The 144,179-nt window shown below is 44.8% G+C and overlaps 4 protein-coding genes across 5 annotated transcripts; 3 read left to right on the top strand and 1 right to left on the bottom strand.

Annotated features, from left to right (window-relative positions):
• Positions 1-9,698: 9,698 nt before the first annotated feature.
• On the top strand, positions 9,699-24,183 carry LOC146189546 (uncharacterized). The gene is made up of 7 exons (XM_084604323.1): positions 9,699-9,973; positions 11,982-14,954; positions 16,832-17,098; positions 18,184-18,293; positions 18,670-18,787; positions 20,726-20,911; positions 23,428-24,183. Exons 2-7 carry the CDS (start codon positions 12,009-12,011, stop codon positions 23,701-23,703), a joined length of 3,903 nt encoding a protein of 1,300 aa, XP_084460449.1. The 5' UTR covers positions 9,699-9,973; positions 11,982-12,008; the 3' UTR covers positions 23,704-24,183.
• Positions 24,184-24,613: 430 nt separating this feature from the next.
• Positions 24,614-76,866, bottom strand: LOC146189547 (multidrug resistance-associated protein 1-like). Its single transcript, XM_084605294.1, has 26 exons — positions 76,849-76,866; positions 74,911-75,051; positions 73,737-73,838; positions 69,666-69,806; positions 67,215-67,282; positions 64,461-64,577; positions 63,661-63,789; positions 57,785-57,947; positions 56,361-56,618; positions 54,692-54,895; positions 54,085-54,231; positions 52,892-52,985; positions 50,265-50,485; positions 49,258-49,434; positions 48,433-48,600; positions 46,509-46,693; positions 45,873-45,945; positions 45,112-45,319; positions 35,300-35,610; positions 32,023-32,349; positions 30,016-30,117; positions 28,970-29,164; positions 27,027-27,185; positions 26,326-26,492; positions 25,237-25,431; positions 24,614-24,779 (listed from the first exon to the last, which is right to left on the bottom strand). Exons 1-26 carry the CDS (start codon positions 76,864-76,866, stop codon positions 24,629-24,631), a joined length of 4,221 nt encoding a protein of 1,406 aa, XP_084461420.1. The 3' UTR covers positions 24,614-24,628.
• A 6,195-nt stretch (positions 76,867-83,061) lies between these two features.
• On the top strand, positions 83,062-90,551 carry LOC146189548 (uncharacterized). The gene is made up of 4 exons (XM_084603288.1): positions 83,062-83,195; positions 87,031-87,077; positions 87,961-88,333; positions 89,241-90,551. The coding sequence occupies exons 1-4, from the start codon at positions 83,098-83,100 to the stop codon at positions 89,455-89,457; spliced, it is 735 nt and encodes a 244-aa protein (XP_084459414.1). The 5' UTR covers positions 83,062-83,097; the 3' UTR covers positions 89,458-90,551.
• A 26,413-nt stretch (positions 90,552-116,964) lies between these two features.
• LOC146189549 (uncharacterized) lies at positions 116,965-137,570 on the top strand. 2 transcript variants are annotated; one of them, XM_084604325.1, is made up of 7 exons: positions 116,965-117,191; positions 127,779-127,922; positions 131,481-131,618; positions 133,220-133,506; positions 134,135-134,236; positions 134,847-134,943; positions 137,135-137,570. In XM_084604325.1, the coding sequence occupies exons 2-7, from the start codon at positions 127,781-127,783 to the stop codon at positions 137,185-137,187; spliced, it is 819 nt and encodes a 272-aa protein (XP_084460451.1). In that variant the 5' UTR covers positions 116,965-117,191; positions 127,779-127,780; the 3' UTR covers positions 137,188-137,570. The 2 variants fall into 2 exon arrangements, with proteins under 2 accessions (XP_084460451.1, XP_084460450.1); XM_084604324.1 differs by lacking the exon at positions 116,965-117,191 and adding an exon at positions 127,461-127,488.
• The last annotated feature ends 6,609 nt before the right edge of the window (positions 137,571-144,179 follow it).

The following is a 144,179-nucleotide window of genomic DNA, read 5'->3' on the forward strand; positions in this document are numbered from 1 at the left end:
TATCGGCGATAGCCGTTGACAGCGCCCGGCTGCGTATCTGTCCAGGACCAACGGGCACCTTTCCGGAGAAGCTGATGAAGAGGTCTTGCCAAGTCAGCGCAGTTTGGAATGAAGTGGCGGTAGAAACCCGCCATGCCCAAAAAACGCTGCATGCTCTTGACTATAGTGAACTAGAATTCTAGTTCACTGTATCTTGACGTTTGTTGGTGATGGCCGTTGCAATTTGGCCTGTAGTTTCTCCTCGTCAGGCCGGACTGTGCGCTGTTCATCAATGAATCCAAGCAGGTTGATTCTGCGTGAAACCAACTGCACTTTGCGGGGGTTAATGGTGATGTCTGAGTACTACATTCGTTGCAAAACGTGGTTAAATGGATCAGATGCTCATCTAGGCTTTCTGAAAACACCACGATATCGTCCATGCATGCCACTGCATAGTTGAATTTCGCATCTCCGAGCACTATATCCATTACGCGCTGAAAGGTGGCAGGTGAACTGCGTAAACTGAAAGGCAGTCGGACAAACTCGAATAATCCCCGATGGCAAGAAAAAGTATGAAAAGTTGGGTTGCGTCGTGAATTGGCCAGACATGAGAAAAGATGTCGTGACATACGTCCGTACTTGTTTTACATGCCAGACAGCGAAGCCAAAGGGAGGGAAACCACCGGGCTTCTTTCCGCCTGTGGAGAGCCGTTACCCATGGGAAATCGTTGTCTGTGATGTAATGGGCCCTCATACTAGATCAGCGAAAGAAAAGCGCTACTTGCTAGTTTCTCCAAATGGGTAGAGTTATACCCGCTGCTTAAACTGGACTCGAAGGTAATCTGGGATAAGCTCCTAGACGCATTCACCCGGTTTAGCTTCCCGGCGCAGCTAATCACTGACAATATGCGACGTATTTTACTGGCATGATATTTGCTGATACCTGCAAAGCTCTTGGCGTGCAGCACAAAAAGACTACGCCCTACCACCTTCAGGCTAACATCACAGAGCGGGTCAACAGAAACATGAAAAACATGTTCGTGGCTTCCACGGAGCGTCACAAAGACTGAGATTACTGTGTGCAGGAGATGGCCTTCGCCACAAGGACCACGATAAACCGATCAACGGGCTTTACGCCGGCGGCTGTTCTTCTCGGTTGCGAGCTAAGGTTTTCTATTGAGCATGCCTTTGCACATGCCTCTGAATTACAGGCTCCGAGTTATTCCAGGTTCACCCAGGATCTCTTCAGTCGCCTCGCTGGAACCCTAAAGGAGGCAAGCGACAGTTTGGACCTCGCCCGCCTGGAGCCTAGCGGCCAGTACAACAAGGGCAGGCGTCTTTTGCAATCTGAGGTTGGGGATAAAGCACTCCGGCGCTCGCACGCACTAAGTGATGTAGCAAAAGGATTCACCACCTCTCTCGCTCCTCGGTGGACTGGCCCTTTCGTGGTAATAAAGCGTCTATCTCAGCTCGTTTGCATGCTTCGCCATGTGCAGGGTGGTCGGGAGACCGGACCAGCCAACGTCGCCGACCTCAAAAAGTACTACTAGCGAGCAGAAAGTACGTAGAGGCACTCGGTCTACCAGATGTGAGCCACCTGGGCCATCATCTGATGAATGTCTCCAACGCAATGGATGCCTTCAAGCGGGCACCTCGTCAGCAGCAGAATTGTTTTTGTACTCCTCCCCGTCCCCCTCTTTCTTTCGTTGTTTGAGTGTCCTTGAGAGGGGGGGGGGGATGTGTGGGGCGTGAGTGAGTGAGTGAGAAGACTTTATTTACACCGACATGGACCCCGTGGCAGGGGCTCAGCAAGGGGCAGGGTCTCCTTGCCGGCTCTCCTGCGCCGTGGCCGCAGAGAAGGTCTTGGAGTAAGCCTTCTCCGCCAGGAGTAGGACGATTTTTTGTTCATCCGCATTTTGGCTGCGGATGTAGTACTCCCAGGTAATTTCATCAAGGGGGTCAGTTTCTTTAGCTCCCGGAGAATTGGGGCATTGCCAGATTAGATGACTTTGACTCAGAGGTACGTTGAAGAGATTGCAAGCCTCTGGGTCCCCTGTCAACTCATTATGCAGGCCAATCGTTTCTTTCCTCGTGTGTGCATGGGGCGTGAGTGAGTGAGTGAGAAGACTTCATTTACACCGACATGGACCTCGGGGCAGGGGGATCAGCCAGGGGGAGGGTCTTCTTGCCGGCTCTCCTGCGCCGTGGCCGCAGAGAAGGTCTTGGAGTAAGCCTCCTCCGCCAGGCGTAGGACGATCTTTTGTTCATCCGCATTTTGGCTGCGGATGTAGGACTCCCAGGTAATTTCATCAAGGGGGTCAGTTTCTTTAGCTCCCGGAGAATTGGGGCATTGCTAGATTAGATGACTTTGACTCAGAGGTACGTTGAAGAGATTGCAAGCCTCTGGGTCCCCTGTCAACTCATTATGAAGGCCAATCGTTTCTTTCCTCGTGTGTGCATGGGGCGTGAGTGAGTGAGTGAGAAGACTTCATTTACACCGACATGGACCTCGGGGCAGGGGGATCAGCCAGGGGGAGGGTCTTCTTGCCGGCTCTCCTGCGCCGTGGCCGCAGAGAAGGTCTTGGAGTAAGCCTCCTCCGCCAGGCGTAGGAAAATCTTTTGTTCATCCCCATTTGGGCTGCGGATGTAGGACTCCCAGGTAATTTGATCAAGGGGATCAGTTTCTTTAGCTCCCGGAGAATCGAGGCATTGCCAGATTAGGTGATTTTGATTCAGAGGTACGTTGCAGAGATTGCAAGCCTCTGGGTCCCCTGTCAACTCATTGTGCAGAGTAACATGAGGAAAGAAACGATTGGCCTGAAGTTTTCGCCAGGCCCTGCATTATGACGGTGTTAGGGACCTATCTGGCGGTGGATGGATCCTTCTGTTTAGTCTGGGGGTCTCAGAGAGCTCCTTGTAGGTGATGAGGGGGTCTTTGTCTCCGGGTAGCGGGGTCTCTATGGCCGCTCGGGTGTATACATCTCGAGCGAGGCGATGGGCAGCCTCACTGCCTGGTAAACCCTCGTGATCTGGAACCCAGGTGTCTGAAACCTCCCGGTTTAGCGGGTGCTTTCTCAGTAGACTAGCCGCCTGCTTGGAAATCAGGCTTTTGCCGAAGTTCCTAACAGCGGCCTTATTATCTGAAAGGATAGTTCTGGCTTTAGTGCCTGTACATGCTGGTGCTATCGCAGCCTCTTCAGCTATTAAAGCTTACCCGTATTAATAGATCCAATTACTTTCTGGGAGTGGTTCCCATCTACCACTGCTATGACCGCAGCCCCTTCTACCCGCAGGCAGCATCGCAATAGGCTGATTCCTCAGGAGGGTCGTTTATTAGTTTGCTTTGAATAAATTTTGCTCTATGCTGTCTTCGTTCCTTGTCATGAATCGAGTGCATATTCTTAGGGATCGGTGCAATTTTGAATAGTTTCCGCGTCTCAATCTCCAGGAGTTCAGCGACATAGGGTGGCTCACCTGACTGAAGATGTAGTTCTTGCAGTATTTTTCGGCCCACTACAGTGGAGTTGAGCCGCCAAACCTGGGCCTCCCTGACCGCTTTAGCAACCTTTATGGCTTCCCATAGCTAGAAGCTTCTTTGTCGACGAGTTGGGGGGGGGGGGGGGGGATGCCTGAAGCCCTTTTGAATGACATTCTGATCATTTTCTCTAACTTCTCTACTTCACCAGGATTGAGATTGAGAAAAGGGGTGGCATAAACTATTCTGCTGTTTACAAAGACACGAAGCAGTTTTATTAGGCAGTGTTCTCTGAGGCCTTTGTTCCTGAGAGAGATTCGCCTGAATATCCCCTTTACCTGGTCGACATATGTCTGCAGCTTATTCAGGATGGGGGTGTTTTTCCTATTGTGCTGTAGGAAAATCCCCAGGATCCTAATGGTGCTGACTCTCGGTACCTTGCTCCCTCCCACGTACACCTCCACTGGTTTATGTAGGTGCGGTAGGTGGGATTCTCTGGTTAGTTGGGATTTGCTGCACATTGAGAAAAGTTCAGATTTGTGAGTAGAGCTAGATAGTCCTCTATCTAGGGCGTAGTTGAGGGTCGCCGGTCTGGACGAGTCTTCAGATGGAGTGAAGATTGCTGGGAAATGTATCAACAACCTTAGATATGCGGATGATACCACTTTAATGGCAGAAAGTGAAGTGGAACTCAAGAGACTTCTGATGCGCGTACAAGAAGAGAGTGAGAAGTTTGGGCTTAAACTGAACATTAAAAAGACAAAGATCATGGCGCCTTGCCCTATCAGGTTCTGGAGCATCAAGGGACAAGAAGTGGAAGCTGTGACAGATTTTCTCTTCTTGGGCTCCAAGATTACCCCGGAAGGAGACTGCAGCCATGAAATTAGGAGACGCCTGCTTCTGGGAAGGAGAGCCATGACTAGCCTTGACCGCTTAAAGAGCAGAGACATCACACTGCCAACCAAGATCCGTATAACTCGTGCTATGGTCTTTCCAGTTGTGATGTACGGATGCGAGTTGGACTGTGAAGAAGGCTGACCGCCGAAGAATTGACGCGCTTGAATTGTGGTGCTGGCGGAGACTCTTGAGAGTTCCTTGGACTGCCAGAAGATCAAATCCGTCGATATTGTCGACCATAAACCCTGACTGCTCACTGGAGGGTCAAATTCTAAAGTTAAAGCTCAGCAACTTTGGTCATCTGATGAGAAGAGAGGAGTCGCTGGAGAAAGATTTGATGTTGGGAAAGGTTGAGGTTCACCGGAGAAGGGGTAGGCAGCGAACGCGATGGCTAGATGGCATCCTCGAGGCGCTGCAGATGAAGTTATGTGATGTTAGGAAGATAGTGAGAGACAGGAAAGTGTGGCGTGATATGGTCTATAGGGTCACGAAGAGTCGGACACGACTGAACGACTGAACTGAACTGAAGTGGAAATCAAGTAAAAGAAATGGGCGTCGGCAGGACATGTAGTGGGAGGGGAGGGTAACCGATAGTCGCTTAGTCGCTTAGGGTAACAAACTGGATTCCGAGGGAAGGAAAGCGTATCAAGGGGGCGGTAGAAAGTTAGGTGGGCGGATGAGTGGCGGATGAGTTAGGTGGGCGGTCACGTGGTGGCGCATGCCACAGATGCAAGCGTGGGGAGCGAACGCCGCGGTAATACATCGTGCTATCGAGGTTTCCCGTTCATATATTTAAGTGGTCCCAACTGTCTCTGCTGATCTTTTTTTGTTCTTAAAAATGGTGCAAACCAGGCATGATTACTTCTCTGACATGCATCAAGTCCTACTGAATTGGTCAGTTTAGCTATATTTTATGCTTGCATACAGAAACGATAAATAAGTTCACGACATTGCTCCAACCAAGTCTAAGATTTTGTCGAATCGTTTTTTTTTTTTTGTTTCGGTGGTTGCTAAATGAGACTATAATCATGCTTGCGCGGCGTTGCAACTGCTTAATGTGAAACTCATTTACTTTTGAACGAAATGCGTTCCTCGCATGCGTCACAGCTCTATTTTGTAATAGACCGCTTGTGGTCACACTTTTCAGGTCGGCTGGCCCAGACAGACGACGAAAATGCTGGCTAATATATTTATGTTTGTTTGCAGTTTCGGTCATATTCTTATGCAACGTGATATCATTACAGATCCCGTTTACGGAATTCTGGCGACTTCGGCGTTGTGACGAAAAATCACGAGCCATGGCCGAACACTAACTGGACGTAGGGTTGCCCGACATTAACTATGCAGAAGCTACCAATTCGGGCCTCTCCTTTCACATTGGAAATCCCTGCCAGAACCCTTGCATTCACGTTACCCCTAGGCCACACAAGCACGTTCATATGGCTCGGTTAAAGCGGGGCTTCATATGAGCGCTGATAACCTACACCATCGCGTCATACCGTTAACGGTGGAGCTTAAGTGTCCCCCATAATTTTGATTTCTCCCAGTCTCCATTTTTTTCCGTAGCCTTTTTCTTAGTGAAATGTTAATGCTTGCTGATTGCAGACGACGAGAGGAACTGCAAACATCAGTTGGGATTAAATTCGGCAGAGACAATGTCGTCTTATCTGGGCAGAATGTCACAAAAATAATATTATAAACGCCTGACCTACTTAAGGTGCCTTTCATCTCAGACAAATTTCATGGTAAAATTTTGGTAAAGAGCAGTCAGTCAATGACACATCTTCTTTAAAGAACGAGCTCCTCAAATATTTACTGTTTCCGGCTTTCAGATATTTCCTGACCAACGTTTTTTAAAATCAGAAATAAGGAATTAAGCCTTCACTTTCCCATAAATACTCCCCTGTATGCTCTTGAATGTGATTTGTTTTATGTTCAGATGAAGAAAATTAAACAGTTCTCTATCTATTGTAACCGGAGCTAGAGGTGGTGAAGCATGGCCTGGTGGTGCTGGGAACACCTATAAAAGGCTTAAACATGTCCACAAGCGTGAACTTATTTTGATGGACCGTTGCGCGAGCTCTAATGAAACAAGATATCTTGAGATATAGAGGCGAAGGCTGCAGGAAGTCGTACGTTTTTGACACCATAGGAAAAACCTTGTATACATAATGTCGGATAAGCTGACGTCTTCTCTGAGTTTCTATGACTGCATCCTTTCTCAGTGAGTGAGGGGGCAATAAAAAGCAAACAGTCTTCTCCAACTGTCACGATATACTGTACGTCACAGCAATAAGAGAGGCACGAAATAAGGCCCTTAAATGAGCAATTCGAAGTTTACGTCAAGAAGTCCATAAAGGGCTGACGATAACCTACTTCTGGAAACGGTGACCCTGTAGAGTCTCTTCATGGTCAGAGCTCTGTCGTGGCAGCGCGCAATCGCAGCATGCGTCCGTGAGCGGGTGGACAGACACCTGGGCGACCTTGCCATAGATAAGAGGCGTCAGGTCAGCGGCAAGTACATCCTAAGTCAAACATCATTTGCATCCACATCCGCCTCCATCTCACGAACATGAGCTCAGCCACTGAGCCCCATTTAGGCTTGCGGGAAGCCTTGAATAACGATTGGCTACACTTCTCCGGGCAGGTCAAGGATATATGTCGGAATTCTCATTATTCGTAAACGTAATGCAGCCCAATTGATTGCTTTCAGACGCAGTGTTAAGAGCGCGACTGAGCCTTTAAATTAGGCTGGAAGCGAGTGATGACCAGCTTTTACTGCCGTTTAATTAGTATAAATAATGCTCTGTAGCCCTTACGGAATTAATAAATGTTTTTATGTCTTAGCGTTACAAAGTGGGACTGGCAGTCCACAGAACCGCGGTATTACTTCGCTTATCAATAATGACAAGGCAGTAGTAAACACATCATTTTTTACGCGGATACAAAAACAATTCGAACGCCCTGCAAAATCCGAATTTATTATATTTCGCAAATAAGCTAGCCGCAGATATTTCATAAAGTCACTCATTCCTGCATATATTTCTGCCCGTTGACCTGACGGATCTCGTCTACATAGTGTTCGACAACATGAATTTAGTGTTACGGTTGGTCCTTTTAGAGCCTTGCGTTCTTATGCTCATTTTGGCAGCAATTGTTTTTAAAATATACACATGCATTTTACGAAGCAAGGATTTTCGCATGTAACATGTATTCAACTACTACGTTTTCAGCTTTCCTCGGTTCTTTCCGTTTTTTTTTTTTTTTTTTTTTTTTTTTGCCGCCTTGCGGCGACTCATTTGTTATAGCGCTTGACTACTAGCCTGAGTACGTGCGAACGATCCCACCCGCGGCTGCCGCGTTTCGATGGAGGCGGAACGCAAAGCGTCTGTGTATTGGGAGATGTCAGTGTACAGTACGGTCCACTATTAAAAGGAACGCGATCTCTTGATCGCGTGACCTAAACACTTTGCAAAGCGCTGCCGCCAACCACTGGCAAGAATTGAAGTAGTAGGCCTTGCTTACTGCTCATACACCGTGAGTGACCGTTTGTCGCTGGCTCTCTCTGGAGTGTTTTGTAAAAAGCGGAAGCAAAGCGGCCTCATGTTCCCTTTAACAGTGGACCGTGCTGTACCCTGAAGAATCCCAGGGTGCCGAAATTACCTGGAGACCTATACTATGACCTTACTGATATCACCAATAGCTTTGCGAAGATAAGGATCTCTCTATCAGTCATGGTATCTGAATTATAGGAGCGTTCGTTCGCTGGACTCAAGGCGGCGAGATTTGCCACCCGCATTCAGTTTCTGCAAGATGAGCTTCCGCTGTTTTTTAAGCGATAGCTTATAGAGCTCGTTCATTCGAAAAGCCGTTGGCTAGCAGCAGTAATAGTAGTCGGTAGTTTGTAATCGCGGTAGTTTGTAGTTCTAGTGATTGATGATTCATCGGTGTGTGATAGGCGATGACGAGTTAATGAAAACAATGTAGGTAATAGATGAATTTGAGGAATGAAAAAAAGCAAAAAATGAGAAAAGGGAGTTAAAAGGTGACAAAATGCTAAGAATGAGAAGCCAGTGTTTGATGATGCTAATTGAGAAAATTTAGAGTGTGTAATTGATCCCTTAATTCACCAAATATTTGGGAAAAATGAAAAATGCATTAAAAATGCTAACTATCGGTGTATAAAATAAATAATTAAAAATAATAAGGAAATAAATTGAAAAAGGAAATTAAAAATATAAAATGAAAAAAAAAATCTAGAAAAACAGTCCGTGTATGTGAAACGTACATGTGTGTAATGTTATGTCCCCGTAATTTTTGTCAGTGCGTGATGCAGAGCTGTCAACGGTCGCAATCAATCCTGTAGCTCTCCAGCGTGGCGTGCAAAACCGAACACAAACTGCATAAAGACGATCTAACTTTTGCATATCATACCAAGCCATAGCACGACTCTTTCATGCAATACCGCGACTGTATACCTTACCTTATCACACCATCATTGTACAAGAACAGTTTAAGGTAAGTGCGAAAATGAGATCTGCAGTAAGGACACATGTGGCGCCTGAATTAAAAGTCATTAATTTTCCTCATTTCAGTGCTAGAGTATGGAAAACTGTGCTCCACAGCCTACTAGCATGAAGCATTTAAAAGCACGAAGAAATGACTGCGCGACTGAGCGGTTGCCTTGTAATGGCGTAGGAACAGCTCCAAGGTGCAATCCGTCGCCTCGCTCTCATGGCTTACTCTGCTCCTCCAGTGCTTATATGCAAGCATTATTATACAAAGCACGGCCGTTCCACGCAAGCGCCATCTTCAAACGGGCGTTGCAAGCTCGGAATCGCGGTGACATTTAACTCCGCATTGGATGAAACGCCCTCTCTCTCCATTAACAGTACACTGGTTACACGTTTAAAATACACCTTGATGCTTGCATTGGCTAGAAGGGAGTGATTACTCCCGGCGCGAGTGATTAGGCGGACCACTTGTTTGTGACTCCGTGTCAATGACACTATCATCCGTCAACAAGGCCTTCATTCAAACCCTGTCAGCGCTTACTTGTTTGCGCTCCCTTTCCTTCTCCTCCTGTTTATCGAACCAAACAAAAAGACAGGTAGTGATGCAGGCGTCCGCACGGGTGCTCCCACCACGAGTGAAATCGTCGCGCCACGCCTGTTGTCGCCGCTAACAACGTCGTAAAGATAATCGTCCATCCTGAGGCAGAGGCTATGCGCGGGGATTACCTGCTTCCAGAATCACTGTGCAAGCAGACGCTCATGCATTTTTTGTTGCCCGCTGAAACGTAAGCTTGAGTTTTATGCGTGATTGTCGTCACGTCCTGTTGCAACTGGATTCCGCATGTGGTGACGTCTCGTTAAAGTACTCGAGCGGATCGCTCTAGGCGCAAGCTTAAAATGTTCGCCGGCTCTTCGACAGGCTCCGCTGGCTTCCGCTGATTACCGGAGTTTTCCTACCTCTCTCATCCCAGGCTGTGAGCGGACATTGAGGGAGATAAGGTTACGAGCGAGGATTAGCCGTGGAAAAACAAAAGCTTTTCAATGAAAGTTTCTGCACGAAAGCACCTCTGCACTTGTTCGCAAAAGAAGGGCGCGGTCAGCAGCTGAGGTAAGTGTTGTCGTCAGTCTAGCGGTACGTTTCCAAGTTTCCATAACTGATACCTTTGCTAACAGTTGGTGGCTGCCAATATCTACTCAACGGCTTCGGCCGAGAAGATATCACTTTTGCGCGTAAATATGCATGACCAAACTAATCGTCCCTATTTAGTTATGTACACATATCTTTAAAGTCGTTATGCGTTAATGAGCACTGAGAAGCTCGTTAGCATGTAGCGGTGCTGTAACCGAGAGGTTCACAGTGCAGCTGGTCATATCCGGTGTCGTTTAGTGTCACCATGTCTCAAGCATAGACGTTTTCAATACCCTGACTTCTATCGCAGTCACGAATGCTTGTTCTACATATTCTGCGCTCGTGCGTGTACAATTGTCAGCATGGCTGTCTAGAGCGCACGAACACCAACCTGACGCAAAAAAAAAAATGAAATTTTAGAGCAGGGGATTGGTCCTGGGGGCAATGGTGACGCTAGAACGAAGGCACGTAGGCATACTATTTGCAATGATAACTTCACTCTGCCGCTTACAGAGCAGCCCAGCAAATATCTCACTTTGTTTGCTCTGCAGCACACCGCTTCAGGGCTCTCGACAGCCGTGCTGACGACTACACTCAAGTTCGGAGCAATATGCTATAGTACGACTCGGCGCCCTCGGTTTACATAAAAATTAGTTAAAAATCAAGTTTAGCCGAACGAATTTCTAATATCCTCACTGCATAGTGAATTGCGGATATTTTAGTTATGACTGCACTGCTTTCTATAGGGAAATTCTAACATTTACGCTTTGAACTTGTACTTACGGTTTGAAGATGCAATAACAAATTTGAGTTGATACGTAAATACAGCTTAGTTGAGGAAGAGGGTATCTGCTGTCGAAGCGTCATCTCTGATAAAAGTTTTCCTTGTAGTGGCAATAATAAAATTGAAAACACATTATAAAAATAACTTCCCTGGAAATAAAACAGTACGAACAATAACTCTAGGATGCCTTCCTATCACAGAAACGAAGAGGTTTCCCTCACTGCTGGTATTTCCCGCAGCAACGTGCCTCAACATATCATAACCAGTAATTGTACAACTTTCGACAAAAAAGTGACTTTTATTCTTGCCAAAGACGTTTGTCTGCGGTAACTAGGAAGTGCAGTATTGGCGGAAATAGTGCCTGTAAAGCGTTATGTTTACTGGTTACAGGGAAATCTATCTTCTCCTACGATCAAATATTGCATCTCTTTATTGATGCATTCCTCTTATTAACACTGAACACAATTTCTGCCTTTTAATAGCTAAAGTTACCTTCTCTCTTTGTTACCCAATTGCATGCATGAAACTCTTATACATTCATGATATTTGATTTCTTTAGACGGGTGACGAGCAATACTGTTTGCGCGTTCTCTCATTTTACGTTCCAAAAGTGCGAAACGATTCTGATGCTTATCTCTCAAGTTTACTGTGGCGTTTAAGCAGCAGTCTATATCGATTGGATTACCATTCAAATATGTTACCGATCATTTCGCTGGTTTATTCTAGTATCTGATTACTGAAGCTTGTGACAAAGCAGAACCCACAAAACTCTAGTCGAGTTTCTTTGTGCTTTTGTTGTTTGCCAGAAACGTTTATTTAATGTTTATGAACGTTGGGGCTAGTAAGTAGAAGCAAAATGCAATGTTAAGCAGGAGTGCCCACCAACAAATTTACTGATTATTGTATCTCCATATGCTAAAGGCACTTCAGGAAAATGTTTTCGGGACTAGTTGTGCATGTCAGCAGTCAAAGAAAGCGCAATATTCAGTAGCGTCATAAAGGTAATCGAGCTGAGCTAGAATGTTAATTGTAGAATTGACTGCTCCGCAAAAAATAAAATAAAAAAAGACAGAGTGAATTCAGCAGAGTAATAAATAGCTGCTTAATGTTTTGATAATCTCGTTGCACATCGTGAAAAATATTTTGAACACATTCTTCTAACACTTTTTTTTTCTGCAAACTTCTCTTTTTAAAAATTTTCAGTACAAAGCAGAAGTTGTTCAATACTGGATGGCCAAGCTATGCATCGCGTTGGGACTGTGCGCCGCAGCGGCGTTTTTCTCCTTGTCCCAGTTTGCCTCTCGGCGAGGCAGAGGCGATGACGTGAAAGCCTTGTGCTCTTGGCTAACGCGCGCTGGTGTGCCCGACAGAGTGAGGCATTGGGCTCTGACCTCACCGCTCCTACACTGTGTAGAAAATCTAAAGGAGCAACAAGAAAAGGAAGTCGCGGAATCGGCCTCTTCGTTTATCCAGGAAGATAAAGACCTGTACACCACAGCTGCCTCGTCATCAACCCAAAATCCCCATGATTCGTCATATGAAGAGTATGATGACACAGCTTCCACGTATGGCACGCGAGCTCCAGAGCACTTGCAAGAGTATCAGACTGGGTGGGAACAGAAAATTGCGTCTCCTAAAACTCGCACCACTGCTCAGCTCGAAGACAGCACCATAGGATCATCGTGGTCACATAGTTCAGCTTCAAACCAGGAACCAGAAAAGGCTACGTACAGTCCGCGTTTAAGCAAAACCACACATGACCGAGAAGTGGTAACCACGAATGAACCATTGTTCACATTGAACCAGCATGGCGACATGCGACTCGTACAGACCACAGAAACAGTGACTCTGTCTTCAAACGATCAGTTAGAAGAGGCGACAATTCCATTTTATGATACAGGCTCGGAAGACGAAGATAAAAGGTCGGCGACCACATCTAATACAGTACCGGAGCTAACACGAGAGTATCAAGTCACCAGCCCGTCCTCTTCACTTCCCAGAACACCTGATGTCGAAACACGGCACACTACGAACCCTGCGCTCACAACGACAAGCGTGGAACCTTATGATCTAGATAAGGAAACAGCGGCGACCACGGAAGTTCTCGGCACCCGGAAGGGCGATACTAATGAAAATCCTGAGACAACAACTCTTGAATCTACAACGCAAATGCGTGAAATGCAAGGACTTTCTGACTCATCACCGGCTCCGCCGCCAACTATTATTTATAAGCACGCCACCGAAACTATTTATTTCCCCACCCCATACGCGCCTAATTCACAGAACAAATTAGCTCTTATATCTGAAGCAGGGAACCTTCACCTCGACGACCCCAGAAGCGAGCCGACCGCAGTTAGGCCGCTATCATCTTCACCCTCCGTAACCACTAAACATGACGACGAAACGACCACAATAAATTTTTCGAACGCGAATTCTGCGTTAGAGCAACAAGAATACGTATCCTCCACGTCTAGCGCCCCTTTTCTTCTAGACAGAGACACATATGAAGTCACGTCCACGACTCCTTCAGTTTATTCAGCCACTCAAGAGACAAAACAAACCACTACTATGAGTTCCTTTACAGAATTAGATCTCCCTTCTTCTAATAAAGCAAAGTCTACCGCTGGCTCTCACTCCATCCCTTACACGGCTGACAATGAGAATAATATTGGGACCTCGACAACACTTGCGAAACCTGGTGCTGAAAATCGTGATGAGACCACAAAGAATATGGATTCAGAGCGCCTGCAAAAAGAAAGAGCCGAAAAGACGTTGAATTTTATATCATGGCCTGATTCTTTCCCAACGTGGCATGATAAAGGCATCACACCTACGACAATAGCCAGACAGTCTACTTTAGAAGACAGTGCTGAGGCAACAGTGAGCACTAAATTGAATCTCCCGCCGAAAAAGCCCGACGAGCAGACATTGAATTCGGCACCCTTGTCAGAGTATTCCATGTCATGGCAAAGTCAAGACCCCACACTAACGACGACGGAGGCGCAGTCGACCGCAGAAGCGCGCGTTGGTACAACCTCAAGTACTAGCTCTGACCTGTCCCAACATCCCGAAGAGCAGATATCTATTTCTATTCAAAAAGCGCAGCCTTCTGCTTCTTGGGAGGATTTGGGCACCACATATAGAGCAGATGCCACTCCGGTCGCTGTACAAGATGACGTTGAAGCGGCTGTAACTACTAATTTACCTGTACAGTCAGAACAGCAAGAAGAGAATAAATGGCCTTTTGCAGCAGGTCCCGAGTCTTCCACTTCATGGCAAGATCTAAACACTACGCCTAAGTCAACAGCGCCGGATTCTGTACTCGAAGGTGACGTAGAGGCAGCCACGAATGCTAAATTAGCAGTAGGGTCCCAACACCCAACAGAGAAAACATTTACTCCTGCATCATTGTATGAACCTTCCACCTCGTGGAAAGATCAAGACACCTCCACTAGGTCAACTGAGACACAAACCACTGCTCATGAGGACGTTGAAGCTACTATAACCACTGAAATGGATTTCGAATCAAAACAGCAAGAGCAAGACGAGTCATCATCTGGACCAGTCGTCGAGTCTTCCACTTCAATGCAATATCAAAACATCCCACTTAGCACAGTAGCCACGCAGTCCAGTCTCGAAGATCGTCCCGAGACATCTACGGATACTAAATTAGAGCTCAAGTCAGAAGAGCGAGCAGAACATTCTGCATCCTTGTTCGAACTCTCTACATCGCTACAAGATGACACTGAATCTGAGACAGCCACAGCACAATACACTGCCGAAAATCGCGTGGAGACAATAACGAGTGCTCAGCCTATCTTTCTGACAGAAGAGCGATCAAAGGAGTCAGTGACTTCTGCACAACTGTCTGACTTTTCCACACCAAATCAAGATCAAGGCATCACGCCTACAACAGTGACACTGTCCAGTGTTAAAGACATTATTGAGATGACCACGACGAATGAACCCATTGTCGAGGAACCTGAAGGACCTAAAATTGTATGCTATTTTACCAGCTGGTCGATGTACCGTGACGACCGCGGCCGCTTCACACCGGAGGACATCGACCCTAAGCTGTGTACACACATCATGTACGCCTTCGCAACTCTAGACGCAACTACGCTGAAGATAAGCATGGCTGACCGCTGGGCAGATGAGGACTTCGAGCTGTATAAGGTTGGTGGTGTGTTTTTCATCGTTTTGGGAAAATTATGATGTCTTATTGGCATCATAAATTGCTCCTTACTATATTTAAAGAAGCCATGTGAGTGTCGTCCGACTATAACATGCATCTTCGCGTTTTTTTTTCTATGTTGCGCGAATTTGCACACAAGATCGTTAAAGTGTTTGCTATCTTTCTTGTGACACTTGCATTGCCTTGCCGAAAATTGTCGGTGAGGGGAGCTTTGTCAAGCCGCGTAATGCGGCTTTTTACTGTTATTTGTTTCCTTGAGCGTGTGGTGTTGGCATGGAAAAATAAATAAAAAAGAAAAATAACCCGAGGTAATAACATTTAACTGAGCTAATTAGATCCTGCTTAAAAAAAACGCGGTGTAAAATCAACTGGAGGAAAAAATAACAGGGGTGCACTTAAGTCTTCTTACGTGCGGGAATGCGGAAGCACTTCGAGTTTTGTCACACCACCTTGTGGATTCGCCCGACGCTACGCTCGCGGACCTCGCCCGCACTCGCCCAGTTGGCGTATTTACATAGGTTAAGTGAAGGAGCGACGCAGATGAAACTTCATGAAGACGACGATGCTTACTGCTCAGCGCAAGGGTGTGTTGCAGTTTTAAACGAGGCGTGATTGGCTGCAGTGATAGTATAGTGCTTGCGTGCGTGGGTCAGACAATCTGAACTGTTCGTTTTGGAAGGGGTTCAAAACCCAGTCACTACAGGGTTTCCTTTCTTAAGTGTCACTTCTTGCGTATACGCTCTGCCGACACACTGTGTCCACAATTCCTGCATGCGCCACTCACGTGAAAAGAAATTTTGTTCGAGTTAACGAACACATTTAGGCTGAGTGTTGCAGTAACTGTTTACCCCTTCTGTCCAGATGTGTTTGCGCAACTTTTTTGAAATAGTTAGCAGGTCACGTTTGCGAAAACAGTACCTGAAACTCCTCACACTGGCAAATCGAACAACGCTTTCGATACGCCGCCTTCCGCTCCCCGAGTTTCTTCCCGCTGGCCGGCTAGTTTGCCTTTCCGCAGAACGATGGTGCAAGCGGTGTTCTTGTCAACCAGCTCAAATATAGCTTTTGAGAGACGACAACGATAGCTTCGCGCGGACGCCTACTTTGCAGTCTCGCTTTAGCTTAGGTCTCCTCGCGCTGGCGGACAGCGTTGAAGCATGACGTCGCCTGTTGTTCCGAGGAAAACGGAGCAGGGAAATGTAGGGAGCTTCGACAGCGCTCTGCAGAGCTACTGGGGTACGTCAACGTAGCGCGGTATCGAGGCACGCTAAGAGCTACGGGACGACGGCGCTGTTCACATAGCGGCGCTCTCAAAATTTCCTTCTAGTGTCAACGAGGGCATGTGCCGATTTCATTCTTGCATAAACACTGCCGCAACTGTACTTATGATCTACAGGACCTCAGAAATGTTGGCCACTAAGATATGGTGTTGGCAGACCAGTTCACCGCTAACGGCCCACGATTGTATGTCTTTGTCATGGCACTCAAGTTTGCCATGTCCATATTTGCCTTCATGTCGGTTTTCTCTTGCCTGGTGCAGAGAAGCGGGATACACTTACAGCAGCCGCCAGTATACCTCTACAGTGCGGTGTAAAAGAGTCAAGAACCTTTTCTTTTCACATATCCCATTAGTGAATTGTTAATTTCCAGATGACATTTACGATGAATTTATCGCTTTTACAACAAACACTGCATGACTAACTGGATAACTAGTTGGCTTTAACTACAAGTGCACCAGAGGTCACCTGCCGCTTTGTGTTAAAGTGCTCTATGCCTCCTAATTTGCTTTAAACAACTAGTCTTCATACTGAACTTCTGTCAGAAGGACAAGGCGAATAACCGTCTTTTACTATCGCAGCGAGTGACGGCCTTGAAGGCAGCGAATCGGCGGCTGAAGGTTCTGCTGTCTCTGGGCGGAAGTGTAGACAGCGACGGCCTGGACCAGAAGTACTCGAGGCTGGCAGCGAACGCCACTGCTAGGCACAACTTTGCCCGTCACGCTGCCTCGTTTCTCGTCAAGCACCGCTTCGACGGGCTGGATGTCGACTGGGAATTTCCGAACTGCAAGTTCGGGGTCTGTCCATCCAACCCACCGGACAAGGAGAACTTTGTACTACTACTGCAGGTGAGGAAAGGGTGTCGTAGCGTATTCAACGCCAAAATTATAGCATTGAGAATGGTAATAACCTTCAAAATAGCCTTCCCTTTATTGTTAAGCATTACGCTTTGACTCCGCTGAAGGCAACGGGAAATTCAGGCACAACACTATGTGAATACACTCGCTCACGATTTCTTCGAAGTTTCTAAAGACCTTCCGCTGAGTGCCGACCAAATCTGCAATACAGGTGTATGAACTTCGAGCCTCGCATGTAGAAAGGCGATACATATAAACTAAATGGTTTAATTAATACAAGTTTAGGTAAATGTAATCCTATATTGAAGCGAATTTCATTTTCAATACTAGCTGGATGTGAAAAAGGTTCGTTGAGGAGAGCGTTTCTTCTACTCTTTCGCTAAACACTTGTAGCCAAAGAAGATGTGTAACTCATAAACCTGGGGCCAACAACAATCGAGGAATGCGAAGGACCAATGCAAAGTTTTCTCCCATGATAACGTGTGACTCGCGATTTTTCGGCTGTAGTAAGAAATACGATTCGACTGAGATTTTCAGCATGTACCACGGTTCTGAAGTCACTTGAAGTTTGCACTATGCCTTCCTTGAAGGGCCCGTGAAAAGCCAAGTAGAAAATGTGTCTCCGCAACGGAAAAAAAAAAAAAAATAAGCTACCTCCATTAGCAGCGAACATGTGGGCGATCGAAAATGATGCTGCTGGCGCGAAAAAAAAAATAAGAAAGAAAGAAAACGAAGAGAGTGTCCAATGAGCCCAGCAAGCCCCAGTGACGTCATCGGGGAGGTTTGCGCGCGGCGCGCGGGGGATTTGTCGCCCAAATCGGTTGCAAGCGGCTGTTAGGAGCACTGTATATAAATTATTTGTGTACTAAGAGCTGCACGCAAGCTTTCAAATTTGATACGAATACTCACAAACACCACCGCTATAGATTTATTGCTTTAGAATATTACCGCAAATAGCCCTTCATGGGCTCTTTAAAGGCAAGAGAGTGCTTTGTTTGCGCCCAACCTCCACTAACCACATTTCAATTTTTTTTGTTAACATTTCATTGACGATTGTATTGTTGTGTTTTTCAAAGGACCTGCGAGAGGCGTTTGCAGAGTACAGTCCACCTCTGTTGCTCACGGCTGCCCTTTCGGGGGACATCGAGGTCATCGAGGAAGCTTACCTTGTGCCAGATATATTTAAGTAAGTGAATTCTTTGTGTTTCTCTGAGTGACAGCTTGAATAAAGGAATGAAAGAGGGATAATCTGTTCGCTTAAAAACGGGTTGTGACCGGGTTGATGAAATGACCTTCTTTTTATGCATTTTACAGCAATTACCCTTTTTAACCTAAGAGTCTTGCTCTATGACGATAGTAAAGAGTCATGCTGCATAAATTATTTGGAAAAGCTGACACTACCCAGTGTGACCACGGGGAGAAAATAAAACCTATTTGACTTAAGTCCGGGGAATAAATATTTAGATAAATCTTCAGTTTTAGTTTTTATCTCACCGAAAACATTCCATGCACAGAATCTAAGCGAAAGTGGGGCATTCGCGCCTTTTCTTTCCATCCTGCAGACAGCTCGACTTCGCAAGCATCATGGCGTATGACTACTACGGGGCCTGGAGTACCATCGTTGGCCACTACGCGCCTCTACAATCGGCCATGGACGAAACTAATCCCGAGATAAGCATTGTAAGCAATCAAGTATATATTTTTTGACGATAGGTCGCTTTTGTCTTTGTGTTCGCATTTCACGTATCCTTTGCACACGGCACGGGCCTTGCGAAAAAACAGAAAACAGCCTTTTACTACACGTCTGAGGCACTGGAAGAGCAGTTGGAGGTGGTTTGAGCTAACGACGCCTAGGCAGCTCTTTTGCATTGCTCTTCTGCAATAAAAAGACAAGGCGATAGTCAGCAGTCCTGCTTGTTGTGCCCTTGTCTTTTGTTCCCACAGTTAACCTCTTTCGATAAAGAAGCTGGCGAAAGTGTTCTCCGAGCACTTTCTTTAGCGCTAGGAAGAAAGCGCAGAAACAGGACAACAATTACGTCAGCTTTTTTGCTTTATTTTTGGAGCTTCATTAATGCAAAGCCTGGGAAGCACGAGCTTAATGCGTTTATTGCAGCATTTTTAAAGGTCAGTGACCTGAAACTTTATTAAATATAAGGAATATTCTAGCGCATACTCTAGTTTCGTTCAAGGTGGCTTCTTTGAAATTTCAATCAATCAATCAATCAATCAATCAATCAATCAATCAATCAATCAATCAATCAATCAATCAATCAAAGTGATCTTTATTTGTATGAAACGAAATACATAAAGAATATTTGGACCGATAGCCGCGTGGCTAGTAGAAGGTCCAGTACAGAATAAACTTGATCAGGCAGCCGTAATGAGCACATACAAACACACACACAAAAAAGACTAAAACAGACAAACAAAAAGAATCAAGACGCACGGAGGAAAATACATTTCAGCAAACAATTCATAGGCAAATAATACAAAACGCAAGCGCAAACAAAAAAATGAGGGGGGGGGGGGGGAGGGCGGGAGGGGATCATATCGTAATCGGTCGGGCAAGGCATCTTCCTACCTCTGTCTTCTGAAAAGCTTAGCAAGGACCTCGGATCCGACAGCTTTGAAGTCTTAGCTAGCATTAGAGGGTTCTCGCTGGGCTGCTTCCCTCACCGTTTGATTACGTTCTATTTTGTACGTGCGGTATGACAGGATGTTCTCCCTCCTCTGCCATGGACGAGAGTGGCGCTGATCAACATTCTGAAGGTTACGTTACTAGGGGCATTAATAGATTGGAAAGGACGCCTGGAAAATAATTTATTCGATAGTTAGTCGCTACACGATACGAGATCTACAGCCGACAAATAGAAGTCGACCATCAAGGAATACACAGCCCCAATACACAAACTACTGTATGTGCAGTCTTGCTGTGTGGCACGCATCTGCTGGCTGCTGTTCTCTCCTAAAAAACTAGGCAGCGACTCATTGCTAAAAGACATAAACGTCATATGGACGGCGTGGGTTCGGATCCCTCTGGCAGAGGGCGGTTTATAATAAATTACCTTATAGGTGAAATATTGCACTACTAATTTTCATTGATCAACACTACAAGTAAAGAAACCTTCCTATACTCATACCTTGCTTTTGTTGACTGTCGGCTAATATGTATATCATAAAGAGACCCTGGTTTTCTTACCTTCGCCTATCTAACTTCCTAGTCAGGTGAATCAGGTTTTAGCAGCTTTCATATACCTGGTCGGAAAGGTTAGCAAGCAGATATCTAAAGCCCAGGCGACGACACCATCTCAGTCATTGACTACCTGTTATTGACTGCGTTTTTAATAGGTATAATTTGTTTTTCTGAGAGTAACAAAGTTTATGAAGGATTATGCAGGTGATCTTGGAACTAGGAGCTTAAGAAAGAGCAAATAGTGTGCAAACAACATAGCCACCATAAAATGTTTGGTGTTCTAAGAACGATTAGGAGGAATTCATCACTGTCGCCGTTGCATTTATAGTTTGGGGCATGTATTTGCAAATTTTTTACAATTTTCTGCGCGCGATTCCCCCTTCACTTCGCACGTAACCTAGACAAATTACCACATTTCGTCGCAGGAGTATGTGGTGAACACTCTTCTAGCAATGGGGGCACCAGCTTCGCAGCTTGTTCTGGGCGTACCCTTCTACGCCAGTTCATTCACGCTTGCCAACCCCCGTCTCAACGACATTGGATCTCCTTCGAAAGGAGCCGGCAAGCCTGGACCGGTCACAGATTCTCCCGGCGTGCTGTCATATTACGAGGTAGGTCGAACTGCGTGAAGGATTCGCCAAGATATTCAAGCATCGTCCAAGTCACGATATTCAGGGGCATGCTTGGCGCAGTGTTTACAACGGGTGTCAGCTCAGTCCGATGCCTTTTGGTTGCCGCGCTTGCTTCATCTAGCCAAAACACTGCTGCGATCAAGAACTGCTTTTAACGCGTAGATACTCGGCAAATGTTCCTGAATTGCGCGTCGGCGGCGGCACAGGCCCACCTTTCCGACATGCATGATCAGTATTAGCACAGCCAGACGCCACCTATCACGGCTTGCAGGTTGTATTGTAGAGCGTTGGAAATCCTCCACCTGCATTAGGGGAGGTGTAAGAGGGGCGAAAGGGTGAGAGGAAATGGGAAACGTGGCTTGGGCTGTGCAGTGAGATCAAAGCATTGCGCTAACGGTACGGAGCTACAAGGGGTGGAACCTGGAGGGTGGCCAGAGTGGAAGAACAAGGTTATGACGAAAGATGAAGAATGAGAAACCAGAGGGTGGAACTAGAAGTAGCTGAAGACGCTAGAAGAAGATCATGAAGACAGAAGGTTATGGTGAGAGCACATTAATACATCCCACACAAGGCTGATAGAATAAAATGTGCAGGAGGCAGGATGCCCATATTGAGCCAGGCGGGTAGTAGCGGAAAAAGGAAAGATGGGGGGCTTCATGTTGAAGGTGGAGGAGGAGTGTATGAGCTAAAAATCACCGATATGCCGCTGGCATGTGGGAGTTGGCAGGTCACATGGACTGCAGGTGGCATATCTGCTACTGGAGTTGGCAGCTGCCGATTCGGCAACTGTCAAATGTAAATATTAGATGAAAATTGAGTTAGGAACCTTTGGGTCCTGAGTGAGACACAGAACTAGGCCTATAGGCCACGTAGGGACGTTTGGACAGTGGGGTTTTACGTCTCGTTTCGCATAAAGCGGCAACTTACAAGTGTAAGCTGTGTACACGTTGGTCCACTCTTAGTTTCAACAACGCCGTTGTCTTCAAAGTGGTATTCAGTTCAACCCAGTCATGCGTCGAAGCTAAGTTGTACGCGATGCGCAACAATGCCTTCACGTCCCCACTGCACTTTGGTCACTTTGCTTCGATGCGTGTGCGCGTCTTGCTTTATGGCGGCCTGAAGGCAGCGACCATGTTCGAACTAAAAGTGGGCGACCGTGTACGTTTAAGATTATGCATGAGGTGTGCATCGGGAATATAATACAGCCAGAACTAACAGAATGACAATTCGCATGAAAAAGGGCGTAAGTGTTTAAGAAAAGCCGCTGCTTAGAAAAATGAAGGGCCACATAAGCTCCGCCTTTAGGAGATGACGCGACAACGTTAATGGCTCCCGTTCTTCCGGCTGTTCTGCGAACCCTAGTTTGTGCACATGCACTTTGATGATACAAGAAACAGACTGGCAAAGTCAAACCGTGAACTCACTTCCGTTTATTATATAACCCTTGCTTACTATATATTTTATAGCTTAGGCTGTGTGTAGTTTCTGGCCCTGATAATGCACGTGTGGCTATATCTATATCCCTTTGTTTTTTACGAAGCCTATTTCACTTTCTGCCAATGCAATGGAAAGCTCGTTAAAGCCATATTTAGGACCGTATTCGACAGCTGCATATACCTTTGCAATATTTTATTTCTTCCCTGGAAATTAGGCTCACATGTGCAATTCTTGGAGTTTAGCCTTAAAGCCGAGTTAGTTAGCTTTCTGTTGTACTAACAAAAAGGGAAATAGACAGAATATAAAATGAAATAAAGTTAAAGATTAACGGTGACACGTGCGTCATCAGGATTAAAAACAAGTCCCAGCATGAGATAAAGTATGTATAATAAGCGACAATTTCATGTGTGATGAAAAAAAAAAATTGAGTTCGTGCTTCTTCGGTACATGTCTGCTTCTTCTATCGGCAGTTTATTGTGCAGTAGCGCTCAGGAAAGAATGAAAGGTGCGCATTTTTAAGGCGAAAGCCTTTAATGGCTCATGCTGTCGTGGGCAAAATGTGTCCCACTTTTGCGGCGTTCTGGTTGGCCGAGACGGGATGACGTCATAGAGGTGTCGACCAATCACAGTGCACCACCACAGTACGCGCGAATGCGTGCCTTGTATGGCCATATGACAATCAATGAGCAATGACTAATAATGAATTAATTAAGTACCAATTGATTACTAATTACGTAATTCAATAATTAATAGAAATAAATGCTTAAGTAATTATTTAATAACCTGCCTAATTACTATTTAATTACTAATTAGTGCCAGTTGCCTAGCAGAATTCGGCACTGAGGCTTTCGCCTTTCATTACTTTAGTTGTTAAAGTCCCTCCTAATTTTTTTTCTCGCCGAAAGTGCTCACTCATGACGTACACACCATTTTGAAAAACGCAGGTCAAATATGAATCTCATTGGCTTTTAAATTGCAGTGAAACTTCACCGTTTTTTAAAGTCAAATATTTTGGTGGGATTTGGTGTGGGATCTTTATTATTTATTTCCCCTTGCAGATTTGCAGTGCCATCAAGGCTGGCGGCTGGTCCACCATGATGGATCCCAGGGCGGGAGTGTACGCCTTCTCTGGTGACCAGTGGGTCTGCTTCGATGGGCCCCGTTCGGTGACGCGAAAAGCTCGCTTCGCCCAGAAAATGAATCTCGCCGGCCTCATGGTTTGGGATCTAAGCATGGATGACTTTCGGGGCGAATGCGGCCGTATTCACCCTCTCCTCAGCGCCGCCCACAGGGCCCTCTATCCGCCGCCAGCCACACCAGCAGACAGGGGTTGAATAGGGAGACTCGTCACGGTACATGGACATTTTTATTATTGCTCCGCGCAGTCATGGCGCCTCGGAGACGAGAGGCTAGGTCACAAGGAGCGAAGTTTTCGTGCTTTCAACATCAGCCACGGAAAATGAACTTTCTGGCAAGCTGCGTCCCCAAGTGTGCACGTTAACGATCAAAAGTTTGGAGCGCTTATTGCTAATCATAATCGATCGCGTCAAATCGCACGGCGGGGACACGTACAAGTGGCTTGGAGCCAAAAACAACTTTCAGAGATTTCTTTGCACAGTGCGTGGTCATCGAGGCAAGGTCACTCTGTGGGCATGTTCAGCCAAAGTCTCTTGCCAATAAATAAAGACCAGCGTCACAAAAAGGCAGACTGGCAATGAAAATAGCCCGGAGTGTACTCTTCAGAGCAACGCTGTTGCATTTGGAACAGAATAAAACTGTCCTTAAGAAACAAACATCAATGTCCGAGATGAGCACAGGACTGTGTTCTTGTAAGTACTTGCGCCTTTGCCCTGGGTGCATGTTTCTTCTTTTTTTGTAACGCAAAACTTCTTGTACGTTTATTTTAGGCTGATTTATTGCAGAGCTGTCGTTTGGTTAAAATGAACAGGAAGACCTCGCATTTTTATGCTGTTTCATGGGTATCCAGCTGAATCGAAATTATAACGGATTGGATTTTATAATAAACAAAGCAGGTTCATCATTCTTTCTAGTTTTGATAGGCCTTGTGTAGCACAATATCCCAATAGAATGTGAGAGCACTATATCGAGGATTCAACTGCGTCACGCAGTCTGCTAATTCGATAGTTGTTTCACTCGTTCCCAAAGAGGCGGCTGTCTGACACCGCTACCCTTAGGGAAATAGAAATAGGGGTCACGTCCCCAGATTTCCAAATTATTCCTCAGTAAAGCCTCGTGTGATCATAGACGCGCAGAACACCTGTCAGTTTGCAATCCAACCAAATCAATGCCGGCTGTCCGTGCCATTGCATTGAAAAGGGAGTAAGGATTTGACGCTAGTTCGGAGATGATGCCAAATTCAGCGACACTGCCGTCACTCATCACAAGGATCCTGCAAAGATGAATATATCATCATGAGCATCATCAGTCAGACGGAAACATACGCAATGTCGAAAATTTGGTACCGCTCTTAAGCATTTATCTCACATTCGTTATCATCACAATCTAGGCCCAATCACGTGCAGTGTTTTGAAAAGGCCTAAGCGCAACGCGTACACTATACTTCGTCTCACACGCTATTTCTGCGAAAGGCAGGGGCGACCTGGTCCACTCAGGATCACGCGCACTACAATAGGGAATTGTGCTCCTACGCGCCTCTCGGCCCCCAAATTGGGGAGGGGAGGGCGACAGTAGGAGTACAATTATCTATTGTAGTGCGCAGGGACGAGATGCACTTAAAAGCACCATTACTTATTATAGTGCGCGTGATCCTGAATGGGTCAAGACTCCTTTGCCTGTAGCTGTGCTGCAAATATCTTGTAAGACAAGGTATAATGATTCGAACATACCTGTCGCAGTGAAGCACTGTATGAAGCCTGTGCGCGATTGTGAGCACAGTGCAAGAGGAGAAGCCCTCGTGTAGGGTCCGCTGCACCAGTCGGTCCGTGTCGCCGTCCATACGCGACGTGGCTTCATCCAGCAGAAGCACCCGTGGCCGCCGCAGGAGAGCCCGGGCCAGGCATACCAGTTGTCGCTGGCCGGCGCTGCATTGAACATGAAACATAGTATGGCATAGTACGACATGGTCATCGTCATAACCAGCTAAACTACGACCATTGCAGGTAGTCCTTTCAATTTATCGCGACCCAGTGCAAGCTTCATCCGCGTAGTTCCTCAAAATTCCTAATCCCCATCCGTTCTCCTAACTTTCTAACACCCCTGCTACGTTTGCCTTCACTTGGAATCCAGTTAGATACCCTTATCGACCATATGTTATCTTGCATTCGTATCATATTCCCGGCCCAACTGCCCATCAATTGATTTCAGGCACATCATTATACGTTCGTTCCCAGACCCATTCTGTTCTCTTTCTGTCTGTTGACGTATCATTGTTTTGCTTTCCATAGATCGCTCCATTGCTTTCAATTAAAATCGAAAACTTTTTGTTAGCCCAACTTTCCTGTCCCATAGTTGAGTGTCAGTGAAATATAGTTGGTAAACATTTCTTCTCAGGGATGCCGGTAAACTTCCATCCAAGATCTGAGAGTTACTGCCACTTTCACTCTACTGAATTCTTATTTTTCTATAGTTATTTCACTCTTGTGTTCTGAATCTGCGGTCACCACCAGCACAATGTAGACCTATATTTCCTTTCTACTCTCAATGTATCGCTACATATCGTGAGCTGCTGTTCCCTCTCAGCGCTGGTTTCTAGATATAAACTTTAGAGACGCTTATGCAACGCCTAACAATCGACGTAACAGCCTGAGTCATCTACTCCTAGCGCGTTTGGGCGCGTTAGACGACTGCTGGCGCGATGCCAGGTCACCGAAATGGCGCCCATAGGCTTTAGGCTTACGGCAAAGGGCGTGCTTAACATAAGCACACCAGGCCTTGCATGCACCCCCAAGTTTTCTACTTGCGTAGAGCCTTCGTACCTGAGGTTCTCAGCGCCATCTCCGATTTCAAGCATGAGCCTTTTTGGGTGCCTCGACACGAAGTCGGCCAAGTGTGCCTTCCTGAGCGCCTCCCACACCTCTTCGTCCGAATGGCTCTGTGTGGCATCCAGGTTGTCCCTTAGGCTGCCTTTCATCAGGTACGGTTCCTAGGAGGTAGCACTCAAGAGTTTTAATGCAATACATTGTTCTAGAAACGTTCAAGTAGACCTGACATTTGCTGATAATGCCCGGTCTTGAATTTCTGGATCTGCTAGTGACTGCTAGCTCTAGGCAAAATAACCAATAAATAATATGGTTTATTTGTCCATTGTTTGGTATGGGTTGGCCCTACTGAAAAAATTTATTTAAGGCAATAACCTCACATTTTCTCACACAATCTCACTCAATTCACGTAAGGAATCAAATCCAGGTCGCATATAATTGCATAAGGTCTCATAGCTTCTTGTACAATATCATAAATTATGTGCAATATTTTATGATAATCATGTGAACCGTATGAGAGTCTATGCGATTTGATGAGATTTTATGAGGTTATTGCCACGTAGAACTTCTGGTTTTTCAGTAGGGGGGTCTGGAACAAGGGGCACATACAAGCAGCGGTTAAAAGAGGGGATATGAAAATGTATCGAGTGCTGCAGAACATAGTTCGGAAACTGGTACGAGGTGCTGCGGAGACCCACCTGTGGGATGACAGTGATGACTGAACGCAAGTGGCGCAGAGGAATCGAGGCGATGTCAGTGTTATCTATTACGATGCGTCCTGCAGAAGGCTTCAACACTCGTAGCAGCGCCAGAATCAGCGATGACTTGCCGGCTCCTGTGCGACCCACGATGCCTACCTGCCATGCGAAACGATAACTTTAACGATAACGAAATGATAACGATAACTTTTTTGCCACCCCATTTTATGTTATACCTAAGTTTTCGTTCATTCAGAGAATTTAAATTCAAATTCATATTTTTTATCATGAAGCGTCAGTTTGTTTGAAATTATGAGTATTAACACGATAACGCAAAAGTTGTCTCGCGAAAATAAAGCTTCTTCATGACTGCAAAATTATGATTCGTCGTGGTGGAGTGATGACGTCACTGCTAGTGACTCGTTCAAAAAATGGCAGGTCAAGTGGTGGCGTCCAACCTCTGCACTAACTTTGCGCCACAGAGGCATATTCTTACGGCTGGGTTAAAGAGCAGTATGGGATGGCGACAAGTGGGTCAATGTCAGGAAGAGGGTGCGCAGGAGACACTCCAAGCGACCGCAGCGACCATTTTAAAGCTCTCGTTTTTTACTGCTGGTGTAATTTCAGGTGTCACTCTAATTTTAAAAAAATGTAAGGCCCCCTTCAAAAAACTGCATAATTGGAAATGGAACACATGAATAAAAAAAGTAATTTCATGCAGGCATATATTTGTAAATATGGCATAGTTGTATTTAGCTATCTACGTTCGTTATTCTTCCTTGAAATATAGAATATTTCCCCACATCATAATGCCCTAAGCTATATTATACTCCCTTTTAAGTCCCCTGTAAGTGGTATTTTCAGTCATTACATTTCTTTTAGGCATCCGCCACGAGACAAGGTTAAAAACTAAAAGCATTCCTTATACAAGATTGGATATTAGCTATATTGTTTTTCCTATACATAGGTGAAAAATCTGGGTAACACTTGAGCTTCGCCTTCTTAGTTGCGTTATCAGTTCGGAGTTCCGTCATTAGAATCTTTGTTAGTTGCTGTTTCTATTGGATGTCAAATTTAGGCGTCCAGGGGGTGAACTTTAGGGAATAGCCCACCCAAATTTGCCTGTCCAATGAGTTAAGCTCAAATTTGTTTGACATCAATTTTGGTCAAATTCAGAAGAAGTCAAGTTTCGGGTGTCCAAGAAGGCCAAATTTTAGGGTTGGCCCACCTCAGCTTCGAGGTCAATTCGCCATACTTAAATAAAGTTTGACATGTATTTTGGTAAGATTCTGAGAAGTTCATCACTGAACCGGCCATACTGAAATGAGTTTAGAAACTAATCTTGGAGAAATTGTAACAAAGCAAATTTCGGGGTTCAAGGGACTAAATTTTAGAGTTGGCCCCTCTACATTTGCAAGCGGTCACTGTTGACCGAGCTCAAATTAGATTATACATAATGCTGGTCAAATTCTGACAAAGTCAAATTTTGGGGGGTACAGGGGACCAAATTTTGGAGGGGGCTATCCAAACTTGGAGGTCATTTTCGAGTTGACCGCACTATAATTAGATTGGATACCAAATTTGGTGCTATTGTATAATTTAACCATGCAATGGATTATTTACAGCTCCTGCGGACATGCTCTGATGACAGACTTTGTCCACATACTCTGCCGGTGCGCTCTAGCTGTCCCTGTGCTCTATCGAAGCCCTCTGGTGATGACCCTCATGCGACAAGAAATGCTTTCGCGTTAAAAGGCTTACAAAAAGAAATGACATAAGCCGAAATTCTGAACTGCAGTACATTAGATTTGGGAGTGAAAGCAAATGCTACTGTATTTCCTCCATAATCATGCACGCTTTTTACTACACCTAAGTTCCTTTCCTATTCAAATTTGGTTTTTAATGACCAACTTACTGCACCAGACACTGTTCAAAGGACTCACCTTTTCTCGGGGTTCGATTGTAAAGCTGACGTTCTTTAGGACGGGTGGCAAGATATCTGGCCTGTAGGAAGCCGTAAAATTCTCAATCGTAATTTTTCCATTGTCAGGCCACGAACTGTTGTATTCTGAAAACTGCCCGCTTGATATGGACAAAACTTGCTTTGAACTTTGACTTTCATCAACGTCGTATGCATCCTGAAGAAAAAAAAAGCACACAAAAATAAGCCTACTTCATGCATTTTTATGTTATCGTGTTAGCAGAACGGGAATTACGGTCATGCTTTGAAAACGAAGCAATGTCCGGTAGCGGAACATTCAGGAATATATCCAGCTGTTATTACAGCAGCTCGTCGAATCTTAAGCTTGGTGCCTTTTGAGACAGAGAAATACTCCTCACAGCCATGAGAAATGAATTTATTCAATATATGGTGAGTATAAAACACTCAGTATTATTTTCTCCGTCTGTGCTGTTCTGTTTGTGTTTTATATGGGCCGTTTTTAGATGGATCGTTACCAACTTGCCCAACTTTCTACCTTATTGAACTTCTTCACATCATGAAGAGGTTTTATGACGTGGGATGTCAGGCAAGATTTTACGGCCAAAGTTATGTCATTATAATGATCTTCCTTTGCGGACTGTCATATTTTGCTGCTACTTATATTTCACATTTCTACTATCTGCCCGTGTCCGCATTTACCTTAGTAGGCAAGTGCATTCGATGACTGTATATAGAAAGAAATATTAAGAAGCACCAACTGAACACCTAGTTTGAATTACCGTCTTTGTGTCTTCTGTTGTTCTTTCGACTGTTGTTTCGCTCGTGTGTTTGGTGACTCAAATGTGGGGGGGGGTTGTTAAATAGCCCTGCTTTGTCAGTTTGAATGTGCCGTACCGTAAAGCATTGCAATAAGGTGTGCACCCGAGGTACAGCTTTGCCAGGTAAAATATATCTATTCCCTCCAGGCCCTATATCAGTGGTGTCGCTCACATTCCACTAGACTGCATAGAATTCAAACAGCCACCTGATAATAGAACAATGGGTTACCTCGGGTAGGAGCCTAGTGTATTCTACGGTCCGTTCGAAGGCAATCGCCGCCAGGAAGAAAAAGAAGAAAGACGCGTTGATGGCCGACAGCAACATCGGTATCTGAAACACAGAACATAAATGAAGAGGCTGTTAGCGGTGCCTACCTTCAGGTCTTGATTTAGTAATGATGAGCATTATTATTTTATTTCTTGAGCGGTAGATTAGATATTGCAGATTTCTGGGCCTTTTATTTGTGAGCCTTCAATTACTTTACCGCAGCTACCTTCGGCTTCAAGGGTTGACAGGCCGCGTCTATTTCACAGGGGCTGCCTTTCTTGTGCGATGAATTCTGACTTTGCCATCTAAAGAAGTCTCTAATTCTCCTCGGTATCCAAGTGTCTTTTTTACTTTCTCTTATGCGTTTCTGATCCCACTTCTTTCCATTGAGCACGGTAAGAAAATGGTACTTTGCAGTGGGTAAGAATTACATGTCTTCTCATCATTGTATTTCATATCGCATCAAGGTGAAAGTCTTAAATGAGGTGCTGAACAGAATGTCAGACATAAATTCTGACCTAATTGGCATGCACCTTCCAGTTTAGTTATCTATATGACTTAGAAACGACGTATGCGTCTCCGCTGCCATGTGGTTCGCGAACAAGCTTTCGCCTTCATAGACGTACGTGGTCGCAAGTATCGCCAAGTTGTTTGAACCATGAAAGCGTAAAGATGCCACGCCCACTATTAATAAACTGCAAATGGGGGCCCATAACAATGCGTAATCATAATATTTAGCTTGACTGCACCCATCCCTGGAAATTAGTTGACTGTTTGACATTAATTACTTAAGTTTAAAATTTTGTGGATATTAATAATTACAGCTAAAGTTCATTTCTTTAGTCTATACTTCATTGATCCAGTTTAGGAGTGTGTCCCCTGAGTTATCTATGAAGGTAACTTTATCAGTGATTACTCATTATCAGCCCTGAGTTTTATCACGCTATAATTATCAGAATTATCATTTAATTTTATCACTGACTACTAAGGTGTTCTTCACTAAAGTCTCTAAATACTTTTTGTGAGCAAGTTGTGGAAAGAACTGGGGAGGTTGTCACTTTTTTCCTTAATACCCTTCCTTTTTAGGATACTATTCGTTTCTTAAGGAAGGAGCATTGTTACTTTACTGATGCTCCCAAATATAACTCTTCTACACTCTGGTCCCTCGCCATCAGCGATGTTTACGTGTGTACTGAAGTTTCGACTAAGTAAAATGATTTTCGCCGTTTATTAAATCTTTAGAATTGACTACGCGGGAAAGTGAGTTTTCAGATGGAGTTGAGATACACAAAAATTTTGTCACGTCATGTCTAAATCAGGAGGGATCTACGAGGAAACGATTTTCTAGGCGTGAATTCCGGTTATGAAGATTGCGTTGGTATATCGTCAGCTGCACAATGTATTCGCTGGGACAAAGACTGGCGAGGCAGGTTGGGATTGAGGAACATTTCTTGCTGCAAGACGAATGCGGGGAGCCGTAGACAAGGTTGGCAGGTGTACAATAAACATTCCGCTCGAAGGTCTATAGCCTTAAGGTTAAGCAAGGCAAGTATTTGAAGCTGTCCAGGTGAAGGTGTTGTTATTTCTGTAAGTATACTTTATCAGTGCAATAGAAGCATCTTATCATGCCATTTGGAATATGATGACAATAATCTAGGCATAACCGCCATCCCTAGATGCGGCTTAAACACTGCATACAGGCTAAATATATAATCGCAGGAAATAGCTCAGAAAATTAAGAAAACCGCCAGGACATGTCTCCAGATGATTGTGACTGGAAATCTACGAGGGAAATGAAGTAAATGCTAAATAAACTGAGTCAAAAGAGCGGAAGAGCAAAATAAAGCTGCAGCAGTGCTGCCACAGATGACGCTATAAAGAAAAACAAGGAAGCTACGAGAAAAGTTTATGTTCCCCAATTGCCTCGAATTGTCTGTGACGATGACGATAAAGAGTCTGTTTACCCACCGACATCGCAGAAGTCAGCGCCAAGCCCACTCCACTCGGCGAAGGAGGTGCGGTGGAGAGGGACATGATCAACACCAGGGTGACCACGGCGCAGAATCCCGCGATTCCCCCGGAGACTCTGGTGAAACGGACCGATACAGCTAGAGCCCAGAAGTACCTGACGACGCCGTCCAGGAGCCTGTAGAAGCGGCGGCAGACCAGCTCCACTGCATCGTAGCACCGAACGCTGCTCATTGAGTCCCGAGTCTCCGCCAGGTGTTGCAACAGACGAGATATGCACGCAGTCTCCGCAGACCTGAGCACGTTGGTCGCTCGCACCGTAACTGCCTGCGTAGTCGCCAAAGTAGCTATCAGTGGATGTATAGTTGATTGCTCAAAGACTACCCAGACTTCCAGCTACCTTAGATAGATAGATAGATAGATAGATAGATAGATAGATAGATAGATAGATAGATAGATAGATAGATAGATAGATAGATAGATAGATAGATAGATAGATAGATAGATAGATAGATAGATAGATAGATAGATAGATAGATAGATAGATAGATAGATAGATAGATAGATAGATAGATAGATAGATAGATAGATAGATAGATAGATAGATAGATAGATAGATAGATAGATAGATAGATAGATAGATAGATAGATAGATAGATAGATACAGACAGACAGACAGACAGACAGACAGACAGACAGACAGACAGACAGACAGACAGACAGACAGACAGACAGACAGACAGACAGACAGACAGACAGACAGACAGACAGACAGACAGATAGACAGATAGACAGATAGATAGATAGATAGATAGATAGATAGATAGATAGATAGATAGATAGATAGATAGATAGATAGATAGATAGATAGATAGATAGATAGATAGATAGATAGATAGATAGATAGATAGATAGATAGATAGATAGATAGATAGATAGATAGATAGATAGATAGATAGATAGATAGATAGATAGATAGATAGATAGATAGATAGATAGATAGATAGATAGATAGATAGATAGATAGAATTATTGAAAGGAAAGGGCAGAGAGGTTGGCCGGAATAATTCAAATATGGCCTGCTACTCTGCACTGGGGAAGGGTAAGGAGATAAGAAAGAAGACCATGATGGGTGATGATGTGGGAGATGGCATATGGAATACATTTACAGGCACAGTAGCCTGCTTGGACAATAATAGGGTTCTATGGCATCTTAATCGCGCCTGACTTTAGGTGGTTTCGGTTAAGGAAACCTAATAGGGCCACGTTCGCAACAATTCCAAAGAAATGAATTCCAGTAATATGCGTTGCGGGGCCAGTTGGTTCATGTTCGTAGTTATCTACGTGCGAAAAGACGACTCAACAAACAAGAAGGACAGCACAAGTACGTAATGTCTTTCTTGTCTGCTGTGTCGTCTTTTTCGCGTTTAAATTCCAAAGAAAGCTGTTTATGGGGCGACGGTAGGTGCTTGAGAGGGAAGTGTTAACGAAAAAAAAAAAATCCTGACCCCGCAGATGACATTTGGTGTTTCTTTGTGCAAGATAGAGAAGCTCCGTAAGGAATAATAAAGAAATGTCAAATAATAGAAAAAGAAAAGAAAAGGAGTGATCGAAGGCGATAGGGTACAACCGTCAGTGGACGGGGTCTTTACAGAGATGCGAGATGGACCAGAGCTTAAAAAAGAGCCATGGCACATTAAACTTTCGAAATATAGGCGTCAGTAGGAGGCATCTAGTGGATTAATAGAGACGGTGGATTGCGGAAAGAAAATGAAATCGGCAGTTAATCCAAATAAATTAGGGATGTTAGAAATTATAGGATTTGCGACAATTATCACCACACTTACACACACTGGATATTTTTAATTACTTGACATCTTTGTTATGAAGGTGCTCTGGCATCGTTCTGTGCTAAATAGCTGTTTTCTAAAGACAGGACATAGGACATGTGTACATAGGGCATAACCTGAAGTTATGCCCTATGTACACAAAGTGTCACACAGTCTGAAGAAGGTAGCTAACAGACACAAGGTATCGTTGGCTTTTTCAGCCCCTAACAAGTTGAGTAAACTTGTACTTTGGATTTGGGGCGCTGAACGCCCAGGGCGCACAATAAAACATCAGCGCACTTTCATCTCCTGTGTGGAAGGAGTGGTATACGAGATACCCCTTACCTGTGGAATGTCCTATATAGGGCAGGTAGGCAGGTGCATTAACAAACGCCTTAGGTATTATGGCAAAAAGATAGCAATAAAGATAAATTTTCCAATTTGGTCAGACATGTCAACACGTGCAAGTGCGGGCCTCGACTAGAAGAGGCGAGGATTCTAAGCAGAAGCAAGAACAAAAAGGCCAGGCTATTAATAATTGGAAGCCTTTCATATATAGAAAAAGGCAGCCTTGTGCGTCAGTGATATTTCAGTGAATTTATATGCGGCTGAGTTTAATTTTCCTTCCAAAGGTAGTGCGCGGTGATAAGCCACGACTTTGATAATGCACTTCTTGTTAATCTTGGCGCAGCCTGACGGTATAAATACATGTGCATGTCTTCTGCAATAAACAGACGTTGGCCCCTGTCCATTGTTGCCTTCTCTCTCTCTTTTGTGTGTGTTAATTTTTTTTCACTAGTGTTTTTTCCCAATTTTTAAATGATGTTCAACTATCCCGGCAACATGCTTTATTGAGGAAACACTAATAGAAGCTAACCCAGGATTCCAGAGCTAAATAGAGTCCTGTTTGATTCTATCGCACCCATTTTAAAAATATGTAAGTTGAGTTGTTGGCCAGGAGGGATTTCTTGCAGTAGCAGTTGCTTTTAGCAGATGACATAAAGAGACGACCGGGTACAAATTTAAAATCGCTAGCGATAGCGGAGGGGAATCTGTATTCTGTGACAATTTAGTTCTTGTGGTTTATATTTATTTGCCCTCTTGCCTATGTTTTGCGCCATTTTCTACACCACAGATGCTAAATAAAGCTGTTTATTTAGCCACTAATGGTGACAACATTAATTTGTTTACTCAACACATCTATTGCCACTTGATGGGGTAATTTCAGCTGCTACGTCTTTGTATTATGCCATAAGTCACCACAAGCGATATTGCAAAAGAGCAAAATATTCGCTTGAAAAGGAGGTCTGTGTGTTTCTTAACGCTTGCAAGTAAGATGTCACAAATTACCCGATCGTCAAAGAAAGCATTCAGCTGGAGCTGCGTAATGAGTTCGCGGTACGAAAAGAAATTTAAAGGAATAGCGAGATGTGCTGCTGCTTACTTACTAATACTGCTATGTAGACGACGGCAACAAGGATTCCGAGGAAGCAGGCAAGAGGCGCCTGCGTTCCTACCACCGCAAGCCTGGCGAGCACCACCGTGATGGTCTGCATCACTTCTTTGGTCGTCATGTAGAGCTGGCAGTCGACCGTGTTCAGATCGGCTGAGAAGCGATTCAGCAGCCGGCCGCGAGGGGTCGCCTCGAAGAAGGACACTGCGCTGAGCAGCACACTTCGAAGCATGGTGCTGTGCAGCCGAGCCGAGAGGCGCCGACACGACGCCGCAAGCAAGAAACCGCCCAGTGAGCCCAAAAGTACTGCAAATGAAGCAGTCGGTTAAAAAAAATGGTGGAGGTCCTACCCTAGTTAAAATGAGTTATAGGGAGCGACAGTTGTTGTTATACTTAATTTTTAATGCGAAAGCCTTTAATGGCTCATCGTCGTCAGCAAAAGTGTCGCGCTTTTGCGGCACTCTGATTGGCTGAAGTGGGGATGACGTCATAGAGGTCTCGGCCAATCACAGGGCACTATCGTTTGGCAGGCGCTGCCAACTCGGGCCTCTCCTCTCACATGGGACGATGATATCAGAATCAGTCTGCCAAGACCCTTGCATTCACGTTGCCACGCAGACACACTCATTCGGCTTCGTTAAAACGGGGCTTTATATGTTGGCTGGTAGCTTACGCTATCTAGACATACCGATTCAGGCATCCATGTGGCGCCTTTTATTTGGTGCTTCCTCAAATGCCGCACCACACAGCCTATAGAAGCAGATGCAGTAAAACCAGGAATCGGTGAAGTTTCAAACAAAGGCCTTATCGCAGTTTAGTGGTCCGAAGTGACACACAAAGTTTTTTCAAAAACCGCTTCGACCTTGATGCGCTAAATGCAGGTGCAGATCTGACACGACCACGCCTGCCATTTGTGGCCATCGTTCAGTAATTTTTTTCCGTAGAAGTACGATTGTCAGGGTAAGCTGTCGCACATTAATGCGCACCGGATGTAACTTGACATTATCTGAGGAACAGTGCATAATGCGGCCGCCTAGTCAAATAAAACCATTCGCTAAGGCATTGGAGAGGTGATGCCACTTCCCCGAAGGGCTTGGGGCAGAATCAATGGGCCGCCGTGGAGCCATGCGTCGCACTCACTCAACTGCAACGAGGTTGTTGTTGTGGTTGTAGGAAGAAGGGCCGTCATTGCACCCGCCACCGCGTCGATGGTGGTGGACGACGGCTGTTGTTGCGGCGCACGTCTTTCCCTTCCTCTTCTTTTTTCTTTCTTGTCTATTTTCTCTTCTGTCCGCACGAGGCAGCGGAGGTGGCTCAGCCACAGAGCCAGTAACAGGCCAATGCATTTTCTTTTCTTTCTTGCTACAGCCACAACAACGACAAAAACAGGAAGAAGGAAAAGAAAACGCGCGGGCCTGCTACTGGCTCTGTAGCTGAGCCACCTCCACTGCCTCGTGCGGACAGAAGAGAGAAAGTAGAGAAGAAAAAGAAGAGGGAGAGAAAGACGCGCCCGCAACAGCCGTCGTCCATCACCTAGCCCCCGCCGCAAGCGGCCAGGAACAGCCATCCTGCACCACCTCATCCCCCCCCCCCCCCTGCAACGAGGGCGTAGAAGCGGTGGTGCAGCTGCTGCCGCCTACGTGCGCGCGCTCGTTCTACCGCTATTGTGTGACGTCATGGTTGCTATGCACAGCTGCATCCCCCATCTGCGCGCCGGTTGCTAAGGGGGGGAAGAGGCGCCGCTGCGCAGAGGAGACTAAAATCCCTTGATAATTTGAAAGTAGCGACACTCTCCTCCGCGCCGCGATTTCCTCCTCTATTCTCCTCGCGCGGCGGCGGCGAGCGCTCCTCACGACACGCTTTTTCTCCTTGGCGCCCGCCGGCCGGCCGCAGCACTGAGTGAAGCGCGAGCTTTTGGGCCAGGTCTGCGCTCCAGGAGTGCACAGAATTTTTGAAAAATTGCGAGAAAAGCATTGAGAAAGCCGAAAGTAACGTTCATGACATGATGGGTTTCTCTTTAGAACTGTTTGAATGGGGAATACTGATAAACAAAGCTTTCAGGCGAGTTCTGTGCTGCAGGTACTTTTTAAGTCACATGATAAGGTGTTTTACTTTGTGCACCTAATCTACGGCCTCTGCCTTTGTGTTTGCTGTTTTAGAGCGTGAAATCTGTCACCGCGGTAAAACTTCGGAAAATGATCCAGGTTGGTGCTTTGAACTTCGAGATCAGAGAGGGTCAAAGCAGGACTTAGTCTCGCTACTGTCAAGCTATCTGTCTAAGCATAGCATATGTCACGTGATCAACAATGAGACTTTATTATTGGTTATTGTATATGTATTTTGATCAATTGCTGTGCCAAATCATTTGATATTTAGTAGATTTCAATTAAAATCTAAAATTTTAGCTGCAACATAGAACCGTATACCGTTGGAAAGCTTAGGCCAAGTGTAATGGCACTGTGCTAGTTAGCGATCCGCAATAATCTGCGTTAATGTTGTATAAAACCAAACTTTGAGCTGTTCCTTGCCGCTTCGAGGCAAGGAACAGGTTTGCCACATCAGTCTTGATATGATGCTGATGGAGGAATTAAATAATTTTATGAGTACGCGGCCACTCACTGACTTCGCGTGTGGTTAAGACAGCAGGGTACACTGGGAGAAATGGTGGGCCCTATTGCAGACACACTGAAGTTCTAGGACAAGTATGCTGTGGCCTCATGCGCTATGTAAAAGAGCGTAATTTCATTGAACGCAACAATCAAATAAAAAAAATTATAGGGTGCACATAAATCTTCAACGTGCGGAAATGAGAAAGCATATAACTGCCAATTCATTAACTATCGCTATCCTATCTATCACTGCATCTACTAATGCCGTCAAGCGACCTATAATAACTGTCACTATCCGCACCGAACACTATCACCTCACTATCCGGGCCTATTACTATCATTTACTATTAATATCCGTAACAGTCACCATCATTTGCTATCACTATTCATAACCATCACTATTTAATCTGATGCCGTCCCATTACCCATTGATATACTTCAATTTTCATTGACTTACGTTGTCAGTCATATCTCTATTATCTCATAATATCTGACGAGACAACTATACATTGACTTTTTTAATTCTTATACTTTCTTACTTTCTCATAAATGGAGGTGGGAAAAGAGCAAGCCATAGAAATAACTGACTACTATCAGCGCGAGGTTCATTTCTCTGTCGAGGAGGCTTCCTTTTCTACAGGACAGGTCGTTGAGAGAAAATTGATGGAACTGCGTTGGGCCTCAGTTTTTTTTTCGAGTTCGTGTAATATTGGCGGCTCAAACAGGTCTTCAGTGAAATGTGTCTAGGACATGGAGCAATGAGTTAATCACTCAGGCTAGGTGAAAAAAAATCTTGCATACAATTGAAATGAGTAATATGTTACAGTGCTAAGAATTGTTGCTCGCAAAATGTTCCCCTATTTTTACATCATAACTATAATCATTATTAATTGTTTAAGTTTCGTAAATACAGAAAATTGATGCAATGATTCCGGCTGATTTGACATCGATGGGAAAACTTTTCTCGCAGTAAATGAATACGCAGAATCGCGGTTTTAGAGCTCCAGCTTTCAAAGCGAAGGTAACCTGCCAACGCCTAGTAGTCATGGTCAAAGTGAAGCGTGTGTGATCATGTGAACACCCCCTGTACATTGGCCGTATCCCTGATAAAACAAACGCATACTTTTTAACCCACGCGTGCTTCGAAGCATGGCAAGACATATTCAAGAATTAAAAAATAATGCCGTAAGACCTAACTAGTGCAGATTACCCGCAATACCACGGGTTTATTTGCCAAAGAGTTTTCAGGGCCAGCATTCATTGCTCCTGAGTAACCGACGCACACTACAAGTACAAGCTGGCAAGACTAGCTCCTCTACAAGCCCCAATTTTGATTTTTTAGTGAAGGAGGCCAAGGATCCTAGCATAATCGCGACAAATGCAATCGAGAGACTGTACTTTTCCATTTATCACTGACAGCAAAAAGCAGATTATAGTGCCGTATTTCTGAATGTACAGAAGTCGACAGCGTGTGAAATGATGGAGCCTTGGAGCCTCGCAGAATATTCAGCATACTTCAGAGGACAACCTTATTTTTATACAATGAACATGTTGCCGCCGCAAAAATATTGAGGAGCAAGCAGGAATAGAAAATGCAGCGTCAGGTGACGCGTTATTACGGGGAGTGAGAAAGGCGCCTTATGTCGCAAACAACTTTGTTCTTTCTAGGAGAAAACTTTCGACTAATCTTGTGAATCCATTGACTCTTCCGCAAGCCGTCACGCTTGCCTTGAGGTATCATGAATACCGCATAACCATCTTCAGGCCTCTTGCTGCAGTTGTACGCGCAACAGCACGGCATAGAGCTTGCACGCTGCAATAAAAGCACAGCGCGCAATATTCGCTCGCCGAGCCTAGGAGAAAAATGGCGCGATGGAAATAGAAAACACAAGGAAAACGCCGGACGCACGTTGGTTTTTAAGGGTAACATCAGGGAGACCAATCGTCGCTCAGGAAATCGGGCGGAGAGCCGGCCTTCAGCGAAGGGGCGCGAAAGGGCGAGGAGGAGGCGAGGAGATTGCACGGCGGCGGCAAAGTTCAATCGTTGGCTTTCAAAGTATCAAGGGGTTTTAGAGGAGACACGACCCCAAGCATGGGCCATTAAAGGCTTTCGCGTTAAAATGAGGTCGACCGCCGTAGGCGTACGATAAGATCATTAGCTCGACTGAGGTGCGTTTGGGCGAGTCTGATCTGATGAATTTCTCGATGGTGACCTTCGTCCCTAGTTGGTGGAAGAGATTGAGCAGCAGCTCTATGTTTCCGAGATTCCCGTTTAAACGCACGTCCTTTCACGAGTCGGGTGGCACGCTGCTGTTTTGTTTGAGCTTCTCGGTGGGCACTATGTTTCCTCATGCGGTCTCTTTCGAGGCGAGCAGCCACACGCTGCTCCTCTGTTTCGGCTTCTCGGCGGGCACGTTTGACTTCTCGATCCACTAGCAAAGTGTTCTCTTGAAGCATCCGTTACCGAGGATCGCCAGACGCTGATAACATCGACGGACTTGGATCCGAAGGTCCAGTCTCCGCGTCCATCACGCACCGTTTCTGAGTGAGCTGCCCGGGAAGGAGGCGTTTATAAACCTCGGGCTAACTCTTATAGTTCATATCCGCTTCGTTATAACAGAGGCTTCAGAGGTCGCTCCTCATTCAAAAGTTTGAGAAACATTTATCAACAACCAAATTATTTATTAGGACCCGACGTTTCGAGACCAACTCGGTCCCTTTCTGAGGGGCGACTAAAGTTCGAGGCCACCTCGCCGGTGTTGCGCAGTGGCGCTCGACTACTGTTCCCAAGGATGCGGGATCGAATCCCGGCCTCGGCAGCCGCTTTTCGATGGAGGCGAAGAGCAAGACGCCCGTGTGCTGTGCGATGTCAGTGCACGTTAAAGAACCTCAGGTGGTCGAATTTTCCCGAGTCCTCCATTATGGCGTCTCTCATAGCCTGAGTCGCTTTGGGACATTAAACCTCACAAACCACAAAGTTCGAGGCTCGCAGTAGCAGGCAGTGGCCTACGCTTCCCCTTTCTCAACACGTGGCGGAGTCCAATTGTGTAAGCGGAGGGTAGTGTCCCGGGTTTCCTGTTCACTGCTGCAGCTGTGAGCCGGATGAACCCCGACTCGATGTGAGGTCTTTTGAAAGGGTTGGTCTCCACATCAAGTACGGTCACCTCCTCAAAGGCGATTATGTGGTCGGCGCGTTCGCAGTGCTCGGCGAGGGAGTTGATTTCCAAGTTCAATTCCCGGACGTCATTTTTGTGCTGTAAAATCCGCCGACGGAGATTTTTCGCTTCGTCGATATACGAGGCCGGGCACTCGGAGCACGGCATTTTATAAATAACGCCTGGTTGTTTTTCTCTGGGGTTACGGTCTTTTGGTAGCGGTAGAAAACGGCCGACTGTTGAGGGAGGTTTGTGCGACACACAGATGTGTTTGCGCAGGATGCGTGCAAGTGCCTCACTGGGGCCCGCCCTGTATGGGAGCACAGTGCGAGGGCGCTTCGTCGTTTCCGTGCTGACAGACCCTCTTGTCCTGCTAGCTCGACGACGAGAAGCACGTTGAATAAAGGCGCGTGTGTAGCCATTCTTCTTCAGATCGGCGAAAACGGTGGCCTCTTCCACTTTTCTTTCCGCCTCGGAGGAGCAAATGTACTCAGCTCTCCTCAGAAGCGAGGAGACGACGGAGGCGTTGTGCGCAGCGAGGTGGTTTGAATTGAAATTTAAGTAGCGGCCGGCATGAGTGGGCTTCCTGTATACACTGAAGTTAGGGTCTCCCCTTATCTTGAAATTAGAACGTAAAGGAATTGTAACCGATTGTCCTTTTCCGTGGAGGCTAACCAAGAGAGTTCTACTTAAGTTGAGGACAACCCAGAGGGCTATGGAACGAAAAATGGTTGGGGTAACATTAAGAAATAGGAAGCATGCAGAGTGGGTCAGAGAAATAACTCAAGTTACCGACATTCTAGTGAAAATTAAGAAGAAGAAATGGACATGGGCAGGACATGTAGTACGAAGAGAGGATAACCGATGGTCGCTTAGGGTAACAAACTGGATTCCAAGGGAAGGAAAGCGTAGCAGGGGCGGCAGAATGTTAGGTGGGCGGATGAGATTAAGAAGTTCGCAGGGGTCAAGTGGATGCAGCTAGCACAGAACCGGGTTAAGTGGAGAAATATGGGAGAGGCCTTCGCCCTGCAGTGGGTATAGTCAGGCTGATGATGATGATGTCCTTTTTCCCGTACCAAAGTGAAAAACAACCAGACGTTATTTATAAAATCCTTTGAAACACGGTGGTGGCAGTTGCTTTCATGTTCGTCCCCCCCCCCTCCCCCCTCCCCTATATCTTAATTATTGGTTTAGGTCGGTTAACTATACCATCATTCCATTTATTGAATTTTTGTTTCTACATTACTAATATTATGTCACTTTTCTGCTTTTAAGCCACCAATCTTCGAATCGTTTTTTGCTAGCTTCCACAGCAGGTTCATTCACCCGACCACTGGTATCTCTAAACCCTAGGGCCTCAGGAACAGTGACTGCGCCTGCATCGACTTCCGGATGGATACCATTACATTCGAGTATAAGATGTTTAATTGTTTTTATCGATTTACCACATATACTGCACATGCTTCATCTTGGTTAAATTTCTTTTTGTAGCAGCGTGTTCTAAGGAACCCTAATCTAGCTTCAAAAACTAGGGCACTGCCTCTTCAGTTATCAAAGAAAGCTTCCTTCCTAATCTGCCTTTTCCATTTTCGGTATAGTTCTACACTCTGTTTCTTTTCGATAGAATATATCCAATTTTTACCATCTGTGTTTCTCACCTGTAGCTTAACGCTCTTTATTTCTTCGTCCTTGTGACCAGCATATTTACTGATTAGTTTCCTACTTCGTCTCCTCTATTGTGACTCAACGCTTTATAGGTATAGGTGTTTAAATACTTTAGCTGCCCACTAGTTACTGTCCAATTTCCTCAGGCGTTCCTCATATAATATTTTACTCTGAGCTTCCCGTACTTCGAAAGATGGCCAGCTCATATCTTCCTGTACCGCCTCATTTGCGGTTTTGCCGTGGGCACCCAGTGCCAATCGTCCGACGGCTCTCTGATTTATTTGTAATGACGACTGTACATCTTCTTTTAGGCACAAAACAGGATTTTCGAAAGTAAGCCTGGGCACCAAAATTTCTTTCTAAATACCCCTCAGCACCTGATACCTGTTGTATCCCCACAGTGCACTATGCTTAATTATCCCGGCATTTCTTTGCCCTTTTGCCCTAAGTGACTGCTCATGCTTTTCAATGTATACCAGTCCTTCGTTTATCCATACCCCTATATAATTATATTCTGCTACTCTGGGTATTTCATGGCCTTGTAAGTTAAGACCCTGATCAGTTGAGCCGTTGAAAATTATCACACCCGAGTTAACTGCGCTAAAACTGAAGCCTAGAGCGTCCCCTTCGCCTCCGCAATACTTAGAGTTTGCAAGTTTTCCTGGCTATCTGCTAACAGCACAATATCGTTTTTATACATTAAACCGGGGAGGCGCTGCTCTAAGACCTTTCCGCCTAATCTATATGACCTTAATAAACATGATGGCGCGCCATCTGGTGGTTTTGCTTGGCATTCACGGGACGCAGTTAGTCAAGTGGGCTGCACCCTGCCGGGGTGGCGCAGTGGTTACGGCGCTCGACTACTGTTCCCAAGGACGCGGGATCGAATCCCGGCCTCGGCGGCCGCTTTTCGATGGAGACGAAAAGCAAGGTGCCCGTGTGCTGTGCGATGTCAGTGCACGTTAAAGAACCCCAGGTGGTCGAAATTTCCGGAGTCCACTACGGCGTCTCTCATAGCCTGAGTCGCTTTGGGACGTTAAGCCCCACAAACCAAACCAATCAAGTAGGCTGCCGCCATCTTGAACCCTTCGGATAGACAGACAAGAATTATAGAAACGTGAGTAGTACAAGCTAAGGCTCTTCAAATTGTAGAGGTTCAGATAGTTTTGAGCCAAGTTTCACGAGCGTCACCATCGGCCGCCGCCGCAATCGCTGCTGTCACTTCGATGTTGGCTTGCTTCCGCACTTGGTACGTTTTTCGGCAACGGGCTGGTCTGCTTTGTCTTTGTTTGATGGTCTCGGCAGCCTGTCTGTCACGGCTGCAGACACTGTCCTCAACGAGGTGGCGCATGTGTGTGCCGTGGTTACTTAGGTTAAATGAAGGAGCGGCGCAGATGGAACATCATGAAGAAAATAAGACTCACTGCACAGGACGAAAGTGTTTTGCAGTTGGAACCTAATGAAGACGATGACGTTTACTGCACAGCGCAAGAGTGTATCAGTTTTGCATGAGGCGCTCAGCAATGTGCCATCAATTTAGGAGAACAACAACAACAACCAGAGCACGAGGCGCGATCGGCGGCGGCAATATCGTAGCGAATTTAAAAGGCAGAAGATGGAGCGTAGCACGCGTGCTCACAAACTCGCAGTCTACTTCTAGTCAGTGTTGCCAAATGTCGGTGAGCAAAAGTAACTAGATGGCAGCGTGAAAGTCGCTAAAAGTAGCTGCGTTTCGATGGAGGCGAAACGAAAAGGCGTCCGTGTGCTATGCGTTGTCAGCGCACGTTAAAGATCTCCAGGTGGTCGAAATTACTCCGTAGCCCTCCACTACGCCTCCTCTTTCTCTCTATCCACTTTCACTCCCACCTTCCTTCCTTCCCGTACGGCGCGGTTCAGGTGTCCACAGAAACAAGTGGGACAGTACTGAGCCTTTCCCTTCCTGTGAACCAATAAAAAAAAAATGCCTGGGCACGGCGATGCAGACGACGATGTTTGCTGCACATCGCGAGAGTTCAAGGCCCCAACAAAAAAATTTACCTAACGCTTTAAAAGAGCACATTTATCTCAACAAGAAAAACGGACGTGTCAGTTCTCGCAAAGTCGTGCCCGCCGGTTTAGAGTTCTGTCGACAGGCCAGAATGGCCTTAATTAAGCTTGATGACGACAACAGGCTTAAGAAAGTCTAAAATGAAACCTCAGCACTTTTGCAACGGCATATGCACTAGGGACTCCTGAGTAAAGGCTACCGAGTTCATTGAAATACCTGCTAATATTACTACTTGCGTATTTAGCTGCTGCGCCCTGACTGGGTTAATGGAGCGATGACTTCAAGTGCCGTCACGACACTAACGACGGAACTGAAGTCGCACACTGCTTACAGTCACAGAGGCAGAGTATGGCGAGCACAGTGACCCAGGTGGTGTCAGAGTGGCCTCCATTGTCAGCCGTCCCGCCTGCGTCGGTCCACATCTTGATCCAGCAGAGGAACAGCGCCACAGCCACGGCACGAGCCGTGATGCTGAGCAGGGCCAAAGGAAGGAAGGCTCCCGACATCTTGAACACGTTGCGTAGGAGCTCCATTGTTCCCTGGAAAAGTCGAGCCGTTAGACGCATGCCAATATGAATGAGTTAACTTAAATAATGAAGAAATACGCACTTTTTCTTTTCCTATAGCATCGAGGTTTCCATGAACACCAACTGGATGAGTAATGCTTATTTCTTCGCGACTTACATTCGGTAACACAACATCGATTACCCTGACACTATGCAAACGCGAAATATCTTGGTACGCCATTACTGCGACAACTGCTTGTCACTGCCATTGCAGAACAAGAGGAAACAGTTAATTCGTAATTTCTTTGCCAATGCTGTGGTGCGCTAGGATGTTGTAACATTATTAGCGCAGGATATAACATTCAACTTGTGTGATTTTGCACTTTTTCGCTCTGAAAATACTTAACGGAATACGTAGACGTTACAAAGCTTGTGAATAGCGATATCTTGCAGAAAGCAGAAATTTCATTTTATTTTCTCTTAGGAAAAACGCCAGGCAATAAACTTCATAAATGACTTGTACTCGACGTGATATGTCCCGCTTTCTAAGCAACTTGCGAGGTATGCAAGGCCAGGTTATACCTACTAAATCTTTGTCTCGAGCTTCGTCACTTGTCAGCCTTGCAAAAGCGTCATTCTCCTCGGTAGGCTCATGAAATCTGGAAGTGAAAAAAAAAAGTTAATTAAAGTACTACCTAAAGCAAGTGCCAGGTAATAAAGTCTGCATGCAGTTCATCAAAAATCTCATGAACGAACACCCATTTATCTGTGATAATTACCACGTATAGCAACGGCGGGCAACGTTGGAGACCAGGGGATCGCCAACCATCCCGTTCATGGCTGACATTTACGCACTTGACTTAGCTCATTTTTTTTCTCCGAACTTACGCGGCACTAAATAATCAATTGCGACAAACTTCCAAAAAGCCGCTCCTTTCTCCCAGGAACAGCGGTCGTCCGCCAATCGGTCTCATTCTTGACCGCGGAAGGAAAACTTATAGTAGATCTGAGGCCCCGAGGGGCACAATTTTCATAGCACCGCTTTGCAGTGTAGTGTGTAACGTGGTAACGCTTAAGGCTACTGGTATTCGCAAAATTTGCCTTCGGAAGATCTCATTTCTCAGGAAGTAAATATTGCCCCCCCCCCTCCCCTTCCCCCATGGGTTCCTCACTTAAGGAAAGAGCTATCAGGAACGTTCTAATGCATGAGAGATCCTCTCACCCGCTGTCACGTCGCTCTACCTCCGGTGGGTCCGGCCTTCTCCCAAAGAGCAGTGTCTTTGGGGCCCTGGGATCCGCGATCAGCTCGGGTAGACTCTTGAAGGGAATCACTTGCTTTTCCCACACAAGGAGCAGTTTGTCTACGTGCCTCAGGAACACGCCTTGGTTGCAAACCATAATCCTAGTCTGAGAAGCAAAGAGATTCAAAGACTTGGTTGTCAGCTCATACCTACCGAAACAAAAATGTGGCAGGAGAGGGAAGGGTGGGGGTGACAGCTATTTCACGCATGTATTCTATAACTGCTTGATTGGTGTCGTTAGTTAGTGCCATGCGTGGTGTGTTCCTCCTTTTTTTCTTTTTTTTTTTGGAACGTGTGCAGTGTTATTCAGAGTGCCACAGTTGTGCCCTGTGCTGTAAACAAGGCATTATCTCATCCCAGCCGGGGCATTTCAGAAACTGCCCTAGAGTATTAAGAGACTGTGTGCATGGCTAAATTATTGACGCTGCTAGTGTTAAGTCAAACAGGAGAAAACGTGCCGGTACTTGGCACGTAGATGTAGTGCTATGGTGGGCGATATCATCCTCTCATCCTCAGATAATTCAGAAAACCCACATACTGCCCGTCTAGTTCCTTCTTCTAAATCGGTCTTGGCAGGCAGTAAAGCAGTAAGTGCGTAAAGCTTGCTTGAAGCTTTCTGGAGAGGTCTATGCGAGATAGTGCGGTAGCACCCCCTCAAAAAAAAAAAAATGCAGCGTCTGACATTTTTTTTTTCTTCCATACAAAGTCAGACCCATGTTCGCTGCTTAGACGGGATGAGAAGAAATGAAGTAAGCTAACAGTTGTCAGTAGCATTGAAGACAAGAGGTAAGCGCAGTATTACAGTTGGGTGTAAATGTTTGACACGTGTGGGCAGTTAGAAGTCTTTTAGTACCTTCTCCTTTAGGTATATGCGGTGTATGTATATTTAGTGTGGTTTTACCTTTTTCATATTGAAACACGAAAGTCGGAAAATGAACCCCTACTAGTAACTTTCAATATATAGTCTTATTCTAGAAAGTTTTGATCGTATACAAAAGCAGTACCGATTTGGAAGGGTACAAAAGCTCCTCCAGGATATACAGCTTGCTTACATTCACTCGTGCTTCGTGTAAAATAAAATATTTTGAGGTGTGTGTCTTTGATATTACTTTTGACTGTGGCAGCTGTCGGTTTTCTATTCCGAAAATGGAACTACGATGCTGTCTGCGATTTTCTCTACAACGATGACCTACCTAAACGTTATGTACTTTTAGCCAAAGATATAGCTGCACTAGGAGTTGCAGAGATACCATAATAGCGCCTAAAATATTTCCGCGGTTTGCTAGCCGGCACTGGACATTGTGCCGTTGATTCAGACGTGCAAGTTTGCTTCTCGGGTTTGCCAGGCTGTAGAAGAAGCTGTAATAAAAACCTATAAGAAATTCAGGTGCTCCTACCTTAGTGACCTAACACCATCTCCAAAGGCCACATATCTCGAAATCTGAACATGGGCAGGCGATGGTTTTAGAATTGGGTACTTATAAAATTTGCTTCCCCGGGGTACGGAATAACTTTACGAACATAGCGAGGGCTGCCTATTTAGCAGCCTCTTCGTGGTGTTAGGGGCCTGTGTGCACCCAAAACATCCGTAAAGGTGAAGACTGAAATCTTTTATTGATTTATTTTTGCAACATGAATACCAGCACGTCTGGCAAGGGTTGCAGTTTTTCGTGCCACTAAGACCGCATTATTTACTTCCGTAATCTTTCTGAGCGGTAATAGTAGCAGCTTCATTCAATTCTTAGTTCCTCATTTGACCACATCACTGATAATGGAAATAACCGATGCGCCCTCTCGCACCCGTCCACCACCAGTCAGCAACCATGGTTACCGCAAGTGTCGTACCTTGTGGTTAAGCATTCCTTCCCTTCCGATCACCCGTGCGAACACCTTCGACGCTACGTGCACGTCCAAAGCACTTAGGGTGTCGTCCATGAGGTACACGTCACTGTAGCTGTACACGGCTCTCGCCAGTGCCACCCGCTGCTTCTGGCCTCCACTCAGAGTTTCGCCCTGAAAATCCGAAATAAAAAAAGGAGCAGAACGATTACTGAGCGTTGCATACAGGAGATCAGTTTTTCGAAATGACGCATCGAGAAATGCCAAGAAGCCACGAAATTTTCGGAATACTAGCCCATGTTCAAGGCTGCAATAAATGGTTATAGATAAGGCAAATAACAGTGAAGGAAGAACTTAACGATCGAAATTTGTAAGTCAAATATAAAGAGCCTGAGAAATGAGAATTGAGGACCGTTTGCTTGAAATTAAAAACATTATGTGGATGTAGGCAGTGTACTAAAATTGTAGCAGTAGTGGAACGTTAGTGAGTCAGTGTTGGAGGCCGAGATAGAATGAAAACTTTATCGAGGGTGTCCTAGTGTAATGTGTAGTGATCAGATTTTCACGTTAGCTAAAATATTCTGGTCTTTACACCGACCACGGCTCTTGAAGCACAGAAACTACAGTACGTAGTTGAAAAAGGCCTTTATCCCAAAATTTCACCTAAATTTAATGGCCATGGGGCTGACAGCGATGACGATAATCCTGATCAAGAGATAAATACTTTTCTCGTTTTGCGTCACAGAGAGGGTGATAAACTTGCCTTCTGGCAGCTTTTCGCAAGTACAAACAAGCACTACAAGCCTTCGCAGTAGTATCGGACGAACGTACCTTCTCACCCACTTCCGTGAGGTCCCCAGCGGAGAACATTTCAAGGTCTCTGGAAAGGTCGCAGGCTTCTAGGACTTTGCTGTAGCGGATGTAATCCATGCTCTTCCCGAAGAGTATGTTGTCCCGGATGGACATGTTAAAGATGCTTGCTGTTTGTGGCAGGTATGCTACTTTCCCCTGCGCACAAGAGGATCATACTTATCACTACTAATGACCCGATCGAACTATAAAGGAACGAAAGAAAATATCCCGACGTGTGACACAAGAAAAAAGCTGACCAAGAACTATACACAAGATTATCACACAGTGGCCGTTCTCTTAATTCTTTGCGCATGTCCCACTCCAATCACCATTCCTTGCGTTTTTTCTCAGACTACGAACCTACGAGACCAACTTAACTCTCTATTAATTAAAATGTCAAAATAAAGGTTAAACGTTTCGACAAACGCATTGGCAAAGACGGGAGCTTAAAACCCTTTGAGGGTTTCTGCCGTAAATATACGGCGGCGGTTTTCCGTCCCGCAAGGTCTTTGCCGTACGGGAACGGTTTCAACCCTCGGTTTGACATTTCGCCCCCTAATGACGATACATGCTCACTGGGAGGTGCTGCCGCCTCCCAGGACTTACATGAAGTGCTAGAAATTTATTGTGCTACCTTCTAGCTGCAACGTGTCGCCCGGACTGCAGTGAAACAATTGACCATATTATACTCGAATGTAATGGTATCCATTCGGAACTCGATGCAGGCACAGTCACTCTTCCTGAAGGTCTGGGGTTAGAGATACCAGTGGCCGGGTGAATAAACCGGCGGTGGAAGCTAGTAAAAAACGAATGGAAGATTGGTGGTTTGAAAAAAGGAAAGTGTCATAATGTTAGTAATGTAGAAACAAAAATTCAGTATATAGAATGATGGTATAGTTACCCATCTAAAACAATAACTAAGATATGGGGATATGGGGGGGGGGGAGGGTCCGTAAAAAAATTGGGCGACTTCCCCGTTTGCTTACGCCAACGTGTGCAGTTCCGCTAACGCGTCGCAACTCGCCGAGAATTGCCGACAGCAGTGCTGACTTGCCGCTTCCAACGAGCCCCACGACGCCCACAAGGGAACCAGGTCTGACGTCAAAAGTGAGGGCGGTGAGTGCTGGTTGCTGCCTTTGCGGAGCTTGCAGGTTCCCGTTTTCTTCACTTGTCCACACATAGGAACTGTTCTTCATTACCAGCTCGCCTGCAGTAAGCCAGAAAAACTAGGCAGTAAATTAATTTATCAAAAAATTCCGGAAAGCAGCATTCACTACTTTTAAACTTTGACTCACTGCCACTAAATGCAAGCTATGCCTAAATGTTACGCAATATTTACCTTTCTATGGCAAAATTGTAGTTTGAAGCTGTGTTGCACATTTAGACAAACACACACACAAAAAGAAGTAACGCACAGGACACCTACCATGTTGCAAGGCAAGACTCTGTTACATCGATGGACGCACTTCAATTCTGAATAAAAATGACAGTGAATAATTTCATAGCAGTATGCATATAGATCACTAGAGCTACATACACCACACTTCGTGTTTTTAATAATTTTATACGGCTTCTGTTTTAAAGAGCGCCTCTCTCCTAGTAATTTATAGTCATGAAGGAAGGCTCCTGCTCCGAGAAGTAGCTGATGTGTTAAAAAGCTAAACTTCGCCGGCTAACGCCCCTTTGCAAGCCCCGGTGCTGGGCCGCAAGGTAGCCACGTACTGCAAGAAAGCATCGGCGACCTTCATATTGTGACATGCCAGCGAATTCCCAGATTGCCTGGCGCTGGTCCTCTGGCGGCGAACTAGCTCCTCGCGCCGTGGCAGATAGGAAGCGGGCGATCAGCGCGCTCGCTTATTGGACCTCCCGGACCACCGTATGTCCTGTCTCCGGATTGAAAATTTGAGTGGCAACTACGGTTTCCCGGGTTATAATAAGCGGGAGCGCTGCCTCTCGGAGACCGAGGCCGTCACGAGCGTTCGTCGAGTGCAGTGCCGCTCCACAAGGAGGGGACGCGATGTAATATCTTCGGCCGTGCTGTGAAAGAATTGTCGAGTATGCATTGCTAGCCGCTTTCGGCTCCTTTGCCGATCTTATGTAAATATGGTGTGGAAATAGTGTAAAAGACGCCTTTTGTCGATCCCTTCGACGCTAATTCGGATTCATCGCTATACCACCAAGGAAGCAGGTATCTCTCGATCCCGAAACGGGAGACGAGAGCTACGAGCCCAACCCCTTGGCACAACAGCCATTACGGGCAAGACGCGATAGCGCGTCACCCACCCAGACAATGCTTTTCATTTTTCAAATTTTTGTTTCTCTTATTTTTGCTTTTTTTTTTACATTTCATACATCGACATTTAGCATCAGCAAACAATAGCTTTTCATTCTGAGCAGTTTTATGCCTTTGAATGCATTTTACTTTTTTCAGTTATTTTGGCTAATTAACTGATCAATTGCGACTCTCATTTTTCTTAATTATTACAACCAAGCATTGGCTTTTCATTATGTGCATTTGGACTCCTTTTCACGCCCTTTTTCAATTTTTTCATTTTTTTCCGTTGCAATGATTTCGTTAACTGGTCCTCGCCTATCGCACACCAATCGATCATTCATCACAAGAACTGCAAATTGCCGTAGTACGAGGTTTTTTACGCAGTCTCCGATTATTTCGTACACGCTATGCGGACTAATACGCCGGTGGCTTTTCGACCAAACGAGCGGTATAAGCTGTCACCTGTACAGAAGGCTCCTGGCTACAGCGGCGATTGTTGTGCATGCCGTCGTTCCACTCGCCATTTCGGTGGCTAGACAACGGCTGTTGCAAGGCTAATTTTATGGGTGCCATTGAGTGTTGCTAACGCCGGCAAAAAGATTTTCGCGTAATAGAGCTATAAACCTTTCGCCTTACAAATATTGCTTAGTGAAAGAAAGTGGTACTTAGCGCAACTTTTCAGTATTTTACAGGCAGAGAAACAGGTGAGTTGAGGGAAGCAGGAAACCAGAAGCATACATCATAGACATTGTTAGCAGCAAAGAGATAAACTCGTGAACTGACAGGAAAGTAAAAACAAAAACAGCATGACAGATAATTCCTCAGAAATTTTTTGTGTAGTTGTAATAGTTGTAAATAGAAAAAAAAATGCCTCAGAAATCATAGAAGAATTAAAAGCTGGAAACATGAACAGATAATGTTTTACAGGACTGCTGCCAGTAAATTTTTGAACAAGAACAAAACATTTTTAGACTGTACGCTGTCACACAGGTTTGTACCACAAAGCGTGGTGTATTGCCATGGCACGTACCCGTCATATTTTTAATGGCGACACTGCAAATCTCCTCAATCTTGCGCAGTACCTGCCTGTTGTGTAGTTATACTGGCTACCACAACCCGGTTAAGAGCAAACTACTGCCACAACGCCTATGCTCAACCAAGATGACAGGTTTTCGAGATCTGCTAGTACTTCTGTACGGCACTGCACGTGATTTTGTTTCCTGGAACTTCCCAAGAGTTATGAGAAACGCAGAAGAAAAATATTGTTTTATGACCTCGACCAAACACAAGGATAACTATTGTTGTACTTAAAGCAAAAAGGGGAAGACCCGCACTGACCTTTCTGCACCGTGTTCTTTTCATTTCCAGGCTTGTCCGAAGTATCTTCCTCAGCGGTAAGAGTGCGTGCCATTCTTCGCAAACCTTGTGATACCTGATAGCCAGCAGTTAGTGCAGACTCAATAAGTACTTTTCAAATTCTAATTTTTTTCTTTATATTATTCCGCCAGGAAAATATTTTTTCTAATCAACAGTAATGTGTTTTTCGCGCTGAACAAAATACTTGTAATTATTGCTTATAATTAGCGACTGGTGCCACTACTGAGTAGCCTATCCACAGGGGACAACAGTAGTTTTCTTGAAAAGCGATATTTGTTTTACCATCGATACAGCGAAAATTCCTTTTAGACCAGCGTACAAATGGCTAGAGGACAAAATAAACAAAATAAACACAGAGACACAGTGAGAGATGTGATGCGATATAATGCATAAGCACAATACATAGGAATGTTCCAAAGTTCACGCATCTCTGTTTAACGCTTTTCCTTTCTTCAATTCACATTGCCTGGTATAGTCGCGCCAATTATTTCACTTGCCCTGGGCCACATTTATGACTCGAATATGACTCTATGCTTTACATTTGTTGTAATTCACTTCGCTTTACTTTGGAGGTCTTGACAGCTCCTTAACAATTGTTCGTGCTTTTACATTGGTTGCATGGTGGATATTTCAACCGAATTAGTGCGACTTGTTGATCAGCACCTTTCGCATGCTCGCCATCTGCGCTGCTTTATCTGTGTCCGGCCTCGCCACCTGCCTGGAGGCATCGCTGCGCCCTCTTTTATGCCTCCATCAAAATGCATTTTTTCTTTTTCGCCTCTCCTCGGGAAGCAGTTCTCGCGCCTGCACTCAGCTGGCTGCAAAAACCTGGCGCCCCTGTTGGCGGCGACACAGAGACACAGCCGGGAATTTCGACTAACACATTTTCGCCGAAGGTGGGGCGCTTCAAAGCCAACGGCTTGACCGAAGTAGTAGAGCTTTATTGCCCTTTCTTGGTTCCAGACACAATCGTAAGACGCCATGTTTCCGTCACTGCTGCGTTTATTTTTTATTGGGTGCGGGGGGTCACGCACAATTCCAATCATTTCTTGCCACTTTACTCAATGAGCTCCGTCCGTTTGGTTTTAGCAATATCAGTGTCGTGCACAAGAGCATTCTAGCGTGTTAGAGCATACACGTATGCGTATACTTACTATGCTTCTGTACCGAATTACGGTTGCCATGTTCACAACGACGATGTCCATGATTGAAATCATGTAAAGCGCTGAAAATGACAACGCTGCAGTGAGTTTCGCCGGCTCATTAAATGCGGCAAATGTTCCCAAGAGAATTATAGTCATCTGGAAAGAAAAGAAGAAAGAAAAGGCTTATTGCCTGCGCTGTGCACCGCTCAGCCTGCTGCTCTACATCTAGCCTACGAGGCAGTGTTCCTGGCTTAGATTAAGCGCGTCCCTTCTTCCACATCTTATAATTTCATGTAATTTTTCTTTCACAGGGTATCAATATATAAAGCGAAACTATATTTGAAATCTGCGTAGCGTCAGTATCCTCAGCAGTAAAGCTGGTGCTCTTGCTGGGAATTGTTTTTATTTGACCTACTGTTAACTTCCGGTAAAATCTTAAAGCTGAAGCGAAATATACTGAACGAATATAAACATCTCGTGTCGCTTTGGACCCCCTTCCCTTCTTTTGTTAAGTAATTAAACCGAAATAATTGATTGTTGTAAACATCAATATTCCTTGCAGTACAAGACAACTGGGACTACCCAACAGTATCAAAGTATTACATTGCTGTCTTACAATGGAACTGGATGAATTCTGCACTGAGTCGATGAAGCCGTCGAACAGGTTGGCGAGGAAGATGAAAAATCCCTCCTTGTTGCGAGATCGGCTCACTTCTCTGAACACAGCTCCTTCCCAGGCGTAAAACTTGACGAGCCGTATGCAAGACAGCGTGTCGGCCATTTTCTTTAGCCGCTCGTCTCGATAGTGATTTACACGTTTCTGTAGGAGGTTTATAAATCACAATTGTAGCACCGCAACAGGAATTTCGCTGTACATGAGCATGCGAAAAACTTTGTCACTTTGAAGACAAATCTCAGTCAGGTATGTCATTAATTTTGCAAGATGGCGCAGTCGTCACAACACCGATTATAGCCGGCTAACCAGGAAACAATGCATAAGCTTTTTTTTTTTACGAACTAATTGCATGGCACAATCGAGTTCCCATTATTGGTTGCTACGATGAAATATCACTGCATTTCATTCAAGAAAGAAAAACTGAAGCAAGAAAACAAGCTTACACGCTGCTTCGCCATAGAAAAACATACTCACACCAGTATGTTTCTCTATGGCGGTAAATGTATGTTAATTTGCCTTTAGTTTTGTCCTCTTCATGATGAAAAAGGACTAATAAAGGGCTACACGGAGAAACAAGAGAGAAGAGGAAGGAGAAAAAAAAACGTCAATGCCATCTGCCTAATGATGAGAGCAGTAGGTAGTTATATTGCGATTAACATAAAACAGAGAAAACATCTGAACAAAAGCAGCTTACATATATGAAATATATCGATAATAATGCAAATTTATGCCTGATGGTACGAGCACAACGTTGCAAGGGCATCTAATCAATTATTAAATATGTCAGAACAGGAATAAAATATGCCGAGTTCAACTGGACGTTGATAATTTTATGAGATTTGCTCTAACGTGACCTTTAAGAGCGGCAGAGGCGTGAAAGTAGGAGAGCTTTTCGACAGCGAAATGCGCCTTCCCCTCACTTAGCCCGGTGAAGTAAAGTGCTGTCGCTTGCCGAAACTTTTATTGTTTGATTCGACCTCTTCACTTTTCCGCGGCGCATGGCAGCAAACCGAAACAGACCTTGCTCTCGCAATGCCAAAGATGACAGCGTCGGATTCTCTAGACATAGTTTACCGCTCACTGTCTCCGTTAACACGGTCACGACTAGAGCTCGTCCAGAATAATAGAAGACTGTTAGGAGGAACTTTCAACTTGCTGTGACCCGACTGGGCTCGGTCTTTAGCAGCTGCTCAGAGCCTCGGTGTTTAGGGCCTCGATCACTAAGGTGAAGTCGAGTTCAATGCTGGACGCAGCGACCATGTTTCAATGAAGGCAAAACGCAAGGACCACGCAATATCAATGCACGTTAAAGACCCCAAAGGAGTAGAAACCATTCGGAGCCCTCAATTAGTTCGTCCTTCATGACCTTAGTCCAGTATTGATGTGAACTCCGTTAACGAAATCTCAACTAAAGCTACTAGGCCGGGGGATGATGATATTGACGCGTAGTTGTAGTAGTGTAACGAAGACGATGATGTTGACGACTGTGGTCATAACTTCAATCATGACTTCATTGTGGTAGTTTGCAAAGTTGGGATAGTGCTAGCGTCTATGAGAACGAACTGATCTGCTCAAGCCGCGAAACTATGACAAAGAGGCAATCACTCGCCCAGAGGCTTGTCTGCAGCTTCGAGGCTGGCACGAAGAGGGCGAAACAGGCGAGCTGCCAGGCGACGCATCCAGCAATCGGCAGGGCCCCCACTCGCCTCGCCAGCATCCACAGCACCACGGGAAAGCAGAGCATGCCGCTGAAAGCTTGTGTAAAAACGATGAACGCGATTTCTAGCTGCCCGCAGTCGACGCCGATCAAGGAGACCAGGAAACCAGCGGGGGCCTCGGACAGAGCTCTGGCGCTCATTCGCGTGGTCTGCGTGAATATGGTGCAAAATTGGTGTTTGAACACAACTTTAAATGTCCCATTCGGAAGGGAAATGTAGTGTCGGCGCCGTGTCGAAAAATTCCTGCTTGTCATCATAAATAAAAAGACCAGTGCAAATAACACGGACACAGACATAGAAGACAGGACAGACAGCCAGCTTTCTGCTTTGCCTGCTTGTCAGGGAAGCGCACGACGCCAGAGCCGAGCGATATCGCTGAGAAAATAAAATTGCTCAATTGCATGGAGTTGAACCTCGATTTCTTGGGTTGCTGGCTGGGCGGTTGCGGGCTGGGCACGTTACGTCCGTGTCACCAACCCTTAAACGTTGTCGCGTAAAGCTGTTGAGGTAAAGTGTCCCCTCAATGTTTACATTGGTAGCTTTATTTAGCACGTTTCAAGGTGCCCTGAGCGTCATCAATATTTTTTTTGCTTTTTATTCAGCACCTGTCTTGTGGCTGTCGGCTCTCTTCACAACTGACCACAAACAACAGCACTTCCTTGCCTCTACGCAGAAACCACCCGCTCAGGATGCCACCCGCTAAGACACGTTCGCATAAAATTGGCATATTCCTAAACAATGCCGAAAGTTGGGCGAGTTGGTGAATTTTCATGATGGAAAATAGCGCGAAAAGTACACGAAGGACGCCTACGAAAATAAGCCTACAATTTCCCAATCAAAATATTAATCTTTGAAGTAGCACTCGCGTACTCGGTAAAATGCCATTTGCAGGATCAGGAGGCTTAACAACAAACACAGGAGTACCCGTTTGCGAACTCATTAATAATGTGGCTGATTAAAGATGATTAGAAAATTAGCAGCATTAAGTCACGCAATCGAGAAGGCTTTCAATGCATGGATCAGGGTTTAGTTGCGGATATTTATGAAGACTGATAGCTTCTTTATTGCTAATCTTTGACTCAGAAGAAAGTATTGCAGTGTATGCAAGAAAACATTTCTGATCGAACGGAATTTTCAGAGCAGATGATGTATGCATCATTTTTATGTATATAAGGCAGTACCGAGTTGTAGAGGGGATAAGGAAAAAACAGAAAACAATCAGACGTGAGAAAAAAGCTACGTAGGTAAATATTTAAAAAAAATGAGAATAAATAAATTTTTCCCAAAGTGCGCGCATGCTGAATGGAAAGCTGACCTTTGTAAAGAGCGCCGCTTCCATCAATACCTTCAGCTGGGTGCTGAAGCGTAGTGATACGTACTCCAGGAATCCCGAGAAGCACACTTCGGCGACGCAGGTTGCCAAGAACAGCAATGTCACCGACCTCACTTCCTGGCCATTGAAGTTTTCAATCAGTGCCCTAGAATAACAAGGCCGTGCTCATGAGAAAAAAGCAAATAGCGGTGGCAAATATAGAAACTTTTGTCTGCTACCTGATACCTAGACCATTACCAACGCAAATACTTCACATGCGTTAAAGGTATGCGCAGAAATGCAACATTGAAGGGAGCAGTCACTCAAAGGCATCCATCTGAACGCCACCACATGGCTTGAGGGAGAACTACTGAGCATCTGCAGAAGTTCTACTTGGGACCAGGTCGACGTAAGAAAAGAAGCAGCATAGTTGGGCTCAGGGGTTATTCATTAAGTATTCTTCCGAGAATTGGAATGCATTCGTACTGAGGGAGCGCTCCTAAATTATCATCATCAGCAGCAGCCTCCCAAAACCCAATGCAGGGATAATGCCTCTGCCATACCCCCCCTCCCCCCTTGCTCCAATCCAGTCCCAGGACAGCTGAAACCGCATAAACGCCCCTAACATCCTAAGGCCATCTGTCCCCGTGCCTCTCTGACGTTCCCTGCTATGGGTGCCTTCTCCTGAATGGTACTGCGTTTCCCTAAAGGACGCTGTAGAAAGCCTAACTGTTCGCTCTCCTTTTGGAATTCTGGCCAGTTTGCGAACTGCCGCTTAAAATCCCTGAACCCTGACCTGAAGCTCCGCCTTCCACATGGCCTACCCCAACGCGAAGAAACTTTGCTGTGCCGCCTGTGTGTTGGTGTAGCATTCACAAACTCGTATTCTTTTATGATAGGCATGGCAAACAGCCATGCATGTACAAACTGTGGATGCGACGAGTCTATAGGCCACATTCTTTGTGAGTGCCCGATATACAGTGAGGAAAGACAGTGTCTGTGCTGTACGCTGGAGCATCTAGATGGACGCCCATTGACTGAAATTAAGATTTTAGGTTCCTGGCCACGGCGATCGTCTGCGGTGAAGGCCTCCCAGGCACTGCTCCGCTTTATGAGAAGCACAGGCCTAATCGAAAGACTATGAGTTTGCTATGATATGACTGTGACATGATGTGATGTGGCGTGTCTGTTATGTGACTGTACTAACTTCAACTATCCCGCTCTCACAACTTTTATATCCACTCATCCCCTTCCCCCAGTGCAAGGTAGCAAACCGGTTGCTTTTACTGGTTAACCTCTCTGCCTTTCCTCCTCATCTTCCTCCTCCTCCTCCTGACTGTTCGCAGTCATAACTGATTCTCGGGCTCTTATTTGCTGTGTGAGCGTCTCTACGGCAGCAAATACGCATTTATTGCGGAGAAAGGTGTAAATGCCTTTTAGCCAGTTGATTCCAATTCATGCTGCCCTCAATGAATAGTCCGGATTGCCCCTGTTTTGAGGCGTATGACAGTGTAACGTGGCCTCCGGAATGACAGAAAAACAATTTGCGTCAACCCATTCATCTTACGTTCGAAATCGGCTGTTAATGGCAAAATTTCTACTTTGGTGAGAATGGCCTCTGTGAGTTTTGGTGCAGGACGTGCTACGTCCACCCTATTAACGGAGGTGCCACTGGTGAAAACTCTCAAGGTTAGGTTACATACAGCATAAATGCCTAACAAAGTAGAACACTGATCATCCGTCGGTGCATCTCAGGTGGTAGAGCGCCGGGAGTGAAATTTGGAGGTTGTATGTTCGTATTCTTTTCCTCCACTTTTCTTCCGCTTTGTAACCAATTATCTCGATGATTGCATTATTATTTCGCATTAATTAGTACCGAAATGCCAACAAATCTTTTATGATTTACATGATGTCATGCGCTGTAGGCTCACTAACAAATGTGGCGACATGGAAAGGAATATGAACCTCCCGCAGACGTGGAATATCCTAAGACATTTAATAGACCCTGAAACGTCCAAAACACAAGCACGAGTCAAAATGGTTAAGGTTAGACACGCATGCGAAGAGCAGGACGATGACATATTCATGAAGAAACTCGTCGAGACATACATAGGGGACCCCGAAATTAGAGAGCTACCCGACTACCAGGGAATTCCAAATGAGAAGTTAGATGCGCCCATCACGAGAGCTGAAGTAAGGGCGGAGATAGCGAAACTCAAAACCAAGTCAGCTCCAGGGCCAGATGGAGTCACGAATAAAATGCTCAGGAATTTAGATGACAACTCGATAGAGGCCCTTACCAGCTACATGCAGAAATGCTGGGAAAAAGGGGAGATCCCACCGCTGTGGAAAGAGGCTACCGTGATCCTGATCCCAAAACCCGGGAAGCAACCGAAACTGGAAAATCTCCGGCCTATATCGCTCACGTCATGTGTAGGAAAGTTAATGGAACACATAATTCAGACCAGAATTTCAAATTATATGGAGGAAAAAGAGAAATGGCCAGACGAGATGTATGGCTTCAGGCCCCATCTGAGCACACAGGACGTCATGCTGCGGCTGCAGCAAGGCATAATTAATTCCAGAACCAAAGATGCGAAAGTCATTATGGGACTGGACCTAAAAAGGGCCTTCGACAACGTCAAGCACGAAGCCATCTTGGAAGGGCTCCAGCAGGCAGGAATAGGGCTAAAAACTTATCGCTATGTCAGAAATTTCTTAACGGACCGCACGGCGGTTATAACTTTCCAGGAAATACAATCTGGGGTGATCAGGCTAGATAACAGGGGGACACCTCAGGGATCGGTACTGTCACCCACCCTTTTCAACATGGCCATGAGAGGGCTCCCGAAGGAATTGCGGAAAATTGGGAATTACAACTTAAATTACAGCCTGTACGCGGACGACATCAATCTCTGGATCAACAGAGGGAGCGACGCAGAGATCAATGAAACGCTGCAGGCGGCAGCAGATGTCATCTCTAAGTACGCGGCGGACAGAGGACTTAAATGTTCGCCTGAAAAATCAGAAATCTTCGTGTATAATGACAAGGCACTCAGGAACAAACCTCCCTCTGACCCACAGGTGTACGTGGAAGGAAGGGAGATACCAAAAGTAGAGACAATACGAATATTGGGACTCCACTTACAAACACACGGAAGGAACACGATCACCATTAAAAAGTTAGAAAACCACGCGACCCAGACATTAAACCTCATCAGGAGGGTCTCACGTAACGGAGGCGGCCTCAAGGAAAAAAACCTCCTGAGATTGGTACAAGCCTTCATCATTAGCAGAGTGGGCTACGCCACGCCATATCTGAACCTAAAGGCAGATGAGAGGAGAAAGATAGGCGCGCTCATCAGAAAATGCGTTAAAAAGGCCCTAGGCCTCCCAACATGTACATCGACGGAGCAGCTACTGGCCCTAGGACTGCACAATACGATTTCAGAAATCACGGAAGCGGTTAAAACCTCGCAACTTGAAAGACTCAGCACGACGCGAGTGGGAAGAGCTACGCTAAGTAACCTTGGAATAGCCACAGACAGGGGGCAAAAGGAAAGGGTTGACATTGACAGGAAAATCAGGGCGCACCTAAGAATCCCTCCCCTACCCAAAAACATGCACCCTGAGTTTAATAGGGAAAGGCGACAGAAAAGGGCGGAAGCGATAGAAACAATATATCGGAGCAAACCCCCAAATGAAGTTGCCTACGTAGATGCGGCAGGAAACAGACACAGTCGATACATGACCATAGCGGCGGTAGATGGGGGAGGCACCCTCATCACGGTGGCTACCATACTAGGGAAAGAAACCGAGATAGCGGAGGAAGCTGCGATAGCGATCGCTTGCGTTGGCACCAAAGCTAGATATATTATTAGCGACAGTAAAACTGCAATCCAAAATTTCAGTAGAGGGAGGGTAAACCCCCTCACCACCAAAATTTTAACACAAGGAGTGATTGATAGGACGATCAACATCATCTGGACCCCGGCGCACGAATCTGTCAGCGGTAACGAGGCGGCCCACAGTGCAGCTCGAGATCTCTACCTCCGAGCTATACAGGATGGCTCGGCTCAGGTAGAACATAATAGAGAAGGGCGATTAATTTCGTATCAAGACATTACAGAACACTACAGGCAATGCCGGAGGCGTTTCCCCCCACCAAACACGGCGTTAAATAGAGGTCAGGCAATGGCGTGGAGACGCCTGCAGACTGGAGTATACCCAAACCCAGTACTAAATAAACATATCCGATCGGACTGCGAGGACGATAAATGTAAAAAGTGTGGGGCGAGAGGAACCCTCGACCATATAATTTGGGAGTGCGCTTACTCCCCAGGCAGGGCGCAAAACATTAGCAGTAGGGAAGCCTGGGAAACCTTATTGCGAAGCTCGGACCCTGAGCTCCAACTCACCGCCGTCCAACTGGCAGCAGAGGCCGCCGGCGAAACCAAACCGGCCAGCACCTAATGCGACCATCCCGTGCGGCTGGGCCGCTAAGTCCCCTCCCCCTTACAGGGGGGTGAGACAGAGCGGCCCAGGCGGTGTGGTCCTTCTCTGTTGGACAATAAAAGTTTTCAACAACAACAACAACAACCGTAATAGTATGTGGGTCAGCTTAGATCAAGGTACTTTATCTATGTGGGCCAGCTCAATATTTTCGTCAGCCTCCCTTTAAATCATGGCCGGACCTTGCCTTGGTTGTAAATGCCCTACTTAATCCCATTTATTCTTAGGCTAAGGTGCCATAAATGTTCCTTTAAGGCACCACCGTTATTCTTTCTCAGAATTACGTTCAACATCCATGTAGGCATCTTGTTTCAGTTAGGATGTCAGTAACCAGCGCTAGTTCCTTCCCCTTTTCTGGTCTCTCGCTGTTTATTAAAGTTATGCTCATCAATATCTTTAAATTGCTCACTGCTCATTTCTCTGTCCATGTCCAAATTTGAGCCCTTGATTACGTCCCACAAAAATTAACACATAAAACTTGAAACATAAAAAAAAACATATCACCTCTTTGCTACCTGTATGTGTGAGTTGTGTCTTGCTCGTCCGCTGCAATAGCTTGCTTTAGGACATGAACGCAGAAAAAAAAGAAACTTCTTTTAAATTATAATTTGACTGGAGGAAACGTTTGGATGAAAGCACATAGTATGCAGCTTATCTGTGCACTAACGTCTATAATGTGCAATTCATAGGAAGACAGAGCAAGCCTTCACACATACCGCGCGTATCGCCACGGCACTAAACTTGGGCGAACTGGGAGGAGGCTCTGCAGAGCCGTGAGAAGGACCTTGGTCTAAAGAGCTCGGGCAGCGGCTTCAGCCAACGAAGTCCTCGACTGAAGACCCGACCAACCCCGCCCCTAACTCCGAAGCTATAAGCATACGCCTGAAGGTTTTTGGATAAGTATATTTCACTTAATCGACAAATTTATCTTGCACGTAGTACTGGTGAGTACATGTATTCATGACCCCTCCTATTATTGTCCCTTTCATTCTGCCAATTTCAGAGAGCTGAACTTAAAAACAATGTAAGCCATTAAAAAAGGCGTTAAGCTAGCAATACGCACTTACTATTTTATTATGTTTTATTTTCGCATATCATTTGCTCTGAACCAGTGAAGGTTTATGTGGTCCAGACATTAACAAAAAAAAAAAAAAGAATTAAACGCGCCATTTTACATACAAAACGTCACACTGAGGAAATAATAAAGAAAGTTGCAGCTGGAGCAACACGATCATCCGTAAAATGACTAGAAAACAGACTGAGTTACGCACTCAGCGTAGTATAAAACTCCGTTATAGCTGTAAAAGTGCTGGCTTATACAGGCAAGGCTGATATATATATGACAGACAATGCGCTGATCCACTCACTCCAGCAGCGGCACCCGAACCATGTGGTTGGCGAAGTAAGCAAATCCAGCCATCACAACCCAGAATGCCTCGGGCCACAGCACGCGGGCGAAGCCAAAGACTATGCGGTTGATGGAGTGCTCCCCATACCTGGAAACAAACAACGCTCTGTAGTCCGGAAACCATGCTTAGATCTTGCTTTGGCGTCCGCGCCTTCACACATGTTTCCTTTCTTTTACAACCGTTTGCAAGGAGAGAGTAATTACTCTTTAAAGGTCACCAAAGCGGTAGCATATGGTAGCAACACTGTTTCCACATGGCTTCCACAGTTTTCTCATATCGACTACGAAGTTTCTGTAGATATTTAGGTTTAACCGTATTGCTGCGATTGAGTGGGTACTGTTCAGTAATTGCTGCTTTATCACAAACGCTACTTTGTCTTGGGCGATACCCCTAGACAATATACCATCAGAGTGATAAATTAACGCAGATAGGTAGCGGCGATGTGAGCAGTCGAGTAAAGGCGAAAAAACGCAGTTTTTTAAATAGCTTTTTTCTCGGCGAATACAACAAATTGGACGTTCTCCACTTTACTAATAAAATTAACACTCGACCGTGCATTTATTTACACCCAGGACTGCAGCGAGGTAAAACTAAAGTAATATTTTAACAGTTTGCTACAAGAATACACCCTTTACAAGAAGAAAAGATGTATGATATCGGGTCGGATGCAGGGAAATGTTTTATTGGCTGCGGTTGAATGCATACAGGCTTCTATTACCTCAATCATACAAAGCTAAAAATTATTGAAGAACACCTACCACTTGTAGGGAACAGAACTCAAGCAGCCGATAAGATGCTTGCTTTTCATCCGGGGCAGCTGGGGACGAATGTCAGTCTCCACCGTCTTGGACAGAATCCCAGCATTTATTATGTGCCTAGATAAAAGAAAGTACACAGAACTATGACACTGAAAAATTTAACAAAACAATCTTTGATCTGTTCGCATATGCATCATCGCTACATTCCGAAATTCTAATGAAGCGAACATCCGCTACATTTCCTTCATCCTTTAAGAATAGGTCTTGTTGACTCTGTTATGAGGAAACAAGAACGTACACACTTGCTGTCGCCATTCGAGCTCCCATCGATGCAACGTGGGCAGCATTTAACGCCGTTCATGGATAACGCTGACAGTGAAGCTCTACAATCATCTGCACAGCTAAACCACTGTGGCATTACGTTTTGCCTGGTTACGTTACCCTGGTATCAGTATAAACGGCTTCCAAACCCACTAATCAAGATACTTGTTTTTCGTCTCACGAACGTAGTGCCCATGACTGAAGAGCGAAGGCATAGTGTATGAAAACTTTCCCAAACCATTCCTTTCGGCCGTTATCGTGAATTATATGAATGTAAAAATCAGTACAAGAATCCGCGAACCATTTTCGGTTAGTAATAATATTGCGGAAACACAAAGATGACGGCCAGGACCAAGCGGAAACACGGCCCCAAAAGCAGAAAACAAAAGGAGAGGAAGATGTCAGTGTCGGTGCGGAAAGGCTTTCCTTATGGCCAACTTTCAGCCTTCAAGTGCTGAATGCCTGTACGATGACCAGAATCCTCGCGAGCATTAAATCCTCATCTTCGCTCTGGACCGAATACAGACAACAAACCATGAGATACTCGTTTTTCAGGGAGCTGCTCCGATTGTCATGCGAGATATGCTTTGCAGGCCAGCTCAGCAACGGCACAAAGCTTTCGCTGGACGGTGCAAACAAGCTCACACCTCACTATTATGTTTCTTCTTTTTCAGACCCTGAAATCAGGTTTATCTACCGGTTTGGCAAGTAGTAGGGCAGTAATGATGAGTTGACGCAAGCCTGAGTCGTGAAGGTTACACACAAGACATGAGTTCATGCCTGACGCTTGCTGTTCCTTTTTAGTTTTGATTTTATTAAGAAAAACTCTATTGGTTGCATAGGGATTGAAAATAGATTCTTAAAGATTTTCTTTTAACTCGTAGTCTCATGTGGTGAAAGTGGCCAACGCTTCGCACAGTTCTGTCCTGCTTCGGATACTTAGATGAGGACAGAAAGCTAGGCAAGGTGGTTGAGATGCATGGATGGTAGACCGAGATGAAACATATTTTTTTCTTGTCGTTTTCTATCTCTAGGCTGCGTTTCCTTTCCCGCTTTACCAGACATACTTAGATGAGACCGCAAAAGAAAGAGCGAATGTCAGCAAAATTCAAATTACAACATAACTGGTATTTTACTTGCATCAATCTGGCGAGATAGAAGAAATTATATAAAAATGCTATTAATTAATATAGGAAACCGATCAAGGCTAGTGCAAATTCTTTCAGGCAGAAACTATCAAAAAGAGATTTCGAGCACTAAGGAGGGTAGTTACCAGTTTCGACATGGGGCGTCTATGCTGACTGTTCGGTTGGCAATGATCAGTCATCGTCCCATTCTTTAACCATATCAACTATCATTTGTGTACTGCCGGATATTTACTTGTACTAACATTCTTTCTAATATCTTTCTTTACAATCACTTGGCAAGTGGTCCCCCATGAGGATGTTTATTGAAGTATAAGCACGCATGCTGCTAGCCACATGACATAACTGTTGTATCGTAGACAATAAACACTTCATCGTTGTCACAATAACGCCACCAATCTGATGCTGCGCGAGCTGTAAATGCACCGAAATCCTGAATGAGGTGCAATCAGTTGTTACTCTATGTTGTGTCACGTCATTTCGAGGCTTCAGCTGTTGTACGCACGACCGTTGGAGTCATCCTGGCCAGCTGCTGTTTACATTTGATCGCCGCCATGCAGTCCCACTCATATCCGGCACATGCTCAGAAAATGTGGAATTGCCATAACTTCTGGTATACAACTGCTGATTGTATACAGTTCACCGAATCAAATTTTGACTTAAAAACACTACTTTTGTGAATTAAATGCAGCCAATACATATAGTTCGTACTCGGTACGTTTCCAGTGCCGTGTAAATTGACATTTCAAGCTTTACAATATAGGCGATATTGAAAAGGAAAATGAAGTATAGACAGCGCCTATAGCTAAACCTAACATTGTACCCACTAAACAAGCAGGGTCCACGGGCTGTATGCCACAATTTACGACACTGTCAAGCTCTTGATTAAGGAAAAATAGAGAAAATGCTGGCATGAGGCTTGTGTGTGAACAAAAGCAATATTGCTCTTATATTTAGCAGCGAATAAGTCGAGCTTTCAATAACACCTGCTACGGTATGTAGATTTAACGGAATACAATCTAGAGCATTTCAACATCAGTAATGACTGTTGCGCTTTATTGGCGATTCCGTTCTCGGCAGTAGCGGCATAAATTTTGGCACCTACGTGGAACGTCCAAACCCGCACAGCAGAAATGATGCCGGCATTACCATTCATGGACAGCTTATGCGACGAGTTTATTATCGCAAATCCCTCCCAACGATTTAAATGTCCCACATAAATTTCGCGCTGTTTGTGACCCCTTTTGAGAGCTAATAAATAAAACGAGATTTGAGAAAGGTGACTTACCTATGCGCAGCTATTCCGAAAAGCTTACCGCAGGGAGAGAGTGTTTCCTCATTGGGAGCAGGGTGTGCCTGTGCAGGAACGAAGAGGGAATGTTATTCCAGAAGGGAGTTGAACGGGCTCCGTTGGCGCTAGGTCAAGACGAGTGGAAGCGGAGGTATAAAAGCTAGCCTCGTAAAAACCGGACAGACTGTGAAATCTCTCTCATAATTGCATTTTTCAAATTAGTTTTTCCATCTTTATGGCCAATTCAATCTTTTTCTATGTTATCATACCATGGTCAGCCTATATAATTACACTTCATACAAGCAAAATACCTCTTTTATATATCCGATTAAGCTTGTGTTGCGTCAGCTGTGACCGCGTTGTCACCGCAGACTACCTAAACTGATCTGCACGCTTAACTTTATTCCACCGCTTACAACGCTTGCCTTCTTTTGGTGTCCAGCCAGTTAAGCTTAATGATCACCGATTTTATTACCTTTTCCCCGTGCTCCTTGCTCATGCCTGCTCCTTGTTCCTACTTTCGAGCAGGTTGATCGAAGCGCCATTTTATAACTGCTCGTCGCACAAGACTAAAATGATGCATATACTTTGGAAGGTACAGTACATGCATTAAGCAGCTAGGGCCGCAGTGTACAGTCAAAAGAAAAGTACCATTAAGAACCGAAGCATTCAGTCGGTAGTGCGAAGGAGGAGCAATAGAAATAAAATGAAATTGCTCACTTCAGTGTGAGCGATTGTCGATTGGAAGTGCAGTTGCCAACGTTCGCGGTACTATATTTGTGGAGGAGCCCTACAAGAAAGGTTTCCTGTTAGACACCACTGTTCCGAAAAAAAAAAAAAAAAAACCAATGCTAATGAATACGAAATAGACGGTGATAAATACATAACTCAGTCTACAATCATTATAGGCAGCCGCGTTGTGTTGTTACATGATAATTCGTCTCGCAAAGTGGTTGGCAAAGAGGTGACATGAAATTGTGCAAGAATTTGGAAACAATGATTTATGTCTATTTCCTTCACCAAGATTTTACCGCCACAGCCTTCTATCAAAAATAATAATACTGGAAGGCGTCGCACCACCATAGAAAGTGAACATTTTCTGAAAATGAAATAAGTAGTGTTCAGACAGGGAAAAGAAAGAACAGACTCCGAGACTTGGGAGCACCGCCTGAGGCATATTGTCAAGCAAACCAGCAGCTTCGTAACGACATAGTTTTAAACAACCTCAGAATTAAATTAATTTTCCACATCGACCTCACTCTCTGCAGGTGCAGAGAAAATTCATTTTCTCACCTCTAAGGACTTCTTGCAGGTCACAGGAGTCCACCGCAAGCACGAAAAAATAAAGCTTCCTGAGGCGGCAAACGTTAGCAAAGCACTCAGTGCTGTTTGCTTCACCATGTTATTGTGATTCTGGAAGGCGAAACACTGAAACACAAAGCAGCGCTGTTCATTGCAGTTTGTTCCTTAGTAGAGCCTATTTAGAAACACTTTTATTCCATGACATTCATGAAGAAACCTAGCTGTTTCTTTCCTTGACCAAATTATGGCCAGGACACGGGATTAATTGTAAGGTATTGCGGTGACCCATTTCACCCTCCTTATTTTCAGTTCGTTTGTTCTCTGGCGATGGAATCAGTGTTCACTGATGGTAAGATGTAGTGAACCGCAGATCATTAATAATAATCAGATAAGTCACAGCAATACAACGCGCATATTACTATTTAGGGATGATAATGATATTGAGATGATGGATAAGACATGCATTAACTCAGAGAATTTCGGTCAAGATTAATTATATGACGTCATCAGAATAGATAGATGGGTAATAAATTCTTAATAATGATAGTAATAGTGATGACATCAACATCTAATCATGTGATACGAAGGTATCTAGACAAATTGTCAGAGAGTTGATGACGTCATAGCTACATGCGACAAACATGTCTACACAATAAGTGGATGTCAGAATAGCATTGGGCGTCGGAAAAAGCGGAACGAGGTCATAGTGGAACTAGGTATGGAGCTTGCAATAATTTCCATTTCCGCACGGAAGGAGGCTTAAGGGCACCGTTGTAATTTCTCCGTCCCGGTTTATCATGTGCTAAAGAGAGAGAGCCGCTCTCTTTCTCTGGGCTGCTACACGTGAGAGCAAACAGACGAGCTATATATAGTGCGCACACTGACATCCCTGTGACACTGTTCCGTGCTCCACTTTGCCTTATGCGTGTCAACTACGATTTCGTAAATGATGGCTGCAAGAAAAAAAAAGAAAAAAAATGGGGACCAGGTTACAGGGTGGCTTGATCATAACCAAAAACAAAAGCTTCTTTCCAGTCGAGAAAGGTTTCCGATTTTCCATCTCTATTCTTGCTCGAGTGGTTAGTGATCTCTCATGCGCATTCCAGAAGCAACATAGAAAACGTAAACAGTGATAAGCTGAGTTACCTGACCGCATAGGTGTTCCGTCCTAAACACCATTAGGTCATTCGCGGTGGCAACGAAGTACATGCCATGAAGCGCACACAGGAAGCTGGACGCGGACAGACCTTTCCAGCGCTGACAGACCGCGCTGCAGACGAGTAACACCTGTTAAAGAAATATGAAGTGAATAATTTCATGGCGATATTACAAGAAAAGTCCATTTTTCATATCATAAATTGTGAGGGAAATTGCATGAAAGAGATCAAAGCAAGTATAATTACAGCTACATATTATTTTCGGTTAAATTCATGTCCAAGCTTCTATTCCATAAGTGGCATCACATATTAGTGCATTATCGATAATCGGTTTTATGAGGCTTTTAACCGGCCGTAGTTTCTTTAGATTATTTAAAGCTGAATTGGCTATTTATTACTCCAGGTTAGTGAAATGGTGGGGGAAGAGAAATTGTTCGTTGAAATTTGCCTTCTTTTGATGCATGAATCCCAAGCTTCGAAAATCAGCACACGGTCATCAGCATCAATATTATTACATGAGTATAAAAGAGAGTCCTGTCAGTATGGCGTATCAAATGAAAGTCAGTTCAAGAGTGAAGGTGTCATAACAATATCAGCGAATTCTCGCCTTTAGTGATTGTTGTCATTACGTAGCTACAATGACAAGGTGACTAAAATATAACGACATCGCATTGCTTGAATCAAACCAATGAAATCTGGCAATCATGCACATTTGGGCACAGCCAAGGCGGTTCGCAGGGGCAAGAAAACGGGATGCATAGTTAACTTAAATCAATACTACCTTTTTGTTTCATTTTCATTTATAGACCCTAGCGTCATAACGACATTCAAATGGGTCGAAGGCTCACATTGCAATGAAGCAAAAATAGACCAGAAAACTAGACCAGAAAGTGAAGGAGACCATTTTCATAGGTCACAGCTGTACGGATGACCGCGCGGGTGCTAGAAAAACGGCGTTGGCATAGATTCCCTATGCGCTGCAAGTCAACTCCTGGCTATGTTGTGCAATTGACGTGATTGCTAACGTTGATAGCGTAGCAGGCACCATACACGTCAGCCTTCAAATTTCACATATAATGGCTCCCATAAAAGCAGCCACATGAAATTTGAAATGTTACATTTCAGCGCACAGCTTTGAGCAACGAATGTCTGGAATACGAAGCTTCAACATTCTTAGATGATCTTCATTAACACAAATAATTAAAAAAATTGTTCTAATTCACAACGTGATATTTTTTTTTTTTCGCAAAGAGTGACGATTATCGCTACGAAGTGTATAATGTTTTTTTTTTCTTTTTTTTTTCTCGTTGCTGTTTATCAGTCATATTATGCTATTTCAAGCAAGTAGAAAATCATGCAATCTTTAGTTTGACTCAGTTATATGATTAAGAGCTCTTAAGTTCGTGCCATACAAATGTAAATTTGTATGGCAGTATGCATACACTGCATACTGCCCCACTCCTGCCTAAAGCCTGACATTCAGGCTGGCAGTACGCAATAAATAAATAAAATAAATAAATAATTTTTTTTGTAGCGTACAAATGTTGTCCTAATTACGATACCATGTATGTTAACGTGTAAAAGCTGCATATCTTGCGAATGGGTAGGGGCTCGAACTTTGAAAAGTTCCTTTCGGCTTCGACGAAAATCTAGCCTTTGTGTAGATACTAATATGCCCACTTTAGTATCTTTCATGCAGCAAATGCAGTATCAGGAAGAAACGAATTATTGAGCAAATCCTTATAGTGTTATGAATAGACCTCGCACAGAATAGTGACGTAATGCTGTGGCGTCGCAAATATGAAGTTCTAGAGACAAGTCCGTTTTAGCGAATTCCTCCACTCGCTGGTTCGTCCTGTTAGGATGAATGTTACATATTTTAAGCCACTACAGTAAAAAACAAAATCGAGCCACTATTCAATAGGCCTTAAAATGTTGTTCCTTAGCTAACAGCGAAGTATCTTATCACGAAAGCAGTAGCAGCTTGCTATCTTCGCGTAAAAAGCTAGCTCTTATCAAATCGTGTGAAAAAATAGGAGCCATTCAAAAGGCCGGCATTAGTGTAGGGGTACTGTCTACGGACCGAATACCTGATTCAAATGACAAAAAGTTTCATATGAGGTATTTGACAAAAGCATCTGTTGGGCGAGTTGGTGTTTTTGACGATCCATAACTACAGCGCAAACGATAGGACAGAGATTTGTGGTGTCCCTCCTTCATGTCTGTCCTGTCGTTTGCGCTGTAGTTATGGATCATATGAGGTATGCCATTGCCAGGTACGCGGAGTTTATGTAGTGCCGCTCCCCAAAATAAGTTTATTTTTGTGAATTAATCAAACTATCCATGCCAAGTTTAGTGTGAATTGAATGCTAAATTAGTTCATACAATATTGTTCTTTTTGATCACACACCTGTGAAAGAACATTTATCGGTTTTATAGGCTTTGATATTTCAGTGATTACTAATCACTAATTAACATAACGCTGAAGGTCATCCGACTTCACTTCTAAACACGCTTGACCGAAAGCTCAAGAATCGACAGACGAAGAAGCAGGTACGAATGCAGTGAACACGCTAATAGCTATTGCAGTTATTGCTTCAATGAGCCTGCTCCCGCCTCACGGAATTATTCCATTTCAAACCGGTTGGCTCTTTTCTAGTGGGGCGAATTATCCATCATGTGAAATAAAGAAAGAATTCACGGAGAAAAAAGAAATTTTTTCTTCTGCAGTGCCTTAAACCACTAGCTACGATTGTTCAACTGGATGCTAGTGAGGAAATACCAGCAAGATGTGTTGCGAACAGAATAAATCTTTGAGCGTTTGAATCGAAATGTTTGCTTATGTTTCCAAGCCACAGCGTTATGTAAAAACAAACAGGGAACGGATAGCACGGAGTGCTGCGTGAGCACTGAGTGCGCTACGTATACACTTAGGTACCTACAGCTGTCGTTTTTTTTTCTACAATGAACTTCCTTCAGGTGGCCCGAATTCCTGCCTCGCAGGAAAATATTTACCAGAACGCTGTCGCATATGGTTCACGAAATCAGAAAAACTGTGCGTAGTTTCAACCCTTACTCAACTGATGCATAATTGTTTTCGAAATCTACATATCATAATTTAAAACTGGGTAAGTCTCCAAGCCAGATGTTTTTCCTACTGAACAAAAATGTTCTATACTACGTACTAATGCTAAATCAGCGCCACTACATGGCTCAGAAACAGGCCTCCTGAGATCTACACTTTTGACAAAGGCTGTACCTTTCCTTACTCGGTGCGTCTCTCATAGCCTGAGTCGCTTTGGGACGTTAAATCCCACAAACCAAACCTTTCTTAACTGAAAACTACAATAAATATATACGATTAGGCTCAATCATCAATGAAAATATATTTCACAACATAATAACATATATAGGTTTCAAAACAGTACTTTATTAACCTTAATTTTGCTGAGTATATTGTCAGATGCATGTTGATTGCCTTTTCGTTTTTAGAGTCTGATGTGCATTATTTTGACGTTTTTATATTTTTTTCTTCTTTTTTAACGCCTGTAACCGTTTTGTGCCTATTTTCGTTTTACCCTGCTGCTGTACACGCCCTCAGGGGGCCGAGGACTTCTCAAGCAGGAGACACGGCTTTTCCCTCAGCCTCCTTCCACTTTTTAGCGGTGACTAAAATATCCATGATATGACTGATTGAACGCAAGTAAATAAAGTGATAACGAAATGTCCAAAAACCGAATATTTAGTAATTCAAAGCACATTTGCAGTGATCTTGTCTTGACGAGTAGTAATATGCTGCAATCTGATTTCAAGGCGCACTTCTAATTGAGCACAAACTTGTTGGAAATGGTTATGTGTGTCTCCAAGGACATTTCTAGCTTCTGATGTGCAACATTCAATAGCGTATATGACGTAAAATGACACACAAAATATAGGAATTATAGAAACCGTGATCGCCTCAAGAGCGCTTATGCAGGTCTTTTACTAGAAGCTTTTAGATAAACAGCAGAGAGGCTGCAAAAAGGATTTAACTGTGATATAGCAGGAAATTACAACTTACGACTGCCACAGAGGCAGCAGCGTCCGATGCTGCTCTTATGACGTCATTTGTAGCGAAAATATTCAGAAAGACAAGGATGACGACTGTGGCTACATTGCTGAGCTGAAACAGAAAAAAAAAAGGGATGCAGCAGGTTATATGCTTTGACATGCAGCAGGAAATCAATCCTACATCTGTGTTGGGATCAGAATGTTCTTTTTTTATGTATTGCACGACCGCCTAATGTGCTCTATATTCACAACTCTAATATGGTGAACAACTGAGCTAGCTTTTTGTTTATTCCAGAATTCCCGATTTTTTCCTTTAGCGTAGTGAGAAAGGGAGAGGGATGGGTGATAAGTTAGAAAAATGAGTGTAGACGGTCTCGCTTAAGGATTCGCATCACTTCCCGAAAAAGCGAATATCCAGGGTCCACTTGCGACAGTCGCATTCAAGGTCCCATCGCAGACCTACTATCTTTTGGTATAGCGCTGTCTCGCAGAGGCCGTAAGTGGGGAAATCCATAACAGGTGTTTCATATCACAAAGTTCCGGGGAATTACCGCAAACAAGCTGATCTAGTTTGCAGTTTATGTTTTAGAGCAAGGCAGGAGATATGTACAGTCTTTGGCAAAATATTCAGCCCAAGGAGTTTGATTCTAAGCCCTGTATAGCGGTACTTCCAGAAGCCCGTCTATAATACTGAGCCTGAGAAGGGTGAGAACGAGATTTCTCGTTAACTGCGAGATTGCAAATATTGCAAATGAGACACAGATCTTGTTACAGAGCTCAGAAGTAATCCCCGTAAGCCTTATATTTTTGACAATTAGACTGTACAATCCCACAGAAGGTACAAAGATGATGATGCAGGGGCAACGCATATTTCGTTTGAAACTCCTACACATAGCCGAAATTCGATGAGCACCTTCATTTTCTCTAATTTTTCTTACAGCACCCGAAAAAAAATATCACCTTTTTCTTCATCACCGCGTTCGCGCCACAATAGTTAGTCTTGCTGTTTATTTACGTTTGGTGTGTGAGTGGCTTTAAACTGAAGGAATTGAAGGGTATAGGAGGGCTATGTAGCTTTATGTCTTGATTAAGGATGAGGGGTGGTTTTTAAAATGGGGCCCAGAAGTTATGACTGCAAAGGATAAGTGCTAAGCAGCGATGGTATTTAGTTATGCTGCACTTACCACGTAGGCGATGTCACAAAGTGTGAAGAACACGGTTGGTTGAAGGTTGGGCCTCTGTTTCAGTTCCACGGCGGACAGAAGAGAACATCCTAAAACGGCTCCCTTCAGCAGGACGGAAGCTTTGAAAACAAGGGCAGTGGTCTGCGCGCAGAGTGAAATCATGAAGTTGACGAATTTAGTAATTATCCTTTTACTAAGTACTTGGAAAAAGGGAAATTAAATTCAGAACGAATATAATTTTACGCCAACTCTCCTTTATCGATCTGCAAAGTCATGCGAGGGAAGTGCGACTATGCAATGTTAGAAAACCACGTGTATGGTAAGGAGTTTACATATATATTTCCGTGCCTGCCTTGAAAACCAGATTTTCAGAACGGGAATGCCTTCAGAAATGAACGCGGCCTGATCAGTGCTGAGAGGTTACTCTGGTGGGTGCGAAGTGACACGTCGCGAACAGCCAATGCGACAATTGTGAACACAGAAGCGGCCGATTACAGAAGATTACCGCCTGTGTGTGAAAACATTGGATTAGGCCTACATACTAGAAATAGCCATAGGGGGTAGATATGTAGTTCAAAGTAAAAAAATCCCATTTATATAAGTGAAGTCACAGCAAGTAGACAAACGAAAGATGCGAAATTACCGATTCCAAATAACCACGCATTAAGGTTAACAGATAGTGACAATATGGAACAGGTAACAAACAATTACCGTCTTTGATGGAAATCGGCATGTGAGACGGTTGTATGCCTGTTAGCTATAATCTCATGTAGACTGTGCCTTATGCTTCCTCAATATGCGCAGCTACGTACCGCACAAGTTTGACCCATCCATCACGATGCGTTTCATTGTAGCTAATGGTGACGGGACAATTCTTGAGTTTACTATCACCGTGAGCCTAGCTACACCTAATAAAGGACGAAGAACTCCTATTTAGTACTTGTCAAAACTCGATTTAGCGAAACCCGATTTAACAAAACTCCCGATGTAAAGAAGATATTCACATTCTTCTTCAGACGTCCTTAGGGTCCAATGCTTTGATTAACTCGAAATAACGAAGCCAACTTCATGATTTATCCCTATTTAATGAACCTTTTTCCAAAACTAAAAGTGAGAAAGTGCTAAAGTTTGATCTGGTAAGTAGAAAATGCGCCAACCATTATTTATTGCGAACCAACGGTAGCAACGCAGATCCCCTTCGTCCCGGTTTTACTAAACTGCGAAATGACACAACTTTGAATTGATTTCAACAGACGATCGCTGAAGTGGTGGATGCTCTTTATCTGCTGCAGCAGTTTGCTGGAACCCACAGAGAGACAAAAGACGTGCCGGATGCATTTCAACCTAAGAAGAATCCGTGTGCTCGTTGCTTGCAGCGCGCACGGAAAAAAGAATACCGATGTCTTTTTTGGGGATGTAAATTTGTACACCCTGGGACTGTTATTGTTGAGTTAACAACTTTTACTCTTTGTTTCCATAAGCGCTAGTATGCGCAACAGTAGACCAAGTTCATTTTCAGAGCAAATATACGCTTTGTAAAAATGGTGTAGCAGTAGTTTTATGGATGCCACTACACCATATAATTGAATTTATCGAATTAAGTGGCTGAGAAATGCTTCTCTCAATTTAACAAAGTTCCGGATTTAGCGAAAAAATTCGTAGCTCCGCTAAACTTCGTTAAGTCGAGTTTTAAGAGTTGTGCCACCGTCTAGCGGCGCCGGAACTTTCCCAATTCCACCCGCGTCCGAAAGCACGCATTAAAAGCACTGCTTTGAAATCAGCGATTTTATCCTTTTTTTTTCGGCACTACCTCAGCAAACAAAGCCACTTTAGGCTAACATTGCTGGCTCTCTGTGTTCAAAATGTTCCCCGCACCTTGTCCCGAAAGCTAACCTAACGCTGACAAACAGTATTTACTGACGGTACCCCTGTACTTACCTGAGGGTCGTCATCCATGGCGCACTCGTAGTGAAGTTTTCCCCAAGCGCGTTTCGTCACCCTGAGAGAAAGCGGCTATGACACTGACATCTGCGCCGTGTCCGCAGTCAAAGCCAAAACTGGGTGCGAACAGGATACGCCGATACTTTAACACTCACATCTGCTCACCTGTGCAGTGCTGCAACTCAACGCCGAACTTTGCCACAGCTTTGCGCAGCTATGCTCGAACGACAGCGCACCTGCCGAGCACATATAGCAGGACACGAACGCTCGGTACAGAAATAAAGTGGAAGCTGCCGGAAGATTGCTGCTCACCGCAGCAGTTGGAAATACGCGCAGCATACATTTACAGTTCTGCGTTTATTATTCGTCTTTATTTTTGCTGGCCGCATCTGGTGTTTCTTTTTTCATTGTCACCAACGGAACAACTAACCTAAGCTGAAGCACTCGTGCATCTCTTGTGGCGTTTGTACAAAAGTTCGCCGAACGCACCTCCACGAAAAAAAACAACAACTAAGCAATGCCTCCCGACATATAGTTGTTATGTGTAGTTGGCAGTTAGAGAAGCATCTATTGCATTCATACTTCGAACCATTGCCTGAGATTAGCGGTTGCTGCCCTGAAATTGTTCAAGATGGACCACGAGCATGCACCCAAAGACAGAGGTCTGGGGCGGTGTCTAGAAAAAGTGCATTTAATGCGTGCGCCTTAGCTACAAAATGGCGATCTTCCACGTCCTCGCCCACAGGCTCCCGCTTTCTTGCCGGTCGACGTCTTCCTCCTCGCTGGCGCGGTAAGAAGAGCGGTGCTAAAGGATTAATAGAAATAACCTATCTAAGATCTCACCTATGTCCCGTACAGCGATTGGGATACGTACGCCGTTGGTGACGTTGCCGGCTTAACGGAATGAAAAAGGGCCACGGGTATGTTACCAAGGGGAGAGCACTTAGTTGCGCTTAGAGAATTCATGTGTGTCTTACCCACACTTGTAGGAGTTGGCGGGGTTTTTTTTTTTTTTCTGCAATGTATTTTGATTGCTGTTAAATCCTGACAATAAATAATAAAAAAGAGAAAGAGGGTGACGAGCGCGAGAGATACACGAAGAGAAAAGCCGCGAGTCCTGCGTCACTCGCTAGCGGCTCTTCTCTATCTTTTGAGAAATTCTCTTCGGCTAGCGAGAAACATAAGGAGTGCTTTGTTACGGCGGGTGCATACATATAAGCATCTCTTGAAATATTTGCCTCAATATAATGCAAAAACGTTGAAATAGCTGCGCTCATTTTTCGCCTTATGGAGAATCGCAAACGTCCTTGGGAGTTTTGTTTAACTACATTTATTCTGAGTTGGCTACGGAGAATCAAAGGAGGCTTGAGAAAAGCCCTGACCGCTCAGCTCATTCCCGCGAGCATTTAAACGTTGCACAACGACTTCCCTGACATTTTGAAAAAAAGAAAGACAGCGGGATATATTAAAGAGGGCTAAGCACTGTCTTCGCAATGGATGCATAGGTGCTGTCTCAGAAGGGAGATGTTCTTCCTGTCTTTGAGGAAACTGTAATAGCACTGGCAAAGTTCGGTTTAATTTGGTTTGTGAGGTTTAACATCCTAAAACAACTCAGGCTTTGAGAGAGGCAGGGTAATAGTTTGGGGTGCTAGTGTGAACAAATGCCCTTTATTTGGCGAAGATATTCAATCGAGCCTATTACATATATAATAGTTCTAAGCATATGGTGTACTGTAAGCGCTGCCGAATGGTATAACAATTTTATATTCACTTCTTTAACCATCCTGTCGAGTCACTTACGAACTAGAATTCGGTTTCCAAAAGGACAGTACTTCCTGATCTAAGGCTCTTCAGGAAATGCATCAATGATTCGCACTTAATGTGTGCTCATGATATCAACTACATTGCAAAAAAAAAAATAGTAGCTTTGTATATTTCGAACGTTTTAACCGAAACAAAACTTCCGTGCTGCTAATAAATACTCATGTGGCATCACAGCGAGGTGTCATATGATGGCCCAGTGGTAAAATGAGGGTATGCTACCCTAATAACCCTCATATCGTACCATGACGCAATAAGGCACAGAGAGAGAAAGAGAGAGAGACTGAAACAGCGACAAAACCTGTGGTGCAGTATGAGTGTGATGGCTTGCGTGCTAAAGTTGTTACCTTTTGTTTCGTACGTCAGCGCCTGGAAACAGGCATGGACATGACAAACAGTACTGCTCCGTGCCGTCCGCGCAAAGACGATTTTCTTGGCTTTTTTATTTGTAGCTGCATGAAACAAAGGCACCGCGGGTCATCGTGAGTTGTGCTTTGCGCAATCCTGGGTGTTATTGTCGGCGGCAAACATCTGCACCCACAAGGCAGATGTGAGGAGACACGAGGAGTTTGTGCTGTAGAAGGAAAGAAACACAACGTTCTTCACCAAGAAAACCACAAGCAAGCGTCCTCGGGCTGTGCATTCGCGGACATTACGGTGGACTACCGAAAGCTGAGAAAAGGATGTGGCATACGATCGTCCGAAAGGGGTAATCGAACACCAAGATTCTCCGCATGCACGCCGCGGTGGTACGCTAGAATTACGCGCCAGAAGGGCCGCTCTTCGAAGTAAGCCGCGACAACAGCAAAAAGACTGGACCTCTCAATCTCGACACCAAGCAATGGTGACCTCACTCAACCTCAAACTCACGAGTGAGACTGAGGTCTAATTACTTGACCTCACTAAAAATTTTCGATCTGTCACCGGCCTCACCTCAACCTCACCTCACTCCGTGAGGTTGAGGTCGACTCATGAGGTCGAAGCCTGATGAGGTTGCCCACCTCTGCCCGCCACGCTTCCATTGTAGCTTCGTGCGTCAAAACTTGAGCTTGGGTTCCCTATACCGGGTTCCACACAGAATAAATCATCTCAAAATAAAACCAATTTGATGAAATATTGTTTCCAACGGTGCATATTTCTTCCTTGTTCAAGGGACGTTTAAGTGAAAAAAATTTAGATCTGATAAATTATGTTCACTGAGGGGCTGCTTTTAGTCATCAGGCGTGACATAAATCAAAGGAACAGTAAGGAATTAAACCAGAAACCCCAGACAACTAATTTATGGCTGCAGGAAGGGATTGTTGCCATTTTATCGTAGACCTGATATGAATGGCGGCGTGGGCCTCCTTTCCGCCTCGCATGATTCTTCCCACCGCTATGCCAAATATATACACCTCAATTTTAGTTTTATTTCTATAACATAACTTATCAACCGGAGTAGAGTAGCATTCTTTAACATGCTTTGGATGTTGCAAATAATTGCGCTAGAATGTCACTGTATTCTGGCTATCTACTGGTCTCACTCGCATGGAGTAAAGAAAAGTGCACGCTGCTTGTTTAGGGTTCGGTTAGAAAAAATTATATCTAAATGTGACGTAAGCTTGATGGATGACGTAATTAATGGCTCCAGAGTAATTAGCACTCACTCGCGTTCTTTAAAATGCACTGACATCGCGATTTATACACTGGCCTACGTCAAAACATGGCCGCCGCGACCAAGTTCACACCTTAACAACTGAGACACCACGACGGGCCTCTGTCACTTTGCAGTTGGCGACGTTCGGTTATTCTTTACCCTCGCGTGACGACGGTACGTTGCCGGAGAAATTCGCTCGTGCGACAGCCTTGCAATGTTTGCTACCTAAACACACATGAAATCATCGCTGAGAGACATTTCAAAGCTTTAATACTAATCAAAGACTCACGTATGCGTTTCGTTAATTAATGGTTTTTTTCTCTCTCTTCTTTATTTCTCCGTAGTTCAGAAAGGAACAAATGGAGAAACATTCCAGCGGGAACTTTAGTACCCTCACGGAACTTGGTTTTTATACCAGGCGTTTCTAAACAAGGTATAGCGGAAAGCTTGGGCAAATGATTCCTATGCTGAGGAATATTTTGCAGAACGTCTATATCTGTACATGTAAAGGTGATGTCACCGACGAGGAAGAAGCGATCACCGGCGTGGGCAGGCGCGCTCGTTCTAGGTCCACCAAATTCATTAAACGTCATCATCATCGCCCTCGGTCAAGTTCGGTTTCCTTTCTTCATCCGCTTTCCGCCTTGTAACATAGTTTGTGGAGCGTGCGGGGTTTCTTCATCTCACCTCATCCTGGACCGGAGCTTGGGCGCCCATTGCTTCCGTCATCGGCAACGGGTACCTGGTGCGCATCTGCTGGCTGTTCCCCAACCTACCAGACATGGCATAAACTCGCCGTTCTCCTCCGCACCCCCACCTAGTTCCCCGTCCTGACCACAAGACACAATTAACGACAAGTAGCCCGACGTGAAGACCCCACTGACCAGAGCCGCCATCAACACGTGGCAACACATGTCGAGACAAGCGAATGAAAAACCCTAAAAAAAGATTCGACCGACCTGAGACGCCGACCAGACGAACCAACCCACCCGAAAGAGCAACACACGGGATGACATCACCACTGCCCGAGCCGTTTGATGCGTGCCTGGGGCTCAGCCGTCCAATCCTGGCGACCTGTGTAGCGAAAGCTTCCTGGGCCAGGCTTCATCATTCATCATTGCGCCAAGCCGCTACCTTCCTTCTATTCTGCCTTCTGCAGTCACACACTATCATCGTTTTCTTCTTTATCTCCGACTTTGACGTCGCACATATGATAATTGCCATGCCATAAGTCTGATCAACTTCGACTTCATCCATTGATCTGACGATTGCTCGGTGACACCAGTGTTACGGACGAGGAAGAAGAAGCGGGCAGTGGTGTGGGCAGGCGTACGCTATAGGCCCGCCAACATTCATTAAACGCGTCCTCAGTCATTGCCATCGGTCATGTGCTGCTTTTATTGCGAAAGCAATAGTACACCAGGATTCGGTCCATCGCGTAACCCGTGAATGACCTTGAACAGCCGCGAAGAAGACGAAGAAGAGCGTTCCGTCACCTGCACCTAATGCTTTCGCTCCACATTCAGTTCAGCAGCGTTGAACCCTTCTCATTTTTTCTTTCATTGTCTTGCCGCATCGTAACAATATCATCACTCTTATAGCAGGCTCGAGCTCGTGAAATAAAACATGACCACACATAAGGAATACCACATAACCATGCACCAGTATTAGTTTTTTGTGAATTGTCTATGATTCCAGTGAACTCTCTATGGTGTGCACTCCATACCATTAACGCAGTGATAAGAAAGCAACTTGGAACTAATTTTTGGCTATCTCTGTAGCGGGTGTGTTTGGTTCGTCCAGAGCTTAGTGAATACGGACATTGCATTGGAAGATTATATAACCTCATCCACCAGCTAGATTTCTTGTCTTCTGCATAAAAGTTAACGGTAAAAGTGTTCATGTTGTAATCGATGCCACTGCATCTATTTCCTCATTTGCACGGTTTGGAACAAATTTGGCTGTCCTAAAGTCTCGCTTCAAACCTCCGAGTGAATATTGAGTTGTACACACGGCTTTCAGGTGTCCTTTAGTGAGAACACTGGTATTAGTTGAGAGAGACTGTAGCGATATCAGTAAGAAGACGGCCAGAACTCACTTCATGACCCATTTCTTGTATTTTTTCACCCAAGAACTTTTCATTAACTGCATTGTCATTGTCAACACTGCTATCGTCATAATCATCCCTATCGCTACTATCTTCCTTATCAACTAAAATGCGCGGTTATTGTCATGGCTACTGTTATCATGATCACTAACTGCACTGTCAATTTCATCGCTACTAATACCATTATCATTATCACTATTTTCATCGTCATTGTGATTGCTACTGTCATCCTTACGGTAAACAAGCATAATTACAATCTGTTTACTACGATCCCGCCGTCGAGTGGTTCGCGCTCGGCTGATGATCGCAGGGACAGTGGTTCGGTTCCCGTCGAAGACAGATTTTTTTACTTTAGGTGCCAGTGTAAAGGACGTTTTCTGGTCACACTTTCTCTGCACTCCTCCCATGAAACAAGAATAGCTTTCGTCTTAAAACGTGATTAGCAAATTTGTTAGAAACTTCAATGCGGTTGGCCAACTTGCCTTGCGGAAGGATGCCAAGGTGAGTCTTCGTCTTCTTTGTAAAACCGAAAGCGAAACTGTAGCTATGGGCTGCCAGTGATAATTCGCATGCTCGCCGCTTTGCGCATGGGGAAAAAAGCAGTGACGTCACGGGCCTGGCCCACCTATCTGCCGATAAGGGAGCAGTGTGCGAAGTACAATTTACCTAGCGGCTTGACTCAATGTCGAGTGCATTACCGGTGCGCGCTTTCCAACATCCATTCGCCCATCGCCTTCTCCGCGCTGCAACTGAATGTGTTTACCTTCAACAGGAAAATATGTGAGTAGTAGCTGTATAAAAGGCAGATGGGACCGAATATCCTCGCAGGCTGAGGATGTTCGCGTTTTCATTCCTCTTTATGTTGTGAATTCTTCCTTTTCAGTTCATGCGGCTTATGTCCGCATGTTGCGCGTGCTTGCAAACGGAAAGTAGTGTTTATCTAGAAAACGCATAAAAAAAAAAAGATGTTTATCGCTGCATTCAGCTTGCTATGTTTTTATGGCTATGCAAAGAAATATCAACTTGCAGTTGGGCCGGGGTTATCGTAGCACACTGGTTGAATGTCGTGATGTAAACAGATAGCATAAATTTGTGGCAGGAGCATGCGTTTCCTGCTTTTCCCTTAGCTCCAGAATCATATTTTGTCTAGATGCCGAGAAAATAGGTGAGGGCGGGGTGCGCTTGGACAACGTGCAGTACAGCCATCCTGCCGTTTTTGTCATAGGTATACACCTTGCGTCACTGCCACTAAATCTTCGATCACATGCTGAAATAGAACGGAAATAACAGGGGCTGAACCAGGCAGCTGCTCCGCTGCAAGTTGGGCACTCCACCGTGCAGGGGTAGGTCGCTTTGTTTCTCCTAACTATTTAAAAATCAGTAATGTATAAGTAAATAATACGCGAATGATTTTTAAATTTAGAGTATAGGGAGCAAACACCAAGTAGGAATGGCGACAAGTCTACATGTAAGTCATTTATGTGCAAATAAATAGGATACAGGTTCAGTGTATGTAAATGTGAATTATCCACGGGCCACCAGTAGAAATAGATGAGAGAAAATGTCCGGGAGGAAACCAGCGCTCTGGTTCTTTCTCCTTGCGATAAAGGCGCAGCTTTATTGTACTGCGTGATTGAAAGTTTAATGACACGAATATTGATGAATATAATTTCCGTCCACTCTTTCCGCACGAACAACGTCTCTGTGTACAAAATAATTGCACGAAGTTACAAAATAACCTCGAGGGCTTTGAAAACATGGGCAAAGAAGGTAACGTGATTATATACAGCGAATATGGGATCTTCAAGATGTACAGTCGTGAGCAAAAGTGGTATACAGCACTCAGCCGATGGCGGAGCTCGAGAAAACTGCATGCCAACTTCATCTAGCAACAGATATCTGTGACCGGAACAATAGTGGCACTGCTCCATTTTATCCACATGCATGTGTCACTGTCGCTGTTTCGTGCGCTGTCGCTAGGCGGCAATTTTATGCATTTTTCCAAAGCTCTGTCACTGGCTGAGTGTTGTATACCACTTTTGCTCACGACTGTACATATGTACTTGTAGCATACATTTCCCTGTTCAGTTTCGGTAATTATTATTTAATGAGGACGCATAGTTTGTTCGTAAAAATCAGAGTCCGCATTGATGAAAACTTGGCTTCGCTTAATGCACAGGATTGTGAAGGGACTGAGGAAACCAAGCATTCTAAGTACGGGGATTGGATATTGAGAGATATCATGGTACAACGAAACACAGACGCGACCATGAAGTCAAAACTATGTAATTAGTTTTCTTTACATACGCTTTATTCTTTCTGTCATTTAAGAGTAGCAAACATTACTTCAACATGATGCATCAACATTTGTTTACCTGTTGTTTGGCGAATGCAAGAGGAAGAGTCTCATGGAGATGAAGCTAACAATGTACAAAGAGGAAAGTTCTCATTCAACCAGTCATTCTGGTTGGCAGCACGATGTGAACAGCTGAATGATATGGAACCACATATCCAAATTCATAGTCGATAGGTAATTTCAGGTCGTGGCTGTTTGGGATCGTAAATAGCAAAATGCCCACTGGCTACTATATTTGACCAGAGCCCGCTTATGCTGTCCAGCAAAGAATGAGATCCTAACTTTCTTCGTGTTAAAACGACCCGGTGCGTGCTATAACCGGTGGCTTTTATGACCGATCTGTCCCAACACTTACGTACGTGTACTCTAACCATATCTACCTATCACATGCTGCCAGTTTTCGTTTACGCGGCAGCAAGCGAAATTCAGCCTGCTTATCAAAAAGCGTCACACTATCGGAAAACCCCGACCCGTTAACACAAGGCACGTGTAGACAGCTGATTTTATTTTGTGCGTCACTTTGCTCGTGGTGGATAAGAAAGGTAAAACGTGCTATCTGCAGCACCCCCCCCCCCTCATGTTTTCTTATCTGCTCTCACATTGTTATCGGACAAAGCGATGGTGGATGTTAGCTCTTTAAGGACTTGGTGTTCTCTTCACGGTTTTAGAAAACGAAAATAAGTAGAAATTATTTGCAATACGTGTAACCCCATTGTAAATGCCGTTCCTCCACAGGCTCGAAGTCTGTGAAACAAGGCGTACTCCACATATAAGGAAAAGGTGTAAAGTACACCGTGTATGTTTTCATGCTTATCTAGAGTGTTGATATGCTGAGGCATGGCCATTCTGGTTGAGCTTCATTCATCAATCCGGCTTGAATTGAGAAGCGGAAATACTATTTCTAGTATCAGTTTCATAAAGGACGGGTTCTTCCGGTCTGAGTTAAACCGGACATTATCTGTCCGGTATTTGAGCTCTTTGCCGAACCGTATTGCTGTTCCGGCTGGAGGTTGGTCTCTCCGGTATCAGCTTCATACCACGGTGGAAGAAAGAGAGGTGCTCCGAAGCCGCGACAGCGCTGCAGCGAAAGAGTGGCCGCTTAGTGTGACTGTAGGGCCGCCGCTAGGGGCAGCACATGTTCTGGGGTCCATCCTATCCGTCGAATTTGCTGGCATGGCGCAGCACACGCGTTGATAATTTTCGACTTCAATCAGCACTTAAAGATAATAATCGGGGTATTTCTGTTTTAGATATTTACACGTCAACCTCTGAGCAGGCGGCAGAGGCTTTCTTACCGCTTACTGAGAGCAGAAAGGCAGCTCGAATCAATTATGCTTGCACCGACGGCGCCTACTGAAATACATAACATAACTTAAAGTTTACCGTATCGTGACGCTTCTGGAGTAGATGGCATAAAAGTCCTGCCCATAAAATAAGCAGTAAAATACAGTATAAGATACATACACCTAGCTCTGTTTTGTGCCATATAATAAATAAGATGCTTCATCCTGGTGAATTCCCTGAAGATATAAAAATTGCCAAAAATTAATCCTGTGTATAAGGCAGGTTGAGAAACCGATATTAACAACAATAGGCCCTTTCGGTGTACCGGTGTGTACAAAAATATTTGAACTGCCATATATTATCAGGCTGTCAAGCTTCATTGATAAGCATAAAACAATTAGTAGCGCCCAGTATGGGTTTCAGAAGAATAAGCCAGCGGAAGAGGAACTCATCATAAAGACAAATTGATTGAAAATATCGAAAACAACCTCATCACACTTCGTCTGTTTCTAAATATTAGAAAAGCGTTTGACACTGTTCATGACGATCAAAAGTAGAGACATGTGGAATAAGAAGTATTTCACAGAGTTAATAGAAACATATCTCTTGAACCGCTGTCAATGCGTATGTGTTAACCGGATACCATCTCGCAGAATGAAAGGTCTGCACGGTGTTCCACAGGGATCCATCTTGAGGCCACTGTTGTTCCTAGTTTACATTAGTGATATCATTATGATACCCGACTATCCCGAATTGATAATGTATGCCGATGATACGAATATATTTTTTTTAAGACTCAGAAAAATGAATCCCGGGAAATAGCAGTTAAAGCCAACCTCTCGAACTCATCTGCCTGGTTGCGAATCAATGGCTTAGGACATTAACGCTTTGCGTTGCTGTATTAGTGACGTGCGTGAAAAAGCGGACGTTTAAAAAAGAAAGTGGGCTGATTATGCGTATCGCTTTATTTTATAGGCTCGTGAAGATGCTCCTTGCGGCGACCTCACTGATTATGCTGTTTCGTAAGTGGCGTACTCATTTTTGCAAGCATGAATACTTTTATTCATTAAGGTGACCGTTTTCGTGAAATGTAAAGTGGGCAGATAAGTGTCGTTTTGTCCAGTTCATCTTCTCTGTGCGAAATATTTCTCGTTATCGGCTTATACATGATGAAAAGGAAGAAGAAAAGGACACCCGGAAATCTCTTCTCAATGACGAGGTATTTCTTCCAGTGCTGTAAATCGTAGAGCTAATCAAAATATATTTTTAGAGATCTGAGTAGAATTAGGCATCTACGGACTTGTCACTTTCTAAGTATTAGACAATTAATATTACGATCCTGCACGTATATATTTCCGGAGTTTTGAAAATTTTGCATAAATTAATATTTATATGCAGTGTTTACAAAAACAAACGGTATGCGCTTTTGTGTGCATATATTGTCATTGTTTAGGCCAGTAAGGTTTTTCTCCTTCATTTTATCCAAGCAGGTTATTTAGAGAGGCTGACAATATTTCGAAATATTGTTTTGGTGAGCCAGTTGATGCGACCTTTTTCCGGCCTGCTTGTGCTGAGCAGGGATATTGAAACGCAAGAAGAATAGCAAGAAAATCTAGACATCAGACGAATGACTGTCATGGCCTCGTGTCTGTGCTTTTGCCTTCTCCTCGTTCAGTTTTAGCTTGCCTTCTCAGTGCAGTAATTCAAAAAATAAATAACACTAATCCCATCAAGATCGAAACAGATCAACACACGTTAATAGTCACGGCTAGTTGCGTTGAACATACCAGCGTCTCGCCTCTGACTATTGAGCGATGTCATGCATGCAAATCTGCCGTAGTTGAGTGTGACATTGTTTTGTTTCCGAGAAACAAAAAACGGCGTCGTATGTGACTTTTTGAACAGATGGCGGGGAAACTACAAATCCATCGCAAAACTTTTTCGCCGACAATCTGCTGGACTTTATTCCGCGAGACTCTTTCCCTCTGCAAGACGTGGGCTTTGAAGTGGACGTCCTGAACGACACGGTGCTGCACGTCTTCCCTTTTGAACTGGTCAACGGCACTGCGTGGCGGTTTCGTAGACGCGTGCAGCGAGAAGGTGACTGCCGCAAGACGTGGTCTGCCGGCACCGTCACCATCAGCTGCGACCTCTTATTCGCCGGTCTGATGGCGAAGTACGACCTTGAGCCAGTGGTGCCTGGTGGCGACAGCCGTTCCCTGCAGTTCTTTGTTCGAGAAGGTCACGGAGAGATGGAGATTGCTGCTACGCAAGGCAAGTCCAACTGCGCATGCATGCGTACACACATTCGTGCGCTGCAGTTCCCGAAAAGCCTATCGTCCTATGAAGCTTCCCTGCTGAAAAAAATATACATGGCAATAATCTCACATTTTCTCTCACAATCTCACTCAATTCACATAAGGCATTACATACAAGTCGCATATAATTGCATACGGTCTCATAGCTTCTTGTACATTATCATAAATTATGTGTGATATTTTATGATAATGATGTGAACCGTATGAGAGTCTATGCGATTAGATGATATTTTATGAGGTTATTGCCACGTAGAACGTTTGGTTTTTCGGTAGGGTTGTTTCAAGGGTTAGTGCGTAGCACCTTAACATTCTTTGCTGCCCAGCTGTATACGTATAGTGCGAATTAAAAACAGCTACAATGATATATTACATAGCCGAGGATACTAGACACAAGGAGGCCGAGTAAAATGATCTTATTGATGCGAAAGCATTAGTAGGTTATGTTGGCCATGAAAGTGTCCCCAAAATGTGTTCCAGAAAGTTGGTCCCCTTGTGACGTCATCAGTCAATTACTCGATGAGAGTTGTAAGCCAGCGTATAAAAGGTACTGTATCTTCAGCGAGTCATGAATTATTATTCATATGACATGAAAGTGTTGAGACATGTAATTCATGACTAATGTGATTCATGATTTGTGAGACAAAACGTGCAGAGTCATGTCATGTTGGTAAGTAGATGTAGAAAGGCGTTCACCAATGTCGAGCAGAACGCTAACGCTTTCACATTCTCCCAATGAAGTTTATGCAGAGATTTCTTAAGTTTTTCGCAGGAAGATCATAAGTGAACAAAAGTACATGAGATCCCATACGAGAATTAGAGATGCCAATACTGATGCTTCCTCACCATTTTGTTTTTTACAACAGGCAGGCCGACCCAACTGACGGCGTTTCGGCTGTACTCTCTCAAAATGGCGATGAAAGAAATGGACAGCATCCTGATCCATCCCGATGTGGACGTAATATTCGCGGCCAAGGCGACCGAGAATGCCGAGCGTACGCTGTGGGAAGCGCTTGTAATTTTGTACGCTGGAATGATACGCGAAATGCTCGCCAGTATAAGCCCAAGATCTGCCAGCATCGGGTAGCTTAGTGGTTACCGGTCAGGTTAAATTTTACGGGCCGCATTGCTCGTCATAAGTTTCTTGATGCATTCGTGCTGCATTTTTCCGAAAGCCTGTTTTGTAAGACCATCATGTAGAATGGGCACAATGACCCTATAGAAGAACATGCGGAGTTTTCGGCATTCTTCTGTAGGACATATGTTACCCCTGCTGGGTTGGTAGCTATCGTCCGCGTATAGGCTGTGCGGCACTCCTGGGATATCTACCAGTTTACCCGGGATTTTTATTGGAGCCAGAATAAAGAGGAACGGAGACAGGACAGCTCACTGAAGGTAGCCTTGTTTCTCAGCTTTATCGAGTCAAATTTCAGAGTGCCCACGTACAGTTCCACTGTACGCTCACTGAGAAAGGCCCTGATGCAGTTATAAGCATTTCTCTCAGGGTTAATTTTGTTTAGGTGTTCTAGTATAATATAATGGGAGACATTGCCAAATGCTTTCTTTAGGTCGATAGCCAGGATTGCCTGCGTATTTACCTTGTTAGATCTGTTAATAATGTCATGTGACAGTTGAAGCATAATATCCTGTGTAGAAAGTGCCCTTCTGAAGTCCACCATGGTGTGGGGTAGAAGCAAGTTATTCTTCGGCTTAATCTTGCAGTCTATTAAGCACAGCATGTTCCAGTAGCTTACCTGAGCAGGAGGTAAGCGTGTCGGTCTTAGGTTATTGGGATTAATCTTCGATGGAGCAGCAAAGCTGAAATTCTTTAACTTATATAAGGAAACAATTTATTGACTGTGGTTTACAGGCCACCGTCTGGCCATTTGGGCTCATTTCATAAAACCATCGAATCTTATTTAAGTCTTGTAACGAGGAATAAGTATGATATAATCATTGGTGTTGACTTCAATATAGATATGTTATGTGCAACTCCGAGCAGTGTAGATTTTTATGTTTTACTCACTTTGATGTTACAAATATAATTACCAATGCAACCCGTATAATCCCCAGCTCTCAGACATGCACTGATCTATTCCTAACTAACATTAACTCTTCACTCGTTCACTCAGGAGTCGCAGGTTGCGACATCAGTGGTCACATGGGTATTTATTTATTTATTTATTTATTTATTTATTTATTTATTTATTTATTTATTCATTTATTTATTTATTTTTGCAAGAAGGTGGTACTGAAGCAAGACCTTTGTGAGAAAGTTATATTGAATTGTGTAACAAAAAGTGTTTTTATTTATCAATACTGCGGCCTTAAATACAAGGCCATAGCAGATGGGTTCACGCATTTGCACAATAATAATGGACAAAAGACAAAAAGAAGAGGGATATAGCAGGCAAGAAATTACCAGCAACAAGATTCCAGCATCACACTACATCATTATTACATTAGAAAACCACACACGATCACGCACTACCTCATTATTACGCTAGAATACTAGATATGTTCATCGCACCCAAACGTATAAAGGATTTTATTGGAGCATGAAACCAGTTCAAATTCCTCAGTACGTCAGTACTCAGATGATCATCGATTATGTAAGCTATGCTTCAAATAGGGATAAGGAATTATAAGTAACTGCATGATCAAGAAGGGCATTTCATTCGGTGATAGTTCTAGGAAAATAGGAATATTTGCAGCAGTTTGTTCTCATTAGGAACGGTTTTATGGAAAGAGAGTGTCGGATGCGTGTGGCATAATCACTAAGAAAGTAATTCCTTGTCTCGTGTGAATATATTAACCTCTCTAGAAAGTTCTCTTGAAAGATTTAGTTCCAATGTTCTAAATGTTGACTGGTCAGAAATATACAAAGAAAGTTGCGCAGAGAGTGCTAACGATTTATTTCCCGCTAAGTTCATTCATATTTATAACATGAACTTTACTCCAAAGCTTAAGAGGTTATCTGATACTATAAGAAAGCCGTGAATATCGGGTGAATTGTACTCGCGTAATAAAGAAAAGCACACATTGTCTCAGCTGTTTATTGACACTAAAGATGTTCTTATTTTTCAGCGCTTTAAGAAGCATAGAAATAAACTGAATTCCGACATACGACAGGCGAAGGACAGATAGTATGACTCTTACTTTCAAACTGCATCGAATCGACCTGATCCGCATCGACAATTCCCCCCATCGCCTCTCCATGCAGCAGGCGCCTCTCCCCCCATCCACTACACTGCTGGTATCTTCACGGTGGCGGCGAGAAAACTCCGAAACTGCGATCTTAAGGCCTATATACTCGCATAACGAGTGACACACTACTAAGAAAACCGCAGGCGGGGGTCGCGCTTGTGTACCGCCTTTGTAATTATTAATTTCACCCGAACCTATACCCTGTACACTCTCTTTATCACCTCTCTCTTTTGTGCCCTCTTAGTGTCCACTGCTTCACTGTTTCTGCCAGCCGCAGATCTCGTGCTTTCAGGCCGCGGACCGCAAAACCTTTTAATTCCTCTTTGCATTACTTGTAATTATATAACCTCTTGCTGACACTACTTTCCAGCGAAAAACGCGTAGCTCAGCAACCTGCTTCTCCAAAGCCGATCCACACTCGCTTACTATGTGCGACCGTGTGCTGTCGCCTCTTGGTTCGGGACTCAATTTTTGCACGTCGGACGCAGATGATCACCTGACAACAATAGCTACGTAGAACCTACGTCACGGCTATATATATATATATATATATATATATATATATATATATATATATATATATATATATATATATATATATAGTAAATAGACGTATTTGGTCGCTAGAGGTTATACACAAGCAATTTTTCCCTTTTTCACTTGTTTATATATATATATATATATATATATATATATATATATATATATATATATATATATATATATATATATTGTAACAGTACGGAAGAAGATGAAGTTTAGAAGACAAGTGAAGGAAAAAGACGTTGAAAAAGGACTCTCGTGCCGGACGCGCTGCCGTTGACCAGCTGAGCTCCCTACCCTATCGTCTTGTAGTTCAGCGCTCCGACGTCTTACCCCCTTCGTAACAAATTGGTGGTCAGGTGCTGGGTACGACTACCCTCAAGACGCATCCTCAATCGCTGGAGCTTCGTCGGAGCCGTCGCCTCGCTGGTCTCCCACCCTTTTCAACAAGAATGCAGCAGACTACCGAGCAGCCCCGAACATCAACACGGGACCCTCTACCCTCGTCTCGCGATGCGCCGCCGACCACCACGAATGCGACGCTACCATTTCGCGAGCCTCGTTCCTTTGCCGGCCAAGCAGGGGAAGATGTTGATGACTGGCTCACTCATTATGAACGTGTGAGCCGCTATAACCGCTGGGATTCAGTGGCTAAACTAGCCAATGTAGTCTTTTTTTTTGACGCAAACCGCCTTGATGTGGTATGAGAACCACGAGGACTCCCTGACAACTTGGGAAAGCTTTGTCGAAGCCATCAAGGAATGTTTCGGTGACCTATCTGCAAAGAAGAAACAGGCAGAGCAGACACTTGCTCAGAGGGCCCAGGCAGCCGGAGAAACCTGCACCACCTATATAGAGGCCATACTCAAGTTGTGCAAGACCGTCGACAGCAGGATGACTGAAGATGATAAGGTAGGCCATCTGCTCAAGGGCATTGCGGAAGATGTCTACCACTTCCTAATTGCCAAGGAAAACTTGAGTTCGGTCTCTGACGTTATCCGGCACTGCCGAACATTCGAGGCCCTAAAGACTCGCCGCATTACACCGAAATTTGGACGGCTCGCAAATGTGACTACAGTGGCTAGCATTGAAGAGTCGCCATCTCAAAGCCTCCTGTGCGCCATCCGTGAAATTGTTCGAGATGAGATGTCACGACGTGAGCAGCTTGTCCGGCCCAATGGCTTCGGAGGGGACGTATATGCTCGTCCAACTTGTGGGGGTGCGTGCCCGCCGATGTCCGCGAATGTCACCGACTTTGTCTGCCGCGAAGACCTATACACTCCGCGACCAAGGCCTGAAGAGAATTTCCAACAATTCTCTTGCCATCAGCGTACAGATCCTCGCTCTTACTCCAGTCACACATCGCGCCGACCGCCGGACAACTACATCGTTCCGGAACCACCATCCGGATATTCGTCGCGGCCTACCATGCAGGAACCAGCTGACACGCCACTTTTTCAGCGACCTCTTCCGGTGTGCTACCGGTGTGGTGCCGCGGGTCACATTTCCCGCTACTGTAATCGGCGCACATCGTTTCGGAATCCCCCGACGGCACCGAATCGACGCATCGTCCAGCCCTACATCGACAACTATCGGCCAGAACATCCTTCCCGGAGGGGCCGTTTTCAAAACGAAGGGCACCGCAGCCATTCGCCAGCGTCTGACCGTAGTGTGACACCACCTCCGTCATTTCGTGTGCGCCGCTCCCTGTCTCCACGGCGCCGATCTCCACCACCAACGCAGGAAAACTAGCCAGCGCGGCCAATGGAGGTGAGGTCGCTGGACAATGTGCGCTGCTACCTATTATTCCTCCGTCTGTGTTCATGTTAAAGAACAAGGTCAATGTGATTGTTGATGGTTTGCCAACGATGGCGTTGGTAGACACTGGTGCTACAGTTTCAGTAATGAGTTTAAATTTTAAGAACCTTTTGAAAAACAAAGTTATGTTTGTTTGGGACAAAACTTCAAATTTTTATGGAGTAAGTGGAGAGTTATTGTATCCGGTTGGGGTATGCAGCGTTAAAGTTTCCTTGGGGGGCACAGTGTTTCCGGCGGAGTTTGCAGTACTGCCCCGATCTACACATGACGTAATCTTGGGAATTGACTTCCTGCGTATGTGCGGCGCTACAGTTGACTGTCGAACGGGAGAGCTAAGTGTTAGTGGTTCTCTTCCTCGTGAACTTTTGGAAGAGACATCAAATTATGAAGACGTTTTGTGTGTGTGTGATGAAGTCGTCATACCGCCACATTCAGCAGTGTGTGTCCAGGTGTCCTGCTCCCGTGCTATTAACGACTCTTTTGAGGCTACTGTGGCGCCTCTTAATTTACAGTGCGTAAAGAAAAATGCGTTAGTGCCGCATTGTTTGGTTCGCGTGAAAGAGGGCCGTGCCGGACTGTGGACTATAAATTGCTCATCGGAACCAGTTGTTTTTCCAGCGGGTTCCAAACTAGCTTCATGTAGCGCAACTCTCCCGAATTGTGTAGCTGTCGTTACTCCTTCCCTAGACAACCCCGCTACTAACTCACCTGCTGACGAAAAGCTTCTTCCGATGATCAGCGCATCGTTGAACACCTCACAACGACAGATATTGAAGAACCTCTTGTCCCAGCACCTATCCGTCTTTGATTTCACGCAGTCCAACGGCTCGCAACGTTTTCCGCTGTCGCGCGCACGCCACAGGATTGACACGGGATCTGCCCATCCGATCCGTCAAAAGCCGTACCGTGTGTCACCATCAGAGCGTAAGATCATCACCGAGCAAGTCCAAGACATGTTAAACAGGGGCGTAATACAGGAATCCTCCAGTCCTTGGGCTGCTCCCGTGATATTGGTGAAGAAAAAAGACGGAACATGGAGGTTCTGCATTGACTATCGTCGCCTCAACTCCATCACTAAAAAGGATGTGTATCCTCTACCACGCATCGACGATGCCATAGATTGCCTTTTTTCCGCGTCTTATTTCTCTTCAGTTGATTTGCGATCGGGTTATTGGCAGATTCTGATGGATCCTGCTGACAAGGAAAAAACTGCATTTGTTACCCCGGACGGCCTATTTGAATTTAACGTGATGCCCTTCGGCCTGTGTAATGCGCCGGCCACATTTGAAAGATTTATGGACACAATACTTCGTGGCCTCAAGTGGGAAATCTGCATGTGCTATTTAGACGATGTTGTTATTTTTGGCCGGACTTTTACTGAACATAACACGTGACTCGCTGTTGTGTTAGATTGCCTACAGAAGGCTGGCCTTGTCCTGAATTCTAAAAAGTGCCGTTTTGGTGAACGTCAAGCGCTGGTACTCGGGCATCTCGTCGACCGCGATGGAGTTCGGCCAGATCCACAGAAGACTGCAGCAGTTGCAGCATTCCAACGACCACAGACTCAAAAGGAGCTCCGCAGTTTTCTGGGCCTGTGTTCCTACTTTCGACGATTCATTCCAAGGTTTGCCGACGTCGCCTACCCTCTGACATCCCTTCTACAAAAGGACGTCCCTTTCGACTGGACCTCAGATTGCGACGCGTCTTTCCGCCAACTAAAGTTTCTGCTAACGTCACATCCCATACTACGGCACTTCAACCCCTCCGCTCCGACTGAAGTCCACACTGATGCAAGTGGGATTGGTGTTGGCGCTGTGCTTGTGCAACGTTCGACAACAGGCGAGCATGTAATTGCGTATGCAAGCCGTTCCCTCAGCAAACCTGAGCGTAACTACACTGTTACGGAGCAGGAGTGTCTCGCTGTAGTTTTCGCTGTTCAGCGGTTTCGGTGCTACCTATATGGACGCCATTTCACGGTTGTGACGGACCATCATGCCCTGTGTTGGCTTGTCAACCTTCGTGATCCATCTGGTCGTCTGGCACGCTGGGCCCTTCGTCTGCAAGAGTACGACTTCACTGTTTCGTACAAGAGTGGCCGCAAACACGCCGATGCAGACTGTCTTTCACGCCTTCCTCTTCCTACGACCGAATGTGACTCTGGTGATTTCGATCATTACATCGCCTCCGTCGTGCCCGAGTTTCCCGACGCCTCGGCTCTGCGGACTGCGCAAGAGACTGACATAAGCCTCGAGCCCCTCCTTGCGGAGGCGCGGGATTCCACTGCTTCCAGCCCATTTTGTCTCCGTGATGGCCTTTTGTACAAAAAGGCTTACTCAAGCACCGGTACGAATTTTCTGCTTGTGGTTCCCGAGAGCTACCGCTCGTGCATCTTACGCGCCATGCACGACGACCCCACTTCCGGTCACCTGGGCTCTGCAAGAACGCTCCATCGTGCCCGCGACCGGTTTTATTGGCCAAAGATGCGCCAGACAACTGAGCGATATGTGGCGAGCTGCACTGAGTGCCAACGGCACAAACGCCCTACGTCCACGCCACAGGGCCTGCTGCATCCTGTGACTCCACCACGTGGCGCGTTTGAGAAAATCGGAATCGACCTTATGGGTCCCTTCCCGAAGTCATCCGACGGAAATCGTTGGATCGTGGTTTGTGCCGACTACCTCACCCGCTACTGCGAAACGGTAGCTCTTCCTTCAGCCACCGCTCACCACGTGCCCCTGTTCTTGCTCCGTTCTGTGATCCTCCGCCATGGACCTCCGCGAGTGATCATAAGTGACCGAGGTCGCCAGTTTATGGCAGATGTTGTGGAAGAGCTTCTTCGTTTATGTGCGTCGCATTTTAGGCATTCCACACCATATCACCCTCAAACCAACGGCTTGACGGAGCGCACAAACCGCACACTCACAAACATGCTATCTATGTACATCGCATCTGACCACAAGAATTGGGATACTATACTGCCATTTATAACGTTTGCATTCAACACCGCAACCCATGAGACTACTGGCTACAGCCCGTTCTTCCTGCTATATGCCCGTCCTCCTCGGTATTGTCTAGATACCATTCTTCCTTACTCCGTCCATGATGAACCGTGCATTGCGGAAACTCTTTGTCGAGCCGAAGAAGCTCGCCGTCTCGCCCGTTTGCGAATTCTCGCTTCTCAAGAGCGTTCAAAAGCTCGGTACGACAGCCGGCATAACCATGTGTCTTACGCCCCTGGAGATTTAGTGTGGCTTTGGCGACCTCTCCGAAAGCGTGGTTTAGCGCAGAAAATGTTGGCGCATTACGCTGGCCCTTACGTTGTGCTTGAACGCGTCAGCGAAGTGAACTACCAAATAGCACGTATGACAGCAAGTGGTCGTCGTTCAGTCAGAACTGAAGTTGCCCATGTCGCCCGGTTGAAGCCGTGTCACTCTCGTGGAAACGAATAACTACCTTGCCCGGGGGGCTTCGTCTGCAAAGGGGGAAAATGTTACAGTACGGAAGAAGATGAAGTTTAGAAGACAAGTGAAGGAAAAAGACGTTGAAAAAGGACTCTCGTGCCGGACGCGCTGCCGTTGACCAGCTGAGCTCCCTACCCTATCGTCTTGTAGTTCAGCGCTCCGACGTCTTACCCCCTTCGTAACAATATATATATATATATGACTGCAGCTGTTGCACCTGACTCAAATGCTTCTTCGTAATAAATGAAGGCTTGATTATATTCCGAACTTTCTTCTATCACCTGGTTGATAGTATGGATATGGTCGATAGTTAAGTACCCTTTCCTAAAACCTGCTTGGTCCTTTGCTTGATTGACGTCTAAGGTTGTCCTAATTCTGTTAGCGATTACCTTAGTGAATACCTTGCAGGTAACGGATAGTAAGCTGATTAGTTTTTAAATTTTGCAGTCGTTAGCGTCCCCTTGCTTATGAATTAAGATAATGTTAGCGTTCTTCCATGCCTCCAGTTCCCTTGATGACCCCATGGCACAGCATATACAGGGTGGCCAGTTTTCCTAGCACGATATCGCCTTCGTCTTTCAGCAAATCTGCAGTTACTTGATTCTCTCCAGCTGCTTTCCCCCTTTCCATAGTTTCTAAAGCTTTCTTAATCTCGTTATTCGTCCCTGGCGGAACGTCTGACTGCTCTTCACGACTGCCAACCCCATTACTGTCCTACTTCGAATACTACATAGATCAGTATAAAACTCTTCGGCTATTTTGACTACGTTGTTTATATTCATGATGACATTGCCTGCCTTATCATTTAGCGCATGCATCTTTTTTTTCCTTTGCCTAATTTCCCCTTAACCTCTTTAAGGCTCCCGCCATTCTTTAGAGCATGTTCGATTATACTTCATTATGTCGGATACTTTGCACCTATTAATTAGCTTTGATAGCTCTGCCAGTTCTATCCTGTCTGCTGTGTTGGAGGCTTTCATGCTTTGGGGTTTCTCAACCAAATATTTCGTCTGCCTAGATAATTTGCCAGTATCCTCTCTAACTATCCTACTGCCTATTTCCACCGCGCGCACAGTAATAATATCTCTGAAGGTATCTTCATCGCTTCTACACTAAAGTCGTCATCCTCGGTTAAAACTGAATATATTTTCTGTAGCGAGATCTTCAATTCTACATTCCCCTTCACGCCTAATTAATTGATGAACTTTTTTATCACTGATTTGTTTCGTTCACTCTTCACATCCAGCCTAATTCGAGACCTTACCATCCTGTGGTCACTGCATCGCACCTTTCCGATTATCTCCACATCCTGCATATGGCAGGGCCAGAGCATGATATGAAGTCAACAGTCTCCCCGTTGTGGCTCTTCCATGACAATTTCCAGTTTTCCGTTTGCTAAAGAAGATATTCATAATTCTCAAGTTACTGAGCTCTGCAAACTCAACTAGTAACTCCCCACTGGTATTTTTAGAAGCAATCCAGTAGTTACCCACTGCCTATTGACCAGCCTGTTTTTCCCTACTTTGGTGTTGAAGTCGCCCATTAGTACAGCATATTTCGTATTTACCGTCTCCAATGCCATTTCAACATCTTCGGAGAAGCTCTGGTTATCTGACTACACGTAGGAGCGTAGGTCTGCACAATATTCAGTTTATACCGCTCATTAGGATTAATACGATGCCTGCAACCCTCTTAATAATGCTATAGAATTCATCTATATTACGAGCCATATCATTATTGACAAGGAACCCTAATCCTAGTTTTTGTCTTTGCGGGAAATCTCGATAACAGAATACATGCCCGCCCTTGAGTGCAGTATATGCCTCATTTGACCTTCTAGCTTCACTAAGCCCTATGATATCCCATTTCATGTCCGTTAGGTCCTCAAAGAGCACTGCTAAACTAACCTCGCTAGGGTTCTAGCCTCAAACGTTACCAGGGTCAGTTTCCAATGGCGGCCTGTCCGGAGCCGGATATTCTTAGCACCCTTTTCTTTGACCACCGACGTGGTCAGTTGCACCGCTGGGACTGGGGGGCCAAGGGTTTGCTGGAGTATTCATAGGAGGTAGCGGCCAATTACTACACCAGGCTGGCCAAATCCTGTTCTGGTGAGGGAGTGCGGTTGCGGAAGTTTTCACCGGCATCAGGTCTCACCCCAAACCTGTTTATGCAGTTCCATTGGCACGCGGACTTGCTTTTTCTTAAATCTGGTGGGTAATTGCGCGGCAACGGGATTCGAACCACGGTCCTCTTGCACGCGAGGCGGATGTTCTACCTCTACGCCACCGCTGCAGTTTCTAAAACAGCAAGTCCAATATTGGAAGGACGCGACAAGCTGGTCGAATGTTACCAGTGTTTAAAGAAGTTAGTCCAATATCCGAAGAAACAAAACAAACTGGTCCAATGTTGTCACTGTTTGAGAACTGTAGTACCGTCAGTGGAGCGACACGTGAAACGTGGTCCATCATTGAATGTATTGTGTACTGGCAAAACCTATGTTGAGAAATCGTCAGTAATGCTGGATCACTGTAGGCCCACCATTTTTCGAAACATTTCTAATATTCTACAATTGTCGTGTGCGGCCTGGGCTCTTTGTTAACAGCCGATAGCGTCGCGTTACGGAAGGGCTTTTGCCGTCTTTCAGCCCATCAGACCACCAAAGCGCTTTCAAAGGCAATAAAAAGCAGCATTAAACGACATCTTTATTATTTATTTTTGTGTGCTTGACTGTTTTTCTTTCTGTCAATAGTCCGCTCAACGCAAAAGTGCTAAATCCTTTCAAAAATATCTATATTTCACAAAAAGACACCGAATAACTAATAAAATCATGAACCCCTAGATCTGGGGATAAACCCCTAGGATTGATATCATTGGCAACGACCACGAAATAATCCGAATGAATAATAAACTCTTGCATTCACTTCCGAAATTGCTATTTTATTGGTTACAAACGTAAAGATATAACGAAGGGTAAATACTGGGACCGTAAAAAGCAATGCAATTTATGCCTTCGAAGTATTGATGCACATCAAAAATAATACTAGAATGCTACCATGATACTCATGTTCTGTTGGCCTTGTCAGATGTGAAGGGGACATGACCAAAAAGTTCTGCGCACCTGAGTCACACATAACTCATCGACCCATCATCCGTTCACCATCTCCGGCAATACCCCCCCCCCCCCCCCCCCCCCCCCCGGGCTAATGGGGAGCTTTTATGTTCGAGGTGAGGGCCCAGCCCGGACAATAGGGCCGCCACGCGTTGCCTCCACAAGACTGGGCTCGCATAGAACGCGAAGACAACCTGTGCGCAGTCAAGGCATTCAGTCAACGGAGTGCTGGACCTTCATGATCACACAACAGGCGTCACCAAGGTAGACCGTTCCCTTTGATGGTATTATATTGAGAAAGTGGTCCACCAGTAACTGAAAAAATGACAGGCGGCCACACCAAATCTCCGAGAACCTCCGCTTGCCTAAGATACGACATTCCCGTTGTAAGTGGAACCTGACCTTTTTCCTTATTTTTGCAGTTACTTCGTTTCCCGTTTGTAACCAGAGCAAACAGCGCAAAATTTATGAGTAGAGGGAAATTATTGTCTTCTACACACATAGGTACTTGTATATACACACACACGCACTGTAGTAAATACATGGGAGGACAACGAAAGGTGCGATACTAGCAACAATCACATATTAATAGTTATTCCGTGTTCATCAATACCTACAGAACACAAGCTCAAAATTGAAAATTGAAAAATTGAAAATTGAAAAAAAAATTGAAAAAAATTTATTTCCAGTAATATACAAGAAATGGGCCTCGGGCGAAAAGCTACAGCGATAGCTTGAGAGATGCCCGAGGCCCAGTAATGGCAGAGCAACAGGACGTGTGACGTTAAGGCGAAGATATACATATATAACATGAAAATTTCGAAGCACAGAAAGAGCACATATATACAAATGAAACAGCAAGTTAAAAAACAGCACAGTAAATTAACGATCCTCAATAGTGTAACAGTATGCACGAAATATGGCAGAACGTAATGAAAATGAAGTGACTATTCTTGTCATAATGTTTAAGGCAAGAAACGGAAAGTACAGAGAGACAGTGCGGAATTGATAAAATATAGCTTAAAGTCCTTAATTGACGCGGTAAAGATGTTTGGGTTGTGTATGCTATAATGATTTAATATGCATGGTAAAGTAAAACGAAGGCTCTGGTTACCGTATAACGTCCTCGTTCGAGGAACGTCCCATATTTGTTTACTTCTGGTGTGAAAGGGTTTCTCGTAAGGCTTAAGTCCAGATATATTCTTCAAGAAGTCAGTTAAGCATTGAGGTGACAATTTAAGGCAGTGAAGTAGACGATACTCAAACATGGCATGCACACGATGAATCCTATATTTCGGAAATAATGTTTCTGTATGGGCAGTGTAGCATGCACCAGCGATCAGTCTAATTGCCTTCTTTTGGAGACCGAGTATGATGTTTAGATTTGTTTTGGATGTTGTACCCCAAACGAGGTGACAGTAGTTTATGTGAGATTGAATTAAAGCGTGATAAATAAGGAGCTTATGCTTTGAGGAAAATTCGTTGCGCAGTCTCGAGAGAAAACCAACAGATCTAGTGAGCTTGCTTTCAATATACATTATATGGTCAGACCACCTCATGCGAGAGTCGAATACAATACCGAGTGATTTGAACTTGTCTACAATTTCAATAATGTTATTTTCTAGATGCAGAGTACTGTTTACTGTAATATCCTGGCTAAGGGGACGAAAAAAGACTGCTTTGGTCTTGTTAGAGTTAACTACCAAACCATTAGCTGTGGACCATTTGTGGAGAGCACAAAGAACCAGATTTGCACTATTGATTAGTTCATCGGCAGAAGATCCTCTAAGAAAAAAACTTGTGTCGTCAGCGTACTGAATACAACTTGTATGATAAGCTATGCTCGGAAGGTCGTTAGCATATACATTAAAGAGGAACGTTCCAAGAAGGCTACCTTGCGGGACACCACATTCAATGAGAAGGGAGCTAGACTTATGATTATCGACCGAAACGACCTGCTGGCGCATGTTTAAATAAGAACGAATGAGTTGGAGGGAAAGACCACGGACACCATAGCTTTCAAGTTTACAGAGTAGTATTTCATGATTAAGAAGGTCGAAAGCTTTGGTAAAGTCGATGAAAATACCAAGGGTCAAACTTTTAGCTTCGATATTATTTAAAATAATTTCCTTTTGTAAGAGTAAAGCAGATTCCGTGGACTTGCCCTTTCGAAATCCAAACTGACTGGCATTTATTAAGGCATGTTTAGAAAAGAACCCATCGATTCTCTTGAGCATTACTTTTTCAAGAGCCTTTGAAAAAACAGGGAGAATAGAAATTGGCCTATAGTTTGTCATCTTGTTTCTATCGCCTCCTTTGAAAATAACAGTTACGTTTGCATATTTCATTCGTGTAGGAAAAATTCCTGATGTGAGCGACAAGTTAAAGATGTAGCTTAAGCATGGTGCTAAGAGATCCGAAACAAATTTAACTGGTTTAATTTGGAAGCCATCGAAATCGGTGCAACTTGTAGGTTTTAGGTTCATTATAACGCTAAAAACTTCCTCGCTGGTCGTTAAATGAAAAGAAAAAGTCTCTAAACCTGTATTTTGGAGATACCGAAGTGCTTCGACCGCGGAACCACTCGGTCTAAAGCTTGTGAAGAAGTCATTGAATTTTTCTGCCAGCAAAGAGCGGGAATAGGGCGAGCCATCGATCACAAGCTCAAAATGAATTACAATGAGAAACTTAATGACAGATGATTAAATCTTATATGGCAATACACTTCCTCATGATTCGAGGTACGTAACAAAGGGGGGGGGGGAGAGGTTAGTATGGCAAAGCTGGCATAACAAGCCTGCCGTCCAAAATGACGAAAAAATGGGTGTGCCAGCGCTGCAGAAACCGTGTCTCTCCATCTCTGCCCAGCTGATCAGAGAGAGACTTCCAGGATAGAAGACGCAGTCGCTGCAGAGCTGGGTACATGGCTGGTTGTGGTTGTCTACGGACTTCAGCAAGGCAACGCCTCTTCCACAACACAAAATACATACAGGCGACTACTAGCCGCGCAAAACATCCTCGTGGTGGCCTGGCGTCAGGGCCACCGTGCACGGAGAACATCCTTCTCACTAAGCGCCACATGACCAGCGAGACTTGGCATTCAAAGAACACGTGCCTCATATTTTCCGTGCGGTCGCAGTTTGGGCATTGGTCATTCGGCACGACATGCCACATGGCGAGGCGTTTTCGCGTGGGTAACACGCCCCATCGCCGGCGCCACTCGAAATCGCGGACCTCGGAAGGCACACGGCTCACCGCCCACCGACGCCACTTGTCGACGGCCGCGCGGAGTTGGTCGTCGCGGTTTAGACGCGAGGAGGCAACCATCTCGCTGACCTGTACTGAGGTTCAGGCAGGTCGCTGTCGACCGCTGTCTTAAAGCCTGCTACCATTTGGTAGAACCCGTGAGGCCTTTCGGCCTGTGGGCCCAGGTACCGGTCTGCAGTAAAGGCCCGGCGAGCTGTGCTCAGACAGTAATGTAAAAGAGGGGAAGGCTATTATGAATGGATAGTTAATAGAATTTAACTGGCACAATTTTTCCGCTCCTTTATCATGTATACAAACCGGCCTTTTGCGCAAGACGCCTGGAGACGCCGATGAAGGTATGCTAAGACGTCTACTGTAGAATTGATAGAAAAGAGTTAATATCAATGTGCTCCTCACCGCGCACACGATTGCTATCTTAGAAGTGCGTGGAGATACACAGTGTATTCGTGAGAGAGAATAGTGAGCGAAAAATCACACCAACGCATGTGCTGCCGACCATCCTACCGCCTGCTCTTCAAATTGCCAAAACGGGTTCCTAAACTTTGCGTGAAGTGAGTGAGAATAGACTTTATTTACAGACGTTTTGATTGGTAACGGGCTTTCCACACCAGGGCCAGCAAGTCTTTCAGCTGGTCCGAGACAAGCCAAGCTGTGGTGTAGACGTGGCCGCCATGAACGCCACGCCGATGCACCCTTGGGGCACACCGGGATGGCGGCCTGCCGTTTTCAGATGGGAAGGGGAATTGACACCCGGAAGTGCCATGCCCCAGGGTCACACCGCCTTTAAAGAGTGACAGGGACGCATTCGCGGACCGAGGTTGAGAGAGCGAGAGCGTTTTATTCAGTACGCGGCATCTTAAATATACACTATACACTAGCGCCGCTAATACAGCGCCTCCGTGAGACGGGTAAGTGTCGGTTTATAAAACGAAAGTAGAACATGATACAAAATCATCTCCCTTTAAAAAAAAACACTGTGGAAGAAGCACCATTAACCATTTCTTAACGGAAGAGTTGTACAACAGTAACGTTTTCTAAAAGGTCAGGGAAGCTCATCATTATAATTTATTAATGTGATACATTCCTTTCACATTCATTTGACCAACTCTCTCCCCCCTTCTGGAACAAAAAGCATGAAATCGATGGAGGCGAAACGAAGAGGCGTCCGTGTGCTGTGCGATGTCAGCGCACGTTAAAGATCCCCAGTTGGTCGAAATTACTCCGTAGCCCTCCACAATGGCTCCTCTTTCTCTCTTTCCACTTTCACTCCCGCCTTCCTCCCTTCCCTTACGGCGCGGTTGCGGTGTCCACAGAAAACAAGTGAGACAGTTACCGTGCCTTTCCCTTCCTATAAAAAAAACTCGGTAAGCAAAAAAAAAATTGGCTGTGGCTTAGCTTGGTTAAGCCTGGTGATTGCGAAGCAATACGTGGTACTACTATTGTACCTCTTGTGGTGATGCTTGGCTGTGCTATATTCACCATGGTGATGCTACGGTTATGTTTGCTGTTATGGCTATGGTGGCGCTTGACTGTACTATGTTTAGCTATGGTTTTACATACGTCTGGAAGAAAGGCGCAGTATCTGACACACTTTCTCCGACAAGTGTGCGTTTGGATTGTACGCCATCGCTCCTGTCGCGTGGCGTTCCTTGGCGCGCATTTAAGTGTGGGATTGGCAGGAACGCTAGACAAGGTGAGACTTCTCAGGCTTTCGCCTTTCACTACTTTAGTCGCCGAACTGGTAGTGCTGCTAGTAGATGCACGTTCCAAACTATCGGACAAATTCGTACCTTCCTCTCCTGCTTCTGTCGTCGATTCTGCTACCGAAGACATTGACCGCCTTTTCCGCCTAGCTGCTTCTTGCGCTCGTCGCTTGGAAAGCCGTTCTTCTCGTTCTTCTTCTGTCTCTGTGGCTCGCTTTTGCTTCCTCTTTGCAGCCTGCCTAAGCGCTTCGACTGTAGGCGGCATCTCATGGCTTGACGAGAGGAGCGGAGTCAGGCCGTAACTGCCACCGAGCAAGGCGACGGGGAGCCCCCGCTCTTACGCAGATGGTATGACGTCACACAGTGCGCAGCGCCACTGGTGAGAGGAGCAGAAATCAGGCGGTAACTGCCACCGCGCAAGGTGACGGCGCGAGTTGAGCCCCGCTCTTACACAGATGGTATGACGTCACACAGCCAGGTCCCGCTAAAGGTCAAGCGTGGCTGCCACCGCCGCGCCTTTTGACGGGCTGAGATGGTAGCTAAAGTAGTATTGCTTCGCAATAATAAAGATGTGACAACACAGTGAACTGTCAGCCCAAAACATATATGAACCTGACTAGGTGCGGCACATAACTGCAAGTTATATGAACACATGAGGCAATCATGGGACAAAATTTTTTAGGTGGCTCGGTTTCTGGCGCTACCTTTTTGACCGCCGAGGCCATTGCGGTACATGACGGTGCGTACCTTCTCTAGGTGCTTCGTACGACTCTGAAGATGCAGAACATTTAAAAGAGTCCGAAGATTCAGTGACCCGCCTCTCAGGCACAGCTGGGAGCGAAGGCTTATGAAGTACTGCATGTGAGCACGAAAGCTCAGAGACATGAGCGTTAGGCGTTTCAACGAAAGCATGGGGGCTGGACACATCAGTCATTTGTTGTGAAGGTACCTGTATTGAACCGTTACGTTCAGTTACACATCTATCCGGCGAAAGAACATGTTGGCTGGGCATCACAACTGGATATAGAATCCTCAGATCCTATGAAGCGCTCAGCAGTCGGTGCTGTCAGCGTATAATTTTGACTGCGAACGTCTGTCGGAATTTGAACGCGTACCTGATGATCTTGCCTTCCGTCTGAAGACGATTGCACTTCGGGATTGGGATAGCTACCGAGGTAGGAATCTCATACGAAAAGGACTGAGAGTTTTGCTGTAGCAAAGGAGCATTGTTAGAGGACTGTGTGCTCTGGTTCCCATTACTGTTGCTCTCTGCATGCACAAGGACTAATTTGGAGGCATTCCTAACATTTACATCACTCAGCTTAAATGCATTATTTGATACCTTGGTCTGTACTGTAAACGGATCTCTGTACTTAGGAAGTTTCCCTTGAATGCGTACCTTTACTAACAAATGTATACATGGAGGTTGTTGTTGTTGTTGTGGCTGTAGGAAGAAGGAAAAGAAAATGCACGGGCCTGCTACTGGCTCTGTAGCTGAGCCACTTCCGCTGCCTCGTGCAGATAGAAGAGAACATAGAGAAGAAAGAAAAGCAAGAGGGAAAGAAAGGCGCGTGGTGCAACAACAGCCGTCGTCCACCACCAGCGGTGGCGTGTGCAATGACGGCCTACAACAGATAAAAATTCGGTGCCAGGCCAGCCCCCACCGCAAGCAGCGGTGACCCACCTGCACCAGCCCCATCAGGGCAGAACACTCTCGCTCCCTTCATTACGCCCACGTTCATTTCACGTACTGTTGTCCACGGAACACCCTAGTTCTTACAACAGAACTGCAAAAAGAGTTCCTGCTTCCCGTGAAACCGGTCACAGGTTTTACGCCCGGTTGCCGAGTCACCTGATGCACGTAGCCTTTTACCAGACCAAGTCCGGTGTGGAGAGATGACTGAATGCGAACGGTGCGTTGGGCGGAACTGCAGACACAAGAGTGATCCGTACACAAGACAGTTTTACTAGTGATGATGAGTTTCAATCCTTAATAGCGTCAAGTCCCAGAAGAGATGAACCGCGTTTCATGACATAGAAGTTTACCGCAGCCGACTAATCTTGGTACTTGACGGTTGTGGAGAAACATCCCAAGTTCTCACCACTTGCTCCGAGTAGTTCTGGATGATTATATGCGATTGAAGCAGGCGGATATGTGAAAAGTACATCTCGTAGTTCGGAGCATTCATAAGAGAGATGACTGCCCCGGCGTCGATCATTAAGGAGAGAGTCACATTATCAACTTGGATGAGAAGGCGCATAAGTGACTGGGCATTACCCCCATCTTCGGCATTGAGGACTGTCAATGCAATGGTAGTGGTACTTTGCTGAGTTTCTGTTTCTTTGACGGTTCTCGCCGTATCTTCTGCAGAACGGCACACTTGGAAGACATGCCTGGCTGTATATGTGGCGAGCAAGGCAACCCGGAAAATTCATCCAGTGATCCGGCGAGCCACAGCGAACACAGGCGCCGGGTCGAGCTGATGACGAGGAGACAGCCGGTTGCCTCCTTTCGTGCCCAGCAGACCGACCTCCTTGCTCTCGGCATCTGCCATCGCTAACCGGTCGGCAGGCGTTGGCCGCCATCTTGAAGTGAAGCCGGGCGGGGAAGGAGACCGCCATCTTGGACTGGAGCAGGACGGGAAACACCGTCATTTTGAAAGTCTCTCCAAGGACGAGACGGGTTTTGTACGTGCTGGTTAATTCTCCGCCCTTTTCTTCACTGAAAACTGCTCGAAATTTATCAAGTCTTCTGTCACTAGTAGCTCCCGTATCCTGAGCATTACGCCTTCCTTCTCCCACGCTGAGGTTCAAAAAAAGTTACTTTCCTCTAGCCATCGAGCTCTGAAATTCGCTTCCTGGAAATGTTTGCTCGCGACCCACGGAAAAGATTTTCACGATATTTGCTTCTTAGTGCCATGTTAATTTTATTTGTATATGTTTGTATGTTCCTTTTTCTCTCCCTGTCCACTCCCGGTAATAGCCTCATTGAGGCTGCAGCATGTATCGATAAATAAATGAATAAACTTCCCATAGCCTATAAGGGAAGGGACATGGGAAAACACAGGGTAGCATCAAATACCGGCCACACCAGAATACTTACGGCGGCATTGGTAAACAAACATGAATTAAGAGGCAACAATAAACAAGCAATAAAAATCATTATTTGCAGGCCGTATTCGCGAAAAGGTTTTCCTCTCCATACAGAAAAGAAAGAACAAACAAATACAAGTTCACTGGAACACATAGAAGGTACACAATGGAAGAATGCAACAGTTTCCGAAACAATCTTATACAGCAAATTTAATGCAGCAATTAAGTACAATAAATTAGTCAGAATTAACCGCAGATTCTGAAAACACATCAACGCGTTATGTGCACACGACGACTCATTACAAGGGAATTTGGTGTGACGTATATACAAGGTATGGCCTTTGATTGTTCAAGGTAATTGATATCATTGAAATTTGGGATTTGGCTCACCAGGTGAACTACTTCACAATGAGGCGTACGATATATGCTTTTGAGCGATGTAGGATTGCCTACTATAGTTATGATGTCATAATCTATTTAAATTATATCTAAATGCGACGTCTAACTTACAATTTTGTATGGGATATAACATATTAATCATATATTTAAAATTATAGATGTCGTAGACCAGCTGTGGATCTCCGAATGATTACAGCACCAAATCTTAAAATACGGTGATATATTATTCAGTTACAATTTTCTTTGACCTTCACTTATTATACATGTTTTTATATATGGATATGCCGATAAATCTCATTGAACGTCTTTGATATTTTTTTTTTATTTTGAAATATACTCTTGTGTTTTCTTCTCTTACTTGTCTTTCCTTCATTATCGAGAATACGCCGCCTGCTCTTGTTTACTATTCACCCTGGAATAGAATTAAACATTTGTGGGTAGGTTGTGCTTAACTGTTCCTGCTATATTTAACTCTGTCCTCATTATTATTATAAGCAGCGCAAGTCTTGCATGTAACATATGAAACTCCAATTGCATGCTTCTAGATTTCAGCTAACGTGTCCTGAACTCCGCTTGAAGCATGCCAGGTTACGTTTCATACGCGCGCACAGAGGCACAGAATGCAATACTCCCAGAAATAACATCAATTCATGCCAAAATCCTCACTCAGAGTCACTTCACCTACAAGAATAAAATGCATAGGGTCCGTTGTTACTGAGAAAACGGAGAGGCAGTACCATTGGAATGTTTCTCTATTTGTATTGTTTTAGTATGTGTCCTGAGATGTGTAGGTCCGAAATTTCAGCCCGAACCTTCGACTCGAGCTAGCAAGGTTGCAGCACTAGGCATAAGCTCCTCCCCACTGTGACCAGCTTTTAGGTATGGCACTCTGTCCAGAAGATTTTCGGAGTAAGAGGAGCGGTCCTGACATCTAGTTTTTGTCCAGTCCATTCGCTCTTCTCCAGTAAACGGGAGGAATTTCCGTTCGGGTGGCCTTAGGCGAGCGCTGCATCTTTATGCAATTGCTTGCCGAGTTGATGACAAGTTGCGGCCACGCTTTAGGCTTCCATCACTTTTAAGCGAAGTGCGATAGGCAAGACGTGTGTCGTAAGGGGGGAGCTTTTTTGCTGATTGCGGCAGCCTAAAATGCGTGTACAGAAATACTGGGCAGAAAATGTATGCGTGCATATCTCAGGACAGGGGAGGTTAACAAAGGTTTTACAAAAAGTTTTGTCTATGAAAATGCCCTTATACGTTTTCAATATAATTATAAACCCTAAGTGTCACAAAAACAATGTTGAACGTGAATGTTATTTAATGACTCAGTTTACGATATTTTTCTCACAGTCTGCGTCCACCTGAACGCGTAACCAATTTACAAAACATATATTTTGTGCCCTGATCACCATACGTTACCTCAATATCTGAAAGCTGTAAATTCAAACACCATCTGGATACCAATACCGGAAGCTATTCATAATAAAACTTATCAATGCCTCTTCTGCAATTAACGCCTTGGAACTCAGGGTACAACTACATACAATATCATCGACAGATTACATTTAAAACGTGAATGAAGCTTATTTCAAATTATTTTCTATTTCTGTTCAAATTGATACAACAGAGGCACACACGGATTTAAAGGCGAAATGTTTTCTTTTTTGTTTCAGACTGTTTTGCAGAGAGCATCGCTTCAAGCTCCTGAACTGCGTGGAAAACATTTTCGGAAGTTTTCTACCTTGGCAGGCCAGCTGCGTTTGATCTCGTTTACATAAGCTCCAAAATTAAGCTTTTTAGTGGCAATTGGGTTGGAAAATAGGAGCCCGACTTCACTTCCGTATATATAGCCGATACTGTGCACCACGTATGAAATGTTTTCAGTGCGCTATCAAGCTTTTCAAAGGATAAAGCGAACACACTGCACACAAGAGTCAACACGAGCATACCGCATGACAGAAATGGAAAAGAGCTTTGGCACATCTTCGGCCTTTGTCATCCAATTATTATTATTATTATTATTATTATTATTATTATTATTATTATTATTATTATTATTATTATTATTATTATTATTATTATTATTATTATTATTATTACCTTCGGCATTTGTCATTCATTGAGCCTACACACCGCTGATGCCTGCTTTATGGTAATGTCGTGGTGCGTTATTCGATATGCCAGGCCTTTCTTCTTGATGCATCTTCGATCGAGTTAGGTCACCCTGGCGAGGATAACCAGGCCAGATAGTACTAAATCTACGGGCTCGGCGCAAGCGCGTCGCATCGCACGGCGTCAAGATGGCGCGACAATCGCTCGACGATATATGGAAGGGATTGCTGTGCGTAAGTTAGATGTAGCGAGACGTCTTAGTTTTTTATGCAGTTAGCCGATACAATTGTAAGCATATAGTTCTTTTTGTTATTATTGTAATTTACATTGCAGTGCAAGTGACCCCACCTCCCTTGTTTGCAGCTTGTAGCGTTTCCCGGCTATCATCCTACCCTTGCGACTGTGACTGCACAGCGTCAGGAACAACGTTATCAGAATAAACTCAGTTCACAGCCCCGCCCGGAGAAGTGCCCACCGGTGGCGGTTGCGAGAACTAATGGCGCTGCAATCGACTCTTGCTCCTTGCCGGGCGCGTCGTCTGCAACACGCGGCGTGGAAGCGTGCAGCGACCGGCACACATGTAGCTGTTGCGTGCTGCCGTTGCACTCTACATGGCTGTAGGGCTACTATAACTACATAACGACAGCATTGGCTTCGAAGGCATGCATTACCTTGGAGAACGCTTTTCGTGATGCGAAATTTAATGCCATGAAACAAGTGTGACAGCGCTGTCGACTTGCTCGCCACCACCAACGTTCTAGTAACGTTGTCTGCTCTTTGTTTTCGTTTATCTTACTCGATATCTTACGTAGCTCGTCCAGTCGAAAAGGCGTCACCATCGCTGTAGCCTAGAAGTGAGAAAAGCGTATCGGAAAAATACGCACGTCATTTTGTTAAATTATATGACGCAGCCGTTAATTGCGCAGCGTTCAGTGTTGTACCATGCAATTTCTCTTCACATTTAGCATCCACATTCTTGTCCAGTTTGAGTCTAGTTTGTGACAGGGATTCAAACCGTGGACATGTGTGTCTCTAATTGTATGCCGTTCACTGTAAACGTAGGCTGTGCGCCGAAAAGATGCCGCGTCTTTCCCATAAAATCAAATCAAATAGACATTTAACGCTTTGCCAACTACGTGCCAGCCTCACCCAGGCGTACAGAAAAAGTACCTAGACAGGTTAGGGACAAATGAAAAATACCTCCGCTCCCCAAAAACATGCACCCCGTTTGCCATGAGAGCCGGAGGAGTGATAGAGGGAAGGCAGGACGTCTTATATACAGATGCCGCACAATGCGCGAACGGCAGGGGACGTGTTTCAGTAGCAACTAGAGAAGACGGGAGCTCGGTAGTTTGCTGCAGCACCCGAAATTCGACCACAACGGAGGCGGAAAAGGTGGCCATCGCGCTAGCTCTAACACAACAACAGGTCAAAATTATAGTTACAGACTCGAAATCAGCGATTACAAACTTCAACGCGGGCCGCATTTCGGCCATAGCAGCAAAAGTGTTGGCCAGTGGTTCACCACCGGCAGAGCAGGTCGCGCTCATTTGGACACCGGCGCACCAGGGGTTGAGGGGGAACGAGAAAGCGCACGTACTGGCCCGAGGATAAGCTACATTCCGGGATCCCAGTGACGACTTATGCGCAACCCCGTACCCCTTGCGCAATGAGGAGCCCCTGCAGTTCGACGATGACCTTAACACCTACCAAGATATCCTAAATCATTACAAATTAGGCAGATCAGTACTACCAAAAGCGTGTAAGCAACTCACCAAAAGCGAGGAGGTTATGTGGCGTAAGCTACAGACTGGAGTATTCCCGAACCCCCAGCTTTACAGCAAGTGGCACCCGGAAATTTTTAGCCCCAGGTGCAAACGTTGCGATGGCATAGCGGACATGATCCATATGATATGGACGTGTCCTAGATTTGAAGAACCTGACCGAACAGATGAGTCCTGGGAGGCACTACTTCTCAAGCAGGACGAAAAAGTGCAACGAGAAGTCATCCGTCTTGCCCTGGCCGCTGCTAAGATTCAAGGGATCCAGGTCGACGGCTGAGGGGGAGGACATGGTTGGGACAGAGCTTCGCCTCGGATCCTCACCAACCTTTTGACGAATGCAATAAATGTTATTTCTCTCTCTCTCTCTCTCTCTCTCTCTCTCTCTCTCTCTCTCTAGATGCTTAAAATTGGCGGCATGAAGAGACGGCGGTAAAGGAGCTAATGCGTTCTTTCTTAAGATGAAGCTTAAGATGAAGCTTAAGCTTAAGATTTATCGTCACTATCAATTCGTGAGATTATCACTTGTTTATGTTTATTTCACAAAATATATTACCATAATCCAACTCTTTCCGCTATGTGGGTCCGCCTGGCTGTATTTATTTCCTCTCGTCGTGATCAGATTCATAAAGTCAGCATGCCCCATTGTCAAACATCGACACGTTTACATGCTTTCTTCATTCAGAGAATTAACGAATGGAATAACCTGCCTTCAGCTTGTACATCCATAAGAGACAGAACACTATTTCAAATGCGATAACTAACCTGGTACTCTAGACGCTGCCCCCCGCTTAATTACTTTTATGAGTTCTTTGGAGTTTTTGTTTGTTTCGTTTCGCTCTTTGCTGTTCGAATACTGTGTTTATTTTTGGTTGTTTTTATCAGTGTTGTTTACCAATATCGTAATTTTTGCCCCTCCCCTCTAAAATGTATATATACCGTGAGCGTAAAATAAATAAATAAAGCGCTTCGCTATATTTTTTTTTCTTAACATCAGGCCTCTACATGCCGGCCTGCATGCTTTGCACCGGGGGGCAACGGCTCCCATTGAAACGATTTCTTTGTAGTCCGTCATTTGTTCGGGTCACTCATAGACACCCTCGATATTAAATGGTGGGCACAAGCCCTGCACGGAAGAGTGAACAGTTTCTGATCTTCATTTGGAGGAGGAATTATATACTGAAGTATGCTCGTGATGTAGTGTAGCAAGGCTCTTTATTTCCTTGCTGGCACATATATTTCAAACACAAAAGGCATTATACCAGAGAAAGCACCTTAATAATCGCGCTGCCCTACGTGTTTCGCAAGCAATACCGGAAGAGAACTTGCAAGACTCCAGGAGCCTATCAAGCGCAAATCTGACAGCTGAGCTGCACAAACGGGTTTTGATCGATCATTTTGAGTTCGTCTCAATACCAGCAATTAGATGAAAATTTGAGTATTTTCGCGACGTACGAGGAAATAGTGGAGCTTTGAGGGCGAGGAAATATCCTTGTTGAGAAGACCTTTGTCATTGGTGAGCGGTTGTCCCGGCAATGATTATAAGTTGCGCATAAAGTTCTCATATATCATGTGAATTGAGGGTTGGTTACGTAGAAGCTCTTCTGAAGAGGGTCAGTTCTACAAAACATCGCACTGGGCTTGCAATTCAGAGCTAATGCGAAGAGAGGAAAAATCATAAGAACTGCAGAGGAATTCGACAAGCAAGGTGATCACAAATATTAAAACCCGTACATTAAAAATAATTGAGCATGCGGCGTAGAAAATGCATGCTGCGAGCTGCGGCAGCTGACAATAAAAAAAACAAGAAAGAAAAGATATCGCAGTTGATAAGCACCTAAAAAGCTCCGAAGAGGATTTACATCGGCGTTTACAAGGCCTACGGTAGCTCTTGCTGGGCTAGTTGGTGTGACATTGTGTTAACAAAATTAAAAACAGTGCTAAATTTTACACAAACCACTCTGAAAGACAAACATGACGGGCGCTATCCTGTTTTTAGCGCTGTTTTTAATTTTGTTAACACAGCGTCCACAAGGCCTTCCAGACTTGCAACGGCTGGCACGTCAAGCACCTGCCTGGACTGAGGTGTGATGTGGAATGGGTTCATAACTGCACTTTTTTTGTGAGGCAAGTAAGCATAAAAGCGTATAAGCATCTGAATGAGCTCTAGATATGCTACCAACTAAGTATATGAGTTCCCTAATCTATGCGCATTGAAGCGCATTGACAGCAAATGTGGTTTTTGCTGTTGAAGCAATACAAAATCACATGCAACAAAAGATGCAACAAAACTGCAGTCCAGTGCTAGTTTGAAATTACATTAACTTTCCCTTAAAGCGGTAAAATTATGTCGTTACTTTTTCTCTCTCTCTCTCGCTCGCTCTATGTGTGTATGTAAAGGGGAAGGGGGCATCTCTCGAGGGTGCGACTAAGACTAGAATCACAACTTCCTGTGATTACTCGCTACAAGGTTATTAAGTAGACTCGAGCTTGTTCAGTCATTGCCTTTCGCAGTACGCACACCGATTCTCACTGATTCCTCTTTCAGTAAGGTCATTAAATATCTTAGCAAATTCTGACGTTATTTTGGACAACACAAGAACAAAACTTTTTTTACGTTGCTATTACAGGTGTGCGAGAGTGCCGATCAAGAGCTATGTTCCGCGCCATACCTCAAAAATCCCACATTAAGAAAAGAGCTTCTGATTAGGCGGCGAAGGAGGTCGTTTATTCGTAATCTTGTTCACTAGATCGTTTGACGCGAGTAGCCAGCTTCAGACATTGTATGAACAGGCTGCCCAGCTGGGCAGCCTGGCTAGCAGATTTCTGCATGTCTGCGCAGCGCAGCAGAAGCCAATCTGCACAGCGCAGCAGTAAACGTGACACCCGCTGCGTTACCTTCTAAGGTTAGAGGGCTCCTACACACTAAAAATTTGACTAATTTGTTTCCATGACAGCATCGATGCCCTGAAAGAACACACTACAAAACACAGACCAGGGAGTAAAGCAAGATGCAGCGCTTGGGAGCAAGCCCACGGCGCTGTTAGACTTGTTTCACAGCATTAACCAGTGAATTTCGCATAACACAAACGAGTTCTCCAAGGTAATGGGTGGATTCGAAGTCAAAGTTGTCGTAATGTAGTTATAATTATACTGTAGCTACGTCCAGTGCAACGGCAGCACGCAATAGCTACGTGTGTGCCGACTGCTCCACGGTTCCGCGCCATAGAGTTTCTTACACTAACTAGAGGGAAAGCTGAGGTTGCTGCACTTCAGCCACCATGGACGCGCTAAGAATCATGGGCCGGTGTGCTACTTGTTGCGGGACAGTCGGTTTTTCTCAGATGCATGGAGTGGCGTTACTACGATGTTTCTCTTTCGTCATCATCATCATCTGAAGGTGCATACATAGACCGCGAAAGCCATAGTAGCGAAGGCGCAAAAGCAGACGTCGCCAATAAATAGTTTTTGTTTCCCGAAATGGCACTAAAAACTTCCTTAAGTGATTGCACAACCATAAATATTTTTATAACGTTTTTCTGTTTCAAATTCTGCCTATTAAGTGCGAAATATTTTTATTTGTGCTGCTCAAAACTAAGCCAATAGGAGAAAGAGCCATCGCTTATATTGGATAAATCTCACACCGACATGCTGTTTCTCTCTTTTTGCAATTTATAGTCACAATATTCAATCTTAGGACGTTATTTACGGTAGAACAACGTTTATCTTTGCATTAGTTTTGGCCAAAAGTTGTAGTTCTGCACTCGGTAGCTCTCCGGCCCATGATGCTTTGAGCGACCATGGTGGCTGAACTGGCCGTCTGAAAACTCTATGTAAACTCCCATAGACGGCAGCACAGCTTTCCCTCTAGGTAAGAGTAAGGAACTCTATGTTCCGCGCCGCGTGTAGCAGACGGCGCGCTCGGCAAGGAGCAAGAGTTGACTGCAGCGCCGCTAGTTCTCGCGACGGCTACCGGGGACAATACTCCTCCGCTGGGCAGTATGGGGAGCTGTGAAACTGCTCTAGTAACGTAGGTCAGAAAAGCACCTATCGCATCGGCGCCTCTCTCCCTCTTCACGTCTCCCTTACGCAAGAGTGCTATTGCGGAGCGACAAGGTTGTGTGCCCTCTGGAAAGACAAGGAGGGATAACATTTTGTTTTCAACATATATTCTTTTTAGCCAATCGCTGCGGCGAGAGCAAGACGAGCTAGATACGGCACTTCGTCTCAGATCTGAGCCCTTAACCGCCTCGAACGTTCGACGTCACTTAACCGTCACCGTTTTCACTTCCTGTCTCGAAGTGGAGAGTTGTTGCTCGGTATCCGAAGAGGTAAGCCTCCATTTTGACTTCTGATTCCGAAGGCCACCATACACCCGTGGTGTTTTAGCATTGTTGTCCTGATATTTAGAATGGTTATTTCAAGAAATATGAAAAGAAAGGCACGGAAAATAGGCAGATACCTACACAGAATGCGGTCGTGTTGAGTAAGCGTCTGTTCCTAGTCCATTTGTTTTAGGCACCGTGTTGAAGTAATCGACCAACTCACACAGTTTGTTAACTTTTCATGCGCCGCTGAAATTCCCGGAAAAGCGGTGTTAAGGGCGCGTATAAGAACACAGGGTTGGGGTTTCTTTACCAGCATAAGTAAGGACCCAGACCCTTCCGCAGCAATAATCGGCAGTGGTGCCGGGTGTTACGTGTACTCTGGACGAGCAGCGGGCCCTCATTTTTGGCGGGAAATTCCTGTGTCCGAGGGGCGGCGGCAAGCAGTTTTGGCGGGAAGCTTCTCTCAGATGTCGCGCCGCACAGGTGGCGAGCGTTTTGTTTATGTGCGGACTTGGTCTACCGCTATATAGAGGGCTCCACTCCACTGGTGTTTCAAATTGTGGAGTTTTTTTCTTCCTTTATGTACCAAGTGCAGCATATCACAACCGCAGTAGCCATTATCTGATTGCAGAGTTCATCCACTGCAAGCTGTCCGTCTACATCCCACGCTCTTACCTTTCTTGCTTGGTTATTTTTTCGGGAAACTGCAAATTTGAAAGACCAACCTCGCCATCGCCACCCATTTGATCTTTTGGAGTGTGTACCCGAATAATTGCAAAACTAAATGATAACTGCTGCCTGTTTATTGAAATTTAATTTCGCCTTCAACGTACGTAACATCACCTGAAATATGATGCCTCTAAGAAAATAAAGCCGAAGTCAGCTGATAGGCCGCTCGGTCCGACACCATGGACAAGAACCAAGAAGGGCCGATTTTTGGAGGGGCCATGTTACAGCACTGACCTATTGGCTGTGTTTCTGTTGCATTCGTTGTTTTCTTTCTTCTTTCCCTCTCTCTATTTCTTTCTTTCTTTCACCTTATTTAATATTTCATGCTCTTCGATATGGCGTAAGCATCTGTGCTCATTCTTTACGAAGGGGGCACACATATATGATCCTTAAGCAGGTATCGCGGGCCGTACAATGGACGGACAGATCTCGAAAACCGGGGCGGGTGTTCAATTTCAGAATTAGATTCTTCAGGGAAGAATGTCGGCATTCTCATGCGTAGTTTTGCATAGTGTTTTTGTTATTGTAATTGATGCGCGGCTTTAATTGTGTATATTGATTGACGTACTTTGCAGTTTACCACTGTTTTGATAAAATTTGTTTTCTCATACTTCATGTACGGTTATTATGCTTTATGCTTGATCTTATTCACTTGTTCTACTTGATGCAAAATAAACTATAATAATAATAATAATAATAATAATAATAATAATAATAATAATAATAATAATAATAATAATAATAATAATAATAATAATAATAATAATAATAATAATAATAATCAATCAATCAATCTTTATTTAATGTGCGCAGGAACAACCATGTGGTCTTTGTGCTGCAGCACAAAAAAAAAATGAAAAAGCACAAACATGTTTACACACATAATAATAATAATAATAATAATAATAATAATAATAATAATAATAATAATAATAATAATAATAATAATAATAATAATCTCTGTGTGTGTAAACATGTTTGTGCTTTTTCATTTTTGTTTCTTTTTTTTTTTTATTTGTGCTGCAGCACAAAGACCACATGGTTGTTCCTGCGCACATTAAATAAAGATTGATTGATTGATTGATTGATTATTATTATTATTATTATTATTATTATTATTATTATTATTATTATTATTATTATTATTATTATTATTATTATTATTATTATTATTATTATTATTATTATTATTATTATTATTATTATGTTTCGAAAGGGTGACATGCGATTGGCTAAAAGATGATATACCTTTTCGAGCCACGGAGCACCTTCGGGGAGAGTGAGGGAGCTTGATCCTTAACTCTTCGGTGTAGTACCAGCGTAGTAGTGTCCAATATGACAACTCCCTTCGACCCTTTTTAAAACTGCAAATTTTAGTTAGGCGCTTCCTACTCTTATGCATAAACATTAGCATAAATGCATCACCACTTCGTTTTTTAGTACAAACATTAAACATTTAACATGCCCATCAGCGACTTTCACGTCTCGCATAAATTGAAATGCAGCAGCTGTGGCCGATATTAACCAGCGAGCTCAGGCTCTGCACCTGAGCTACCTAACCGCTAAACCTCTGCGACGGGTCTCTTACGTTGCGTGTGTAATATAGTACCCCCAATGGTAATGTGAGAAATAAAAATTGAAATGCCCAGCACTCCATCGGTAGAAGGACTTAAGATTAGGGAAACGCGAAGGAGGAACCTCGTGGGCACCGTGAGAAGTTTTGTCATTTGATTTGATTTTTAATTGCCTCAATACGGTACATATCAAGCATATGTGAATGAATTTCTACAGAAGGAGGCCCCAAGGTAAAAACCATCAGGGGAGCCTCCTGTGAATAAGTGCAACAGATAAACCACAAATATAAGAAAGCAAAACAAGATAAGTGCACAGAGAGGATCATAAAAAAATAAAAAAATGCAAGGTATGTATGAAAAAAAAACAGTGTAAGCACAAATCCAATTATACAAAACGATAACAAAGTAACTAATACCACTGGCAAGGAATCACAAAGGAGGGAATTAAATTTTATCAGTAATACAAAAAAATTCAATAAAAATAACATGAAGACAACTTTATCATAAAAGGTCATAAAAATTTCGGACACTAATCACTAGCGGTAAAAAAAAAAGAAAAGAAGAAAAAGAGAAAGAAAAATGTTCACAGTGCAAATGCAGTTAGTAATTAGCTCTTCAATTATTGATGAATTGAGCGTGATGTGCGTAGCGATTTCAAGTGACTTTGTAATGAATTCCAGATGAATATGGCTGAAAAGAACTCTAACTTCTTACCGTAATTAGTGCGAATTTTTGGAAGAAGTAGGTTGTTATGTTCTGAAAATCTTGTTATGTTTGTGTTTGACAAGAGAAGGGGGGTCGAAGCAATATAATTTAAGCTCATTATTAGGAACGCGTTATATAAGCAGGGATAAATTAGCCTTAAGTTGGAGGTCGAGAGGAAAAATGTATAGAATAAGGCATCCTTGTAAAGTGGTCGATCTGAATGGGGCAAAAGTGATTATACAGATGGCTTGATTTTGCAAATGATGAAGGCACGAAAAGTTAGTGTTGTAAGTATTTCCCCACGAAGATAAGCAGTAAGTGAGATGGCTATGTATGAAGGAATAATAAAGAAAGCTAAGAACATGCAGCTGAAAATAATGACGTGTTATAATTGAAGTGAAGTTTGAAATTTATTCTTATTCTTAGTTTCTTTACACAGAAACTAAAGGACCCCGAACAAAAGGTGCGTACTTGCCAGGTTCAGAGCCCCATACAGTTTGTACACAGGGTAAACAGCGCGGTACAGATGAAATTGTTTTTTCCGCTCAAAGATGCAAATTAACAATAGAAAAATACAACAGTAAGAAGCACGCAAAAAGTGGAACAAATTAAAAAATGAACAACAACAACAACAACAGTAACAGGCACTCAAAAAACTAAACAATTTTTGACATCGCTGACAGTTTTAATTACAACACTTAGTTGCACATCTCGTTCAGTGTACGTTTAAATACACCAAGTGATGCATGCCGTTCAATAACGGCAACAAGATCCTTATTTTTGTTCAAAAGCATGGGTATTTGGGATCGCAGGCATTGCCTACCTTAATTTGTTCTCAGCTTTGGTAGTCTGTATTGTTTTTTCCTGAAGTCAAAATTTTGATTTATGCTCATATATGTCCGTGCAAAATTGTCGCGGTTTCATTGAATTCATTGTATATATAAATCGAAAGTTTTTTTCCATAAAGTTGATCCACCCTCGCTACTCCATAACTGCAACGAAAAGCATGCGTGCGTTCGCTGTACTTCAAACCTTCTAGGGCACGGATCGATTTTTTATGTGCAATAAATATGCTTGCCAAATTGGTAGCAGTAGTTGTGCCCCATACGAGAAGACAGTAATATATATGGGACTGAATCATTGTAGAGTAACTAAGCGCTCTACATTTTTCAGGGATTTGGTTTCTTATTCTCCACAATGCTCCTACCACTCGCGATAATTTTAGTTTAAGGTAGTTCGTATGTGCATTCCACAAGAGGTGCTCATGAAAAAATAACTCCTAAAAATTTTATCACGTCTGTGCGCTCTATCGCATCGATTTGTAAGTACAAGGAAAATTCTGTAGTAATTCTGGTGTTACGAGCTCTGAAAATAATGTATTTGGTTTTGCTTGTGTTGAGCTCCAATTAATTTGCAGTTAACCATTCAGACAGTTCACATAGCCATCTGTTTGCGTCTATTTCTAGTTTAGAGAGGCTGAGGCCAGAAAAGAAGACATTTGTGTCATCTGCATAAAGGAGCAATTCTTGTGTGAATGGAATGCTGGCTATATCATTTATATATAGCAGAAAAAGCAATGGCCCAAGAATTGAGCCCTGGGGCACACCTGTTAAAATTGGTTCTAATGTTGAAGAGGTTGTATTATATATCACACATTGTTTACGGTTTGATAAGTAACTCTCAATAAGTTGAAGTGCTCGTGCTCGTATACCATACATCGGGAGTTTATCGAGTAAAATATGGTGTTTAACAGAGTCAAATGCTTTGCGTATATCAAGGAAGATTCTCACTGTAAATAATTTACGTTCAATGTTTTCTATGAGCCTTTCCTTCACATACAATAGAGCTAACTCAGCTGACTTATTTTTCTGAAATCTGTACTGGTACAGTGAAATCAACTTTAATTTATCTAGAAAGTCTGAACGTCGGCAAAAAATAACACGATCTATGATTTTCGAAAAGGTGCACAGCACAGATATTGGTCGATAATTGTTGAAATCATTTTTGGCCCCACCTTTATGTATCACAGTTACTCTAGCCAGCTTAAGGTCATCCGGAAATAATCCTTCCTGGAGCAAACAGTTACAAACATGACTAAGCGGTCGTGCAACCATGACAGCAACCTCTTTAATTGGTCTAACCTTCATCTCATCCAAGCCTGCTGCACTATTGTTATTTAGAGAGTTAATAATAGTTATCATTTAGGCTTCATCCGTAGGTTTTAAGAAAATGCTATCTTTTACTCGTGTCTTCACATAATCTATCGGACCGCGGGCTGATATTGTCGGGTTTTTTATGTTCCCTGAAGACAGAAAGTGTTTATTTAGCCTTCCAGGCAACTGAGCTGATGTAAGGGTCACTCCATCTACAGTCAGTTCCTCCGGAATGATATAATTAGTGCAGGAACCGCACATCTCTTTATAAACTTTCCAAAACATTTGTTGATCATTTATATTTTCAAACCTCTGTAAATAATAGGCATTTCTTGCCTTTCTTAGGTCAGAGTTCCGTCTGTTGTGAAATTTCTTGCACTCCTGAAGTATTGAAATGTCTTTGGTTTTCAGGAACTGTTCGAATAACTTGTTACGTCTCAGAATATCATTGTAAAGTGCGGTAGATATCCACGGCTTTCGCGCCTTTTTGTGCTTTTCCCAGACGCGGCGCGGAAATGCGCGATCATAGAGGTCCTTAATTATTCTGTAAAACCGAGTATAATTAATACGCGAATTCGAAATGCAATTTTAGAAGTTATATATCTAGTATGCGCGTGGAACTTTAAGTTAGAGTCAAGCACAATTCTAAAACATGTGTCAGTATCCGATGCATAAATGACATGAGTATTAAAGTTGAGCTGTGGAGGTATGCATATTTCTTTATTCGTGGAATGAAAAACCATGAATTTAATTTTCACACCACAATCAAATACGAATACGATGAAAATCTTCGCCTAAGTTAGATGCTAGGTTAGAAATATCGATATCAGTGGTAAATATAGTGGTGTCATCAGCATACAATAAGCAGTTAAAATTAGTGAGGCAGTTGGACGGTCAATAATATATATAAGAAAAAGGAGTGGTCCAAACATGGACCCCTGGGGAACACCACAGTTAATAACGGCTGGGTTATAAATAGCTTTAGAATATTGAACAACTTGAAGTCTGTCAACAAGGTACCTGCGTATTAGAGTTAAAGGGGTGTCACAAATTCTCGAAGCTTAGCTTCCAGTTTTTGAAAAAGAATGTTATGGTCAATAGTATCAAATGCTTCTGTAAAATCAACAAATACTGCTCTAGCGAACCTACCATTATCTAATGGTCACTTAATGAAATCCGTTAATACAATTAGTGCAAGTTCAGTAGAATAATTTGGCCCGAAATCAAACTGATGAGGTATATGAAAATTGAGTTACACGAAGTAGTTAATTAGGCGAGTTACCACAAGTTTCTCAAATACTTTGGTAAAGAAGGGTAGTATTGTTATGGGGCGATAATTTGCCATGCTATTTCGGTCGCCTTTTGTAAACACGGGTACTATTTTGCCTCGCTTAAACTGATAAGGAAAGATTCCCCTACTAAACATGGAATTAATGATATGTGCAAGGACGTGAGAAATGAATATTGTCTAACCCAGGACCATAATTTTTATTGAGATTAGAACAAAGCACACTTCTTCAGGTGATGTTAGGCGTAGATAGAAGGAATGAGGGCAACGAGTGATATGAGGACAGTGAGATGAAGGTGCAGAGAAAACTAAGCTAAAAGCATTAGCGATGTCAGCGGGATTTTAAAAAACGTTAGCTCCGTCACTAATGTTTGTAATGGCGGGCTGTGAATTAGACTGATTTAGGAATTCTTTGATGAGTTTTCAGTTTTTCTGGTTGTTATTGCCATTTTTAATAACCTGATTTTGGTACTAACTACGTTTGGCTGCTTTCAACATTGCAGATAGGTGATGGGAATACGCCATGAATCGTTTTAAAAGGGTCATATTAAACGGCTGCGATTTAAGATTCTTATGAAGGTAATATTTTTTTCTGCGTATGCAGCCTAAAATGCCATAGGTTATCCAATTGTTTCGTGGGACAGAAAAACCTTTAACGCTAGAGGAAACAGTAGTACAAGAATTATTGATATTAGAAAAATCTGAGGAAAATTTGTTGTTTACTATATTAGCGCTAGATTCATTGATGATATCACTCCAGTCAGCATGCGATAGGTCAGTGAATTTGTCACAGTCAAACGATTCTTTATCATATTACCTGCCGCTATATCGCTTAACACTCTCAACGATTAGAAAAACTGGATAATGATCGGTAATTTGGAAATCAATAACCGCTGCAGACTGAAATGTTGTAATATTTGATAGAATGTGATCAATCAGCGTGTTAGAGCCCTGCGGTGCTCACATCGTTAGAACGGTTAATAGTGATTCCGGACCATTGCAAAGAAAGCAGTTGGTATATTGCAGAGTATTGCAGGGAATTGCAAGAAAATAAGTTTATTTCCCATGATCTAAGAAACACGAAGCTTCCTGCACATATTTGGGCATATACGATAATTAGCAAATTTTGAAATCATTTCTTGTAGTCAGTCTACAGCCGCATTATTTTCAGGCTTTCGTTTCGACTGTAGAATTATATTTTGCCTGATTTTACAGTGGATTATTATTTTGCCGTCTTTCTACGTCCACGGCAGCTAACTGTCTGAGTTTGCTTGCAGCGGCTTGCGCACTATTAGGCTAATTTTATAGAATTGCATATTGGCGACGCCACAGACCAAAACGGCGACTAGCAGAGTCGCGTTATTCTGCAAAAGTGTACTTATGACGCTGTGCTGCTGCGCGGAAGACTTGTGCCGAGAAGCAGTTGGCTTGATCGTGTTTTTTTTTGTTTTAATTATTTTGTTTTTACTATTTGTCAGGGCTTTTAGAACGGACGCTCGTCCTGCCACCGGTCTTGCCTGTTATTTCTCAAGGGAGGAAACTGCGGTTGACCTGGCGAGGTTATGGTCAGGCCGCAGGAGCCGGTGCGGATCGCTTGATGTGGGAGCGAAGCCTACAATAAAAGAAGACAGTAAAGAGTGGCGCACCTTGTTGACTTTGCCTGTGTGCCGAGCAACCCAGCCTAATGTTCAGAGCCAGTTTGTACGGTCCTTTGGGTCCTTGGTGAAGTGAATCTCCCAGACAGTGCTAATACAACACCACCTAGACTACAAAGCCTGTGCAAGCTTATGTGACGTCATCGTAGTGAGATCATACTGAAAGTCGGCTTCACCCTACGTGGTTGCGGTTTTTTTTTTATTCAACGTTGCTCTGGAGCTACTTCTTGAAATTTTTAGTGCTAGCGATGAAGAGGTTATACTTGTGTTACCTGTGTTATCTAATACTGTCAGTCTTTTGAAGTATATGAGAAGTTTGACACAATTCACCTCGCATTTGTTTCAATTGCAGATATCAAGTTGCGAAGAAATTTTCACCTTCATTCAGACTTGCTTGAATAAACATTAAGACAGGCACAAAATTAATCTGAGAGCACATTTACTGTTAGATCGATAGATAAAGATGAGGGTGGTGGGCAGAGATATTACTGAGAACGGTGGCCTTGACGACACTCGGTGTAGCTTGTCGTGAATACGAGGTCGCTTTCACGGAAGGGCTTGTCACAAAGCTGTAACGTAAATATAAAAAAAAGCTGCTTAAGCTGGGAGCAGCGATTACCATGAGTATATAAACGCAGCGAGCAGCTAACTCGGCTTTAAACCAGTCATTTATTATGGCAACTACGATCACGCGGCCACTAGCGAAATAAAATTGTTTCCATAAGAAAATAATTTAGGTTGCAAAACAATTTTGTTCCGCATTGAAAACAGGGCGAAGGCTACTCGATTATTAGTAGCTGTGCTGTCCAAATTGTGTGCTCGATATGGGCACGCCTACGTTTTAATACACTTTTTTCTGCCAAAAAAGGTCTGGGAAACGAACGGTAGTATTTTGTTAGATTTTGTACTATTACTCCAGCCTCAGGTATCTGATTTGGACCGGTGTAATGAAATGTACACCCAGCGTCCGAATAAATTATCCGATCAGTTTCAGCAATGTGTCGCCGTATCACCGAACCAGTGGCAGCACCATCAATGAAGAAGACCACCATACCATGAGCGTTTTTGAAGATTAACTAAAGTGTATAGGTGTTACCTTCTGCCATTAAAATAAAATCGTAGCAGCATTGAAAAATGATTGACATAGCTGAGCATGAAAGAGAGTTTGAAAGTCTTATGGAACCAGACAAGTAACAAAATCTAACAAGCTGTACATGGTCGATTATGTGCTGTGTAATACCTTTGTCAAAATTAACTAGGCTGTCCCTACCTCTTCTTCCATTATAAGCGCACTGGTTATTTGTAGGTGGCAATAGCAATAAGCAACCTTGGGCTGCACAGGTCTTGCTTTTTAACGCGGAAGCGTTACTTCGCTATGTTCACCGATTTCTGTCCGTAGACTGCATCCGCAAAATCGTATCTGCAGCAGTTTCGAGTAATTTAAAAGTTGTAGAGGTTTTTGAGTGGTATCAATCGATAGAGGCTGATGTAAAGCTGGTGCCGAAAAATAATTAGGCCAATAAATTATTAGGTAATTAATTATAGGCAAAAAATGAAGCAGTAAAGGCGAAAATGGTCTCGTTAGCGAATGGCTTGGCGCCACATTTGAATGTATCAAATACTAAAATAATTAATTAAATCATTCAGTTAAGGTGACGTCAAGGATGTGACGGGACGCAACCTGAAGTCGATCCAAAAAAAGGCATAGGAAGGGATTGGCGCGCAATTTCAAAGCACCGAAAACTAAAGTAGTTAATTAAGGCAGTCAAATAGGGTGGCATCAAGGATGTGACTTCACGCAGCCGGAAGTAGAGCCGAAAAAGGGCACAGGAAGATATTGGCGCACAATTTGAAACTATCGAAGAGTAAAATGGGTAAACAAGAAGTGAATTACCGTGACGTAGAGGATGTGACGTCAGGAAACCAAAAGTAGAGCCTAAAAAGGCCATAGGAAGGTATTGACGCGCAATTTGAAAGTACCAGACTAAAATGGGTAAACAAGAAGTGAATTAAGCAACTAGAAGCAACCAGAAGCAACCAACAGCAGCATCCGTGCTTTCGCATTACTCCAATGCAGATTCTGCTGTGCTCTTTAATTTTTTGCCGGATGAAGTGGCATCCGCAGCGTCATTGTTGTGCCTGCAGCTCATCGTTGCCGACAGCCTGGGAAAGCTTTGTCAAGGATGATACACCCCGGTACGAACGATATGACTGTCGTATATGGTACAGAAAGATACAAAGGTGCTCTAGATAACCAATCGTATTGCCAAACGAATCTGTCCGAACACTGTAAAGTACATTTGTGCTTGGTACCAAGCACGGAGAAGTGCGGAGGATGATTTCCCGTAAGTATTAAGTTGAGCTAGTTGGCTTTGCATAGCTAAAAAAGCGCTAAGTGATCTCTTGCTTTCCATGTCCCAACCTTAGCGGTATTCTTCAGTTATATTTGCTGTAATAATTTCTTTATTTTTGCCTTGAAAATGCAGACATGGCGAAGGCTTATTCAGCCGAAAATGATGAAAACAACGCGATGAGGTCCAGGCGTGGCTCATCATTGAGTCCAAGGCATCGAAACCGGGGACCTAGAGGCCCCTCATCTCGGTCTACAAACTCTTCGTCGCAAGGACAAGGTATTTTTTAGTGCGTAGCACTACTAGCCGCAATCACGGGTTTCGCCGGTGTCTGTCCGAAGCCGTGGGTCCGCTGTCGCGGGGGGTTTCCGAAGGGGTGGCCAAGTTTATTTATGACGGTCGCGCAGGCGGTCGCACTTCAAAAGTGATGTAGGAACACATGGAAACGGGCGACACCAGCGGTTCGGTCCGTTCCGATTCTCGGAAAAGCCGCGCTTCAACCGTGCCACGAAGGAGGCAAGCCAGAGCAGTTAAAAAGCACAGCGTAAGCGCAGTGGTTGTGGGTTCGGCGCTAACTGCTGTCTCTCGGTTTGAGGGGAAAGGGCGCGGAGGCCATAAATCGTGGCGAAACACGGGCTGTGGAGAATGCGCGGCCGAGGGAGCTGCTGTCGGTGTCTTCTCGGGACGACGCCTGGACATACGTCCCTTTGAAACCGCCGCCCGCGCGCAACCGACCAAGGGCAGCGATCGGAATGTTTGGGCCTTAGGTTTGTGGGTTGTTTGCTTTGGAAGCGCAACCGTCGGCGCTGTTTGTCTTTGTGACTGCTGGCCACCTCTTGCGTCAGCTGAGGGAAGATATTGGAGAGAGTGTAAATCGAAGATGTGTGTGGTAATGCATGAAAGGTATAACGGTGATAAGCGGTTCTACGCACCTACTTCGTATTTGATTAACTATTCAAATCGGCCATATTTTTTGTGTTTCCCGTGCCAATCATGTGTGAGCTTGCTCACTAAGTGTGGTGTCGGGACCGGAGCTGTTACTCTAGATTAGACTAGAGCACTCTGGAGAATTAGGTTTCCCCTGGTGGAGTCAAGGGCATCGGCCGTCGCTGGGACGAGTTGAGCTCTATGAAATCTGCTTTGCAGGGCCCAATATTCTAGTCGCCGTGGTGACACCGCCTTGTTCGGCCGCAATAAAAGAAGGAATAGTGTGTGCTTCCGCTCTAGAATGCCAGAATGGTTAATAACGTCTCGGGACTGTAAAAGTATAGAACATTGTTGAGCCCTGTCTGTCCAGGACATCTTTTGACACAAGAAAGAAACCCTCTGGGCAGGGCCGGATTTATTAACAGTGGTGAGAGCCCGGTTAAAAAAATTAAGAGGGCCTCTATAACCCCCTGAAACACACACACACACACACACACACACACACACACACACACACACACACACACACACACACACACACACACACACACACACACACACACACACACACACACACACACACACACACACACACACACACACACACACACACACACACACACACACACACACACACACACACACACACACACACACACACACACACACACACACACACACACACACACACACACACACACACACACACACGCACGCACGCACACACACACACACACACACATGTTTGTTTCAGACTTGACGCGGGTGTTCTCTGTAGGAAATTGTAAAAAATTCCCGCCACTGGGTGGCGCAGTGGTTACGGCGCTCTACTACTGTTCCCAAGGACGCGGGATCGAATCCCGGCCTCGGCGGCCGCTTTTCAATGGAGGTGAAAAGGAAGGCGCCCGTGTGCTGTGCGATGTCAGTGCACGCTAAAGAACCTCAGGTGGTCGAAATTTCCGGAGTCCTCCACTACGGCGTCTCTCATAGCCTGAGTCGCTTTGGGACGTTTAAACTCCACAGACCACAACCACCTCCAAGGAGTTAGAAATAAACCAAATGGCTTGCTTTTGGTTTTATACAGGGGCCATCGCTCGATTTGATGCAACAAATCGATGTCTGTAGTACTGGTTGTTTCTTCCGCCTTTGCGTGGGTCGCCATTGTGCCCTCCATTTTTATCTCGCTATCAACTGTTCGTTCCGCTTCTCCATTGGCTTCTGAGAAGAAGGCCTGCTGTTGGTGGTCGGTGGATGTCTTGGAGGGCGAAGATGAACAGAAGCTTGCAGGGGAGAAATCACCTTGAATCGTCATCTCAGACGAGGTTCGTGCTATAAGTATCTAGGTCAGTTGTGCTTGCTGTTCTTTCCGCTTTGGGTGCGTCCGCCTTGCCATTGTGCCTTTCATTTTCATCTCGCCGTCACTACTTCGTTCCGCTTCTCCATTGGATTCTGAGAAGAAGGCTTGCGGTTGGTGGTCGGTGGATGTCTTGGAGGGCGAAGATGAACAGAATCTCGTAGGGGAGAAATCACCTTGAATCGTCATCTCAGACGAGGTTTGTGCAATCTAGGTCAGTTGTGCTTGCTGTTCCTTCCGCTTTTGCGTGCGTCCGCCTTGCCATTGTGCCTTTCATTTTCATCTCGCCGTCACTACTTCGTTCCGCGTCTTCATTGGCTTCAGAGAAGGATTTGTGGTTGGTGGATGTCGTGGAGGGTGACGGTAAACAGAATCTTGTAGGGGAGAATTCACCTTGAACTGTCACCTAGACGAGGTTTGTGCTATAGAAAGGTGGTGCAGAGAGTGCTGGCAGCGTAATCGCTAAGCAATAACCGCCTCCTCGTGAGATCTGCGACCAGTGACGGCTGTCGCCGAATCGTTTGAGTCTTTTGACTTTCCTTTTGTCAGTCCTTCATCTTTTGGGCGTTTGGCGGTGCGGGCTATGTAACGCTATCTTTATTTCTTTTCAATTAAATTACCCACACTAAATTCATTACTGGATCTACACGCATTGTAGCTGTGTACATGTAGACTTTGTGTCTGTAGTCTTCGTCACAAAGTTTAACGGCTTGAGGGTCTGCTTCTAAGCCATTGAATCAAGCTACCTATGGCATTCGTGGAACTCATTCCTGTTGCAAAGTGCACGAAGAAAACAAATCTTTTTCGTTTTTACTTTCACAAGACTTGGAACAATAGAAGGCATTACCAGCCACACGGTGGGGCTCAGACGCACGCGTCCAGATGTTCTAATACTCCACAAAGACGTCCTTTATGCAAAGCTTTTGTTAAATACAAAATTATTGCATGGATGTCATTCGAAATAACTGTCACCTTGCTGGTAGAGACATAAGCAAAAAGAGTTGTAGTGAATCAGAGAGCAAGAAATGCTTCTGTCAACTAACGGCGCAGTGAACGAGTGAGTAAGAAAGTGAGTGAGTGAGAGGGTGAGCACGTGTGAGTGAGTTTGTGAGTATATCAGAAGAATGAACACATTATCCAAGGTTCTTTTCAAAATCACATGTAGCCATCGCATTAGCATGATGTACCACACATACTGGAAGCAGCTGTGTCGTCACTGCCAAAAGCCCTACGAGGCGACAGGATTGCCTTGAAACGAGCAAGAAAAAGTGCACAGCCTACCTGGCCCTGTGTCTTAAAGTACGTCCCGCCCCAGGTCCCCTCTGGTGCCTGTATTCCGCCGACGTTGCAAGTTCGATTATGGGTTATCATTTCAGCACATTGGGCGAAACAAAATTCGGCATTTTCTTATGCCGCGGCAAACCGATAACGCTTTTAGCTCAAGGCGATGAAATTGATTTTAGTTTTCATTGATGTATTTCTCACTCTTATAATTTAAGCTTATTACTTCAAGTGAATGATTTTGCCTAATATGCTATTTCTGCTGCGTTATACAGTACCTTCAAATCATGCTGAGAACCATGAAGCAGACTCGGCACAACCTCGACCCGGCCCGTCGTCAAGTAGCAGGCTCCTCGCTGCTGGACCTGCGAGCCCCTCATCTCGGTCGGCAAGCTCATCGGCGCAAGAACAAGGTATTTTGCTTTTCGAGTGCACACCATATTTCAGGTGATCAACTACATAGTAAGCTAAGTATTTGGCATCCCCCTATCGTCTGCTGGCCATCTTGGTTAGCTCTGTTGGCAGAGCCAGTGCCCGGAGCAGCACATGGCCCTTGCTTGGATCTGTTGTCCCCCGCGGCCAGGCCGCATACAGGCCTGTTGCCGTAGGAAGCGAAGAAGCGTTGTTTCCGTGGAAAGAAGGGAAAAGTTGATATGAAATAAGGAAGACATGATTAGAGCAGAGTCGGAGAGTTCTATCAGAAATCAGTCTTTTTATAGGAGTAATCATTATGGTATTAGCAGTGGAAAACCTATACGCATGGCGCTCTCAATTTTGTTTTACCTCAGCATACCATCTCAAATCACACTGAAACATGCTTCACACTTAACCGTTCAGGTAGATTTTCGTTTTCTTTCTACCCATTGCCGCTCCTCTCCTTCAGGGACCTTTCTATCTTCTCCTTATGACTGGTTCTAAAGGCGTAGGTATGTACAACTTTGAATTAGTTCAATTAGTACTATGCTTCACTTATCCTTCTGTTTTCTAAGAACTGTGAAAATGGCATTGAACACTCGCTCGTTTTTCCAAAAGCATTGATACGCTAGCTTCCTTGGATAGGAGTCCCGCGTTAGGCGTTGCCAAGTTCAGTTTCCAACGGCGGCCTATTCGTAGCTATAAATTTTCAGAACCCTTCGCAGCGTACCCCATATGTGACCTCAAACCTTGTATTGTTGTTCTGTAGTCGCTGGTGGCTGAAGGCTGGGGATTACTACGTCAAGAGGTAGGACGAGAGGAGGGGGCCTTGAAAGTACTGCACCAGGGTGGGCAAAAGCTATTCTGGTGAGAGAGTGTGTAGAGTGCGGTAGGACCTGGTCGCCGAGGTCAGGTCACGCCGCAGGCATGTTATTCCATTCCGTTGTCACTCAAAATTAATTTTTAACCTCAATTTAGGATTGCGCAGCAGCATGATCCCAATCACGGTCTGAAGCTTGCGCACGTGAGGTGGATGTTACATCACCTTTCCACCCAATGACCAAGGCCGGCGCCTCACGCTAAATTTGTCGTAATCAGACGCGGTATCTATAGCAACAAGATGGCTCAAAAGACCTTGAAACGCTACTAAGGGGAGCTCACTTTTAATCAATAATATTTAAAAACATGAAATATTTTAGGCCACCTTTTACCAAGATGCGTTCGAATCGTTCAACGATGGAGGTCGTCAGAAACTGCCATCGCAGGCGAATATTTTTTACAGCACAATGCAAGACACATCAACAAATAAATTAGAGCGCCACTTCGGCTAAGCATGGAATTAGTGCTAGCATTACAAACCTTACTAGCCTAGTCTCATACATGTTGCCTACCTACAAATTCTGGGGAATTAGTTGCAAGTAGTGTGCTGATGTGCTGCCATACGTGTGTTCTAAAGCACATAACCAATGAACGCGGCAGGGCGCCCGAGAAAGAAGACAGGGAAAGATTCTTTGAGCGCGTATGGATCCCTGACTATTAACACTTTCAGCCGGAGCCCCAAGGTCATTCTTTGCTCTACCTGTTCAATTTTTGCTCTTAGCTGCAGGACCTTCAAGGCGGAACAAACGCAAAAGGGACGAGGTGCTTGAAACCGAAGCGCCCTGCAAGGTATTCGTCTACATGACTCCCCTGGAGAGCAGAGCTGCCAAGTCGCCAACGGCGGGCAGGGGAGACAACCCGCTGCCCTTAGGGATGCAGCACTGGACTGTGGTCTTTTTGTGGGAAGAACGCGGATTCAAAGTCGGAGGCGTCACTGAAAAGGGCCGGTGCACAATCGTAGACCGCCCCCTCAACTACGAAGAGGCCTTGGACCAACCCGGAGAAAAGGTCTAGTTCATCATTTTACAAAAGAGAAAATAATTTATTTCTGTCAAGGCGAAGGCGCTCGAAGACTAGGTAAAATGCTTCTATTTTATGCCGTTCTAGCTCCTCCTTACAAAAATGTTCATTTCGCTTTATTTCTTTTTGTTTCACGCTGCATTTCTATTTCCCGTCACCTGGGGCATTCTCTTCGCCGTGACGTCAGAACTCAAGCCAGGGCATAGTGGTCAACACTCGCAGACAACACTCGCTGGAGCAGCATAATTCCGCTCCCACTCTCGTTCCCTGTCCCGATTTCCGCTTTGCTTCAGCTCAGCGCCACTGCATCGGGCACTCGACGGTCGCGCGTTACTGTTAAAAAATTGGCCAGATGTACTTCTGATTGTATGTCTTTCATTGTAAGTGTACGTGTCCACAGCGGAATGAGAAGAATACTTTGTATTTCCTTTTCTTTGAAATAAAAAAAAAACAAGTAAAGAAGTTTGATACTTTGCCCAAATCTGCTTCAATATCTCAATGCCAAAAGTTCGCGGAATCAAAAGGCGGTGTGGAAGGAGCTATCGCTTCTACTCATAAGGCGAAGTTTAAGCGTCCTTCTAAATTTTGTGCTTCTGCATTTTTCTCTGATGCGCAGGTTGAATGCGGCCAACATCAGCTGTCCCTATCAAAAGTGCAGATCGAGGTGAACAAGATGAAACGCGGGAAGTTTACGAGCACCCCGAACGTCGCCAAAACGGTGAGTTGTCGCCGAACGGCGGTGGTTTCTAAGCCCTCAGTACTCTGCGTTTAGTGTATATAGTACACACTGATTATGTTGTAACTAGTATATACAGCACAGAAGGTACCACTCAATTATCGTTATTTCAAGTATTCTGCTAGCTGATATCAGAATACGCGGGTGACGAAGTCTGCGGAAAAAAGTTAACCTCCTCCGGAATTTTCTAATTTTGGGGGCCAGTGTTTCGAAGAACCCGCAACCTTGTTGCGAAATGCTAGTATGCAGCCATCCGTTATTTAAAATGTACCATGCAGTTGGACGTTGGATGCGGCTTTATAGACTTCCTTCGTCACAAAGATGCGGTGGCGCTGGCATCACTAGTGACTTTCGCGCGATAGGCAAAAGGTCGCATTTACCTACAGTGATTGCGGGTTCGTTTGCTGCCGCCGGAAATAACAAAGCCCCATACCTTCTAGTTGTGTCCTGTTCGCTTCCATGAAAGTGACGGTGACGACACCCACAAGGAACACGCATGGTGACAGTTAGCATGGGTGTAAGTGTGCTGACATCCTGGCAAATATGTTAGCGGTGCTCAAAACTTCTCGACGACCATCTTTTAATTTTGCAGCTACTCGCAAAGCTGGGCATCGAACTGCCAGTGGAAGGAATCCTCTTCGTGGCCTTCAAAGGACTGTTCGACGTGTTCAACTTCTTGGTCTCAAAGGGTAAGCAAACTGTGTCAATCTAGCGTCACATAGACAAACGTTTTCTCATCACTCCCTGACATTCCAAGTAATAGTTCGCAGCTGTCGGCTATAGCATCTTAGTGATGCTCAACCGCGACGCAGTAAAGGCCCTTCTTTTATTATGTGGGAAGGCATACAATATAAGCGGCTCTGTTTTTATTGCGAAAGCAATACTACGCCAGGTCTAACCGCTCGTTGCTGTGTTCCGTGTTCGTGGTCCCCTGGCAGGAGCTGCCAACTTGGGTCTCTCGTTTCGCATGGGAAGATTACGTCAGAATCAGCCTGCGAGGACCCTGGCATTCACGTTACCCCTATAGGCCACTAAGGCACATTCACACGGCTTGTTTAAAGCGGGGCTTTAACCAAGTAAGAAGAAAAAAGAGAAGAACGCTCGGTCACTCGCAGCTAATGCTTTTGCTCCATATTCGGTTCAGCAGCGTTGAACCCTTCTAATTTTTTGCACTTCCGCTCCTGGCTGAGCCGCGGCAGCGAGGAAGAAGTGCGGGCCTGTTCTCTTCAGATCACGTGGCCAGCTTTCTTCCCCCCTCTCTTGTCTGCTCCGGCAGCGGTGCGCGCTGGGTTGGCGGGGCTGGGGCGGTGGGCGACGGGGGTTAGTGAGTGAGTGAGTGAGTGAGTGAGTGAGTGAGTGAGTGAGTGAGTGAGTGAGTGAGTGAGTGAGTGAGTGAGTGAGTGAGTGAGTGAGTGAGTGAGTGAGTGAGTGAGTGAATGCGCGTGTGCGTGCACCGAGGAGCGAGTGCGGACCGCACAAACAAAGAGGGCAGACGCGTCCACGACGCCAACAGACTGAGGTTATGTCAGACCTTGAGGTGCGGCGCCTTCCGGAACCAAACCTCCCCCCATCTGACAATGGCAAGGTTAACTCTGCATGTTGCGAGATCGCGTGCGCGGCCGAGGAAGACCGACGGAGCCAATAAACGGTTAACCCTTTGGTCCTCGGTGTTCGTTTGTTCCTTGGAGCCACCAGTGTGGCTTGAGCTAGCAAGTGACGTTTAGCTCTGAGGGCGGAGCCATAGCCCCGTCGAGAATCCCACAATGCACAGCGCAAGTACCGCTAAATATCTTCTTCTAAGGAACTCAAGTTAATCATTTTAAACACAGCTTCCACGTAAAGCATAGGATAATGACGCCGAACAAGTCCGCAACTCTTCTTGTCATTTTCCTGCTCCGGGGAAGGTAAAGCTCTACGAGTTATGTTTGCGCTTACCTTGTTGCCAGCGGCAACAGGGAAATTCGCTAAAACCGTCTGAGTACTTCCCCTTCGGTCGCAGCGTCACCATCCCGACTGAGCTATCGTGTGAGCCGCTGCCATGAGATACCAGTTATCTAATGCTTCATATTACAGCGTTGAACATAAATGCCTCAAGTTAGCCAAATAATGGTAGGACTCAAAGGTTATAAAGGTTAGGCTATTTCATACACAACTTTTTCTCTGATGTACCGTCAGTGGGTGGCTTCTATCCCAAAGGTCTATCAACTCTCTCTGTACGCTTAGTTAATTTACCATGCAAATGTCGACGTTCCTTCGTATCTTTTTACCTTGAATATCTGCAAATGCAAAGCACTTAATTGCCGGCCTTAATTGCAAGGTTATTCTTAGTGGAATCCCAGTACTGCTAGTGTCTCAACCTGAAAACTTCTAGCAGTAAAAGAGGCCCTCTGTTATTTCTTCCAATCATTTTTTGTGCACTGCGGCTGTATGCAAAATATATTAAAAAAAAAAGAATGCTCGCAGACGTATTATTTAGCTGTGGTTTGCAACAACGTATATACCTGCGCTTCAACTATCAGGCAAGAGATCACTCGATTTCAGGCCCGCGTTGGCTGCCTGATACCAGACGGAATCCTCTCAGCGGCGGCCAATTATCTGCCTATACCGTAATTATCTGCTGGACCGTAACAATATTTCTCATCGCGTAGAGATATTCCTCTCAGCGATATCTCTCATATATCTCAACATTTAATTTACCTTGCAAATGAATTAGCTCTGGTGTTGCCCGCTACAGGCTACGACTTCCTACGCTGACCTCGAGCCTACTTACACTCGAAATAGTCCTTTGTATCCCAATCGTACACTCCAATGGCAGTGGCGCGTCGATTGGTTTCTACGAAGGTTGCCCACAGTAATTAAATTTTGTCTCCTTGATTTCAGAGCGCCGCAGCAGTTTGGGCCTCGTGAACGTTCCAGAAGCGGATGCTACCTGATGCTATATATATATTATATATATCCTTAAGTGCGATTCAGGTAGAACGAAAGAGGAAGATGGTTTGCACGGTATGAAAAAGAACTGAACAAGGGTAAATGGGGTACGCCTCAGTTCGCAGATGAGCCAACGTTTCGACAAGTGGACTTGTCTTTGTCTGGGCCCAGACGAAGACAAGTCCACTTGTCGAAACGTTGGCTCATCTGCGAACTGAGGCGTACCCCATTTACCGTTGTTCAGTTCTTTTTCATACCTAAGTGCGGTTGTTACTTATGTGGCTGTTACAACCAATTTTGTTCACGTGACTCCACCCCCCTCTATGTAATGCCTGAAAGGGCCTTTGGGGTATAGAAATAAATCAGTCAATAAATAAATATATATATAGCAATTTGGGCTGCTTTGTTGATTACGACGAACAGCGCTTTATTCAGCTCGTGTGTTGTCTTCTTTCGTCGTGGTTTTGTGCGCGCTACTTTGGTCTTTCGTAAAGATCTACCACAGCGCAGCTCAATGTAACTCCCACAGAATAATACGTTCCATACGCATCAAGTTCAGTTAAACGTGTTTGCGGTAAGTGAAGGGGGTCACGTCAAGGTGAGGCCCCCTATTTTGAGTTACTCTCTGCCCCGCTTGAGCAGTTGAGGCTGATGCTGTGTCCGCCCTTGTGACATATATGTGTAAAAAGACCTAATTGAGCTTGTACAAATTGCGCTTCGCTTGCATCTAGCCTAGGTACTGTCAAAGCCGAACAAGGCCCTGGCAGCGTCATGATGGCCTACATGATTTCCGTGACTTCACCCCGCCATCAAAAAATTCCCGACGTGCTGCTTGAAAATAGATTCATTGCTTAAGCGACCACTAGTCAAGAAAATACTCGCGAGGTGCCGAAGCCTATATTCAATAAAAATTTCTGTAATTTAATCCTGCTAGGCCCAGACAAAGGGAAAGCTTCGATAGGCTTCGTTAGGTTTCTTGTTACCATCGTTAATATAACTGAGGATACTATTACCGGTATCAAGTAAATGCACCATCATTGTCTACGATACTGCCATCATTATCACTAATTGCAGTGTCATTATCACCACACCTCAATTGCTCTCAAGCGTGCATTCTACGTAGGAAAAACATGGTGACTGATTTTTTTTTTTTTTGACGAAAAATATTGAATATATTGTTCAAATAGGACTGACTGTTTGAAAAGTAACCCATAAATCCGCCCCTGCCTATATCACACCACATGATTGGTATCACTGTGGTCTGCCACCGACTGGGTTTCTTTCATTAAATTGTTTCAACAGACGTAAAACGAAAACCAGTGCGATGCAGTTACCAATATTACAGATATTCGCGGCCTCAAGTTTTCTCCAGATAAATTCTCGTTTACAATTTAGTCCACGATATGCGATATGGAGTGATTGCACCGCAAATATTAAAAAAAAAGCTGCATTCCCTCCACAACTTTTTTTTCTACGAAGATAAGCTTCCGACCCTTACCACAAACCGACCAGACGGAAAGATAAGACACCCACGTACAATTAATGCTAAAATGGCGAGAATTGGGCCTAGTTCATAGTGGTTCACCGCGCTAACACATAGAACGACAATGTTTTATGGTCGTTCTGTGAGTTAGCACGTACAATTGCCACTAGCCTGAATGGCAGAGGTAGCTTACGATACATGAGTTCTTGTTATTTTGTGCGTTTTCTCTGTTCCTTAGTATGAATCGCACTGCACCTGAATAAACTATAAATACGTTCTCAAGACCTTTTTATTTTAACATGCGGCTTTAAGTAGCTTTTCGGTAACTTGTGAGTATTAAAACTGCTTCCCTTGACTAGTACCTTGATGCACTACTTTGAGGGGAGGGCAATATTAAACAGCTAAAACAATTATTACCTGCGAGATTACGTTTTGTTAATCCGGCAAACTGATCTTGCGTATGACGGGTGGCAAACCAAGACAGGTGTAAAGGATCCGGAGGTAGAACAAGTCTGAGTGGGAATGCTAGCTGTGCGTGCCTGAAAGAGTTCAGGCTTCCGATATTAGCACTGTCCTCTCTTGTGTGCCTGCTGACAGAAGTGCCCGTGTGGCTAGCATGCTACAAGCAGCATGGTGTGAGGATGAGGCCCGGGCCGTTGAAGGAGCGGGCGGCAGTGTCCACATATACGTCAGCAAGCGTGATCAAATAGCATTTCTTTTCAGACTTAATGAACCAAAAATAGGCTAAACTTGCAACCGAATCGAGCATGAGTGGTAAACAAATACAAATCGAATAGTGGAAGAATAGCATCGCACATGCATATTCATGCGAAGTAGAAAAACGCTATATAAGACGCTGTGAATCATGACAACGCCGTAATCATCAAAGGAAGCAGTCTACACTGTTCTTTGTGTCCCGTTGCTCCGCGCACAGAAACAACTTTAAGAAATGCACCGACTAGCCAGCAATAACATCCTTGAAGCAACACAGATCTCGAAGACGGCGCTGGGAGGGGGGAGGAAACAGTACATAAACTCTGACTGTCATGTCATAGAGATAGAAAAGGTTGCTACTGAATAAGAAACAAATAAGCTAGCCCCACTGTCACCTAACTAATCTGGTCTCCGAATGGCGCTTCTTTGGCGGAACCAGGTCGCGTCGCCTTATCTTGTGCATGAACATTACGAATGCCTCCAACGTATTGATAGACCGCGTCACGGCGTTGCACCTTTCTGCTCACGGTACTATAGCGGTAGCATGGAGTGCGGCATCGGAGGGGGTTCTGGTTTGTAAGCAGTAGTTGTAAGGGTTGGTTTGGTTTGTGGGATTTAACGTGCCAAAACGACTCAGGCTATGAGAATCGATGTAGTAGAAGACTCTGGAAGACTCGACCACCTGGGCTTTTTTAATGTGCACTGACATCACACAGCACACAGACGTCTTGATTTTCACCTCCATCGAAAAGCGGAAGCCGCGGCCGAGATTCGATCCCGCATCCTCAGGTTTAGCAGTCGAGCGCCGTAACCACTGCACCACCGCGGCGGGGTATGCGTTATTTGAAGTTTGCAATAAAATTTTTCGAAATATTCGAAAATTCTTCTGCGCATCCATTTCGAGCAAATCATGCCCGGCACAAAAAGAAGAAAATTTTTTCAACTCCATCTTCGACCACGGAGGTCTTCTATGTTCGTGTATGGGGCTTGCAAAACTCGTAAACACTTTGCAGGAGTATTTCACAATTTTTGTTCAGTTCAAGAAAAAATAATGGAAATAGCATGCTTAAATTTGCGATGTTTTTGCAAAGCTCACAGTTCATATGACAGAGAAATGACGCTTCGCGTAGTGAAGTAACGTCCTCATGCGATTCCGTTTTTATGTAGACACTAAACCAAGAGCAGAGCTCTAAAGCAGACCAGATGCAGCACCCGATGCTGAGGAGGTGCAACTAATCGTGTTTGATGGCTGAATTTAAGGACTCTGCCTGTGCCTCGTTTGCTTTCAAATTTATCTGCTTAATTCATTCACGTGCTCGTAGTTCATGACATTTTCATATAATTCTGTACAGTTTTATATATTGGTACCATATGCTTTAACTGTTTATTTATATTCACTTATATAGGAATTGTTTACCCTGCTGGTTTTCAGGTCGCCCGATGTGGGGTTTCGTGCATTTGCATGAGCTCTCGCTAATATATTTCGCTTTGTATACAACTGCCTGTCCATAAATATCCGCCCACATTCATATAAAGTATTTAACAGCCCCTGGAATAATTTCTGTCTTTAAGCAATTTTCGCACACGTGACGCAAACAAAGCACGATAGCCTAATCCAAAACACCCTTCATTGCTTTTAAAGTCCACTCGAGCGCCGATGAGCCGGCCTAAAGGCACGCATCAGAAAATAAATACTTATGTCATCATAAAAACGCGCTAGACATTCGTAATTGGACCTCCCGTTAACGTTAAAGAAATAAAGTATCTAATACGTTCAGGAAATTTCTTACTGTTGCTTGTCAGTTCATCGGCAATCTATATCTTACATTGGCTATATGTGTCTGGCAGGTTATACATATTTTCACCGACGACGGCCGTTCTTATAGGGAACAAATTCCTTTATTCATACACAGAATCGGTTTAATACGTACATTTACTCAAACGTGTGCGGGCTAAAGCGACCCAATTTATTTTTGCGCGCCTTCGGGGTCCGAAGAACTAGGGGTTGACGGAAGAGGTTCACCTCGCTGTTTGCTGCATGCTAGCGTAGGGTGCCTCGATGAGGCACCCTACGCTCCTCTCACACACAGCGCCCTCTCATGTCGCCCGGAGCGGTAATCGCTGAAACGACTAGCTCGCCGGCGGCAGACGCCACAGTTCTCAATTTTATAACGCTATATCCATGACGCACTCTCCCCAATGTTTGTGAACTCACAATAACACGCTTCCGAAAACACATTAACACACTTCTGAAGACGCATTAACACCACATGAACACGTTATACAAGAATATCTTACACTATGGGAAAAATACAGAAATTCCACTGCATTTTATACTGATTCGTCGTAAACGGAAGCCCCATATTGGAAGTGCAGAAATTAAAGGCAGAACTGAAAAGGAAATACGACTACTTCAGTATGCAACAGTTTTCACTGCTGAATGGTATGCTATCTGCTTTGCAGTAGAGAAAATAAGAAACAAAAAAAAAAACAACAACAAAAAAGCGTCATCTATACACACTCGCTGAGCGACCGTACTGTCTTGAACCTCAAAAATGCTGCTGAAAGTAAAGGTGAAGCTCAGACTTGGTCAGAGCTAGCGCGCTCGCAGATGGGCTCGGGCAGATGTTTCTATAAGTGACATTTGCCAGAGAGCTATTTGCGTTCCTGTTTGATTCCGCCATATCTGTTGGTGCCGAAAGCCAGGAGCGAACCAGAGACCTTTAAATGGCGGGTTGAATGCTGGTTAAATGCTCTTAGCCGGCGCCGACTGATCGCAACCGCTCTCGGCAGTTTAACCGTAGGAGTCGTCACGAATGATCCAGGTGAGACGCCTCGTGAGCTGTCTACGTCTCAGAGGTTGCGAAGACGACCAGCCGAATCCGATCATCCAGTGGACGTATAGCTCACCGAGAGGCTGCCACGCAGAGGCGAAGAGCTAAAAGGGCCGCTGCTTTCACTTTGATTACTTAGGTTCAGCAAGATTAAACCTTTTGCGTAATTTCTTCTCAGCTTGTTGCGCACCAGAACTTAGGGAAAGGCTTAACACGGCTAAGCATAAGTAGACAAAGTTAAAGCGCGCGACTCCTGACCATGGATGAAGAACACCAAATTAAGCCGGGTCTAGACGACACGAATGAGTCGAAGGCACTTTGGAGGGTGAGGTCCCAGAATGCGAGCTACATGGGCAGCTGTGGCGGTGGCGGGAAAGGGTATGCAGGGGACTGCAATGCTGTGTGGCATTGTGCCAGGCAATGTTGTATATTTGCGGAGGTATGCACAGGTACGAATAAAGTTGGTCAGGTGTGTGAAGAAGCAGGTGTGCGAAGTACAAGAAGAAGAATAGAGCGCTGCCCGTTCCGTACACCACACGTGCGAAGAAGCACGCGGCGAGCAGGCTGGTTGCCGCTAGTCGCGCAGCTGAAGGTCAAACTGTGGCGTACGCTAAACGTGCCGCAGCTACCGCAATGAAGCTTTCGCTTTAAACGCTATCCCAAAACAAAGACGCCAACACTCGTCGCGGCGCGTGACCGGCCGCTCAGCCGACGGAACACGAGTAGGGTCACATCACCACGAGGTGGCAGCGACGGCAGAAAGGAAACACCCCAGTGAGCAAACCGTACAAAGCGGGACGCCGCCTCTCGAGTACGGCCATGCAACAGCGTAGGAGCACAGTTGGGCAAGTCGAACCCAAGTAGCACAGAATGTGGGGCCCAAGTAGGTCTGTTGTAGGCAAGTGGAGCTGGGGCAACCATCATAAAACCTGCATCGGTCCCCGATGGGGCAAGAGTGGGTAAGCCCCATTTGAGCTTCCCTCTATTCCTGCTGCATGGATCCGATAGCGGCGTTTCTCGGGCTAATGCAGAGCACATTCCTGCATCCAGACCATAAGGGTCACTTATCGGATATTTGAGGGCAATCCAACCTAAATGTGGGCTCTTTATGGGAAAGCCCTCATAGATCCCAAATGAGGCCGCCCACATTAAATCTTTGTGGGGCCTACATCAGCTGCGGAGCAAGAAAACGGGCATGCTTGCATACTGCCCCATTCGGCCCCTTGTAGGTTACTTGAGGGCAGGTGGAATATGAATAAGAGCTCAATTTGGGCAAGCCTCGTGAAGCCCAAATGAGGCGGCCTTAGCTAAACCGCTTTAGGTCCCCCATCGGCCGTAATAGGGCTGGAAGGCGGGCGTGCCCGCATGGTACCAAAGCCGGTTCCTTGTAGGGAATTTGAAGGCAAGTGCAACAGCGCGTGGGCTGTAGGTTCAAAAACAAAACCCAGCCGAATTGGGGCTCCCACATAAAACTGCTTTAGGTCCCTCATCGGGTGTAATGTGGCTGGAAGGCGGGCGGGCCCGCATGACACAAAAATCGGCCCCTTGTGGGGAATTTGAAGGCACGTGCAATAAAGAACTGGGTTCTGTGTTCAAAAACAACACCAAGCCCATTTGGGAATGCCCAAAAAAAAGCAGCTTTACGTCCCACATCCGCCGTACTGAGGCTAGAAGGCGGGCATGCCGGCATGATACGACAATCGGTCCCTTGTGGAGAATTTTAAAGCATGTGCAACAGCTAGTGGGCTCTAGGTTAAAAAAACACCCATCCCAATTGGGGCTGCCCACACGAAACCGCTGCAGGTCATACATTTGCCTTAGCGGGGATAGAAACTAGATCTTCCGTTTGTTCGTCACATTTGTTAAGAACGATTGCTGACGCAACGTAAATGCTGGCTGTTGTCGCAAGAAATAGCGCTAGCCCAAATGGGGCTGCCGAATTAATGCCGCTGTGGGTCCTATATTG

This window comes from Amblyomma maculatum, chromosome 5 (assembly GCF_055883805.1).
Source record: "Amblyomma maculatum isolate TAMU_Amacu chromosome 5, ASM5588380v1, whole genome shotgun sequence".
Taxonomy (NCBI): Eukaryota; Metazoa; Arthropoda; class Arachnida; order Ixodida; family Ixodidae; genus Amblyomma; species Amblyomma maculatum.

Coding starts and splice junctions, on each gene's coding strand:
- LOC146189546 (XM_084604323.1), top strand. CDS start 12,009: ATGGCCAAGCTATGCATCGCGTTGGGACTGTGCGCCGCAGCGGCGTTT. Junction 14,955..16,831: donor AGGACTTCGAGCTGTATAAG/GTTGGTGGTGTG, acceptor TTACTATCGCAG/CGAGTGACGGCCTTGAAGGC. Junction 20,912..23,427: donor GCGTGCTGTCATATTACGAG/GTAGGTCGAACT, acceptor TTCCCCTTGCAG/ATTTGCAGTGCCATCAAGGC.
- LOC146189547 (XM_084605294.1), bottom strand. Junction 32,350..35,299: donor TCGTCTACATAGCAGTATTA/GTAAGTAAGCAG, acceptor GCGACTACGCAG/GCAGTTACGGTGCGAGCGAC. Junction 24,780..25,236: donor ACAGTGCTTCACTGCGACAG/GTATGTTCGAAT, acceptor TCATCTTTGCAG/GATCCTTGTGATGAGTGACG.
- LOC146189548 (XM_084603288.1), top strand. CDS start 83,098: ATGTCGAGTGCATTACCGGTGCGCGCTTTCCAACATCCATTCGCCCAT. Junction 87,078..87,960: donor CTCACTGATTATGCTGTTTC/GTAAGTGGCGTA, acceptor CTTTTTGAACAG/ATGGCGGGGAAACTACAAAT. Junction 88,334..89,240: donor ATTGCTGCTACGCAAGGCAA/GTCCAACTGCGC, acceptor TACAACAGGCAG/GCCGACCCAACTGACGGCGT.
- LOC146189549 (XM_084604324.1), top strand. Junction 127,923..131,480: donor CTCTTCGTCGCAAGGACAAG/GTATTTTTTAGT, acceptor TGCGTTATACAG/TACCTTCAAATCATGCTGAG. Junction 133,507..134,134: donor TGGACCAACCCGGAGAAAAG/GTCTAGTTCATC, acceptor TCTGATGCGCAG/GTTGAATGCGGCCAACATCA.